At 42.0% G+C, this 144,179-nt stretch overlaps 3 protein-coding genes across 5 annotated transcripts; 1 reads left to right on the top strand and 2 right to left on the bottom strand.

The window, feature by feature from the left end:
• Positions 1–73,346: 73,346 nt before the first annotated feature.
• tent5aa (terminal nucleotidyltransferase 5Aa) lies at positions 73,347–76,524 on the bottom strand. Its single transcript, XM_010904492.4, has 2 exons — positions 75,361–76,524; positions 73,347–74,209 (listed from the first exon to the last, which is right to left on the bottom strand). Exons 1-2 carry the CDS (start codon positions 75,787–75,789, stop codon positions 73,430–73,432), a joined length of 1,209 nt encoding a protein of 402 aa, XP_010902794.1. The 5' UTR covers positions 75,790–76,524; the 3' UTR covers positions 73,347–73,429.
• Positions 76,525–97,197: 20,673 nt separating this feature from the next.
• Positions 97,198–126,151, bottom strand: ibtk (inhibitor of Bruton agammaglobulinemia tyrosine kinase). Of its 3 annotated transcripts, XM_020041272.3 has the most exons (27): positions 125,816–126,151; positions 124,982–125,058; positions 122,680–123,631; positions 122,170–122,266; positions 118,938–119,062; positions 115,430–115,540; positions 114,537–114,707; positions 114,102–114,219; positions 113,746–113,926; positions 113,443–113,566; positions 111,710–111,887; positions 111,027–111,180; positions 110,208–110,846; positions 109,530–109,616; positions 109,104–109,186; positions 108,511–108,548; positions 108,244–108,340; positions 108,024–108,125; positions 107,800–107,917; positions 107,481–107,541; positions 106,987–107,114; positions 106,441–106,562; positions 105,916–106,189; positions 105,551–105,811; positions 105,141–105,335; positions 99,118–99,250; positions 97,198–98,417 (listed from the first exon to the last, which is right to left on the bottom strand). In XM_020041272.3, exons 3-27 carry the CDS (start codon positions 123,007–123,009, stop codon positions 98,292–98,294), a joined length of 4,053 nt encoding a protein of 1,350 aa, XP_019896831.2. In that variant the 5' UTR covers positions 123,010–123,631; positions 124,982–125,058; positions 125,816–126,151; the 3' UTR covers positions 97,198–98,291. The 3 variants fall into 3 exon arrangements, with proteins under 3 accessions (XP_019896831.2, XP_019896830.2, XP_010902790.2); XM_020041271.3 differs by lacking the exon at positions 124,982–125,058; XM_010904488.5 differs by lacking the exon at positions 124,982–125,058 and having other exon boundaries at positions 106,450–106,562; positions 125,816–126,150.
• Positions 126,152–128,391: 2,240 nt separating this feature from the next.
• Positions 128,392–131,124, top strand: tpbgb (trophoblast glycoprotein b). The gene has a single exon (XM_010904487.3). The coding sequence runs from the start codon at positions 128,961–128,963 to the stop codon at positions 130,092–130,094; it is 1,134 nt and encodes a 377-aa protein (XP_010902789.2). The 5' UTR covers positions 128,392–128,960; the 3' UTR covers positions 130,095–131,124.
• Positions 131,125–144,179: the final 13,055 nt, after the last annotated feature.

The following is a 144,179-nucleotide window of genomic DNA, read 5'->3' as shown; positions in this document are numbered from 1 at the left end:
GCACCTTGTTGAATCAATGCCACGTAGAATTAAGGCAGTTCTGAAGGCGAAAGGGGGTCAAACACAGTATTAGTATGGTATTCCTAATAATCCTTTAGGTGAGTGTACATACACACTGATTGATTTGACTATGAAAGTGATTTTACTATGAAATTCGTTTTTCCCCTAACCTTAAACTCAATCTAACTTTAACCTCCATAACTTAACCTTAATGCCTAAACGTAACCCTAATGCTGAATCTAATGTCAACTCTTATCCCAAACTTAACCCCAAATCAAACCGAAATGCTAAAGAAATGCTAAACGGCACATAATATTACTAAAAGATTCAGAGAAGAGGCAGCCCGTACCTCCTACCTGCCAGAAGCGGCAGCCCGTACCTCCTACCTGCCAGAAGCGGCAGCCCGTACCTCCTACCTGCCAGAAGCGGCAGCCCGTGCCTCCTACCTGCCAGAAGCGGCAGCCCGTGCCTACCGAGTCTGAGGAGGAGTGGCCTCAGCCGCCTGAGCCCGAAGAGGAGCTGCTCTCCCAGCTACCGACCCTCCATCGGCTCTCCCGGCTACCGACCCTCCGTCGGCTCTCCCGGCTCCTGACCCTCCGATGGCTACTGACGCTCCGTCGGCTCTCCCGGCTCCTGACCCTCCGATGGCTACTGACGCTCCGTCGGCTCTCCCGGCTACCGACCCTCCATAGGCTCTCCCCCCTCCCTTGGGCCTGGGTTCGTGTTGGCCCGTCCGGTGGCCGGGCCTTTGTGGGGGGGGTACTGTCAAGGTAAGGTGAGCAGCAGCCCCACCGTTCCGTGCACCTTCGTGTCACATGTCTTCAATCATCGTTCACACCAGGTCCCTGTTTGCTCATCAGTATGTGTTTAAATGTTTCCCCTCTGCTCCCCACAGTGTGGATCATTGTCGTCGTCGAAGATATAAAACGAAGGTATAAAACAACCATAGCAAATGAGTTGTGGAATTACTGGTTATTTCTTCACTAGATTGATCCAAGTATTTTAGCACATCTGGTTAGTTAATAAATTGGATTTAAGAGCCTCTAATGCTTCCAGTGTCCACACATTTCCTTTTGGCAGAAGTGCATTACATGGATTCTATAAAACATGATAGTAAGTTTCTTTTAAGAAAACATGTTGATGTTCTTTCCACTAATGACACAGAGCAATGCCAAATGATCCCTCCCTGATGCTAGAAACTCTGTAACAGTTTATTACATAACTGTTCAAGAATACATAGGCTGCCAACACTGACATGTGTACTGCTTCATAAATCAATAGTCCATGGCTCTCTCTTTTTACTTTATCTTTTTCTCCCTGCCACACACATACATGTCAGCACGGCCTCACACAGACCCATATACAATGGAAAGAACGTGTGTGAAGTTCCTGTCATTAGTTATCCCTCTAGCTCCTAGACTTGGATGCCTTTGCCTCTTCACACAGTGACAATAACATACAAAATCTTGCCACTAATAATGGTATATGGCTCATTATGTGCAATCGTGTCTTTACGACATCATCACAGGGCAATGGATGTTGTGGCTAGGGAAAATGGTACCAATTTGGAGTAAACCAATTTTCGGTTTTAATTCATTCATTTGGACAAAGCTAATAATGTTAACTCCAGGCTGGGAGAGAAGTAAATAATGTCTTATCGTGAAATATGATACATTTTAATGAGAGAATCGAAAAGTAGTTTCCAGTCTTGTTTACCCTGCTTGATAACTTGTGATCTCTGTACTGATGCCTGTTAGCTTTTGAAAGCTAGATAAAATTGAGACAAAGTTAACACAAAGTTGGTTTGTGTTAATGTTATGACAAAACATTTGCATTGATAGCTGAAACATTCCTGTACAGGGTTGGATTTATAAGTTATTGCTTAATAGTGAGGTATGCTCACTGTAGTAATAATATTACTGTTTCTGACAGCCTTATTAGATGCTGTTAACTAGCAACACAAAATCTACATTACATTATCTGATTATATCATGCATTATGGCTGGCTTAATGTTGCTAGCTCAACAATCCATTTGCATTGTCATACTTCATGGTTTGGGATGAATTGATGGTTTATTGTATAACTAGCTAGGTAATGTTGCATACCTGAACTTAATTACAGCAACAACCTGGGAGTGATATAACTGTCAAGGTTAACAGTCTTGTTCAGCACCAGAATTAGAGATTTTTTATCTTGCCAGTTTGGTCTAGCAATCTTTCGGTAAGAGGTTTTAACTAAGCTGCCTGCCGCCCCACATTGGAAGCAGGTCCTGATCTATGTATTGACAGACTAAGAGAGATGTTTATCTAATGTTCTGTAACTCTTAGATGTAACTACCCCATATATGGAGTAGTTACATCCAAGGAACTTTAGAACGGTTCCACATATCTTTTATTGCATGGTAGTTTCTGAAAGCTGCAAATCTCCCCTTTCCGGCAGAGTACAACATCTCTGGTCTAGGTCTTACAACCTTATATAGGCATGTAGAGCTTTCCGATGAACAGAATCAAAAGTTTGATTCACAAGGAAGCCAGAAACTCCACCAATTATAAGGACATATATTTTGGCTGCTTGGGGCTTACTTTATCGATCCAGATATCCGAGAGGCGACATCCTTATTAGAAAATCAGTTTTCGTCAAACACCTTTCCTCTTATGAGGTAAGCTCTGGTTTTGTCTGTGTTTGAGATAAAGCTTCAGTACCACATTAATTGTTAGGTTCTTAGAACCTTAACCAGCCTATTGGCAATGTTATCCATCATGTATGACTGATAAAACATGTTGATTGTCCAGAGAGTATGTGCGTATTTGCGCAATATATATATATTTTTTTCTGCATTGTAAACTGTGTTGAATTGTTCGAAGTGGGTTGGATTGACAAGTCTAGTAGCCAAATAGATTCACCTTTCAATGGTATGCAGATTTCCTGGGCAGGGGAAAGCCTTTATATGGAACCTCATTGCGCAATACTAACCAAGGTCCCATGTATAGTCAATGTGATCAGAATATTTGTGTTTTTATTGTAGAAATTTGTTTTCTATAATAAACAAATAGCATTAAAAACATTATAGATGTACATCAAACAGTGGAATACATAAGGTTGAGGGACAACAGCATGTTTGGGAAACCATGTGTTTATAGTCGAAAATATAAATATTTGAGTTTCAGCCTGTCCATGGTGTGTGTTTCAGCTTGTGCATAAAGAACCTTTTTCTTCCAATCTATATTCTGATTAATTCCTCAATCTCCCAGGTATATTTTACACAGAATACTTTCACTGTGCATGTCCTGTAAACATGAGTGCACATAAATTGGGAGAATGGCAGTACAGGCGAAAATCTCAATTTCTTCATTTACAATGAAGAGGTTAAAATAGTTTTTAGGTGCATTATCCTTTTTACATTATGGAGCCAGGTCCCATGTACTTTGTAACTCCTCACAGGTGTGGCTTATTCAGTGTCTGCTATAAAGGAATACGAGATCTTGATTGATGAAGTAATGTCATCCAACAAAAGCAGCATCAGTTATCTACTACTTGGATCATTTGTTCGCCAACTACGAAAATGCTAATTCATTATTTAAAAATCATACAATGTGATTTTCTGGATATTTTTTTTAGATTCCGACTCACACAGTTGAAGTGTACCTATGATAAAAATACAGACCTCTACATGCTTTGTAAGTAGGAAAACCTGCAAAACCGGCAGTGTATCAAATACTTGTTCTCCCCACTGTATGAACCTGAACTGTGAAGTAGCTAAAACTAAAATAAGTTTCGGCTGTGGTATTGTGCCTGGTGAAATATGCACAAACTACACAACATCCAGAACTTCCCATCTTGATCCCAGGCCAAAGTTGTCTTGACTGCTTTTCGGCCATATCAAGAAGCGCTTTAAAGTTGCCATGATGTTTCAACAAATGCGCAATGCTGCTGTGCATGGGTAAATCACAAGAGTAATCAAATATATTAGTGGGATAAGTTAGTCAAAACCGAGGTTACCATACCATTAAAATGTTTACACATTCAACACAGCAACTATTCTAATAGTCTAATACAGTGACAACAATTAAAAGATAGCTACCAAAATATTATTTGGTCCAGTTCACATATCGCTATAAGATAAATTATGAAATAGGTTGATTGGAGTCCTGTTGATAGATTATCACACTTGCAATTCCAGTATCTATGCACTCAATAGTGTTAAACATTGAAAATGTATATCACAGGTATAATTAAAGTGTACTTTTGTAATTGCACTTGTAACAGGCTTATAATAGCAATAATACACTTGGTGGTTTGTTGTATATGGTCAATAACAGGCACCTTGCTTTTACTGATTTTTGCATGTCTGTGTGTGGGTTTATGCCATAAAACCATGAAAAACCTACTAGTGGAATGCTAATACCATCCTCCTCTTGTTGCCAACTTGATAAATCTGTCTGCCTCTGAAATACAACATAGTGTACACATTTTTGTTGTCCAAGATGAGGCTAATATTACCTGACTAACCAACTGACCAACTTATTATCATGCCAGTGATGAGTCAGCTAGTTAACAATGCACAAAGTAAATAGTAATGCTAATCAATCAAATGGTAACAGAGACAACTTGTGAGGAACAGAAGCGTTCAATTTGCAGTGGTCTTTTAATTTGAACCCTTCTGTTCCTCACTCAAAACCTTCCTATTCGACTTTTTTGGAAAAGAAGGGAAAAGGTGCAGAGCTGTATAATACAAGTCACTGTGAGCACCACCTGGGTTCTAAAGAAGTTTGTGACAAAAAGGTTATGGAAGAGGCAGGACCAACACAGTCTCACTGAAAATAGATTCCCTTGTTTGTCAGTGGTTTATATTTCCCAGGCTATCAATGGGGGTTTATTCCCATTAATCTGGACTATCTGCACATTCAAATGAATTCTCTGCTTACATTTCAGAGTCACATAACCTCTCTGCTAGCAATCAAGCTCAGACAGTTTACCCTTGATAACATAAAACCAACTAATCTATCACTGCAATTAATTTTGATATTGTTTTGTTCTTGTGTATGTTATTATGCTCTATCTCCAATGGCACTTTTCTACTTTATTCTTCAATTTTTTTCAAAATTGATACTTATTTAACTATATCTATTTTTTATATAATGTTTACCAGACACAATGTTATGAACATTATAACTTGCACCAGGTTCTGATTTGGATAATGGCTGATTTTTACTTGTGTTTTTATTCATTTTAGACTACCATTCCTACTCTGACCATCTTATTCTGTCAAACACAAGGCCTTACTAGGAAATCCTTAAAGAGATGAGTCGGACTAAGGCTTAATATGGTGTGAACTATGCTGAATGGGTGTAAACAAAGAGTTACCTAGGAAAACTGAACAAAAATGTTCAAGCTCTCTTGCAACTTTCAAAGCTACTCTACTTCCCAGATGTTCCTCCAGTTACAATATGACATGTATTTTGAAGCTCTGAATCTGTACCTTTGTGTGACCATTTCCATTTTTAGAAGTTGTCTGAAAAGAGGTTGCTGGTCACATCATGTATTGTAATGACAATGGTCAGCACTATAACATAGTCAGTAGGTTTGTGACTAGCTAATGTACAGTGGATGGGGCTTGTGGATGGGCACTTAAACATGACACTATCTGAAACCTTAACCCATAGATGTTTATTCTCCTTAAAAAGGGTAATATTCTAAAGTGAGTTGACACTGTCTGGTACTTATTTCTCCATATTCCAATTTTTTTGTCACTTTCTATACTTTAGTACATAGGAATTGAGGGTTCCTGGGAAACTTACTTCCAGTGGACTGGCTTACTGCCTGGGTACCTGGGGGAGTCCTTGTTTCCATAGTGACGTAACTCTGTATTACATCCCTCCAGGGGAAGAGAGAGAGTACTAAGTGGAACTCTAATGCTGGATCCATTGAGGGCAGACATGAACTGACCTGCTAATGGGCCTCTTCCTTAGACGGTCATAAGTGTCTATTCCCCAATGTGGCTTTGATGTGTCAAAGAGCATAGAAGCACCTCTTCACTATTTAGAGATGCAGCTGAAGGATCTCAGAGAAATACGTTTTCCACCGTATAGCTCTTTTACATAAAAGACTGTATGAATGGAAATTATATGACAAATAGACCAAGTATCTGGTATCAAATAATTTCTCAGTTTCATTATTCTCAGTATTGAAAATTCTCATCTAGGTCTACATTCTGCTCACTGCTGCTTGCCAAAGTTGTATTTTTACAGTATTAGCCCACTACCATGGAATTACACACACGCTTTTAAGCTCAGCTGCTCTTACTCCTTGGAAAAGGGTATATAACGTTTCTTTTTATATGTATTTTATAGATGATTTTTGGTCTTGGTATTTTACTATCTCACTATGTAAACAGTAAGACATTAATGTATTTTCAGTTGACTAAAACTAATAATTTCGCACAATATTCACTACTTTGGCTGTCTGCTCTGGCTCAGTAATGTTTCTGTTGGAAATGAAAATTGCAGCTTAAAACTCTAAGATTACCACAGTGAAAAAGCTTATACATTTACTACTATCATTAATATGCTTGACCTGACCTAATATTTAGCCTTACATTAGAGTTTTACCATTTCCTTTTCAGTATATGCAAGGCTGTTAACACTTGTCCATAACACTTTCTTCCAATCTTCTTCTATCCAGTGCGTTTTTTGAGCCTGTAATCGAACACACAATTGCTAAAGCTTCAGATACTCAACTAGTCTAAAGAAGGTCTGTTTTATTGCTTCTTTAATCTGCACATACATTTTCAGCTGCGCTATCATAGAGTTTTCTAATGATCAATTTGCCTTTTATAATGATAAACTTGGATTAGCAAACACAACGTGCAATTGGAATACAGGACTGATGGTTGCTCATAATGGGCCTCTGTACACCCATTATGTAGATATTCTATAAAAATCAGCTGTTTCCAGCTATAATAGTCGTTTACAACATTAACAATGTCTATACTGTATTTCTGATCAATTTGATGTTACTTAAATGGACAAAAGATTTGCTTTTCTTTCAAAAACAAGGACATTTATATGTGACCCCAAACCATTGCACGGTAGTGTATATATTTGAGATTACGATTACATTAAATCTGGAATGTGTTAGGACACAGCAGTGATGTCCTCCACCTTTCAACTTTTAAAAAGAGGGAGAACGAAAAAGACCGGAAAAAGTGAGAGAGGAAGTGAAGAGCAACAACAATGGCAAAGAGAGAGAGAGAGAGAAGTGAGTGAGTCGGAGGTGGAGCGAATGAACACTGTAAAAATCCCATCCAACAGGCTACGTTCATCATGCCAAGAGCTAAACAGCCGTTTTATCTGCTTCTGGGGCTCAGATTTTCTCTGGCGCTTTGACTTTCAGGCTCATAAATATGGGGTGTGTTAGCCAGGAAGGCCGAAAGGCAGGACAGGACAGCAGACCTAGGGCTCATCCATATCTCACACTAGGCTTCTGGTAAACACTCACCGCAATTCTGGCTGTACTGTTGCCAAAAGATAACCACCCTGGTGTGAGAACAGGCGTCAGCAGGATGACTCTCAGCACTTTGATAACAGCCTGAGTCTTCAGAAACAACCAGCTAAACGCAAGAGTTGCAACTATTTTGGAACAGCTATCTGCAAGTGTACAGACAGCTCTGGCCCCTTTTACAACGTGTTGTCTATAATTGTCCACACTTAGCTCGGCCACAGGCTTTGTTCACAGTTCTCTGGCAGTGGAGCGTCCTCAGCTGAAACAATATGGAAATCAAAACCGTGCATTCCCTCCATGCCGCACAGCGCCAATATTTGGTTCCAGAATGGGTTGCGACCCCCCCGTCCCTTTATTGCTTGTCCCATGTGTTTGGGTGCGAGACAAGTAAGGAAATCAATTCTGTTTCATATTAGACATGGCCGATTTGACCCAGGCAATGCTATGCACTATCTCGTCTAAGCCGTTTGGCCATCTACCAACTAGAATAAACCTGTCACTCACAATTAGCCAATCAAAACAGAATCTTGGGTCCCTATCAAGTATCGTACTGTGTTCAAAAAAACATGACTGTTGAGCATGTGGGTGTCTTAAAGTGTTTGTCTGCCAGTAACTCAAAACATGGACATGTTTTTAATGCTGTCTATAATGGAGTGTGCGGTTTTACAGAATTATCAATAGTTTCTCTCTCATCCGAACAATGGTGGGTAATACTGACCAACAATTGTTCTGGCAATAACATAAAAGTTCTCTCCATTTCTTCAATTTCTCTCTTTCACTTTTAATCGCCTTCTCGCTTTGTATTTCTTTCTCTCCATTTCACCAACAGAGATGATGGTTTAATTTATATCCATAGTGACCAAAGTGGCATTGACTGCAGATTTGTCCTTTCAGCAGTGAGTGGAAATTACCCTTTTTATTACAAAACCACCTTGGAAATACTAACCAAACTACAGTGGCAAATTGGTGCCCTGAAAATATTGTTAGCAGAGAATAAATTAGAAATTCTAAATATTTACAGAATAATTTTGACCAGACTGCTTTTTACTTACAACCATAACCAACTTAAGGTCAAATCTGCACAGTTTCTTACAAGAGAAAGAGGCAGCACTGCCTTAACTTGGACAAGTTCTATTCACAAAATGGATTGGCACGTTGCTGACTCAGCATGGGAGAGCTTGTTCACCAGTGACTCAAACCCGGCTAATGGGCTAGCTTATGTCCCAGTGCCAACAGGATCTCCTCATGTCTGGTCAGAGTCCATATGAGGAGGACAGTATCTCCTTCTGGAATGGTGGTGTACCTCTGGCTTCATGGACAAAAAATATGACTTTGTCTTCTTCTGTTTTGACAAAGAAATTGTCTACCCATCAGTAAAATTTACAGATTATGATATAGTAAATTATTTCAGTATTTACCAAAGAGGGGACTAATCTGATACTCCATATCATTTTCAAATATTGTGAAAGGAATAGTAGATATGGAATGTTACAGCCTAATAGGTTGAAAAGTAAATCACAAATTATATAAAGAAAGTTTAGTTGCACTGTTCATACATAGCATTCAGACCCTTTGTTATGACACTCAAAATTTAGCTCATGTGCATCCTATGGTAAATTCAATTGATTGGACATCATTGAGAAAGACACATATCTGTCTCTATAGTGTCCCACAGTTGACAATGCATGTCAGTGTAAAAGAAGCCATAAGGTCGAAGGATTGTGTCGAGGCACAGATCTAATGAAGTGTACTAATACACTATATAAATTAGGTCTGTCAAAATTCCTCGTTCGAATATTCCCTCTAAAAAAACACATAATATTCGAACTATTCGAACATCTGGTTGCGCATGCGCATTTTGTCAATGACGCGCATTACGTCAATAACAGGACAAATTAATACAAAGAGACATAAATAGACTACCTATACAAGTAGTAAAGTTTAAACATATTTGACAACGTATTACCTACACAAAAACAAGTACATCAAATGATGACCAAGACCGCAGACCTCACGCTCGCTCGCTCGCTCAAGCACTTTCTCTCTCTCGCCCTCACGCTCTCTGCGCAATAACGGTTTAAAATGAACAACAATAAACACATTTTGAATGCTGATCAAGAGTTTTGTGCAAGCAATATAAGGTCGCGACTATTGTCCCAAATATAGCAGGCTTCATTCAGTGATTGAAACAAATATTAACATTAATTGAAGTTTCACAGTTGTAGAATATCCAGTAGAAGTAGACGAATATCTTTCAAACTAACCTTTGTTGTGCTGAAATTAAGACAGATTCAGCAACTGCATGGCCTATTTCTCGCTTAAAATGTTTTCAGAAACACGTTTCAGTTAACTATTTTTGTAAAATACGAGATCGTATTCTCAACGAGCCGCCATGACACTGTTGAAATTCTCGAGTAGCCAGACCCACATCACGCGTTCATCCAATCAGCTGCTGGTCAGGGGCGTGGAGCATCAACCATGGCTGTATGACGTCGCGACACCACGCTTCAGTTGTGTCGGACATATGGATCTGTACCGTCAGGCGTGCTAGCGCGCCCACTCGCAAAGCAGACAGCCAGACAACCTCTGCTACCGCAAATGTTTTTTTCAAATAAAAAATAAATTGAATATTAATATTCACCTTCGAAATTCGTTTTTTAAAAAGGATTCGAATATATATTCGAATTTAGAATATTCGTTGACAGCCCTAATATAAATGGCACATAAAAGCCCACTTTTGCCAGTAGGCAACTAAAGAACTTTCAGACCATAAGAAACAAGATTGTCTAGTCAGATGAAACCAAGTTTTAACTCTTTGAGTTCATGAAAACAAAAATAGCAACCCAGCAGTTCTTATGGAGTCAGTGGCTAAAAACTATAATGTAATAAATGTGGTTAAAGTTGACAGGAAAGGGGGTGGAGGAGCTGCCTAATTTAGTGACATGTTTTAATGCAAATAGATTTTTCATCTTTTTAATAGCTATCAGCTGATTGGCATTCACTTCTCCTGTTCTGTTATAAACTATTTACAGGACCCAAAACACTTTGCAAATTTAATTGATGAATATAAATACTTTCCATTATTTGCACTGTCTAATTATAACCTGGTGATTTCAATATTCATGTGGATAACTTCAACAGCATCAGAGCTAAAGAACTCTGTACCATTTTAGACACTTTTGAACTGTCTCAGCATGTGAAAGGGCCGTTGTATAATCGAGGACAAACCTCGGATCTAGTTATTACTAAAGGTCTTAACATCTCAAATGTTGCTGTGATTTATCTTGCCTTATCTGACCATTTGTGTGTTCTCTTTGAACTGTCTATTTCTGACATTCAAATTAGATCAGATACTGTTAAAAAACAGTATATGAATGAGAACACTAAAGCACTGTTTATGAAGGCTATCTCATTGTCACCAAACTCGTGTGAAAACTGCACTTCAACCTCTGTTAATGACATTCTAGACACATTCAGTTCTAAAGTTCTGAATGTTATTGATGCAACTGCACCTGCAAGGTTAAACTATTACTGGCAAGCACCTTACTGGCAAAAAGAACCTTGGAAAACTGTAAAACCTAGAAGACTGCCGAAAAAATTAGCACAAATGGTGAAAAACAAAACATCATTAACAAAAACATTAACAATTCACATACTTCCTTTTTCAAGGCTAAAATTCATGTCATTAGACAAGTGATCAAAAACTCCATAACAATAAAATTTGTGCCACCGCTATATTTACATAAAAGGGATTTGGTAAGCATGACACAGTTTAATGCAACTGACATTACTATACTTATGGAAACTGCGTAACATCTCTGTCCAGATGCTCTGCCTGCAAACCTTTTTAAAGATGTTTTCATCTGCTTGGTGATAGATCTACTGCAAATAATCAACAGCTCCCTCTTATCTGGCAATTTTCCAAAAGCCCTGAAAATGGCTGTAATTAAACCTCTGTTAAAGCATAGCTTATACCCTTGTGTAGTCAGCAACTACAGACCTACACTCACCTAAAGGATTATTAGGAACACCTGTTCAATTTCTCATGAATGCAATTATCTAATCAACCAATCACATGGCAGTTGCTTCAATGCATTTAGGGGTGTGGTCCTGGTCAAGACAATCTCCTGAACTCCAAACTGAATGTCAGAATGGGAAAGAAAGGTGATTTAAGCAATTTTGAGCATGGCATGGTCCGGTCTGAGTATTTCACAATCTTCTCAGTTACTGGGATTTTCACGCACAACCATTTCTAGGGATTACAAAGAATGGTGTGAAAAGGGAAAAACATCCAGTATGCGGCAGTCCTGTGGGCGAAAATGCCTTGTTGATGCTAGAGGTCAGAGGAGAATGGGCCGACTGATTCAAGCTGATAGAAGAGCAACTTTGACTGAAATAACCACTCGTTACAACCGAGGTATGCAGCAAAGCATTTGTGAAGCCACAACACGCACAACCCTGAGGCAGATGGGCTACAACAGCAGAAGACCCCACCGGGTACCACTCATCTCCACTACAAATAGGAAAAAGAGGCTACAATTTGCAAGAGCTCACCAAAATTGGACAGTTGAAGACTGGAAGAATGTTGCCTGGTCTGATGAGTCTCGATTTCTGTTGAGACAAATAGATGGTAGAGTCAGAATTTGACGTAAACAGAATGAGAACATGGATCCATCATGCTTTATTACCACTGTGCAGGCTGGTGGTGCTGGTGTAATGGTGTGGGGGATGTTTTCTTGCACACTTTAGGCCCCTTAGTGCCAATTGGGCATTGTTTAAATGCCACGGCCTACCTGAGCATTGTTTCTGACCATGTCATCCCTTTATGACCACCATGTACCCATCCTCTGATGGCTACTTCCAGCAGGGATAATGCACAATGTCACAAAGCTCGAATCATTTCAAATTGGTTTCTTGAACATGACAATGAGTTCACTGTACTGAAATGGCCCCCACAGTCACCAGATCTCAACCCAATAGAGCATCTTTGGGATGTGGTGGAATGGGAGCTTCGTGCCCTGGATGTGCATCCCACAAATCTCCATCAACTGCAAGATGCTATCCTATCAATTTGGGCCAACATTTCTAAAGAATGCTTTGAGCACCTTGTTGAATCAATGCCACGTAGAATTAAGGCAGTTCTGAAGGCGAAAGGGGGTCAAACACAGTATTAGTATGGTGTTCCTATTAATCCTTTAGGTGAGTGTATATCAAATCTAGCCTTTATAGGTATAATCATGGGGATATCTTTTAAGCAATTTCATCTCATCTTTATCCGCTTATCCGGTCGCGGGGACAGCAGCTCCAGCAGGGGACCCCAAACTTCCCTTTCCCAAGCCACATTTGCCAGCTCTGACTGGGGGATCCCGAGGCGTTCCCAGGCCAGTGTCGAAATATAATCTCTCCACCTGTTCCTGGGCCTACCCCGAGGTCTCCTCCCAGCTGGACGTGCCTGGAACACCTCCCTAGGGAGACGTCCTGGAGGCATCCTTACCAGATGCCCGAACCACATCAAATGGCTCCTTTCAATGCAAAGGAGCAGCGACTCTACTCCAAGTTCCTCAGGGATGGCAGAGCTTCTCACCCTATCCCTAATGGAGAAGCCAGCCACCCTTCTGAGAAAACCCATTTCAGCCGCTTGTACTCGCGATCTATTTCTTTCGGTCATGACCCAGCATTCATGACCATAGGTGAGGGTAGGAACGAAAATTGACCGGTATATCGAGAGCTTTGCCTTTCAGCTCAGCTCTCTTTTCCTCACAACGATGCAGTTAAGCGAATGCAATACCGCCCCCGCTGCTCCGATTCTCCGGCCAATCTCCCGCTCCATTGTCCCCTCACTCGCGAACAAGACACAGAGATACTTGAACTCCTTTACTTGGGGTAACACCTCATTCCCTACCCGGAGGAGGCACTCCATTGGTTTCCTGCTGAGAACTATGGCCTCCGATTTAGAGGTGCTAATCCTAATCCCAACCGCTTCGCACTCGGCTGCGAACTTGTCCAGTGAGTGCTGAAGGTCACAGACCGATGATGCCATCAGGACCACATCATCCGCGAAAAGCAATTTCTTAAATTCAAATGGTTACTTTGACACTTACCAATCAGGATTTCTGCCCTTATAAGTTTTCATTTACATTTGTCTAAAATATGATTCTGATAAAATATCAATCCTAGTGTTTTTAGACCTTAGTGCGGTGTTCGACACATTTGACCGCACAATACAGACTGGAAAACTGGCTTGGTCTTGGTGACACAGTCCTACAATGGTCTAATTTACAAGACAGGGAATACTTTATCTCTATAGGCAACTCTGTTTTAGAGAGAACACACATGACATGTGGAGTCCCGCAAAGCTCTTTCCTGGGGCCTTTTTTATTCAACATTTATATGCTTCCGTATAGCACAAGTCATGCAAAGCAACCACAATGCTTATCATAATTATGCAGATGCCACTGAAATGTTGGGATAATAGGGGAGCCTATTATCACCTTGAAAACATAGCTCGAATTAGAGGATTCATGGACAGACAAGATCTAGAAAAACGTATCCACACTTTTAATGGCCTGTTGTTAGGTCTCTCCAAAAAAGCCCTCAGAAAATTGCTGCTCATTCACAATGCTGCTGCTCGAACTCTAACAAAATCTAAGAAAGCTGAGCATATTACACCAATTTGTTGGTCTCTGCTACTTGTCAATAAATCACTTTTAAATCCCTGAAGGTTCTGAGTGTAAGGACAAAGGCTAGTGAGGCAGCATTTGCAGTGGAGAGAACAAGTATTTGATACACTGCCGATTTTGCAGGTTTTCCTACTTACAAAGCATGTAGAGGTCTGTATCATAGGTACTCTTCAACTGTGAGAGTTGAAACAAAAATCCAGAAAATCACATTGTATGATTTTTAAATAATTAATTAGCATTTTATTGCATGACATAAGTATTTGATCACCTACCAACCAGTATGAATTCCGGCTATCACAGACCTGTTAGTTTTTCTTTAAGAAGCCCTCCTGTTCTCCTCTCATTACCTGTATTAACTGCACCTGTTTGAACTCGTTACCTGTATAAAAGACACCTATCCACACACTCAATCAAACAGACTCCAACCTCTCCACAATGGCCAAGACCAGAGAGCTGTGTGAGGACATCAGGGATAAAATTGTAGACCTGCACACGGCTGGGATGGGCTACAGGACAATAGGCAAGCAGCTTGGTGAGAAGGCAACAACTGTTGGCACAATTATTAGAAAATGGAAGAAGTTCAAGATGACAGTCAATCTCCCTCGGTCTGGGGCTCCATGCAAGATCTCACCTCGTGGGGCATCATTGAACATGAGGAAGGTGAGGGATCAGCCCAGAACTACACTGCAGGACCTGGTCAGAGCTGGGACCACAGTCTCAAAGAAATCCATTAGTAAAACACTACGCCGTCATGGATTAAAATCCTGCAGCGCACGCAAGGTCCCCCTGCTCAAGACAGCACATGTCCAGGCCCGTCTGCAGTTTGCGAGTGACCACATGGATGATCCAGAGGAGGAATGGGAGAAGGTCTGATGAGACACAAATAGAGCTTTTTGGTCTAAATTCCACTCGCCGTGTTTGGAGGAAGAAGAAGGATGAGTACAACCCCAAGAACACCATCCCAACCGTGAAGCATGGTGGTGGAAACATCATTCTTTGGGGATGCTTTTCTGCAAAGGGGACAGGACGACTGCACCGTATTGAGGGGAGGATGGATGGGGACATGTATCGTGAGATCTTGGCCAACAACTTCCTTCCCTCAGTAAGAGCATTGAAGATGGGTCGTGGCTGGGTCTTCCAGCATGACAATGACCCGAAACACATAGCCAGGGCAACTAAGGGGTGGCTCCATAAGAAGCATCTCAAGGTCCTGGAGTGGCCTAGCCAGTTTCCAGACCTGAACCCAATAGAAAATCTTTGGAGGGAGCTGAAAGTCCGTATTGCGCAGCGACAGTACCGAAACCTGAAGGATCTGGAGAAGGTCTGTATGGAAGAGTGGGCCAAAATCCCTGCTGCAGTGTGTGCAAACCTGGTCAAGAACTACAGGAAATGTACTCTGTAATTGCAAACAAAGTTTCTGAACCAAATATTAAGTTCTGCTTTTCTGACGTATCAAATACTTATGTCATGCAATAAAATGCTAATTAGTTACTTAAAAATTTGATTTTCTGGATATTTTTGTTTATTCCGTCACTCACCGTTGAAGAGTACCAATTACAGACTTCTACATGCTTTGTAAGTGGGAAAACCTGCAAAATCGGGAGTGTATCAAATACTTGTTCTCCCCACTGTATGTGAAACACAGAACAAAATGCTGAACCAAATGTGTAAATGTAAGCGTTCATTTTGACCTTACCTGATTGGTGCTAACCATTTGATGAGACAAATGTTTTAAAAATGTATACAGAATAAAAAAATTATATATTAATTTAGCACATTAAAACAGCACATATTTCAAAGCTTTTAATTATAATTGTAAACATGTCAAAATGCTGAACATATGTCATATTTTAATTAAGGGTAAAACTACATTCATTTTTTTCACATTATTTGGCATTATACAATTGCCACATTTATTTAGCAAATACCTAAAAGGTTTTGCAAAACCCACGTACACATAGCATAGAGCATCTTTTAAACACACAATACTCACCATACAAGCCATTCAAAGACAACAACCACTAATCTCTACACTACATGGCCTTTCACATGTAGTGAATATATGAGTCTGTAAGCTTGCATGGACCTGCTCTGCAACTCTCCAGAAGTGCTCATGTGTCAAGGTAATTCCATACCACGTTAGAGCTATAGGTTGAGCTGTGCTGAAAGAAATACAGGGATAGTGGTGTCAATTGGTTATAGACGGGTGCAGTTAGGGGTTAAAAGGACCATACTTGAACTTTCTAGCAACAAACCCTGAGGTGATGAAGCCCAGCTGCCTCTTTGTTTAAAGGAGATTGGAGAGAGAGACTGAGAGAGAGGGAAAACTTTTTTCCACAAAATAAATGAAGCCAGCTATGTGGCATGTAGAGACATGGACGGCAGTGAAGCCGCATCAAACAACATTTCTATGAATCAAACAGTAAGATTTATAATGCAGACAAGGATGTTGAATTATTTCCAGAAAAAATGTCTCTTTCACTCAAATTCATAGTACACAATATGGGATTAGAAAGTCACCACCCCCGTTCACCTTCTGTTGCCTTATGGCCTGTAATGAAAACACATAAAATCTTAATTATATCGGCTTTATTGAAAATGAATAACCAACAATATCCAAGTGTGAAATTTAATTTTTTTAAGTAAAATACTCTATTTGGATAAATTAACTTACCCCAAATTGAAAATATTGTGAGGTATTTGGTAAGCAATCAAATTCCAGATCACAAATCAAGTTAGTTGGCTTCCATCTGTGATCAACTGCAGTGACTTTGATTGGTTCAGAATAAAAGCAGTTGGTCATAGAGCAGCTGTAGTCCTCAAGACTGGTCTCGAGACCATGAATGTCTCGGTCTTACATTTGTAGTCGGTCTTGACTCGGTCTCGGACAGTGAGGACCTTTACCGAGACCAGTCTAGTAATAATCAGCCCGTTATAATCCAAATAATGTTAACAAAACTATTTCAGTTTGACATGGTAACAGGCGTGTCAAAAAATTTCTTCCAAAACCACCCTACAGCCACGTTTTGCTAGGTTTTGCCTGCTCTGGCTCCTACTTTTGAAGAAAAAACACTCTCATCATAGCTAGTGCGTGCACCCGCCTAACATACTTCATTCTTCCATGTTCACTCTGGGTCATGTCTGCTAAATCTGCCATCATCTGTTTTGCATATGACAAGCACAAAGATTTTCTATGTCAGAAAACACACACAAAAAAGCACACTGCTGTGTGTAAATAATGCAACACGTCAATAACTGAGACAGCTGGGACAACTGTAAACCTTTCTTGTCACGTGGAGAAAAAACACAAAGATAGGTAAGTTCAGAAGCTAGCTTGCCTATAGAATAGCCTAAACCATCAGAACGATGCTTTGCTGGTTTGTGGTAACTTAAACGAACATGTAACGTGGCTAGTAATATGATGGATTCTGCAATAGACAGTGTAAAATACACATGCCAAAGAAGTGCTAGATGCCTTATTAGATTTAAACATCAACATGTGGTAATAAAACAAGCGGTCTGTCACAGCCAATGTAGCAAGCTGATCGATTGGCTTTTGCCTTCAGGCATACAATTAACATTGGTCAAATGAAGATACCTTTTTTACAAAGCCAGGAATTATTTGGAAATAACATATAAGTGTTTCTTATTATGAAAAATAGTAGCTTTTAGGTGTACTGTACTTTTTTAAGAAGCTTCGCACAGTTCACCATCGGGTGCATATAAGTGCAACGACTAGTAGTCTGCCAGCAGCACTATTGATGATGTCATAATCTTATTGTAATGAGGAAACCTTCAGAATAAAACAAATGTCAATATATTGCATAATATATAATTTGTTTTTTAAGATGGTAACATGTAAAGTAATAGTAGAACAGAATAATTATATAGGTTTAAAATACAATTATTTAAACAACAATATTAAAGCATAAAATGTGCAAGACACCCTAAAAATGGTCTTTGCAAATTACATAATTAAAACAAACTAGACGTTGTATGGTAGAACATGGCATTCGAGAGTTACTCATTAGGGTATAAAGAATCCATATATAGTGTCAATTCATGGGGGAAAATAGAGGGTATATCCAGCAGCACTTTTTAAGCCACACACTCCACTGGCTCCAGTGCAAGACTCTATACCTCAATATTAAAAGATGAGAGAATTGTGGAAACCCATCCTCTTTTACTGCACAAGGGGTTGTGATCTACTTTATATTGCCCCAAAAAGCATGCAGGTGTGTGTACTTCAAAAATCCACCAGAAATAGTCGGAATATAACTGTTCAGGCCTACTATGACATAGCTTCTGAATGTTGTGGCCAGCTAAGTTTTTGTCTTTCCTGAACAAATTCTAATGCATAATTTGCTTTGACTGCGGCGAGGCTTGAAGACCGGTCCCTGGCATGGGAGTCCACGTCTCTAAACACTAGGCAACTTAACAAAGGATAGTCACTCACTCACTCACTCAGTTTGAGACAATCGCTCTTCTTGGCCTGCTCTACTTACGGGGTCTGGAATAATCTGAGTTAGTGCTGCCAGCTAGTATGCTGCTTCTAGCATAATGCTAGTAGAGCAACGCACTGCACCAGATATCAATTCATTCAGAGTTTCTAACTAGTACTGAGTAAGGTCTTCAGAGAAAACACCTACGGTAAAAAGCTTGAACTGTGAACTGTCATATCAGCAGACCAGCTAGCAGTCAGTTTTCTGTATGAATAGTTAGCTTTCTAGCAGCTAGCTAGCAGTATTATCTAGCAAATTATTGAGCAAAACAACACTTTTTTCCACTAGTCTAGCTCAATCACTGATCTGGTTAATATCTTTCAACCGTGTTATTTTGTAAGGTATTCTTACTCATACAGACGTAAAATAAATTGAAAACGTGATAATAAGAACATTTGTGTATTTTAAGTCTGAATGTTCTAGCTAACTAGACACTAACCAAAAGCTAAGGAGATGTTAACTGCTAGCTAAAATGCTTTCAACATAGCTAGACAGCTAATTGGTAAGTTAACAACACCTACACAGCTTTATGTATGTAGTTCTTCATCATTTTTTTGCGGAATAACTACTGATGCAGATCTAGGCTTCCCGCCTCTGTGCAATAGATGGCTAGAATAGTTTGTGGAGGTACTTCGCCTATCCACAGGAGGTACCTTAGAAGGCGTATGATACCATAGACTTTGAGGTAAAATGCATATGAGAAGGTACTTAAGGGGTATTCCAAGAAGAACAAAAGTCTGTTGGTGGTATATGGAGGTACATTTGTGTCTTTTTGTGAAGAGTAAACGTTTTTTATTTTCAATCAAAAATTATTGTTCTGAAAGGAAAAATATTTGAGAACAGAACATGTAATTGAAGTTTAATGTTTTTCTGACTCCTTGCTTGCTGAGGTTGAGACCATGGTGGATGCAGAGATGTTATATAATTTGTTCGCAGGAACAGATTAATCCCAGCATTCTCTCCAAATGTCCTCAGCTCCTTTCTCATTATCAACCCCACCGAAACCAGTGCCACTCAGCCTGTGATGCAAGTATCTCAAGTCAGAAACGCAAATACTTTGATGTCATTCAGGATTCTGATATAGAATCTACGCTAAACTTCTGGGCTAAAAACAAAGACCGATTTCCATAGCAACACACCTTGGCAACTAAGGTTTTGTCAATCCCTGCCTCCTCCGCATCAGTAGAGAGGGTTTTTAGTAGAGGGGGGCTCATCTTGAGACCCAACCGTGCTTCTTTAGGTCATAAAATGGTCACTGTACTTATTTTTCAGAAATGCAACCATAGCCCTTTGTAGTTGATCTCTCGAAACTACCCAACGTTCACTTTACTCAGCCTATGGGCATTATAATTAAAATATAAGAATGACAAGATACACTCACCTAAAGGATTATTAGGAACACCTGTTCAATTTCTCATGAATGCAATTATCTAATCAACCAATCACATGGCAGTTGCTTCAATTCATTTAGGGGTGTGGTCCTGGTCAAGACAATCTCCTGAACTCCAAACTGAATGTCAGAATGGGAAAGAAAGTTGATTTAATCAATTTTGAGCGTGGCATGGTTGTTGGTGCCAGACGGGCCGGTCTGAGTATTTCACAATCTTCTCAGTTACTGGGATTTTCACGCACAACCATTTCTAGGGTTTACAAAGAATGGTGTGAAAAGGGAAAAACATCCAGTATGCGGCAGTCCTGTGGGCGAAAATGCCTTGTTGATGCTAGAGGTCAGAGGAGAATGGGCCGACTGATTCAAGCTGATAGAAGAGCAACTTTGACTGAAATAACCACTCGTTACAACCGAGGTATGCAGCAAAGCATTTGTGAAGCCACAACACGCACAACCTACAAATAGGAAAAGAGGCTATAATTTGCACGAGCTCACCAAAATTGGACAGTTGAAGACTGGAAGAATGTTGCCTGGTCTGATGAGTCTCGATTTCTGTTGAGACAAAAAGATGGTAGAGTCAGAATTTGGCGTAAACAGAATGAGAACATGGATCCATCATGCCTTGTCACCACTGTGCAGGCTGGTGGTGGTGGTGCAATGGTGTGGGGGATGTTTTCTTGGCACACTTTAGGCCCCTTAGTGCCAATTGGGCATTGTTTAAATGCCACGGCCTACCTGAGCATTGTTTCTGACCATGTCCATCCCTTTATGACCACCATGTACCCATCCTCTGATGGCTACTTCCAGCAGGGATAATGTACCATGTCACAAAGCTCGAATCATTTCAAATTGGTTTCTTGAATGAGTTCACTGTACTGAAATGGCCCCCACAGTCACCAGATCTCAACCCAATAGAGCATCTTTGGGATGTGGTGGAACGGGAGCTTCGTGCCCTGGATGTGCATCCCACAAATCTCCATCAACTGCAAGATGCTATCCTATCAATATGGGCCAACATTTCTAAAGAATGCTTTGAGCACCTTGTTGAATCAATGCCACGTAGAATTAAGGCAGTTCTGAAGGCGAAAGGGGGTCAAACACAGTATTAGTATGGTGTTCCTAATAATCCTTTAGGTCAGGTCAATTTAGTATTTTTATTGTGTTTGAAATTACTTGATGTAATATTTTCCCAAGTGTTTAATTGATCATTAATAACATGAAATTACTGTTCCTTATCCCTTTGCTGCCTTGAAATCAGTACTGTTAGCAGTTTTGACAATTCAAATAAATTATTGTTTTGGAAATTATCCCTTTAAACTTTCAAATAGTGATTTCTATACCACATGAAGGGCTTTTGTTTTACGTATCTTATTTACCAATTAACACTCTGGGAGCCATTATGGCTTTCCTATAGGAAATGTCTGTAAATGTAGTGGGTATTTATTAAAAAAAAAAAATTACCCTAGAGAGAAATATATATTGGGTCAAGGGTCAACTCACATTGGTAATTTGACCAAAAACATCTAATATTATTTAATGCTGATACTGTCAGTTTCTGTTCTGTTTGGTTTATCTTTTGGTTTTTGAATGCAGCCTGTCCTTGTCCTTACTGTTTACATCTGTGTCTTGTTTGCCCCTCGTTATGTCCCTATATAAGTTCCTCCTGCCCCAGTGTTTCTTGTTAGTCATTGTTTGCTGTTAGTGTTGCCTGTTCCTGCTGTTTGTGACTTATTAAATTACGTTCGCCATTGACAACATCTGCCTTTGTGTCCTGCCTCCATGCAAAACCATGACAGATATGACTGGTCAAAAGACCAATAAAAAAAATACTGAATGGGTTTGTCTATTAGATGTCAGGCTCAATAAGTATTTTCCCCAATTTAAACTTCCCTTTTGCTAATTGTTTTCATGGGATATGTTCTATTCAAAATATTAATACAAAAATGTATGTACAATTTGAGGTCATATTATGGTGTTGATCTGATATCTGAAATCACAGTCTCGAATTGGACTCAATTTGCTTCAGTCTTGGTTTCGCCCCTCATTCAGTTTGGTCTTGACTTGGTCTCGCTTTAGGTGGACTTGAACGCAGCACCGTCATAGAGAACTCCATCTACTATGGGTGGAAAGGTATTTTCGAAAGATCTACAAGAAAGTTTAGGAAAGGCACCAGTCAAGGGAATGGATTTAAAAATGTCCATCCTTTGGAGCACAGTTAAGATCATTATTAAGAAGAGGAAGGCGTGTATGGCACCACCCAGACCTTGCATAGATCAGGCCGTCCCTCCAAACTGGATGATCAAGCAAGGAGGAGACAGATCAGAAAAGCTACCAAGAAGCCAATTGCAACATTAAAGGAGCTTCAGATCTTAATGGCAAAGACTGGTCAATGTGTGCATTTGTCCACAATATCACAAGCCCTCCACAAATTTGCCCACTATGGGAGGTTGGCAAGAAAAAAAAACTTAGCGAAAAAGGGAAGATCAAGTCTAGTTTGAGCTTTGCCGAAAAGCATTTTGTAGATACCAAGGCCAAATGTCAAAAGGTGCTGTTGTCAGATGATACCAAAATTTTACTTTTTGGCCTGAACGCAATATGATATGTCTGGCAAAAACCCAGTACATCTTTCTAACCACAGAACAACATGCCTAAAGTAGAAAAAGATGGTGGCCAGCATCCTATTGTGGGGGTGTTTCTCTTCAGCAGTGAGCCCTTGTCAGGATAGAAGGGAAAGGGACAGTGCAAACTACCGACAGAATCTTCAGGAGAACCAGCACCCCTCTGCCAGGAAGTTTAAAATGGGAAGATGGTTCACATTTCAACATGATAATGACCAAAGCACACTTCCAAAGCAACCGTACAGTGGCTGAGGGACAAGAAGGTGAATGTCCTTGAGTGACCTAGTCAGAGCCCTGACATAAATCCCATAGAGAATCTGTGGAATGACTTGAAAGTGCATTATATAAGTGGTCACCATGCAGTTTGACTGAGCTTAAACAGTTCTGTAACAAAGAATGGGCAAATATTTCACAGTATAGATGTGCAAATTTAGAAGAGGCTTCAAGTAGGACTGATTCAACTAATTCTGCATCAACCACTGTATGTATATATTTTATTTGCCTTAAGTAGCAAAATTCCCCAAACAACAGGTTAGCCTTTTTCATAGCTAATCTTGCCCCAAATGCAGATACTGTATATTGTTGAATAGACAACTAGGCAATGCTAATGTAAATACACTGCTCAAGAAAATTAAGGGAACAATTAAATCACACATCGGGTCTTGATAAAAAAAATACATTAAAGATCAAAATAATTTCTGTTCATAGTGTAATTTGTTAAGGACAAAGAATGGGCAAGTATTTCACAGTGCAAAGTTAGAAGACACTTCAAATAGGCTCATGGCTGTAATTCAGGAAAACAGTGTGGCAAAAAAGCATTTAGTCAGCCACCAATTGTGCAAGTTCTCCCACTTAAAAAGTTGAGGAGTGGCCTGTAATTTTCATCATAGGTACACTTCAACTATGAGAGACAAAATGAGGAAATAAAATCCAGAAAATCACTTTGTTTGATTTTTAATGAATTTATTGGTAAATTCCTTTGTAAAATAATTATTTGGTCACCTACAAACAAGCAAGATTTCTGGCTCTCACAGACCTGTAACTTCTTCTTTAAGAGGCTCCTCTGTCCTCCACTCGTTACCTGCATTAATGGCACCTGTTTGAACTTGTTATCAGTACAAAAAACACCTGTCCACAACCTCAAACAGTCACACGCCAAACTCCATTATGGCCAAGACCAAAGAGCTGTCAAAGGACACCAGAAACAAAATTGTAGACCTGCACCAGGCTGGGAAGACTGAATCTGCAATAGGTACGCAGCTTGGTGTGAAGAAATCATCTGTGGGAGCAATTATAAGAAAATGGAAGACGAGACCACTGATAATCTCCCTCGATCCGGGGCTCCACGCAAGATCTCACCCCGTAGGGTCAAAATGATCACAAGAACGGTGAGCAAAAATCCCAGAACCACACCTAGTGAATGACCTGCAGAGAGCTGGGACCAAAGTAACAAAGGCTACTATCAGTAACACACTACGCCGCCAGGGACTCAGATCCTGCAGTGTTAGATGTGTCCCCCTGCTTAAGCCAGTACATGTCCAGGCCCGTCTGAGGTTTTCTAGAGAGCATTTGGATGGTCCAGAAGAGGACTGGGAGAATGTCATATGGTCAGATGACACCAAAATAGAACTTTTTGCTAAAAACTAAACGCGTCGTGTTTGGAGGAGAAAGAATGCTGAGTTGCATCCAAAGAACACCACACCTACTGTGAAACATCATGCTTTGGGGCTGTTTTTCTGCAAAGGGACCAGGACGACTGATCCGTATAAAGGAAAGAATGAATGGGGCCATGTATCGTGAGATTTTGAGTGAAAACCTCCTTCCATCAGCAAGGGCATTGAAAATGAATCGTGGCTGGGTCTTTCAGCATGATAATGATCCCAAACACACCGCCCGGGCAATGAAGGAGTGGCTTCGTAAGAAGCATTTCAAGGTCCTAGATTGGCCTAGCCAGTCACCAGATCTCAACCCCATAGAAAATCTTTGGAGGGAGTTGAAAGTCCGTGCTTTCGACAGCCCCAAAACATCACTGCTCTAGAGGAGATCTGCATGGAGGAATGGGCCAAAAAACCAGCAACAGTGTGTGAAAACCTTGTGAAGACTTACAGAAAACGTTTGACCTCTGTCATTGCCAACAAAGGGTATATAACAAAGTATTGAGATGAACTTTTGTTATTGACCAAATACTTATTTTCCACCATAATTTACCAATAAATTCATAAAAAATCCTACAGTGTGATTTTCTGGATTTTTTGTTTTCTCATTATGTCTCTCATAGTTGAAGTGTACCTATCAAGCGTGCCGCACAAGCCCTGAAAAGTGAAGCCAAAACGTCTCGATCGCCCCCTGGTGAGTGGTCCCAGTATAGGTCATAAACCCCGCCCTCCCCATGTTATTCAATGGGACGCGAGACCAACTAAACAATTAAATTACCCTTCAAATATATTTTTTCCGAAGCTGGTTTCTGTCATTTACTGTAGTTTGTATCACGCTAATGTAAATTCAAGAGTTTGTTTTTAAAATAAGTTTGTTTTTAGTTAGTTATTTAATGCTCTAAAAACGGTGGTGTGACGTCGTGATTCACAGCTGTGATTGACAGCTATCTGAGCCGAAGAGCCACTGAATCTTCGGAGGACTGAGGAGATTGGAACTTTACATTTAATCTCTAAATTTCTATAATTGATATAATTTCACACGGACATAATGGGTTGTTCTGCAGTACATTGTGCTAACCGATCTGGCATTTCCAATCGATCTTTGAATTTTTTTCGGTAAGTAAAATTTATAAGCTATTTAATTAGTAAATAAATGTAATGGGCTAGCTAACGTTAGCTAAAAGACAACAAGCCTCGTTAATAGCCATGTTAATAGCTAGCAGGTGATCGTTAGCTAGAAGTTACCAATTATTTTTGTATTAGGCCTATTCTAAATTAAGGTTAAACATGATGTAAGTTAGGCTATAACATATCGTCTAGGTTTAACAAGCAAAGGTTGTACTGTACTTGGACTTGCGATTGATTACGGTATGCGCATTCTGCGAGGGAGAGTGAGGGCGGGGCACAGGGGTGGTGCCGTTGATTTCGCGGCTTTACGGCTTTACTTCCTTCTCGCTACTGCGCATAACTACTGCGCAGAACTGGTCCCAAGATCGCTATCTGCGCAGACGCAAGTCCAAGATGTCAGCGCCGTATCAGGACACTGGTGGCTTCATTTTTCACCAATGGAAAAGAGCGAAAGGGCGTCGTCCATTATTTATACAGTCTATGGTACCTATGATGAAAATTACAGGCCTCTCTCATCTTTTTAAGTTGGAGAACTTGCACAATTGGTGGCTGACTAAATACTTTTTTACCCCACTGTATTAACTCACGGGGGTGTTCACATATCTAAATAGTGTATACAGTAATAATAATTACTGTTTTATTTTTATCTAATTTCAGTCTTTAGAGTGTTCTTTACACTCAGATATTCTGGGTTAATTTGCGTAAATGAAGCTAAAGAATAGTTAATTGGAAATGGAGATAAAATTGCAGACCTGCACAAGGCTGGGATGGGCTACCGGAAAATAGGTAAGCAGCTTGGTGAGAAGGCAACAACTGTTGGCGCAATTATTAGAAAATGGAAAAAGTTCAAGATGACGGTCAATCTCCCTCAGTCTGGGGCTCCATGCAAGATCTCACCTCGTGGGGCATCAATGATCATGAGGAAGGTGAGCGAACAGCCCAGAACTACACGGCAGGACCTGGTCAATGACCTGAAGAGAGCTGGGACCACAGTCTCAAAGAAAACCATTAGTAATACACTACGCCGTCATGGATAAAAATCCTGCAGCGCACACAAGGTCCCCCTGCTCAAGCCAGGACCAGGACCGTCTGAAGTTTGCCAGTGACCACCTGGATGATCCAGACGAGGAATGGGAGAAGGTCATGTGGTGTGATGAGACAAAAATAGAGCTTTTTGGTCTAAACTCCACTTGCCGTGTTTGGAGGAAGAAGAAGGATGAGTACAACCCCAAGAACACCATCCCAACCTTGAAGCATGGAGGTGGAAACATCATTTATGGGGATGTTTTTCTGCAAAGGGGACAGGACGACTGCACCGTATTGAGGGGAGGATAGATGGGGCTATGTATCGCGAGATCTTGGTCAACAACCTCCTTCCCTCAGTAAGAGCATTGAAGATGGGTCGTGGGCTGGGTCTTCCAGCATGACAACGACCCGAAACACACAGCCAGGGCAACTAAGGAGTGGCCCTGTAAGAATCATCTCAAGGTCTTGGAGTGGCCTAGCCAGTCTCCAGACCTGAACCCAATAGAAAATCTTTGGAGGAAGCTGAAAGTCCGTATTGCCCAGCGACAGCCCTGAAACCTGAAGGGTCTGGAGAAGGTCTGTATGGAGGAGTGGGCCACAATCCCTGCTGCAGTGTGTGCAAACCTGGTCAAGAACTACAGGAAACGTATGCTCTGTAATTGCAAACAAAGGTTTCTGTACCAAATATTAAGTTCTGCTTTTCTGATGTATCAAATACTTATGTAATGCATATGTCATCCATATTCTCAGGTTCCTAATTGTACTGTTTGTCAACTTACCCTAAATGAAAGGTGCACCATGCACAAAATAGCTGGTATTCATTGCTAAGTTCTTTCACTTTCTTGTTAGAATGAGGGCCATTGGGAAGGGCAGTGGAAGAAACGGGGGCATGACAACACTATACAGTCCTGCTCAGCTGGTAATTGGTCAACTGAGGACAATATTTCTAAAGTCTGTAACAGTGAACAAGCCTTCTGCAATGTATCGCTATTAAAATGTACAGTCTCCACACGTATGTCTGAACTAGCATAGCCCAGAGATGAAAGGTTCAAAAGTTGTAACATTTTTATATGTGCACATTATTTTTACTCCTCAGGCATTCTTCTTATCATCATTATTACCACTCTCGCAGATATAACTTTTGTTACAAAAAAATTATCACACCAAACCACTTCCTGGATGCATATATTATTCAAGGCTGCATTTCTAGTTTCAGCAAAGAAAGTACAGTTTTTATATATAATAAATTATTTCAAAGTAAGTTGAATGTAATTGTCCATTTAATATTTATATATTAAAGCATGATGCTAATACAACATTGCATTTCATCTGTAGAAGAGGGTTTATTTGCATTATATTTCCCAACAGCCTCTAGGGCAGAGGTCTCAAACCGGTTCCACAGAGGGCCATGTGTCTGCAGGTTTTTGGGTTTTCCTTTAAATTGGTTCCCAGTTCAGACCTAAACAACCAGGTGGGGGTAGAACCGAACCAACTAGTGACCTAATTAGTCAGTTAAGTACAAGGTGAGAGAGAGAACCTGCAGACACTCTGCCCTCTGTGGAACCGGTTTGAGACCTCTGGCCTAGACTATAAGTGCATCTAAAGAACAGCCAGTTATAACCAACTATTGCTCAACAACCCTGCGGATGAAGGTGCTCAGATTCTACATCTTCCCTGATGACTATCAGTGGGAGAGATACAGGTTCAGTAGGCCCAGCAAAGTTTACCTATGCAGTCTGCTGAAACCACACATAAGGAAGCACACTCACCGTAGCCAAGCGCTGTTCAGTCTGTCTGTATAGCTCTGCGTTTCTTTGCATGTGGGACATTCTTATGCAGTGTTGGTGATGCAGAGGGTCTTGCGAAGGCAACTGCATGCCTGGAAATAAGGCTCTAAAGCAGTACCTGAATATTTTCATCAGTTTCCCTGTTCATCTTGAAACACAAAGAATCAAGGAGGCATTTTATTGCAGGTATGTGACAATTAAAATAAATGCAAAATAATCTGCAGGTTGATAAGCCTCTGTATTAATGAATCCTCTTTTTCAGGCTTAACCAATATTATAGGTGCAATAGACTGTACCCATGTGCATGCCAGTCCCCATCTGTACCTGTGGAGGCAGACAATGTCAATGGGAAATCTTTCCATAGCCTAAACATACAGGTATGTACTGGGAACATCTATCCATACACTTTCAGGCAGAATACTAATAATTGGATTTGGATGAAATGTGCACATCAGTGAAAAACACTTCAATGTGTTGTCAATTTCAATGTCAGCCTTACACAAAGAACCTGTACTGTACAGAGATAATGTTTCACTTTACCTTATCAGCACAGACCAATGATAAAAAATACATATAAAAAATCTGGTATTTCTTTTCCTAACCACATATGTCAAAGCACTAATATGTAGCTGCAGAAGGCCTATGCAAAACCAGATTTGAAACCTCACACAATGTCAGACCCAAAGTTAACAGTAATATTCTTAAATGTGAGCAGTGTTGAGATAATTCAGAACTAGAATTTACATTTTGAAAGACACTACTGCATTAACTCTTCTTAGTCATGCGAAACAATTTTAAATGAATGCTCTGCCAAGCAAAGTGTGCCATATCATTGGTCACCCACTATGCTATTAGATGATCTGCGATGGAAGTTGGCTAAATTCTAATATTGAAGCTGTTGCCACTTTCCTTTTTGGCTATTCCGTTGGCACAGGGACTTTGCTAGACATATTTTAGGGCGGCTTTAGCCCTGAAGAGAGCTCTCATCTGAAGCGAGCTCTCTTCTGTAAATAGCTAACGTCTCCCTACTATTGGCCACCCCTATTATCGGACGTTTCTAGTGGTTGGAGAAGTGAAACCTCTCAAGTTCAAATTGTAAATGCACTGGAAAGCAACGTTACATTTTGCTTATCAATATATTGTTTCAGCTAGCACACCACCATTTTTGATAGAAATGTATGGAAGTAAAAAAAAATATCTGATCCCTTAAAAATGTAATGTATGAAAATTGTTTAGACAAGTAGCAATTTTGTGAAATTCTTGCACGACAGACCAGACATCATAATTTGAAAGTGATCAGTCTTTTTTTTCTTTAACAGAAGGCAAGAAAACTGTCTACAACTTTCTAGTTGACACTTCAGAGAAGACTAAGATCTGTAAAAGCAATTATGATGTAATTCAACATAATAGTAAGGTTGCCAATAATTTAGGATGGGGTAAGGGGTCATATTTTTTATCTACTTCACTAACCAACTACAGAAAATATGAATTTCCCATACTAGCTAACATTTGTACAGTATGTCACTAATAATCATCATAAACATTGATGACTTGATCAAATGATTACTTGGTACAAGAAGATGTTTTTAAAACTAGTTGTTGGGTATGCCGATAATAAGGGGTTAGAGATTAGTTATGTTAAATTCTTCGGTTCAACGGAAAAGAGCTGTAAAACTGAGTGTTTCACGGATTCATGTTTGTTTGGCCTTGACGTTAACGTATTGTAATGTATTCTGTTCAGAGGAAGGGAGATCCGGTTATTAAATGTTTCTTTTTTTAATTATGATTGATTTTTAATGACTTCCAAGATTCATGTAAATTAATCTAAAATCTAATTTGGAAACAAAATATGAACAACATGTTTCAATAAATAATATGTACTGTATGTAGATGTCAATTTACTATGAACTATAGTTGACTAAAGTATTTTGGCTACATAGTAAAGCAGTTTTTGTGCCTTTTGTTGGTGTTGGATGGATGAGGACAGAGTGGACTCCTTTGTCCTTTTCTTAATTTGGATAGAATTAAAGTCATCATCATCATCATCATCTTCTTCCGCTTCATCCGGGGCCGGGTCGCGGGGGCAGCAGTCTAAGCAGGGATGCCCAGACTTCCCTCTCCCCAGACACTTCCTGCAGCTCTTCCGGGGGGACACCGAGGCGTTCCCAGGCCAGCCGGGAGACATAGTCCCTCCAGCGTGTCCTAGGTCTTCCCCGGGGTCTCCTCCCGGTGGGACGGGACCGGAACACCTTTCCTGGAAGGCGTTCCGGAGGCATCCGAAACAGATGCCCAAGCCACCTCAGCTGACCCCTCTCGATGTGGAGGAGCAGCGGCTCTACTCCGAGCTCCTCCCGGGTGACCGAGCTTCTCACCCTATCTCTAAGGGAACGCCCAGCCACCCTGCGGAGAAAGCTCATTTCGGCCGCCTGTATCCGGGATCTTGTCCTTTCGGTCATGACCCAAAGCTCATGACCATAGGTGAGTGTAGGAACGTAGATTGACCGGTAAATCGAGAGCTTCGCCTTGCGGCTCAGCTCTTTCTTCACCACGACAGACCGATACATCGACCGCATTACTGCAGAAGCTGCACCGATCCGTCTGTCAATCTCCCGTTCCATCCTTCCCTCACTCGTGAACAAGACCCCTAGATACTTAAACTCCTCCACTTGAGGCAGGCACTCTCCACCAACCTGAAGTGGGCAAGCCACCCTTTTCCGACTGAGGACCATGGCCTCAGATTTGGAGGTACTGATTCTCATCCCCACCGCTTCACACTCGGCTGCAAACCGTCCCAGCGCATGCTGAAGGTCCTGGTTTGAAGAGGCCAACACGACAACATCATCCGCAAAGAGCAGAGACGAAATCGTGTGGTCCCCAAACCTGACACCCTCCGGCCCCTGGCTGCGCCTAGAAATTCTGTCCATAAAAATTATGAACAGGACCGGTGACAAAGGGCAGCCCTGCCGGAGTCCAACATGCACTGGGAACAAGTCTGACTTACTGCCGGCAATGCGGACCAAGCTCCTGCTTCGGTCGTACAGGGACCTGACAGCCCTTAGCAAAGGACCCAGGACCCCATATTCCCGAAGCACTCTCCACAGGATGCTGCGAGGGACACAGTCGAATGCCTTCTCCAAATCCACAAAACACATGTGGATTGGTTGGGCAAACTCCCATGAACCCTCCAACACCCCGTAGAGGGTATAGAGCTGGTCCAGTGTTCCACGGCCCGGACGAAAACCAGACTGTTCCTCCTGAATCCGAGGTTCTACTATCGGCCGTATTCTCCTCTCCAGAACCCTGGCATAGACTTTCCCGGGGAGGCTGAGAAGTGTGATCCCCCTGTAGTTGGAACACACCCTCCGGTCCCCCTTCTTAAAAAGAGGGACCACCACCCCGGTCTGCCATCCCAAAGGCACTGTCCCCGACCGCCACGCGATGTTGCACAGGCGTGTCAACCAAGACAGCCCCACAACATCCAGAGACTTGAGGTACTCAGGGCGGATCTCATCCACCCCCGGTGCCTTGCCACCGAGGAGTTTCTTGACCACCTCAGTGACTTCAGCCCGGGTGATGGACGAGTCCACCTCTGAGCCCTCATCCTCTGCTTCCTCAATGGAAGATGTGACGGCGGGATTGAGGAGATCCTCGAAGTACTCCTTCCACCGCCCGACGACATCCCCAGTTGAGGTCAACAGCTGGCCACCTCTACTGTAAACAGCGTTGGTAGGGCACTGTTTCCCTCTCCTGAGGCGCCGGACGGTTTGCCAGAATCTCTTCGAGGCCAGCCGATAGTCCTTCTCCATGGCCTCACCGAACTCCTCCCAGGCCCGAGTTTTTGCCTCCACAACCACCCGGGCTGCAGTCCGCTTGGCCTGTCGGTACCCGTCAGCTGCCTCAGGAGTCCCACAAGCCAACCAGGCCTGATAGGACTCCTTCTTCAGCTTGACGGCATCCCTTACTTCCGGTGTCCACCACCGGGTTCGGGGATTGCCGCCTCGACAGGCACCGGAGACCTTACGTCCACAGCTCCGAACGGCCGCTTCGACAATGGCGGTGGAGAACATGGTCCACTCGGACTCAATATCTCCAGCCTCCCTCGGGATCCAGTCGAAGCTCTGTCGGAGGTGGGAGTTAAAGATCTCTCTGACAGGAGACTCGGCCAGACGTTCCCAGCAGACCCTTACAGTACGCTTGGGCCTGCCGAGTCTGTCCAGCTTCCTCCCCCGCCATCGGATCCAGCTCACCACCAGGTGGTGATCAGTTGACAGCTCCGCCCCTCTCTTCACCCGAGTGTCCAAGACATACGGCCGCAGGTCAGATGAAACGACAACAAAGTCGATCATCGACCTGCGGCCTAGGGTGTCCTGGTGCCATGTGCACTGATGGACACCCTTATGCTTGAACATGGTGTTCGTTATGGACAAACTGTGACTAGCACAGAAGTCCAATAACTGAACACCACTCGGGTTCAGATCAGGGGGGCCGTTCCTCCCAATCACACCCCTCCAGGTGTCACTGTCGTTGCCCACGTGGGCGTTGAAGTCCCCCAGTAGAACGATAGAGTCCCCAGTTGGAGCACTTTCCAGCACCCCTCCCAGAGACTCCAAGAAGGTCGGGTACTCTGCACTGCCGTTCGGCCCATAGGCACAAACAACAGTGAGAAACCTATCCCCGACCCGAAGGCGCAGGGAAACGACCCTCTCGTCTCCCCAGCTCTGCCGCCATGTGTTGGTGTTGAATTAAAGTCATATCAGTGTCTAACACAAATTATGAGACAGGTATACTTTTAGCCAACCTTGACCAAAAATAACCTTATTTGGATAGATTTTACACCCACAATAAAAGTTAATGGAGAGGCAAACTGCAAATTGAGGCACTACACAACTGGCATAAACAATGATCCACAAACTAAATTACTGAAAGGCCTACTTAAATAGGGTCCCAAATAAGAGGCAACTCAAGGCAGCAGTCACTAATTGGGGACAATCAAAAAAGGCTGCGCAAAGATGCAGTCAGGCCCTGACTGTGTTCCCAGCCAGGACCTGACATGAGGTATCTCAATAACCAATATGGGATCTCATGAGAACCCTTTAGAAATGTTTCTGTTAGGAACCAGTTTTAGATCTAACATGAAGCATTAAAATTAAAGTCTACCTGGAACCATTATAGGATCTAATGAGAACACTTTATGAAAGGTTCTGATAGGAATAAATGTTGAACCTCGCTAGAGCTATTTAAATTACGGTGAGCGTTGAGTCAGAATGAGATTTTACTAGAACCACTTTATGTTGATTGTTTTAAGAGCAAATCAGGATATGTAAAGAACCCTTCTTGCCGGACCGCATAAACAGAGCTGGCCAAGGAGAGTGAATGTCTCTGACCGACCGACCGACGGACCTTTGTTAAATAGCGTGGTGCTAAGAGACGTGGAACTCCAACCAATAGGTCCCACATTCGAATCTCATCACAGTCAAAGCAAATTATGCATTAGGCTTTGTTACACAAAAACTTTGCTGGCCACAACCTTCAGTAGCTACATTATAGTAAGCCTAAAATAAAACTGTTCACAGTTATATTGCGACTATTTCTTGTGGATTTTTGAAGTACGCATCTGTGCGAAAAATTAAGTTATCATCACCTATATTGATAGTTAATGTATCAATGTCATTCAGAAATGAAAGAAAAACAAAAAATTTTGCGCCATGAAATAGCTTTGGCTGTGTATTTTGTTGTTATTTTACTTATTTGAAGAATGAAAACAATGAATCTTTTTTGGTTATTTTGACCAGTTGTTTTCTACAAATAAATACTGTAAATGACAATATTTTTATTTGGAATTTGGGAGTAATGTTGTCAGTAGTTAATAGAATAAAACAAAAATTTAAATTTTACTCAAATACATACCTACAAATAGTAAAACCAGAGAAACTTGTAATTTTAATCTTAATTTCTTTCCAGAGCTGTATATGTTTGATGGACAGCCATGAAGAACTATAAACAGTTCTTTGCACTCATTTTGTGTTGGTTCCACACTCTAAAACACCTTGGCTTAAAAGTTTATTATAGATCCCCTCCAAACAATAGGATCTAGGAAAGATCCAAAATCAGATCCACTACGGCATCGCTCTGAAGGACTGGAATTTGTTCCAACTTGCACTGATTTTTAAAGAGTATAATCTAAAAAGGCTCTAATTATTTACCTAACAGTTCAGAAAGCCATTTGTGTCAAAGAAAGCATCTGTAAACGGCAGTCTCACCTACAAATCAGTCCTCAGGTGTGTGTAATCGGGGGCCTGTGCTTTGGGGTTTCCGCCTATCCAGGTCCAGGTATGATGATGAAAATGTGATAATAACTGTCATCAGTCCAGGTAAGTATAGCCGTAGTCCTACATTTCTGGATCTGTGGCTTGGCCTCCACCAGGTAGACTATGACACTTCTGGATCTGTGGCTTGGCTTCCACCAAGTAGAAACTGACATGGTTCTGGATATGTGGTTTGGCTTCCACCAGGTAAACACTGAAACGGTAGCTATAATGAATGTGAGAGTCTTGCTTTTATCTTAAACTCTGATGGGGTTTTATAAGCCTTTAACTGGTATAATTTTAACTTTAATTGGAACTAGAGGAGAAAGGTATGTTCAAAATTGCTGTCTGTGCCAATAAAACCTTATGAAACATAGCTCCTGTCAAACTAAAATCTTTGAACGCTTTTTTGCTTTGCCTTTTTACTGTACATTTTTACATCTAATTTCTTCTCCCAACACGTTGACAATATACGCTATTGTTGCTGACAGGCTAGAGAAACCATACTTTTATACTGTATTTACACACACAAACAAGGACATACAGCTCCAGGAAAAATTGAGACCACTGCACCTTTTTCTTTCCTTTTCAAAAATGTTGAAAAGGAAAGTTTTGAGTGAGTAACAGAAGCATTCAATATGCAGTGGTCTCTTAATTTTAACCCTTCTATTAAACGGGGAGTGTGAACGGCTAGTAAAGCCACACAAAAACATTTGTGTTGCCATTCATTCACCTGATATGAAATAGTGGCTGTGTTTTTGCAGTTTTTCAAAACTGGACCTTATTAGTTAATTTATATATTATTTTATTCATATCCAGGTTGATGAAAGGTCCATTCCAGTTTCAGTGGAAGTGAGCATTGATGTTGATTACAGGCCCAGTTTAAGTGGAAGACAGCATCTTTTGGGTTGATGACAAGCCCAGTCAAGTTTCAGTGGAAGAGAGTCAGAGAAGGCCAGGATGTGTTGTGGAAATTTGCCAGACCAATTTGTTATTATTTCAAGAGACCCAATTCAGAAGACCTTAAAACATTATTTTGTTTCCAACCTATGCAGGAATCCAAAAACTCTGTGGTACAGAGGGTTTTTCTGTTTTAAAGATGGCACCAGTTGGAAATGGCTGTTATATAATGAAGAAATCTATGCGTTATACTGTTCAATTTGTATGGCATTTGCGAAGTCCTCCTGGTAGTGTTGCAGATCAAGACGTTCCCCGACGATTTCAGCTGCCCCGTGTTGTCCCTGTCCTTGTCCATCTGGTCATGCTTCCGACGTAGACTTTAAATAGACTCTGGACTCAGCACACATGCATTAATTAATTATTACAATTTGTACTCTGAGTCTGAATATGTTCACCCGGCACAGCCAGAAGAGGACTGGTCACCCCTCTGAGCCTGGTTCCTCTCTAGGTTTCTTCCTAAATTTTGGCCTTCTTAGGGAGTTTTTCCTTGCCACTGAAATTCAACACTACTGTTGTTTGCTCCTTGGGGTTTAAGGCCAGGTGTTTTGTAAAAGCACTTTGTGACAACTGCTGATGTAAAAAGGGCTTTATAAATAAATTTGATTGATTGATTGGTGAATTGGTAATATATGTAAAAATGTGCCTTGTGCTTAGGGTCATTGTTGTGCCGGAAAGTCTAAGAGCGTACCATGTGCAGCTTTTGTGCAGAAGAATGCAAATAGTTTACCAGTATTTTCTTATAACATGCTGCATTCATCTTGCCATACATTTTCACAAGAAGCCCTGTGCCTTTAGAGCTCACACACCCCCCAAAACATTGGTGAGCCACCACCATGCTTCGCAGTGGGGATTGTATTATTTTCACTATAAACCTTGTTGACCCCTCTCCAAACAGAGCGCTTATGGTTGTGATCATAAAGATTTATTTTGTTCTCATCACTCCAAATTACAGTGTGCCAGAAGCTGTGAGGCATGTCAAGGTGTTGTCAGGCATATTGTAATCAGTTTTTTTTGTGGCATTGGCGCAGTAAAGGCTTAATTCTGGCAACTCGACCATGCAGTTCAATTTTGTGTATTGTCGTATTGTGCTCCTTGAATTGTCTTTTTCCAGCGCAGCCTGTGGTTACCTGTGGGTTTTTCTTTGTATCCCGAACAATTCTTCTGGCAGTTTTGGCTGAAATCTGACTTGTTCTACCTGACCTTGGCTTTGTATCAAGAGATCCCTGAATTTTCCACTTAAGTGATTGAACAGTACTGACTGGCATTTGCAAGGCTCTGGATATCTTTTTATATCCTTTTCCATTTTTATAAAGATCCATTACCTTGTTACACAAATCTTTTGACTGTTCTTTTCTGCTCCCTCAGTATCTAGCCTGCTCAGTGCATCCACATCAGAGCTAACAAAGTCATTGACTATTCATACACAGACACTAATTGCAATTTAAAAAGCCACAGGTGTGGGAAATTCACCTTTAATTCCCATTTTTACCTGTGTGTCACTTTCTGTGTCTGTAACAAGGCCAAACATTCAAGCGTATGTAAACTTGATCAGGGCCATTTGGGGATATATGTTCTCATTATGATTTAAAAGGAGCCAAACAACTACAGTATGTGATAATAAATGGCTTCATATGATCACTATTCTTAATTAAAAGTTTTTTTGCATGATCAATCATCTTTTTCAATTTTCACAATTTCTGCCAGGGTATGCAAACGTATGAACACAACCGTATTACAGTTTTTTACAATCGCTATGACAGTTTTTTCAATACATTTAACAAGTTTCCTAAACTCTTAACGCACCAACACACCTAAAACACACAATTGGCAAAACAGTTAATTTCATGCTCAAAATCACACATTGTAAACTAAACTCCAAAACTAATTTACAAAATACAATAATACACTAACACAATACACTATGTCTAACAAAACACTGCAAACATGTTTCAAAATCAAATAATTATTCAAAACACTAACACATGTTCTCTTCCAACAGGAACATTTAGTCAATCATAACACAATGACATAAAAAACACTGTCATCAGCTGAAATTACAGAAACTGCATTATTTTATGTATCAGGTCTTCCCTTATACAATATAAAGTATATTGTATTGATCATAGATTGTGTTTTGCACTGCAGTTTCTTTTGATGCCTCTCTACATTTTTGTTTTGTTGGGTTTCGTAAATGCATGCAATTTGTTTCTTTTGCTGCAGAAATTCAATACAAAAAATGAATGACCATCTTAGAGTAGCTTTATAGAATGTACAGTTTATGAAAAAAAAGACAGAGACAGAATTGCTGCAGTAAAGACTTTATTTGTAAAAGGACATTGCTGCAAGATATACAAACAGAAAAAGGTCTTCTGCATTTGGCCACATGTTCTCATCCTCTACCTTGCCCCACTCCTCTCCCTTGTCCTTGCCCCACTCCTCTCCCTTGTCCTTGTCCTTGTCCCACTCCTCTCCCTTGTCCTTGTCCTTGCCCCACTCCTCTCCCTTGTCCTTGTCCTTGCCCCACTCCTCTCCCTTGTCCTTGTCCTTGTCCCACTCCTCTCCCTTGTCCTTGTCCTTGTCCCACTCCTCTCCCTTGTCCTTGTTCTTGTCCCACTCCTCTCCCTTGTCCTTGTCCTTGTCCCACTCCTCTCCCTTGTCCTGGTACTCGTCTTCCTCTCCGTCGTGCAGGCATTTTTTTCTTTCTTTCTTTCTTTCTTTGTGTTGCTCCATATTGTTCCTTTTCCACACAATATCAGCCCAAAGAGTACTATTTTAGAACATATGATCATGCGATTGAAGGTACCTCAACACCTGAGTGTGCTTCCTAGATGGGAATCAGCTGTGATTTATATATTTGCATAACTTCAATAAGCTGTTTCTCATTAGCAATGGAATAAGATACAGGGAATATATTTGTGTTTCAATTCACAATATACACAGCTGTTTACCTTGACTTTAGCCTGTAAGGTTAGGTTTAGAACATGGTGTTATCTGTTCTGACATACAGTGTGAAAGCATTTGTAAATTTGACTGTAAAATTACATTGTTTTGGTCTTGGTTGAGCTTGTGTGTAAAAGAAGTTCAAGCATTTAAAATTTGTGTTAACTGTATGCATTTTGTGTCAAAGCAACAAGAAATGTGTTAAATGTATAGCCTACAAAGATGGATGTTGTGCTAGCCGTGTTAAGAGTTTAGGAAACTTGTTAAATGTATTGAAAAAACTGTCATAGCGATTGTTAAAAACTGTAATCAATTAACAAAATGCAAAGTGAGAAACAGAAGAAAAATCTAAATCAATATTTAGTGTAACCGCAGATTGCCTTCTGAACAGCATCAATTCTTCTAGGTACACTTGCACACTGTTTTTGATGGAACTTGGTAGGTAAGTTGTCCTAAACATCTTTAACCATAGTTCTTCTGTGGACTTAGGCAGCCTCGTTTGCTTTTCTCTCCATGTAATCCCAAACAGACTCAATGATGTTGAGATCAGGGTTCTTTGGGGGCCATACCTTCATTTCCAGAACAATTATTTATGCTGAAGATACTTCTTAATGATTTTCGCTGTATGATTGGGGTCGCTGTCATGCTGAAGAATACATTTGGTGCCAATCAGATTCCTCCGTGATGGTGTTGCATGATGGATAAGTATCCGCCTGTACTTCACAGCATTGAGGAAACCATTAATCCCCAATGCCATTTGCAGAAATGCAGCCCCAAACTTGCAAGGAACCTCCACCATGCCTCACTGTTCCCTGCTGTCAGTCATTCGTATAAGTCTCTCCAGCCCTTCGGTGAACAAACAGCTTCTGGTACACCCAATAATCTACCATTTTGACTCATCAGTCCAGAGCACCTGCTGCAATTTTCCTTGACTTTATTTCCACGTCGAATGTATGGCTTTTTGGCTGCAAGTCTTCCAAGAAGGCCACTTCTGACCATACTTTTCCAGACAATAGAGGGGTGTACCAGGGTCCCATTGTTTCCCACCAATTCTGAGCTGAGGGCACTGCTGGACATCTTCCAATTAAAGAGGAGTAATCATGATGTGTCTTTCATCTGCTGCAGTAAGTTTTATTGGCTGAATAATACATCTATGATCCTCAACGTTCCCCGTTTCTTTGTGTTTATTCAAAAGAGATCAGACAGCACATCTGGAATCCCCTGTCTGCCTTGAAATGTCAACCTACATACTGAATCGATAATCATTAGCACCTGTTTGGTATAATTGTTTAATCATATCCCAGACTATATACCTACAAAATCCCTGAGTTTTTGCAAGTGGACCTAGAAGAATTGGTGCTGTTTTGAAGACAAAGTGTGGTCAAGGCAAGTATTGATTTGATTTAAAATTTTCATTTGTTCACTCACTTTGCATTTTGTTAATTGATAAATATATTCTACTAACATGTCTATTTTTGAAAGCATTTTTATTTTACACCACTTTTTCACACCTGCCAAAAACATTTGCTTGGTACTTTAAAGCATATGACAATATGAATAAGAGATGAACATGACGCAAGGGTAAGGACTGTCACCTGTTATTTATGTTTCAAGACATACAGCTCCTGAAAGAATGACCACTGCACCTTTTTATTTCCTTTCCAAAAAAGTTTAAAAGGAAAGTTTTGAGTGAGGAACAGAAGTGTTCAAATTGAAGTGGTCTCTTAATTTTAACCCTTCTGTTCATCACTCAAAACTTTCCTTTTCAACTTTTTTGGAAAGGAAGGAAAAAGGTGCAGTTGTCTCATAATGTTTTTCGGAGCCGTATATATGTTTTATTAACTAAGAATAACAGCACTTCAGGTTAGCATAAGTATAGAGACAATTCAAATTGAGCCTAATGTAAAAATAAAAGCTAGTATTTAGTCAAAAATCCCTTGCAAACAATAACAACAGCAGTGAGTATGCGACCCATTAACATCGCCAAAAATATGGGTTTGTCCCTCCTTAAACCACTGTCGGTAGGTACTTACCACCACACAAGCCTGGCTGTTTCAGAAATGCTGCGACCCACATGACTGGCCATAACAATTTAACCCTTGTCCAAGTCGCTCATGTCTTTACTCCTGCCCATTTCTCCTGCATCCAACACGTTGACTGCAAAAAATGATTGTTCACTTCAAACAGACCTACACCTTGACATGTGTTGGAGATGATCAATGTTATTCGCTTCACCTGTGAGAGATAATAATGTTTTGGCTCATCAGTGTATATTCAACAAATTAATACAGTACATGTAATTACTAAAAAATAAATTTGATTCAAATCCTTTTTAGCTACATCACAGAAGTGTAGTTGAAACAACAGGAAATGTCATTGAAGTCTGCAGTTGTAATTATTTTTCTAAAAGCTAAAGCCATCTGTGGACGATCACCCTCCTGACCTTTTTGGCCCCAATGATGACATCACAAGTGGGAGCCCCAATAAACATCCTATTGGCAAGCAACCAGCGTAAATGCTCCCTGTCCGAACCTCCAAACCCCAATAGTCCATTTAGAACGATCAGCCTGGACGGGGAAATGTGGGGGGGTAGGTCATCCTGTCAGGAAATTGAAAGGAAAACAGTTGTAAAATGGACAATGCACATAATTATCAAGAGACCTAGCTGGCGCACGGAGCAATTATCACATCCTTGACAATAACGCGTATTACTTGGAGAGTGTGCGGAAAACAGTGTACAGGGTGTGAGCGTGTTTGTTTCCATCACATCTATGTCTTCCCATGTCCATGTGTCTGCCTCAGTATACTACAGTGCGTTATGCACACAGCGTACACAAACAAAACTCATAATGCGCTGTAACTAAAGATGAGTTTACACCTAATATGCGCTGTGTGCTTGTATGCAGGATGTGGGCACTGGAGTTGTCCTACCAGTATGTTTTTTTTAATTTTTATTTATTTATTTTTCGTTGTGAAACTTTCCAGCTGGCGTTGTGTGTTGAATTACAACCCAGGAGGCCAGGAGAAAAGAAAACAGCTGTCTGACAATGAATTACTGTCCTGCAACCAGACAAGTGATTCTTTGAGGATGCTCAGATGCACTGTGTGGACAAGGAAGCTCAGAATTGTAGAGGAGCATACAAAACTATGACTCTCATTGACACTCATGTTGTACTCAAAACATTAGGCACACATGCATGCACAGACAGACAGACAGAGACAGAGATGGTGTAATTTAAACTTAAAATATATATTTTTTAATTTTGGTTTTCACATCTGTTGTTCATTATGCTGTGCTTGTTTTTCACTAGCTCTGGCAACGTAAACATATGTTGCTATGAAAATAAATCTTCTCAATTGAATTGAATGAAATGATTAGACTGAAATAGAGAGAGACAGAGATTGATAATGAGAAATATATTCAGAGAGACCAAGAAATTGAGAGACAGAGAAATAGAGACAGATAAAGCAGGAGACAGATAAAGACCGAATCAGGCTTCTACTACTAACAGAATTCTCTCTGGGGAAATCTCAGGCTCTCTTCTCCAAACCACTTTTTTTTCTTTCCTTCTAAATGCAGTGCTACGTGATCTCAGAGTCTCAGCAAGGCAGCCATGTGGCTTTGCAGAGCAAACAGAGCACATCCGCAGGCTGACCCCTGCAAACCTGCTGCACACTATGGCCCCTGTCAAAGTGTGAACTGCATCAGACCCTTTCAATGCTACGTTGCTGTTACCAGCAGCCGTCTGCGGCTTCACTCCTCGCAGGCCAGAACAGTCTCTGAGCTAGAGTAATATCAAAAAGACAGTCAAGTTCAAACAGTTTGTTCATAGGGTCTATTGTATACATATTGATTCACATATGTACAGGTGTGTACCCTGTGTGAGTGTGTGGTGTGACTTAGAGCTGGTTAAGTGTCTTGGTCAAGGGCAGTTCAAATTATTTTTCCCCTACCTTGTTAGCACAGATTGAAACTAGAAATATATGAACTAGAGTACCTGCCATTGTGTGTGTGTGTGTGTGTGTGCGCGCGTGTGTGCATGCCTGTCTGTCCTTATTTCAAATTCAGCTGTTGGCAATAACAGTTATCAAATCCATTCTCAACCGGTATATTGTGGTTTTATATGGAAAACCAATCTCTGCTGGTGGGGACTCCAGTCTTCTCTCATGTGGTTTGACTCTAGCTGCCCATCACATTTAATTCCACTGTAATCAAATTCCATTTTAAGGAAATTATAGAGTTTGCTTGAGGATTCTCCTCCAGAGAGGAAGATAGGATACCTTTTCTCCATTTGTTTTATGAGTGGGTCGGCTGAGTCTGTTTGGCTGGTCCTGATGAAAAGGGTAGCCTCTGTTACTTTTTTCATTGGCCCAGTCTCATCTTAAATTACCTGCCCTTTATATCAGCAGTGCCATCTGCGTCCCATTACCTAGGCCATCCACAGCTGATGAGCAAGCTCAAAATGTTTTCATTCATCTGAGAAAAAAGGGGATTGAGGTTTATGCATTTAGGTTAAATGGTCCAGGATAAAAAATCACTTCCAGTTGTTTGAATGAGATTCTAGTCCTGGCAAATTGTTTATATGCCATCAAAATATAGCTATTTTGAGACCAGCTAATAAGAGTGTTGATAATGATCTTGGTCACAGACAGCTTGAAATGTCAGACAGTATTATTAAGATAAGAAACAGACCCATGTTATTGCAGGACAAGTCAATTCAACTATGATTAGTCTGAGGCAATTATTATGTATTTTTTACTTCAACAGCAGCATTTTAAATAATCATCTTAAGCAATAATTCGCAACAGGTTGTGGGATATGGCCTTTAAAGACTGGTCTTATGCAAGGCACAATGCTGACAATAGACCACAAACCCCTGAGGAACCTTACTGCCATGATAAACCAGTTACCAACTCTCAACCAAACCTGAACTGCTTTCAGCCAATCAGCATACAAGATTCAGGCCACCTGGTTTGAAATGTTATACCATAATGAAGAATTTAACATTACAAAATCAGAATTGGAGGAGAAGAATAAGAAGTAAAAACAACAACAAAATGGTTTAATATGTTTGAAGGGATCTATACAACATGTACTCTGTGTGTGGTGCTGGTCTTACAAGAATGAGATCTTGTTAGAGACATCACTACCTACGTAGAACAGATTCCATCTACCTAAACAAGGTTATTTGGCTATTCTGTAAATTAAAAACTATTCAATCCAAGAAACATAGTCATATTTATCACAACATGGAAACTTATTATTTCTTTCTGTTTCTAATGTAAATATTTTCTAGGCTATTTCTCTGATAATATGAACTTCTTATCTTGCCCAAACGGTCTTGTAAGATAGCTGGAAATCAGTGGAAGACCCAGAAATCGTGTCCATATCTGATGAGCAGTAAATAAAGGCATCTTCCTTAAAGGGACAGAAGGAAATCCAGCTGTTAATGGCAAATTATTTACAAACAATTTACACAGATGAGCCAAAATATTATGTCCACCTGCCTAATATGCTGTTTGGTCCTCCGTGTGCCGCCAAAACAGCACCGACCCGCCAAGGCATGGACTCTACAAGACATCTGAAGGTGTCCTGTGGTATCTGGCACCAAGACATCAGCAGTAGATCCTTCATGTCCTGTAAGTTGCGCAGTGGAGCTTGTTGGTCCAGCACATCCCACAGATGCACAATCGGATTGAGATCTGGGGAATTTTGAGGCCAGGGCAACACCTTGAACTCTTTATCATGTTCCTCAAATCATTCCTGAACAATGTGTGCAGTGTGGCAGGACGCATTATCCTGCTGAAAGAGGCCCCTGCCATCAGGGAATACCATTGCCATGAAAGGGTGTACCTGGTCTGCAACAACATTTGGGTAGTTGGTCCCCAGATGGTGCGCATTTACATGGGTCATCATGGGCACTCTGATCAGTCTGTGGCTACGCAGCCCCATATGCAGCAGGGTGTGATGCACTGTGTGTTGTGACCCAGACAATATAAGTTGTCTGGAATACAAAAAAAACTAATAATCAGATTTGTGAATCTGTGAATTGTGTCCTTTTTAACATGCATTTCAACAGAACATGGATGGACAAAATACAATAGCAAATGCAATAATGCAATAGCTCTAAAAGTAAACAAAAGGCACAAGTCAATCTAGCTAATACATATATTTTTAAAACACTTCCTCTGTTATCCACTAGTCCCTGCTGGTTTAGATGTTTTCCAGTTTGTCTTCAGGATACTGAAGAATGTCTCCAACACAACTCAATCCATGTTAGCATTGAAATTTGGATAATATAACACATGAATTCTTCACAGATTTTTCTGTTGGAAATAGTTGACATCCAAAAATATCTCTGTCCCGCTATTTACAACATTTTGATGCCGTATTTTTTAATAGCTGAATTCTAGGCCATACATACAGTTCATAATTGGTATTACCATTTAGTAACAGTTGACGGAAGTTGTAATCGTTCAACTCTTCAGGGCGGTCATCGTTGCAGCCACTGCAGCAAAAGGTCTATAATTTACTTTTTTTTTTTAAATAGTAAGAACTCCCACCTTGTCAAAGCCACCCTGTTTGGGGATGGGACAAACTGAGATCAGCAAGTCATTCTCACTCTTCCCTAAAGCGCATTGCAGTTTTCCAAAACATGTGCTTACCCTCAAAAACATCACTGAGCGTAAAATCTGGAAATTTGACATACCTAGCTTTTGAACAACAGCACACACTGTTTTATAGCCCTACATATTGGAAACATAATCTGCACATTGATTCTGAGGTGTTTTGGGGCCTGGAGTGATCCTTTATAAGAAGAGTCATGGCAAATCCTTCAAGATGTTTGGAAAAATAAACCAGAAGAGTATTTGAAAGAATTATACAATAAATTGGAGAAATATTGTTTATGTTCATTTTCAGTGTATTAATATTTCTTTGTTTACTTTTACATCAATGTTCTGATAAATACTGTAGCTTTACTTCAACTGCTCACATAAATGGCTTTATATTATTGTCAGTTTAAATTATCGTCAGACTTTTGCATAGTATTGAACGTCCTAATGCTATTAAATGCATGACCGAATGCCTAAGCATTACTTTTTTAACATGTGTGATTAATTTGGGTTGAGATGGAAAGTGAAGGAATGCAGGCCACTTGTGGCTGATAATCCATGAAAGAAAACCAGTTGAGAACCGGTACAATGCAGGTAACTTTGGTAAACTATTTACAGATTATAAATATAAATAAATCTCGCAAGTCGAAGCAGATCAAATATAGCTGACAACATATTCAGGCATAATTTCTATTTTTTGTCTATAGTTCCAGCACAGTTTTTTGTTTTTTATTACTGTGTTGTGAAACCACATTTTCTGACTTTTGTTTTTAACAACAACAAATTAGTATCTCCAATATTTAAACATTTTTAGCAGACAATCGTATCCAAGCACCTTACAGTATTGAATGCATACATTTATTATTTATTAATACAATTATACTGGTTTACCATGAGAACTGAACCCAGAACCCTGGAGTTCTTTGGCATTTTAGGTTTTCTCTCCTCCTACCTAAATTAAGTCAACTAGGTTAATACAAGTATTGGAAATCGGAGAAACATTTGTCAGTTCAAAGTGTCTGTTGCAACTGTCAAATTGATTATTAAGTCAAGACATAAAAAACAATGTTGCAACTGGAGGCGGGACTGTGCTGGGAGAACAGAAGGATGTTGAAAAAAAAAAAGGCAGAAACGAAACTGAAACGAACACACGAAAACAGAAAAACGCCACGTTGTTGTGGAAACCAAATAAAGACAGACAGGACACAATAGAAAAAGAGGAACTTAAATAGGTACAGGGATCAGGAACACGGGGGGCAATAATTACAAACAGATGTCCATGCTCCAAATGAGGGAGAGAGAACATAGGATCTCACAGGATGTGACACCTTTATGGTCGTTAAGGCTAAAGCAAACAGCGATGATGAGGAACAGGTGCACTAAACGAGACACAGGTGAAATGTATGATGAGACGGTGGTGTCAGAAGGCCGGTGACGTCGACCGCTGGGGCCCGCCCACTGCAGGGGGAGGTGAACCAGCAGAGGTCGCAGTTGTCACAGTACCCCCCCCCTGACGCGCGGCCCCAGCCGCGCGACGACGCCGGCCTCGGGGCCGACCCGGGGGGCGCGGAGCAGGGCGGTCCGGCCGACGCTGATGGAAGTCGCGGACAAGGACGGGAGCCAGGACGTCCTTCACCGGAACCCAGCTCCGCTCCTCCGGGCCGTACCCCTCCCACTCCACGAGGTACTGGAGGCCCCCCGCCCGGCGCCTCGAGTCGACGATGGAGCGGACAGAGTACGCCGGGGCCCCCTCGATGTCCAGAGGGGGAGGGGGCACCTCCCGCACCTCACACCCCTGGAGGGGACCATCCACCACCGGCCTGAGGAGAGACACATGAAACGAGGGGTTAATACGGTAGTCGGGGGGAAGGCGTAACCGATATGTTACCTCGTTGACTCTCCTCAGGACTTTAAAAGGCCCCACAAACCGCGGGGCCAGCTTCCGGCAGGGCAGGCGGAGGGGCCCTGGACGAGAGCCAGACCCGGTCGCCCGGCCGATACACCGGGGCCTCCCCGCGGTGGCGGTCTGCGGAGGTCTTTTGACGGCGGACAGCGAGCCGGAGGCGGGATTGCACTGCCTCCCATGTGCCCGCTGCCCGCCGGAACCAGTCGTCCACCGCAGGGGTACCGGTCTGGCTCGGCGTCCACGGCGCCAGGACCGGCTGGTAGCCCAGGACGCACTGGAAAGGCGTCACTCCCGTGGAGGAGTGGTGCAGAGAATTCAGTGCGTATTCCGCCCACGGCAGAAACTCTGCCCACTCCCCCGGCCGGTCCTGGCAGTAGGACCGGAGGAACCTACCCACTTCTTGATTGACCCGTTCCACCTGCCCGTTGGACTGGGGATGGTAGCCCGAGGTCAGGCTGACCGAGATCCCCAGGTGCTGCATAAATGCCTTCCACACCCTAGACGTGAATTGGGGACCCCGGTCAGACACGATGTCCTCGGGCACCCCATAGTGCCGGAAGACGTGTGTAAACAGGGCCTCCGCGGTCTGTAGGGCAGTAGGAAGGCCGGGCAGGGGCAAGAGGCGGCAGGACTTCGAGAACCGATCCACAACGACCAGGATGGTGGTATGGCCCTGGGAAGGGGGGAGATCAGTCAAAAAATCAACAGAAAGGTGGGACCATGGTCGTTGTGGAATGGGCAAGGGGTGCAACTTGCCCACCGGTAGGTGCCGGGGTGCCTTACTCTGGGCGCACACCGAGCAGGAAGAGACGTATACCCTCGCGTCCTTGGCTAAAGTGGGCCACCAGTACTTACCGGCCAGGGCGCGCACTGTTGGCCCGATGCCAGGATGACCGGAGGAGGGAGATGTATGCGCCCAGTAGATGAGGCGGTCGCGGACAGACGCCGGCACATATGTACGGCCCTCAGGGCATGTGGGCGGAGAGGGCTCGTCGCGCTGCGCTCGGGCGATGTCCGCGTCCAGTTCCCATACCACCGGTGCCACGATGCATGACTCCGGGAGCACGGGAGCATCATCCACAGGCCTCTCCTCCGTGTCATGCTGGCGGGACAGCGCGTCAGCCCCGACGTTCTTACTCCCCGGCCTGTAAGTGAGAGTAAACACAAACCGGGTGAAGAACATAGCCCACCTTGCCTGGCGAGGGGTCAGCCTCCTCGCTGCCCGCATGTACTCCAGGTTCCGGTGGTCAGTCCAGACGAGGAAAGGGTGTTTAGCCCCCTTTGAGTGAGTAACAGAAGTGTTCATTTTGCAGTGGTTTCTTAATTTGAACCCTTCTGTTCCTCACTCAAAACCTTTTCGACTTTTTTGGAAAGGAAAGAAAAAGGTGCATCATCATCATCATCATCTTCCGCTTCATCCGGGGCCGGGTCGCGGGGGCAGCAGTCTAAGCAGGGATGCCCAGACTTCCCTCTCCCCAGACACTTCCTCTAGCTCTTCCGGGGGGACACAGAAGCGTTCCCAGGCCAGCCGGGAGACATAGTCCCGCCAGCGTGTCCTAGGTCTCAGCGTGTCGCACGGTGTTTCAGTTCCACAAACGCCCGCTCCGCGTCCACGGTCCACCTCAACCGGGTCGCCCCCCCCTTCAGAAGGGAGGTGATCGGAGCCGCGACCTGGCTAAAGCCCCGGATAAACCTCCTGTAGTAATTAGAGAAGCCTAAGAAACGTTGCACGTCCTTGACCGTGGTTGGGGTCGGCCAATTACGCACGGCGTCAATGTGAGGCTCCTCCATAGCCACACCTGTGCTGGAAAAGCGATATCCCAGGAAGGACACAGACGACTGGAAAAACAGACACTTCTCGGCTTTCACGTACAGGTCATGCTCCAGCAGTCGAGCCAGCACTCTGCGCACTAACGAGACATGTTTGGCGCGGGTAGCAGTGAATATCAAGATGTCATCAATATACACTACCACTCCTTCGCACAACAAGTCCCGGAATACGTCGTTGACGAAGGACTGGAAGACTGAAGGAGCATTCATCAACCCGTACGGCATCACTAAATACTCGTAATGGCCAGATGTGGTACTAAAAGCGGTTTTCCACTCGTCTCCTTCCCGGATACGCACCAGGTTATAGGCACTCCTGAGGTCTAATTTAGTGAAAAAGCGGGCCCCGTGCATCCTCTCCACCTCCGCAGAGATCAAAGGGAGAGGGTAGCGGAACGGAATGGTGATCTTGTTCAGCGCCCGGTAATCGATGCACGGGCGCAAACCACCGTCCTTCTTTTTCACAAAAAAGAAACTCGAGGAGACCTGTGACTTGGAGGGCCTAATGTATCCCTGTTCCAACGCTTCCGTAACGTAGGCGTTCATAGTCTCCGTTTCGGTGCGGGACAGTGGATACACGTGACCCTTCGGGAGTGCGGCTCCGTCAACGAGGTCTATCGCACAATCCCCCAGCCGGTGTGGTGGCAACACAGCAGCCTTGGCTTTGGAGAAAACCGTAGCCAAGTCCCTGTATTCGGGGGGAATGGGCACGGCGGGCGCACTGTCTGGACTCTCCACCGAGGTCGAGCCAACGGAAACACCCAAACACCTACCCTGGCACTTCCGCGACCACCCCGACAGACGTCGACTAGACCAGGAGATGACGGGGTCGTGTAGGGATAACCAGGGGAAACCTAAAACTATTGGGAAAGTGGGTGAGTCGATTATGTGAAAGGATATGGTTTCACTGTGTCGGTTGTCGGTAACCAGGAGGAGGGGAACAGTGCAACTCGTGACCAGACCTGACCCTAGTGGCCGGCTGTCTAGAGCTCTCACGGGCAGGGGGGTGTCGAGGGCCTGGAGGGGTATGCGTGACCGCAGGGCAAAAGACTTATCCATGAAATTTCCGGCTGCGCCTGAGTCTACCAGCGCCTTACACCGGGAGAGCCGCGGAAAGCCGGGGAACCTAACAGGGACAGTGCACATAGAGAGGGAAGAGGTTAGTGGTGAATGTGCATGTGCTACCTGGGGTGATGCGGAAGTGCCCTGCCTGTCACCTCTTGACTCGGGGAGGGAGGTGCGGTGCGGCGTGGTTGTACGGCCTTGTTTCCTCTTGGAGGCACTCCGCACCTCTCCTCCCCTACACCTGCCCGACAGCGCAGCCGTCCCCAGGTCCATGGGGACGGCGGCGTCTGGTTGGCAGGGTGGAACGGGCGGGCCTCTTCCGGGACGTCCTCGGGCAGCTAGCAGGTTGTCGAGACGGATGGACATGTCCGCCAGTTGGTCAAAGGAGAGGGACACGTCTCGACAAGCCAGCTCCCTCCGGACGTCCTCGCGAAGGCTACACCGGTAGTGGTCGATCTGAGCCCGCTCGTTCCACCCCGATCCCGCTGCCAGGGTCCGGAACTCCAGAGCGAACTCCTGCGCCGATCTCGTCTCCTGCCGTAAGTGGAACAGTCGTTCACCCGCCTCTCTCCCTTCGTGAGGATGGTCAAACACGACTCGGAAGCGGCGGGTGAACTCGGCGTAGCTGCCCTGGGTGGGCTGCTCGATGTTCCAAACGGCGGTGGCCCACTCCAGGGCTTTCCCAGACAGGCAGGAGACGAGTGAAGAGATCTTCTGGGCTTCGGTCGGCGCAGGATGCATCGCCTGGAGCGCGATGTCCAGTTGTAGCAGGAAACCCTGGCAGCGGTCCGCCGCCCCGTCGTAGGCCCTGGGCAGCGGAATGGGCATCGCTCCCATGCTGGGCGATGCGGCTTGGGGAGGTGGAGAGACGGCCGGTGCTGCAGGGTTCCACTGGCTCAGCTCTAGGCGCTGCACCGCTTTCAACACAGTGTCCATCGCGGCGCCTAGGCTGGCCAGCAAGGTTGAATGTACTTTTACCACCTCCGCAACACCGGCCTCGCCTGTGGCTCCTTGTTGCTCCATATCCTTGTTTGTTGTCTGGGTGTGTGATTCTGTCACGGCTTCGGGGTTTGGACAAGGAGGAGCAGGAGAAGGCGTGGTGGAAGGATCTTTTTAATGGTATCCTCACGAACCAATGCAAAATAAGTATATACAGGTGACGAAGCGTCGTACAGCTCTTAGTAGGTAGAGACAATCACACACAAAGACAGGGGGAGCAGAGGGAACATATATACCGGGGGAAACAGCGATGATGAGGAACAGGTGCACTAAACGAGACACAGGTGAAATGTATGATGAGACGGTGGTGTCAGAAGGCCGGTGACGTCGACCGCTGGGGCCCGCCCACTGCAGGGGGAGGTGAACCAGCAGAGGTCGCAGTTGTCACAATCATATGTCAATTGCTGTGGAATAATTTTAATAAACTTTATATTTATATATAATAGTAAATGTTGCAAATATTTATATATAATAGAAAATGTTGCAAATATGGTTGGCCACAATGCTCTGACATTTAAGGCAAGCTGGACTGAGAAAATGAGCACCTGTGCAATTTGACATGAATGTTTAACACCTTATGCTGCTAACTTTATTATTAGCTTGGTGACCAGCTAATCTGATCATCATTCAAGTTTTGCATTGCGACTAGTAACACTAATATTTTTTCATGTTATTGTTATTCTAAAATTGATTAAATACATTTTATTTTTCTCACAATAACCCATAAATTAAAGAAACATACTTTTTAAATTAATATTCAGACCGCTTCACTCAGTACCTTGTTTAAGCACCTTCTGCAGCAATGACAGCCTTGAGTCTTTGGTATGACACAACAAGCTTGGCACACAGCCTTGATTCTTTTAGGGCTAGACCCTAGTATTAAGTTTTCTCAGATGTATAGCAAGTCTTGTTTACTGTGTATAACAAATATATTATATCTTTTAGCCAATCCTTGTCAGAATGACAATTTTGTTACTGTTCAGTATCCTCCATTTGTCGTTTATCCTCTTGTTCTTTCATTCAAAATATTATCACAAATCTAACCTAATTAAAGTGAAACAATTGAAAAAATTTATGAAATCTCAAATACAGTATACAGCTCTGGAAAAAATTAAGAAACCACTGCACCTTTCAATCTACGTTCCTACTCTCACCTATGGTCATGAGCTTTGGGTCATGACCGAAAGGACAAGATCCCGGATACAGGCGGCCGAAATGAGCTTTCTCCGCAGGGTGGCCGGGCGATCCCTTAGAGATAGGGTGAGAAGCTCGGTCACCCGGGAGGAGCTCAGAGTAGAGCCGCTGCTCCTCCACATCGAGAGGGGTCAGCTGAGGTGGCTTGGGCATCTGCTCCGGATGCCTCCTGGACGCCTTCCCGGGAAGGTGTTCCGGTCCCGTCCCACCGGGAGGAGACCCCGGGGAAGACCTAGGACACGCTGGCGGGACTATGTCTCCCGGCTGGCCTGGGAACGCTTCTGTGTCCCCCCGGAAGAGCTAGAGGAAGTGTCTGGGGAGAGGGAAGTCTGGGCATCCCTGCTTAGACTGCTGCCCCCGCGACCCGGCCCCGGATGAAGCGGAAGATGATGATGATGATGATGCACCTTTTTCTTTCCTTTCCAAAAAAGTCGAAAAGGTTTTGAGTGAGGAACAGAAGGGTTCAAATTAAGAAACCACTGCAAAATGAACACTTCTGTTACTCACTCAAAACTTTCCTTTTCAACTTATTTGGAAATAGCTGTATGTGTGGCACAATTATTGACACCCATTCATTAAATACTTTGTGCAACCTCCCTTTGCCAAGATAAGAGCTCTGAGTTTTCTCCTATAATGCGTAATGAGGTTGGAGAACACATGGCAAGGGGTCAGAGACCAATCCTCCAAACAGAATCTCTTTCGATTCCGAGGTAGTTGGTCCACACTTGTGGACTCTCCTATTCAGCCCATCTTGAAAGTTGTCTATGGTTTAGGTCAGGGGACTGGGATGGCCATGGTATAACCTTGATTCTGTGGTCAGTGAAACATTTTTGAGATGATTTTGAGGTGTGCTTCGGATTATTGTCCTGCTGGAAAATCCAATCACACCCAGTTTAAGTTTCCTGGCAGAGGTAGCCAGGTTTTGATTGAATATCTGCTAATACTTGATGGAGCCCATGATACCATGTATCCTAACAAGTTGTCCAGGGCCTTTGGAAGATAAACAGTCCCACAACATCAATGATCCATCACCATACTTCACAGTGGGGATGAGGTACTTTTCTGCATGGCTTTCATTCTGTCTACACTAAACCCACCTCCAGTGTTTGTTTCCAAAATGCTCCATTTTGGTCTCATCTGACTATAGAACCTGGTCGCACTGAAAGTTCTAGAAACGTTTGGCAATCTGTAGGCACTTGAATTTGTTGTTTGATGGCAGCAAAGGCTTTTTGTATTTCAACCCTTCCAAACAACATATGATTTTGCAGGTGGTGTCTGATCATAGTTATACTTTCTGACCCCAAGACCCAGCTAACATCTGCAATTCCACAGCTGTGATCCTTGGAGATTCTTTGGCCACTCGAACATGGTCAATTTAGACACACAACCTCTGTCAGACTAGTTGTTAACATCATTTTGAATTAAAGACCAAGACGATAAACAGCAAAGAATTGTTTCAGAGCTTGTTTTGCTCATACCAAGGGTGCCAATATTAGTGGAGAGCTCTTTACAATCCTCAATTTTACAATGTGATCTTGTCTAATCTGAAATTTAAATTCAAGTTTTCTGATGTTTAAAAGAATGAAAGAATATTTAACTATATGTAATTTATAATTTTTTCTAAATCCATCTCCACCCCTTCTCTTAAAAGGATAATTTTACTATTATAGACAACTGTAAAATCTTGATCCAATATGATCCAATCTTAAATGCTTTAGATAGTTGAGGAATCAGACCCACAGCCTTCAGTATATTCAATCATAATGATAAATTATAATTTGCTTACATTTAACCAGAGCCGGCCTGTCCATTAGGCAATATAGGCGGTCGCCTAGGGCCCCCCAATCTTATGACGTTCTTACTAAAACATGATACAGTTCACAAAGACGGTAGCTACAAAAATACCCAGACCCACTACATACATTAAAAGGATAGCTCTGTAGGCTATAGTTCATAAATGACAAATTTAATAAAAAGATGATAAATACATAAGAATAGAATGAATAAAATACGAAAACATAAGAAATATACACAGTAGCGCGTCACACACTACTTTGCATAATGCCGCCCGTGATATAGTGGAAGACCTTGAGTACCGTAATTATCACAGTATTCACACACATGGACTCCACCACACTTCTCTCCAAAATGCTCACTTTTTAGAAACAAGAGACAATTTTCTTTTATTTGTGGCGCTCTAAACTTTAGTAATGCTTAGTTGCTTAGGCCTATATATTAGGCATTTTGCATGACAAAAATGTGCTGTCAAAAATAAAATACCAAATATTATAATCTCTATGGTAAAATCGACTTCAAATATTTGGATTGCCTCTTGTCTGTCACAACGTCACGAAGTCTCATCAGAGACTTCGAAAATTCATCCGAGGAATGAATTACATTTTAAAATATATTAAAATAGAAAAGTCATTTTAAATTATCATAATATGTCACAATATTACAGGGTTTTTTTAGTTTTTTTTTTAAATGCAGCCTTGGTGAGCAGAAAATAGTTATTTTAGCTCCCCAGCTCTGCCGCCATGTGTTGGAGTTTACCCCGGTGAACGAGAGGGTCTTTTCCCTGCGCCTACGGGTCGGGGATAGGACTCTCACTGTTGTTTGTGCCTACGGGCCGAACGGCAGTGCAGAGTACCCAACCTTCTTGGAGTCTCTGGGAGGGGTGCTGGAAAGTGCTCCGACTGGGGACTCTATTGTTCTACTGGGGGACTTCAACGCCCACGTGGGCAACGACAGTGACACCTGGAGGGGCGTGATTGGGAGGAACGGCCCCCCTGATCTGAACCCGAGTGGTGTTCAGTTATTGGACTTCTGTGCTAGTCACAGTTTGTCCATCACCATGTTCAAGCATAAGGGTGTCCATCAGTGCACGTGGCACCAGGACACCCTAGGCCGCAGGTCGATGATCGACTTTGTTGTCGTCTCATCTGACCCGCGGCCGTATGTCTTGGACACTCGGGTGAAGAGAGGGGCGGAGCTGTCAACTGATCACCACCTGGTGGTGAGTTGGATCCGATGGCAGGGGAGGAAGCTGGACAGACTCGGCAGGCCCAAGCGTACTGTAAGGGTCTGCTGGGAACGTCTGGCCGAGTCTCCTGTCAGAGAGATCTTTAACTCCCACCTCCGGCAGAGCTTCGACTGGATCCCGAGGGAGGCTGGAGATATTGAGTCCGTGTGGACCATGTTCTCCACCGCCATTGTCGAAGCGGCCGCTCTGAGCTGTGGCCGTAAGGTCTCCAGTGCCTGTCGAGGCGGCAATCCCCGAACCCGGTGGTGGACACCGGAAGTAAGGGATGCCGTCAAGCTGAAGAAGGAGTCCTATCAGGCCTGGTTGGCTTGTGGGACTCCTGAGGCAGCTGACGGGTACCGACAGGCCAAGCGGGCTGCAGCCCGGGTGGTTGTGGAGGCAAAAACTCGGGCCTGGGAGGAGTTCGGTGAGGCCATGGAGAAGGACTATCGGCTGGCCTAGAAGAGATTCTGGTAAACCATCCGGCTCCTCAGGAGAGGGAAACAGTGCCCTACCAACGCTGTTTACAGTAGAGGTGGGCGGCTGTTGACCTCAACTGAGGATGTCGTCGGGCGGTGGAAGGAGTACTTCGAGGATCTCCTCAATCCTGCTGACACGTCTTCTATTTAGGAAGCAGAGGATGAAGGCTCAGAGGTGGACTCGTCCATCACCCGGGCTGATGTCACAGAGGTGGTCAAGAAACTCCTCGGTGGCAAGGCACCGGGGGTGGATGAGATCCGCCCTGAGTACCTCAAGTCTCTGGATGTTGTGGGGCTGTCTTGGTTGACACGCCTGTGCAACATCGCGTGGCGGTCGGGGACAGTGCCTCTGGGATGGCAGACCGGGGTGGTGGTCCCTCTTTTTAAGAAGGGGGACCGGAGGGTGTGTTCCAACTATAGGGGGATCACACTTCTCAGCCTCCCCGGGAAAGTCTATGCCAGGGTTCTGGAGAGGAGAATACGGCCGATAGTAGAACCTCGGATTCAGGAGGAACAGTGTGGTTTTCGTCCGGGCCGTGGAACACTGGACCAGCTCTATACCCTCTACGGGGTGTTGGAGGGTTCATGGGAGTTTGCCCAACCAATCCACATGTGTTTTGTGGATTTGGAGAAGGCATTCGACTGTGTCCCTCGCGGCATCTTGTGGAGGGTGCTTGGGGAATATGGGGTCCTGGGTCCTTTGCTAAGGGCTGTCAGGTCCCTGTACAACCGAAGCAGGAGCTTGGTCCGCATTGCCGGCAGTAAGTCAGACTTGTTTCCAGTGCATGTTGGACTCCGGCAGGGCTGCCCTTTGTCACCGGTTCTGTTCGTAATTTTTATGGACAGAATTTCTAGGCGCAGCCAGGGGCCGGAGGGTGTCAGGTTTGGGGACCACACGATTTCGTCTCTGCTCTTTGCAGATGATGTTGTCGTGTTGGCCCCTTCTAACCAGGACCTTCAGCATGCACTGGGACGGTTTGCAGCCGAGTGTGAAGTGGTGGGGATGAAAATCAGTACCTCCAAATCCGAGGCCATGGTCCTCAGTCGGAAAAGGGTGGCTTGCCCACTTCAGGTTGGTGGAGAGTGCCTGCCTCAAGTGGAGGAGTTTAAGTATCTAGGGGTCTTGTTCACGAGTGAGGGAAGGATGGAACGGGAGATTGACAGACGGATCGGTGCAGCTTCTGCAGTAATGCAGTCGATGTATCGGTCTGTCATGGTGAAGAAAGAGCTGAGCCGCAAGGCGAAGCTCTCGATTTACCGGTCAATCTACGTTCCTACACTCACCTATGGTCATGAGCTTTGGGTCATGACCGAAAGGACAAGATCCCGGATACAGGCGGCCGAAATGAGCTTTCTCCGCAGGGTGGCTGGGCGATCCCTTAAAGATAGGGTGAGAAGCTTGGTCACCCGGGAGGAGCTCAGAGTAGAGCCGCTGCTCCTCCACATCGAGAGGGGTCAGCTGAGGTGGCTTGGGCATCTGTTTCGGATGCCTCCGGAACGCCTTCCTGGGAAGGTGTTCCGGTCCCGTCCCACCGGGAGGAGACCCCAGGGAAGACCTAGGACACGCTGGAGGGACTATGTCTCCCGGCTGGCCTGGGAACGCCTCGGTGTCCCCCCGGAAGAGCTAGAGGAAGTGTCTGGGGAGAGGGAAGTCTGGGCATCCCTGCTTAGACTGCTGCCCCGCGACCCGGCCCCGGATAAGCGGAAGAAGATGGATGGATAATATGTCACAATATTGTTTTTTTTTTAAATGCAGCCTTGGTGAGCAGAAAATAGTTCTTTTAAAAACATTAAAAATCCTAACCATTCTAAAACTATTGAACAGTGGTGTATATAATTTATATTATTTTTTTTATGTACAATTCATAGATTTTATTTTATTTATTTGAGTTCCATGTAAATATTTTTTCATATGTAGGCTATTATGTACAATTCATAAATTTTATTTTATTTATTTGAGTTTCATCGTGTAAATATCTTTTCATATGTAGGCTGTTGCTACCCTTAATACACATTTATAAACTTAAATATTGAAATTGTCGTCTCATGTGCTTTCTCTTCCTTCATAAAATTGTAATGACGTGTTTTTACTCGAGTGGGGCCAATTTTCATGATCTTGCCTAGGGCCCCACAACCCCACGGGCCGGCACTGCATTTAACCATGTTTTATGTGTAAATAAAGGATATAACCTTTTCATTATTTTAACTGCCACCACCCAATATTTTCTTAATCAAAGTTATCCATTAACGTTCATAATCTTTTTGTCTTTTTTTCTTAAATTCTGTGAAAAAAAAGTCTCAACATTTGCCTTGAATCTCTCAAGTGTTGACAGTTTTAGTCTCACTTCATTATCCCATGAATCCATTATAACCTCAAAAGAACATAACATTGCTTTATCTCTTTGCATACTGAATTACAATCTGTACCAAGAACAAAACAGGACAAAGCATATAAAAAAAAAAACATAAGAGAATCCTTATTCTGTTTCTTTTGGCTAAATCACTAACAACATCCATATAAAATCCATATGCCATTGACTTTTCATGGGCTAAAATCTACAACAAAAATAATTTATCATGACATCTAGCAAAAGCAACAACTATTTCACAACATAAATCTTCAGTTTCTTTTGGCAAAAACCTTAACAAACTCATCAATATCAAGGCCATTGGGAATAGAGCCCTCATGGGCCAAACCCAGCAAAAAAGTTTTTCTATAATGTAGGATAGTGCGATGGGAAGAGGTAAGGACCTGTGACAGAGATAATTAACTCTTGAAGATAACCCAGTAACTAAAGCAGATAGAAAGTGTCTGCAGCTCAAGAATGTCTCTCATACCCCTTTAAATGTTTACATACTGTTGAAAGCAATTACTGGATAATGTTTTAAGCAGCCTGGGTTTTGCAACTTGAATTGCATTTGTCATACTCACTTTTTTCAATGCCTGCCGACCTAAAAAAGTCTAAAAAAGAACTAGATTGAGGAAAAAGATAATTTACTGCCTTCAGCAGATCAAGATTTGTCCCTGAAAATCTGGACATCCCATGTTTAATGTACAACAGAATAGCCTACTGCGAACAAATTAAGATTTTCTTATATTCAAAGTTTTGCCTTTGATTTGCCAGGAATAAAATCATAACCCCAGTGAAGGTGCAGACAAGTTACCAGCTGCCGAATGCAACATGTTGGGACAAGGAGCGGGAGACACGCATACCCCGAAACGCTCAGGTGAAATAGCAACAGAGGTGCTACGCCATGTTTGGGACCAAGTATTAGTGTGTCTTTCTCATGAAATGTCTGTGTTAGGTAGCGAGATTATTTGTCAACAACAACAACCATGTTAGGTAGTGTAACGTTTTGCGGCCAGTGTCTCAAACCCTCGACCTTCGGCTCCCTAGCCTGGCGCACTACCCACTGCTCCAAATAGGGATATCCCGTAGTTTCAAGGTCACTACACTAGCTATACACACAAGCCCTTGACATCCAACCACCAACTGCCTTAAAACAAATAGTGCCCCCAAAACACCACAAATAATTATCTAACATTACCAAAGAAATGCCTTTCATAATGCAAACTGATCAAACTGACAGAGGTCTGTCGCTGCCTCAGACTTGACAGAACCAACCAATCAGAATCTAGGAGGAGTTAGGCTAAGGTAAATGTGAGGAAAAACAAAGAGGTAGATTAATCATAATACTGTAGCTGTTTTAAAGATGCAACTGTAAAGATGAATGTAAATAGCAATGTGAAACAAAGAATGCAAATAGTTTACAGTGTAAACATTGTCAAAATATGTATTTCAAATACAAAATAGGATTTGTATTTCATAGGGTTGATGAAAATACTTGTTGTACGTGTTTTGTATTTAAGAAATACTGTAAAACACTTTGTGAGACGTGTATATTATGACATCCTAAAAATGCTCCCTCTGACTGGTGCCTACTCAATAATTTGCCCAGACTTGTTGAGATCAGAACAGAAAATGTATTCTTACCCGAAGGTCAAGGTAAGAAACATGTAGGTTGCCAGCTTTCCATCGATGTTTAGCATTATTTGCTAAAATATTTTACGTTAAGTTTTGGTGTTCATTTGAGCAGCCTAGGCTAAATTGTTATACTTATGGTGTTTGATTCTCATTGATGAAGGGCTTTTTTCTAGCTTTGCACAACTTCAGCCCTGCCACAAGGAGCCTGTTTCGAACCGTCCTCGCCGTGCACATTACTCCAGCTGCTGTTTGCCATTCTTTTTGTAGGTCACTTGATGTCATCCTGAGGTTGTTGGGTGGCATTTGAATGAGTTGACGGTCATCTTGGTCAGTGGACAGTCGTTTTCACCCTCTGCAAGTCGGTAGATTTGTTGTCCCCAATGTCTGTTGTTTTACCTTGTTCTTATGAACCGCCATCTTTGAAAGTTTCAGGATGGAAGCAACCTGACGCTCACTGTATCCCTCTGCCAGCAAAGGCAGAATTGAACCCTTTTCCTCACTCAAGGCTTTTCTTTTCAACTATCATGCTGAATAGTAACTTTTTTATTCAAATTACCTTTGAGGTACTACTTGAACTGTTTTTGCCATCCAGCTGGTCCTATTGCAAGAGGACAGTGATGACCACAGCAGTGGTTTTTATAATTTTCCTTGTTAAATTCGATTTGGTTCAGGTGATCACCTAATCAGTACCTCATCAAGTAAAATGAGGTGTGCCTGTGTAGGAATTTAACAGACACTGGAACGGCTGTCATACATGTAGAGATTCTGGTTTAAGAAATTGTATATACAGAGGGGAGAACACGTATTTGATACACTGCCGATTTTGCAGGTTTTCCTACTTACAAAGCACGTAGAGGTCTGTAATTTGTATCATAGGTACACTTCAACTGTGAGAGATGGAATCTAAAACAAAAATCCAGAAAATCACATTGTATGATTTTTAAATAATTAATTTGCTTTTTATTGCATGACATAAGTATTTGGTCACCTACCAACCAGTAAGATCACAGACCTGTTAGTTTTTCTTTAAGAAGCCCTACTTTTCTCCACTTATTACCTGTATTAACTGCACATGTTTGAACTTGTTACCTGTATAAAAGACACCGGTCCACACACTCAATCAAATAGACTCCAACCTCTCCACAATGACAAAGACCAGAGAGCTGTGTAAGGACATCAGGGAAAACATTTTAGACTTGCACAAGGCTGGGATGGGCTACAGGACAATAGGCAAGCAGCGTGGTGAGAAGGCAACAACTGTTGGTGCAAATATTAGAAAATGGTAGAAGTTCAAGATGACTGTCAATCTCCCTCGGTCTGGGGCTCCATGCAAGATCTCACCTCGTGGGGCATCAATGATCATGAGGAAGGTGAAGGATCAGCCCAGAACTGCATGGCAGGACCTGGTCAATGACCCGAAGAGAGCTGGGACCACAGTCTCAAAGAAAACCATTAGTAACACACTACACAGTCATGGATTAAAATCCTGCAGCGCACGCAAGGTCCCCCTGCTCAAGCCAACGCATGTCTGAAGTTTGCCAATGACCATCTGGATGATCCAGAGGAGGAATGGGAGAAGGTCATGTGGACTGATGAGACAAAAATAGAGCTTTTTGGTCTAAACTCCACTCACCGTGTTTGGAGGAAGAAGAAGGATGAGTACAACCCCAAGAACACCATCCCAACCATGAAGCATGGAGGTGGAAACATCATTCTTTGGGGATGCTTTTTTGCAAAGGGGACAGGACGACTGCACCGTATTGAGGGGTGGATGGATGGGGACATGTATCGCCAGATCTTGGCCAACAACCTCCTTCTCTCAGTAAGAGCATTGAAGATGGGTCGTGGCTGGGTCTTCCAGCATGACAACGACCCGAAAAACACAGCCAGGGCAACTAAGGAGTGGCTCCGTAAGAAGCATCTCAAGGTCCTGGAGTGGCCTAGCCAGTCTCCAGACCTGAACCCAATAGAAAATATTTGGAGGGAGCTGAAAGCCAGTATTGCCCAGTGATAGCCCCGAAACCTGAAGGATCTGGAGAAGGTCTTGTGCAACAGAAATTAATGGTGTTTCAAATGAAAACGTTTTGAAAATGTCATCAGGATTCAATCTGGTGTGGTGTTGCTTAGAAGGATTGTTAAGCATGTTTGTACTTCAATTGCTAAATGAGTTTTCTAGCATGGACATGTCCACTTACAAATTTAAAAACTGTGGAAATCTGCATTTTGCAATTAGAACTTTAAAACAAGTTAAAACTAACTTAATCCTGTTTCCAGAAACTTCCACCCAAATTCACAGAGGGTCTGGTGGAGCTAGGTTTCAAACTTGGTCTGTCAGAATTCCAGTCAAAATAAGCAGAGCGATAACCACTGGCTCAATCGGCAAAATTGAACAACCAATCAACCACTACACCGTGCCTTGTATATCCGCAGGTGTTCTGTGTCCCCATATGCTGTGGTATTTAGCTATCTTGATACTTTTCCCAAACATGAACATTTCAAAAGAAGTATTTGATGCAACTTTGCTACATGTGTGTGAACTGCATTGCATTAACAGCATTATAGGACATTTTGGAATGGCCCAGCCAGAGCCCAGACCTAATCTGTGGAGTGATCTGAAGAGCAGGTGCACAGGAGATGTCCTCGCAATCTGACAGATTTGCAGGGCTTTTGCAAAGAAGAGTGGGCAAATATTGCCATGATGTGCCATGCTAATAGACTCCTACCCAAAAAGAGTGAGTGCTGTAATAAAATCAAAAGGTGCTTCAACAAAGTATGAGTTTTAAGGTATCCAAACTTGTGCAACCAGGTTCTTGTGAGTTTTTTTTTTTTCAGTTAAATTTTATTTTTTTTCAGTTTATCCATCCATCCATCTTCTTCCGCTTATCCGGGGCCGGGTCACGGGGGCAGCAGTCTAAGCAGGGATGCCCAGACTTCCCTCTCCCCAGACACTTCCTCTAGCTCTTCCGGGGGGACACAGAGGCGTTACCAGGCCAGCCGGGAGACATAGTCCCTCCAGCGTGTCCTAGGTCTTCCCCGGGGTCTCCTCCCGGTGGGACGGGACCAGAACACCTTCCCAGAAGGCGTTCCGGAGGCATCCGAAACAGATGCCCAAGCCACCTCAGCTGACCCCTCTCGATGTGGAGGAGCAGTGGCTCTACTCTGAGCTCCTCCCGGGTGACCGAGCCTCTCACCCTATCTCTAAGGGATCGCCCGGCCACCCTGCGGAGAAAGCTCATTTCGGCCGCCTGTATCCGGGATCTTGTCCTTTCAGTCATGACCCAAAGCTCATGACCATAGGTGAGAGTAGGAACGTAGATTGACTGGTAAATCGAGAGCTTCGCCTTACGGCTCAGCTCTTTCTTCACCACGACAGACCGATACATCGACTGCATTACTGCAGAAGCTGCACCGATCCATCTGTCAATCTCCCGTTCCATCCTTCCCTCACTCGTGAACAAGACCCCTAGATACTTAAACTCCTCCACTTGAGGCAGGCACTCTCCACCAACCTGAAGTGGGCAAGCCACCCTTTTCCGACTGAGGACCATGGCCTCGGATTTGGAGGTACTGATTTTCATCCCCACCGCTTCACACTCGGCTGCAAACCGTCCCAGTGCATGCTGAAGGTCCCCAAAGATGACGAAATTGTGTGGTCCCCAAACCTGACACCCTCCGGCCCCTGGCTGCGCTTAGAAATTCTGTCCATAAAAATTATGAACAGATCCGGTGACAAAGGGCAGCCCTGCCGGAGTCCAACATGCACTGGGAACAAGTCTGACTTACTGCCGGCAATGTGGACCAAGCTCCTGCTTCGGTTGTACAGGGACCTGACAGCCCTTAGCAAAGGACCCAGGACCCCATATTCCCCAAGCACCCTCCACAAGATGCCGCGAGGGACACAGTCGAATGCCTTCTCCAAATCCACAAAACACATGTGGATTGGTTGGGCAAACTCCCATGAACCCTCCAACACCCCGTAGAGGGTATAGAGCTGGTCCAGTGTTCCACGGCCCGGACGAAAACCACATTGTTCCTCCTGAATCAGAGGTTCTACTATCGGCCGTATTCTCCTCTCCAGAACCCTGGCATAGACTTTCCCGGGGAGGCTGAGAAGTGTGATCCCCCTATAGTTGGAACACACCCTCCGGTCCCCTTTCTTAAAAAGAGGGACCACCACCCCGGTCTGCCATCCCAAAGGCACTGTCCCCGACCGCCACGCGATGTTGCACAGGCGTGTCAACCAAGACAGCCCCACAACATCCAGAGACTTGAGGTACTCAGGGCGGATCTCATCCACCCCCGGTGCCTTGCCACCGAGGAGTTTCTTGACCACCTCTGTGACATCAGCCCGGGTGATGGACGAGTCCACCTCTGAGCCCTCATCCTCTGCTTCCTCAATGGAAGACGTGTCAGCGGGATTGAGGAGATCCTCGAAGTACTCCTTCCACCGCCCGACGACATCCTCAGTTGAGGTCAACAGCTGCCCACCTCTACTGTAAACAGCGTTGGTAGGGCACTGTTTCCCTCTCCTGAGGCGCCGGATGGTTTGCCAGAATCTCTTCGAGGCCAGCCGATAGTCCTTCTCCATGGCCTCACCGAACTCCTCCCAGGCCCGAGTTTTTGCCTCCACAACCACCCGGGCTGCAGCCCGCTTGGCCTGTCAGTACCCGTCAGCCACCTCAGGAGTCCCACAAGCCAACCAGGCTGGATAGGACTCCTTCTTCAGCTTGACGGCATTCCTTACTTCCGGTGTCCACCACCGGGTTCGGGGATTGCCGTTTTTTTCAGTTTAAGGATTTCAGTTTGTTTTTCAATTTAATTGTTAACGTTATATGTCACATTAAAGGTGGAAAAAGTTCTGACATGATTTATCTTTGTGTCATTTATTTGCATCACAAGAACCTGGCATTTTAACAGGGGTGTGTAGACTTTGTATATCCACTTTACACAAATGGCCCCAGGCCTTTTTGTGTTGCAAAGCTTACCAGTGCGTTCTTTCTTTCTCAAAATGAACCAAATCCTTGATTTGGCCACTTCTAATGTTCCTGCTATATCTCTGATGGATTTCATTTTTTTTGCAGCCTAAGGAAGGCCTGTTTCACTTGCATTGAGAGCTCCCTTGACCGTATGTTGTGGGTTCACAGCAACAGCTTCCAAATGCTAATGCCACACCTGGAATCAACTCCAGACCTTTACCTGCTTAATTGCTAAATAAATAACAAAGGAATAGTCCACACCATCAAACAGCTTTTGTGTCAATTTATTACTTTTGGTCCCTTGAAAAAGAGGGGGCTACATATGATACAGCTGTAATTCCTAAACCCTACCTCCAATTTAGATGTGAATACCCTCAAATTAAAACTGAGAGACTGCACTTTAAGCCCATATTAATTATTTAACTGTAACTTGAATACATTTTGGTAAACAGCCAGAATAACAAAACTTGTGTCAGTGTCCAATTATTTCCGGACCTAACTTTATATAGCCAATATACTGCACCACAGCTAAAAGCTGTTATTATGCTGGGCGCATCGGCGAGTACCTTGACACAATACTCAGCAAAGGAATATTGTTAATATGTCACAGCATGCCTTATTGCTTAAAATACTATCTAAATTATTTAAAAAATTCAAGACATTTAATGAATTTGACAATTCTATTTGTAATTTATTAAAATATAAGTATATTAAATAGATATTAAATTATCTTAATTGAGACACAGTACACTTTGGGAGTCAACGAGTGTCTTTAGACTGTGAACCTTCATTCCTTTAACCCAGCTGAAAGGTTTCACACCCAGCTGTCAGGTGAATTGTTTCAGTATGTTGACGTTTGTTTGTCTTGGCTTGAGAAACAGTAGCAGGGAGAATTGTATCTCATTGAATGATAAATAGGTTATTTAGTTGACAAGTAATGATGTCTCTCCCTGTGTCACACCTACAGCAAACAGTTTGACACTAGAACTAACAAATCATGACATGTGTGTCATGACAATGTGTTGCATGTGCCTGGATGTGTTTCCTTCATCACTGTCTGACATTGCATTGCATCTTTCTCCTGTTAGGCATTGCTGTTCTTCCTTTTCAGACCTCTTGTGTAGTCTGTCTCTGACCCAGGCACTGAGTTGAGCAATATGATTATCTGTGCTAAACTGTCTGACTAAAGACAGACCTGCTAACCTTAATGAGTCTAATACCTTAGACATGGATCTGCCTTCCCTCTCTCCCTTTTTCTCTTTCATAGTCTCTCCGTCTCTGCGCCTTCTCAAACTTGCCCTTCCCTTTCCCTTGCTCTCCCTATCCTTATCTTTCCATTTGGTTACGCCCTCTCCCCACAAAGTAACTCTGACCCCCCCTTCTCATTATCTTCACCCCCCTTCTCTCTATATTTCTCTCATATCTCTTCCATCTCTATTCCATTGACCTGTCTCTCTTTGTCTGATTCTCTCTGGTTTCTATTATCTATAATAACAAACACTCAGTATGGACTCAATGCACTACACTTGAGAATGGCATGGAATCAGCAGAGTTAGGAGGTTGGTCCAGCGATCAAATGTACTACTGTAGAGTGGTTATCAATCTGGCCCACTGGTCTCTGAGCAAAAAACCACCACTTCCCTGTCAAATAAAGCATTAAAATGTCTCAAAAAATATATAAACCATGACACATTTAAGACTGTGCGCACCTCCTGTTACTTTTCGTCATTAATCGTAAACACACCTACCTCCACTAAGGCACTGGGGACTTGCTTGTCTCATTTGCTTTTCCTCATATCTCGTAGCTGGAACGATTCATGCTAGTATTGTGTTTACCTGAGCTCCCCTTGTCAGTCAGACTGCATTTTCATGGTCTGTTCTCTTCAGTGAGATGATGATGATATGGCTTTTTTCAATGATGGGCACTGTTGTTTAGGAGCTTTATAAGGATTTAACCACCTTATAGCTTTCTTCAGGATGTGTATAGCCACATGAGACCCATGGGAAGTTTGGTTTTATCCAAAAAGGTTTATAGAAATTATGAAGAATGTACAAGAATATTCAGAGTGTAGATGCAAAATAAATTGTCACAATCCAATTTTTCATGTTACCATATGACCTCTGCTATTAAATATTTCAGGGATATTACTACAAACAATATCGAACTGAAAATGTAAAGGTCATAGCTCAACACGTTCCTCTCAAAGGAACAACAGGACTTTCCCCAGTGCCATGTGTGGTTTCAGACATATGGACCATATATGGACCAAAAATAGACATCCACTAGAGAAAATAAAAAAACAATTGCTGGAGGATAGTGGCATAGCTGCTGCTGACATAATCATGTTAAATGCCTAAACCACCAGATTCAACTATAGAAGGCCAATCAGAAAACAGAAAAAACATTGCATCAATGATAACATTATAACCTGAAGGGGTGACTTGTGTAAGTCAGTTGCAAATATGAATATGTTGCTGAATGAGTTTGTGTCCCACATTTTTTGTCCCACATAAAATGTATCACCATTGACTCTACAAACAATGGTAGAACAGGAGTGGTGTTTTTGGATGAGTACGAATCTTGATCTTTTCTTCTAGAACGTGATCTGTCTGTGACCTACGGATGACTCAGACCTCTCAGTTCCTCTCTACACGACTACTGGTGAACGCTTGCTAATTGTTTGTACAACTCACCCCTCTGGAATTTGTTAACAAGCCCCTCTCAATGTGAGGAATCGTGATAGGATCCAGCATGCTCTGTTTAGTGTTGTTCCACACGTTTCCAAATGAGAAAAAAAGCTGCCTTATTGAAATGAGAGTGTGCTTTTATAAACAAGGCCACATAGTAAATCACAACGGTGGCCCCCGGAGCCTTTCATAGTAGGTCGGTTTGGCGCAAAGCACCACAGCTCTGCGATCACAAACTACATGGACAACGAGCCCAAACCGGCCGCCACGCACGCATCACGCTCCAACAGTTCTCGGTTTATTCCATAAAATCCTTGATCTGGAAAAAATTATTCACGGAAACCGAAAGGGATGGGGATCTCATGAAGTAGCCAGCCCCTCTCCACTCCTCGGGTGGAAAAGCTATTAGCAAATTCAGAGGAGATCCAAATCGGAGAAGTGAAAACTGTTCAGGGACTTTGAGTATAGAAGATAAACCAGGATTTCAACCCACCAGCAACCATCCCCATTCCCTACCACAACGTTCAATCAACATCAATCTGATCAATGACATCAGCCTTTTTACTGTTTGCCAATGTGTTTTCACTACTGCTTTTTTGAAAAGACACTGGAGGGCCTGGGATCTACCCCTAGCAAACAGTCTGCTGTACATATATCATATTCTGTCTCTAGTCTACTATCATCTGAGGAATCAAGCAAATATAGACCAATATCGTTTTTTTTAAGCTGACTGCATTGGGGAGATATTGGAGATAATTTTAAAGCTTAAGGATCAGATTGTCAAAAATTTTAACTTATGAAGAACACAGGTTGTGTTTGTAGCGATATGTTTAACTGACAGATGCATCTTCTTGGTTTGAATGTATTTAGGTTGGTTCATGAGCCATTTGTGTAAATAAATATCTTGTATCAGTGTTTCATGTGAACCCCGCCTGGATGAGTATTGGATGCACATTGTAACAACTAATGGGGAACCAAATCAGATAATAATAAAATGCCGAAGTTCAGAAGAATGATGAGCATTTTTGTCTACTTGTCTGTGTCTGCAAGCATAGACTAGAGCTCCTAGTAACCCATTTCAAGGCTCAGGTTAATCAGCTCTAAATACGCATTTAAAGGGATAATATCCTTCTCATGTGTCCTATGTATAGCCTGCTCTCTTACACTCTAATTACTTACTCATCTTACGCTCTATGTCGTGTGACCCACATAAACCAAACTTGGAGCTACAGTATGTTGTTGTGAAGCTCCATTTCAGTTCATGGAACTGACCCAGTCACTGCAACCCCTGCCCTGATCAGTCAAAGTTTACAGTTGTGTGGATATGAGGCGTGGGGGTTGCATGGAAAAAGAATTTGATGAGCAGGCAAAGACATTCGCAACACAAAAGCGTTAAAGTCTCTTTTTGGGTGGATGCAAATCCCTCACATTCACCAACAGCTATTTCTGGCAGCAGTGTGAGCGGTTCTCTTGGGCTAAGGCATGTTGGGTCTGGTCTGTTAGGCCGTGGCCAGGATTGTCATCTGTTAGCGGGGAACCCGGCTGTCTAAAAGCTGCTGAATGGTTAACTTCAATCAAAAGAGATGCCCTCTCATGAAAAAGAAGCCCGAGGTCAGTAGCCTTGATTGGCAGACCCCTGAGACCAAGCCTGAACATTGAGCAAAGGGTATAGGGAAATTGCTGAGCCTGAACGCTAGACAGGAACAATCCAAATCTAGATGGGGCAGACAGTTGAGTGTAACCATCATTAGAAACAAGAGACTGACAGGAAAATGTGTTTTGCATTTTTTTAATGATGAAAACATTCTTTATCTTTGACCCATTAGACACATTTACCAGATCTGCAAAAAAAAAGCCAATAATATTATCTTTTGCAACCTGATCAAAGATTTCAAAGCGCTGCAACACGGCACTGTCTGATACATTTATAAAAATAACAATCATAAAAAATACATGAGGCTGGCTCTTTTTCTTTTTTTTTTTGTTTGATTGGAAAAGACTGCATGAATAGAAGGTGAACAGTTGACAACAACCCATACACGACAAGAAGCCTGTTGCATAGCAGAATGGATCTGGTGAAGCCAACTTCACAGAGTAATGAGGAGACGAGAACACACAACGCCTGAGAAATCCACAGGATATCATCAAAATGTACTGCACCCAGTCAAAGCAGACCAGAACGTGCAAAATGAAAAGGAAAAGAGTATACCAGATGTGTTAAACATATCAGACGTTTCTCTCCATCCTTGACACCCAGGTTAAACAGTAGTCATCCAAGCTGAATCAAACCCTGCGTCCCATTCTTTATGCACACTAGATTCCCATTAGATGTCCATACACTCACTTGCTACAGGGGCTACATTACAGTTAGGACAACAGAAATTAGAGGACAAAGGACACAGATGTTATCAGTGATAAGGACAGTTGTCATGGCAAGATGTCCTAAACTGTTGTTACATATACCTTTGTACAAAAGTAGGAAAGCCACAATTCCCACCCAGTATTTAAAGGAACACACATCGGGTTTGTGCAGTTTTTAACACTAGCACAAGTGAGTAATTTTGACTCAAACATAATTTAAAATGTAAATAGCCCTGTCAATTTTAAAGTCATGCCCCACCTACCTCCTTGTCTATCCTAAATAAGTCTATTCAAAATGTGTCACTGATTTTTATATTACAAGTAATTATTTTGTTATAAGCAATTTGAAGAGGACATCATTTCCTGTGGCACAAAAAAATTGTCATATGCAGATAATTGGTGTAGACGGATACTGGGGTTTCTAAAACAAAATACCAAAAGCTTTAAATTATTATTAAAATATCACTTTTTCCCAAGAAAAATCCATGTTTCACACCAGCATGCAGTGACAAAAATCCCAGTCACATAAAATCATGGAAATTATATTCTGATATTATCCATAATAATAATTTTGCTTTATTCTAATGATAACCAATACCTTCATAAACAAAACCATTTTGCAATGGCATATTAGAAAAAGGTTTATTAGGCTATTAGAATGTTTGCAACAAAATGATTCCTACAGGCAGGAAAAGAGGTCCAAAAAAAAGTCTGAACTTGCTATTGTTACTGACAACAAACCATTGCAGATTTTCCACAAACATGTTTAACCAGTTCAGGAATATTTTGCCAATTTAACGTTGAGAAGAGAGAAAAGAGAATCTGAATTAACATGAGGCAGTAAGCATTTCTCCATGAGCATAAACCTTTAAGCATAGCAGTTAGATCATGTAACCACTGCCTAACCTTGTCTCAATCAACAGGTCATTTACAGTAATACCAAAATGGTAACTCAGGAAATTCTATCAGAGCTCACAAGGGAAAAGTGTATCTGTCGAGTCCCCTAGAGAAGAGGACCTGACATGCAGAGCTAATGATAATAAATAGTACTAGACTACCTCGCTAAAGTGGTGTTGTGTTTATCAGGACCCCTTTCTATACTCACTCTCCTGCTCTTTCTCCAGCAAGGTCATACAAAGGTGGGAGAGTGAGGTATCAACCCAGCTTGTGGAGAAAGTCAAGCAAACCCGATCACCAGCTGCACCCGTTACACCAGCTCCCTGCCACGCAAGTCTCTGCCCCTTGTCCCTCACTTGGCCTCAATATCTGTCCTTGAGTATATAATAACAACACATCCAGACACAAACTCTCTCGCTGTCAAAACAACTAACTTTTGAACACTCAAGACTGGGCAAATGGGCAGATTCATATTTGGCACAACCTTTGCTCAAGTTGAAGCCAACCTATTGTGAGCGCATACATCCAATAGAGGAATGAATTTAAATACACTTTGGATGCAGTTTAGGATACCTGTGAAATATATATGCCAAATAATGTATTTTTTAGGCATTTATTTTAATGTGACATACATTTGCAAATGTATTAGAAACACATACATCTGGAATTATTATTTGGATTTTTTTTTATATTTCCCATGTATTGTTGATATTATAATTTTTTTTATTGTATTGGACTGAGGACACAGCCCAGCTAAGTTCAGCCTCTTCGGTAGCAGCTGCGGAATTCCCTGCCAGGGTGTTACAGCAAATAATGTCCCATCATTTGAGGTGTCTCTGCAAATATCGCCCAAAGAGGCAGCACAGGAACACATACCATCTCTCTGTCTGCCTTTCCATCTGTCCTGACTTTTCTTTTTGCCATATATTTATCTCCAAATTCCCTCATCATGCTGTGAACTTTCTGCAAAATTTGAGTTAAAAGAGAAAGCACCACTATACAAAATACAGTAACATTTAAACCATGTGAAACTGAATATAGGGTAAACCATACGAACCTGAATATTGTCACAGTCTAATTAAAACCTTTTATCCCCGAAACTGACACTTTTCAGGAATTTCGAAAAGGTTGCTATATTTCCCCATCAATTAAAATATTTATGAAAATTCTGAAACTATTATGAATATTTTTTTCTTAGTCCATAAGTAATAAAAATCTGAAAACATTGAGAAGTGTCTGAAAAACAAATACCAATTGTCTAAAATGGAGTTGCAAGGAATTAACCAGACACTGACAATATACTGTGAACCATATGAAACTAAATATACAGTAAACCACAATAAACTGAATATACAGTAAACCGTATGAAACTGAATATAAAGTAAACCATGCAAAACTGCATATACAGTAAACCATGTAAAAGTGAAACTCAAGGATTTGATGTCGTGGTATATTTTTGATATGAAAAATGCTTACCAAATCTGTTGTCAACATGAACAACAACAAAACAATATTAAACCATCTCTGCACATGCAACACAGCACAAACTAATATTTCTGTGGAGTTTGTTTGTCTGAAAAGGGCTATGGGAGAGCAATGGCAAACAAAGATTAAGCCTCTGTAGCGTTGACACCTGTGAGGAGGAAATGTTGTTATAATGTGGAGCTGGAATGTTTCAAATGTCAGCAAATGCTTTACGCAAGGTCTTGTATAAACCTGTCAAACCACTTTGTACAAAGTACAGCAAAACCCCACCGACAAAAAACTATGACTGCAAGGGGATACATTGTTTTCTTCAAAAACAATGTGACATCAACACTGACTGTACAAATCAGGATTTCACGGTTACATTCATAAGCCTCTGGGGGGGTGATTTTGTTTTGTGTCCCTGACATAGATCAGACAGGGTCTATTCACAAAATGATATGGCCTTCTGCTCATTTCTCTTCTGCCTATACAACTAATAGGCTTTAGGCACTTAAGATGTGTTCACATATACAAATATAGATAGGATGATACAGTTGTATTCTTCCCCACCAACCTTGGGTATTAAAAACTAAATCTTAAATCTTTGGTTTGTAAACGCATCCTCATGTTAATAACAACCATTAAGATGTAGTTCTTGTCTTTTAAAGCTGGTGATGACATTCCATTGTCACCTCAACTCACCAGAGAGAACGTGTTGGGGTTTTCATGATGCTCTTTAGTAACCCCTTTGTTTTTCTGGATGCCCAGTGCACGTCAGGGTTCGAGGCGCTTGCCCCTTAGAGAGCAAAGGGTTCTGCAATCCTCCTCATATACAAGGAGGCAGCCGGAAACCGCGAGACATTGACATATGCCACACATATTATGTTCTGTCTGCCATTCAGTTCGACTGCATTTCTTGTTAGTGAGCGACAGAGACAGTCAATCCAGGTCATTGTTGACGAGAGTCCTGCTGCTGATTGAATTCTTTGCTTTCGTATTGGACCGAAGCCAAACCCAGGACTCCTTAAACTTGGTTTAGGCTTCACGTAGGATGTCATTACACTCCCGGGCAGAACACTGGCAAGCTCTTCACAGTAAAGTGTCCTGCCATAGTTCAGGGCCAACGTGACTGGAGACCCAACTGTTTCCTCTACCCCTCTACCCCTATCCCCCTTCCCTCCCCCCTCCCCCGCCGCCTCGCTCTAACAGAGCGTGACAAAAACATTGGGGCTTTAATTCTATACAGTGATGGTGGGTCGTGGGGATTCCGCTTATTTTATTTTTATTTGTTCATTCATCTGAAAAACACTTGACGGGGAGTCAGGCCAGTGACTAAGTCCCTGTATGAATGAATCTGACTCTTCTTTCTTCCTTCTTTCTTTCTTTCTTTCTTTCTTTCCTTCTCTCTCTCTCTCTCTCTCTCTCTCTCTCACGCCTTCCTTTCTCTGTGCAGTCTCAGTTGCAGGGTAGCCAGGTGGAGTAGGCGTGCTGCTGGCAATGAAACATGGGCTGCACCTGGGCAATGTAGTAGTTACTGAAGTTACCATCTGTTACGTAGGGGGCTGGCTGGTAATAACAGGTGACATTAGCAACGTTGGGGATGACATTCTGCTCAGCCAGCACCCGCACAGCCAGCATGGCGATCAGCCCTAGTGTCTGCCGCCTCTCGTGACCCATTAGGCACACCGTACTCTCATTTACCACCCCATGCAGGGTCATCAGGTAGTCGTACTTGCGGTCCTCCAGGCCCACAAAGTGGTTCTGCAGGTAGGACTCCAGCTTGCGCTGCTGCTCGCTGATATCCGAGAAGTCGATGAAAAAGCGCGAGCACATGTACCGCTGCAGGGACTTCATCTCCGTCTCGGAGTCGGCGTGGAAGCCCCTCACCAGCAGGTGACAGTACTTGAGCAGGCCGCCGCCCCGGATCTCTTCCGGGTTGCGCGTGCAGATCACCTTGTGTCGTAGGTGGTCGAGGGCAGCACCGAAGTCCCCGAACACGCTCTCACCTACAATGGTGGGGTGAAATGTCTCGGCCATGGGGTTTTCTGAGCATTCATAGAAGAGCAGCAGTGAGTCCAGCTTGATCTGGAAGGAGTCCACGCTGAACTCAAACTGCCGCCTCAGGGAATCCACGAATTTCAGCTCCACATTCTTGCCTCGGTTGTTGGAGAGGGAGATGAGGCTCCAGCGGTCTGAATCATTGCACACCTTCACCATCTTCTGCACATAGGCCTCCTGTCAGGCAGATACACAAGGGGGAGGGATATACTGTTAGCTCAAGTTGTCAATGGATGAAGACAATACTGTCTACGTACTGCATGAGGCTTGTAGTCTATTATGAGCTTAAAGGAATGACTGTAATAGCTATACATACTGCAGCATACTCCTAATCTAAATCAAATTAAAGCGATAGACGTACTAAATCAGGAAACAGTAATCTCCATAGCTTGCAAAGCTCTACTAAGTATAATAAAATGCATACATTTTCTCTTTCAGTACAACAGGGGGCATACTCTGACATCGGTCTGCTGTGTAAGGCTGGTTGCCTTACAATTACACACTGAAACAACCAATTTTAGCCTAAACTTTTTGAGTATTACAAATGTAGGTTTGCTCAAAACCATGCCAACCATTATATTTCCTAGCATGCTTTTTTTATTTTCAAAATTATATATTTTTCATGAACAACAACTGTTTGATTGGTTGTATGCTAATGTTATCTGTTAGTGTTTTGACTTTTTTCACCTGTTTTCTGAGATGGCTGCACAAGTGATTTAGTTAGGCTCACTAATATCAACAAAGACACTGACCTACCCAGACTCTAAATTCAGTTCTGGGGTAATTAAACCCTAGGGAATTACACCTCACTTGCAAACTGAACTAATGTGACTTGCAGGTGGGATGTGGCCTTTAAACCAGGACTTTCAGAGCACTGAGTGTATCAAGGCCCACGAAGAAGCCATTTTATGACACAGTCGGTAATGTACTCATGAATAATTACGTAAATTGGTAACTATGCAAATAAGGTAAAGGAAATTCTGTGTTCACTTAAAACTAAACTTTAAAGTTGAGTGAACAAACAATAAAAGAATATAGACTTTGTTGATTGAGCAATGTGCCCAACTGTTGAGAAAGCATGAAATCCTTTTGCAGCTGGAAGCCTTAAATCAACGTTTTTTCTCTACACTGTAGCTGAAGATCCGCTTTAAATTGGTTTACTGCAATCCTGTTAACTACATAAAATAAACATGCTACAATCCGTAAACGTGTCCAATTTGGTTTTGGAAATCTCAGGCTCTTGGCAAATGTTGGGCAAAAGTAAAATTAAATATTATTAGACCATGAAATGTAATTTCAATAACTGTCACATGGAAAATGTAGTCTACCTTTAATGTCAACGGTGATATTTTTTGCTTATTTACTCCGTCAGGTAGGAAATCCAGGAGACAGTCCAAAACGATATCCTTCACAATCTGAAAATCGCTTTCCCCTTTCATATCCGCGCAAAAGATTAGGTCAAGGTCCTTGTACCCCAATCCGCTATCCTCATGAAGAACGTGGCTTGCGGCAGACCCGTTTAACCGCACGTCCCGGACGTGGATGTTCCTTTCCTCCATGCGACTACGCACCACTTTCACTATTTGTCGTGGTTTCATCTCCAAAGTAGGGAAATTTCCCCTGCCGTGAATGGGGATGGTCTCCGTCAGGATTGCATCAAGGCGCTGCACTTGTTCCCAGCCGAGAACGCTGATATTGCTGCTTTCAATCTCTGTAACAGGACTAGCACCAGTGCAACTATTATCTTCTTCAGACATTGTGATACGGAAACTAAACGGCTTGATTATGTAAAGTTTCTTAAGAGACAGGTCCGAAACTAAACACGGATTTTACGCACGGTGACCGAAGACTTATAAAGGGGAAATGTCCACTTCATCCATGCACATCTGTATGTTCAGTAAGTGTGACGTATCTCCTCAATTAAACTGTAACATAAATACAATTAATAGGCTACTCTGCGCGCAGTAAGGAAATGAAGGCTGCTAACTCGGGATGACGGTCCTTTATTGGGAGATGAGATGAGTAGCTTCTTGCAAAGATAGTCGTCACTTCTGCCTTCCTTTTTTCTCTCCTTGCTTTAAAGAGCGTGATACATTTCCTTCTCTGTTGTCCCTTGAGTGCGTCCGAGCTGTGCGCATTACCGTCTTTGGAGCTCGTTGGTATACCAGGGGGTTCTGAGTTCCGGCTGTGACTCCATCGCTTAAAGGCACGCCTATGATTTTATGAATTTGCATGAATCCTCGATTTGCACTTGGCTCGTTCTCCAGTGATCAGCCGTCTGTGGAATCCCGTGGACTTTAACGCGCAATTGCTAAATATTTGGTTCACTCGTTCAACAAATTTATAAAGCCTTCTATGTAACTTGGAAGTTGTTCAATTACCTTTTTTAACTTAAGTTTAAGTTTTGCTATGAGTATTAAAACTTAACCGATACTTATCAATTGCGTTTGGCGTGTGGGGCTTCTCGTTGAAGGGCAGGTCCAGTGCTGTAACATCTGTACCACACCCCTTTTTATCCTTTTAATGACGGTAAGAGCGACGTCTCTGCTCACCAATAGCGAGCCTGACTTGTTATTACTGCTGTGCAGTATTGATGATAATGATGATAATTGCCCAAGGCTATGTATTACGCTAGTTTCATATTATTCAGGATAACCACGATTTTAAACGGGCAGTTCATTATTTTAAGAATATTTTTTTACTTACACAACGTCATTTCCGTAGAAGGCTTATTATTTTAACTTAATTAAAAAAAAAAGATAACAGTAATGTTTCACACATTTGTATTTGTCTTATTAATTGACTTCATTGATTTCATACACCCACAATATAATTTGAGAGCAAGAAGCCGGAGTTGACGTTGCCATATCGCCCTCTATGGGAAAGAGGAAGTAACTAGGCTACAGATACTAACACAATCTACGCATGAGTCATTTGAACAATATCCAACAAACAACAGTGAGTCATAACGTTGGATATGACACTTCCTACAGTTTGTCTATTTTTATTGTGCTCCCCTTTCACTATACTAACATTTGTTTGCAGTCCGAGAAAATGTACAGTGTATACATGTTATCCATATGATTGCAGTACAGTGAGTGCATACATTTTAGTGGTTACTGCATAAATTGACCACACAAGCTTGGCTATCTTAGAACCATTCAGGACCAACACATACCTAACTATAGTTTCCCTTGTAATTTCCCTGAACCATATCCCTGAAACCTTCACCTCACTACTACTGATATTTGCCATAACCTATTAATCTGGCCATAGGTTGTAACATGATAGAGCCTTGTAAAGCAGTCTCATATTGCATGGGTCTATCTTCCTAATACCTAAGGCCTGGAAGTTCAAACAATTTGAAAGTATTAAACATCTATCTAGTATTAAACCAATATTACTGATCAATATAGCCCTCTGACTCGGTCTTGTGTTGTGAACAATAACGGTTTTGGTTGAATCCCTTCTTTCCCAATCATGATATCCCCCTGGGCTCAACGTGCTCTGCTGAGTGTGAGTGAAACAGCTAACACAACAGCAACGTGTCAGTCAGACTCTAATTTCAGTGTCAAATGGAGATTCTGAGGCACAGCACAGCAAGACATCAAGAATAAGGGCAAGAAAGGCCACACGTCCATTCATTCTCATCTCAAGCCAACGTTCAAGAAATATGTCAACCTGCACGCGAGTGTTATGTCAACCATTTTGCATTTGGCCTAAGATAAGGGGCACTGAAAATAACATTTGATAGCGGAAGACTATTTGCCAGGTACACTTCAACTGGGATGTTTCTGCAAAACCAAACCATTTCAGGCTGTGGTGTGGTAAGCGCAGGTAAAACTGGAGAAGAGAAAGGGTCTGGTCTGAGTGGAGGCGCCTGTCAACGGGAATCTATCAGGCATCGCAAAGCCCTGCGTCACCACACCCAACCAGCCCTGTAAACCCAGATTATCCCATTAACTCTGTGACACAGTTTTAGCCCACAGCAGAAGAGTGTCTATCGCCTACCTGGGAATGTCCTAGCAACCGGATCAAAATGATGACATTCACATAGAGCACTGATCATTTGCAGACATATACACTACTGTTCAAAAGTTTGGGGTCACTGAAAAAAATTTAAAATCCATTCAAATAACTTAACATTTTTGAGAAATACAGTGTAGACAATGTTTATGTTGTAAATTAATATTGTAGCAGGAAACGGCAGATTTTAATGGTATATCTACATAGGTGTACAGAGGCCCATTATCAGCAACCATCAGTCCTGTGTTCCAATGGCACATTATAATTGCTGATCCAAGTTAATCCTTTTAAAAGGCAAATTGATCATAAGAAAACCCTTTTGCAATTAGCAGTTAGCACAGCTGAAAACGTTTGTGCTGATTAAAGAAGCAATAAAACTGGCCTTCTTTAGACTAGTTGAGTATCTGGAGCATCAGCAATTGTGGGTTTGATAACTGGCACAAAAAGTCCAGAAACAAAGAACTTTCTTCTAAAACCTGACAATCTATTCTTGTTCTAAGAATTGAAGACTATTCCATGTGAGAAATTGCTAAGAAACTGAAGATCTCATACAACTCTGAGTACTACTCCCTTCACAGAACAAACAGACTGTCTCTTACCAGAATAGAAAGAAGACTGGGAGGCCTCATGCATAACTGAGCAAGAGGACAAATACATTAGTGTCCAGTTTGAGAAACAGACGGCTCACCGGTCCTCAAATGACAGATTCAATAATACCTGTAAAAAACCAGTCTGAACGTCAGCAGTGAAGAGGTGACTCTGGAATGCTTGTCTTCTAGGCAGAGTTGCAAAGAAAAAGTCATATCTCAGACTGGCAAATTAAAATAAAAGATTAATATTATTATGGACAGACAAATCTAAGATTGAGGTGAACAAAGAACATTCGTAAGATGCTGAAGGTGTGCTTGATGCCATCTGTTAATCATGGTGGAGAATATGTGATGGTCTGGGGTGCTTTGGTGGTGTTAAAAAGTGGGGGATTTGTGCAAGATAAATGGGATCTTGAAGTTCAAAGGGTATCACTCCATTTTGCAATGCCATGCTCTACCCTTTGGAAAGTTTTTAATTGGAGCATATTTTCTCCTACAACAGGACAATGACCTGACACAGGTCCAAACTATTTAGGGTGGCCACCACAGTCAAAGGATCTCAACCCTATTAAGTTGTTGTGGGAGCAGCTTGACCGTATGGTACATAAGAAGTGCCCATCAAGCCAATGCAACCTGTGGGAGGTGCTTTGGGAAGCATGTGGTGAAATCTCTTCAGATTTCCTCAACTAACTGACAACTAGAAGGTCAAAGGTCTGCAAGGCTGTAATTGCTGCAAATGAAGAATAATTTGACTTTGATGAAAGCAAAGCTTGAAGGACGCAATTATTATTTCAATTGAAAATCATAATTTCAATCCATGTCAGTGGCTATATTTCTTATTCATGTTTCCTATTCAAACTCATTTCATGCATGTTTTCATGGGAAAAAATGACATTTTTAAGTGACCCCAAACTTTTGAATGCTAGTGTACATTATAGCCTAGCATTGGATATGGTAGATAAGATACATTCAGAGCCAGACAAATTGAGCCATTTCTCCAGTATTTGAACAATCCATCTAATTCTAGGTATTGGCTTATATTTGGCATTTTATTGTTTTTCATTGTGAGACAGCAAGTCTCAAACAGTAACTCACATCTGAGAGGGGAGGGAGGGACAATATTTGTGTTTTTGTGGGTTTTTTGAGCATGCACCTCATATCTGTACAATTCCCTGTGTGTCTCCTTTATGTGTGTTTAATGAAAATATTTGAAACAAGAAACTTACATCTGGAAATGTATGTGGAACTATTAGTTTGTCTAAATGGACCAAGAACATTTGAAGAATCAATGTCTTTTCCAGGTAGGTTGGCTTTGGTTCTGTGCACCAGCCTTCTTCTCTCAAAGCCAAATTGGAGTAGTTGTCATGGAGACAGCAGGTGTGTATTCCTCTACAACAGTTTTGTCAACTTATGGCTCTACATTTTCTGTGATAAAAAGTGTAAATATTAAAATAATAATCCCCTCCAAGAACTGCCACCTTAACGTGGTGGAGGGGTTTGAGTACCCGAGTGACCCTAGGAGCTATGTTGTCTGGGGCTATATGCCCCTGGTAGGGTCTCCCAAGGCAAACAGGTCTTAGGCGACGGGTCAGACTAAGAGCGGTTCAAAACCCCTTAATGAAGAATACAATTTTGAGTACCGTGACGTCGCCCGGTATGGCGCAGCCGGGGCCCCACCCCGGAGCCAGGCCCGGGGTTGGGGCTCGAATGCGAGCGCCTGGTGGCCGGGCCTTCCCCCATGGGGCCCGGCCGGGCTCAGCCCGAACGGGTGACGTGGGGCCGCCCTCCCGTGGGCTCACCACCCACAGGAGGGACCATAAGGGGCAGGTGCAAAGAGGATCGGGCGGCAGTCGAAGGCAGGGGCCTAGACAACCCGATCTCTGGACACGGAAACTGGCTCTAGGGACGTGGAATGTCACCTCGCTGGCGGGGAAGGAGCCTGAGTTAGTGCGTGAGGTTGAGAGATTCCGATTAGAGGTAGTCGGGATCACCTCTATGCACGGCTTGGGCTCTGGAACCACACTCCTTGAGAGAAGATGGACTCTTCACCACTCTGGAGTTGCCCATGGTGAGAGGCGGCGGGCTGGTGTGGGTTTGCTCATAGCTCCCCAGCTCTGCCGCCATGTGTTGGAGTTTACCCCGGTGAACGAGAGGGTCGTTTCCCTGCGCCTACGGGTCGGGGATAGGTCTCTCACTGTTGTTTGTGCCTACGGGCCGAACCGCAGTGCAGAGTACCCGACCTTCTTGGAGTCTCTGGGAGGGGTGCTGGAAAGTGCTCCGACTGGGGACTCTATTGTTCTACTGGGGGACTTCAACGCCCACGTGGGCAACGACAGTGACACCTGGAGGGGCGTGATTGGGAGGAACGGCCCCCCTGATCTGAACCCGAGTGGTGTTCAGTTATTGGACTTCTGTGCTAGTCACAGTTTGTCCATTACGAACACCATGTTCAAGCATAAGGGTGTCCATCAGTGCACGTGGCACCAGGACACCCTAGGCCGCAGGTCGATGATCGACTTTGTTGTCGTCTCATCTGACCTGCGGCCGTATGTCTTGGACACTCGGGTGAAGAGAGGGGCGGAGCTGTCAACTGATCACCACCTGGTGGTGAGTTGGATCCGATGGCGGGGGAGGAAGCTGGACAGACTCGGCAGGCCCAAGCGTACTGTAAGGGTCTGCTGGGAACGTCTGGCCGAGTCTCCTGTCAGAGAGATCTTTAACTCCCACCTCCGGCAGAGCTTCGACTGGATCCCGAGGGAGGTTGGAGATATTGAGTCCGAGTGGACCATGTTCTCCACCGCCATTGTCGAAGCGGCCGCTCGGAGCTGTGGCCGTAAGGTCTCCGGTGCCTGTCGAGGCGGCAATCCCCGAACCCGGTGGTGGACACCGGAAGTAAGGGATGCCGTCAAGCTGAAGGAGTCCTATCAGGCCTGGTTGGCTTGTGGGACTCCTGAGGCAGCTGACGGGTACCGACAGGCCAAGCGGGCTGCAGCCCGGGTGGTTGTGGAGGCAAAAACTCGGGCCTGGGAGGAGTTCGGTGAGGCCATGGAGAAGGACTATCGGCTGGCCTCGAAGAGATTCTGGCAAACCATCCGGCGCCTCAGGAGAGGGAAACAGTGCCCTACCAACGCTGTTTACAGTAGAGGTGGGCAGCTGTTGACCTCAACTGAGGATGTCGTCGGGCGGTGGAAGGAGTACTTCGAGGATCTCCTCAATCCCGCTGACATGTCTTCCATTGAGGAAGCAGAGGATGAGGGCTCAGTGGTGGACTCGTCCATCACCCGGGCTGAAGTCACAGAGGTGGTCAAGAAACTCCTCGGTGGCAAGGCACCGGGGGTGGATGAGATCCGCCCTGAGTACCTCAAGTCTCTGGATGTTGTGGGGCTGTCTTGGTTGACACGCCTGTGCAACATCGCGTGGCGGTCGGGGACAGTGCCTCTGGGATGGCAGACCGGGGTGGTGGTCCCTCTTTTTAAGAAGGGGGACCGGAGGGTGTGTTCCAACTATAGGGGGATCACACTTCTCAGCCTCCCCGGGAAAGTCTATGCCAGGGTTCTGGAGAGGAGAATATGGCCGATAGTAGAACCTCGGATTCAGGAGGAACAGTGTGGTTTTCGTCCGGGCCGTGGAACACTGGACCAGCTCTATACCCTCTACGGGGTGTTGGAGGGTTCATGGGAGTTTGCCAAACCAATCCACATGTGTTTTGTGGATTTGGAGAAGGCATTCGACTGTGTCCCTCGCGGCATCTTGTGGAGGGTGCTTGGGGAATATGGGGTCCTGGGTCCTTTGCTAAGGGCTGTCAGGTCCCTATACAACCGAAGCAGGAGCTTGGTCCGCATTGCCGGCAGTAAGTCAGACTTGTTCCCAGTGCATGTTGGACTCCGGCAGGGCTGCCCTTTGTCACCGGTTCTGTTTGTAATTTTTATGGACAGAATTTCTAGGCGCAGCCAGGGGCCGGAGGGTGTCAGGTTTGGGGACCACACGATTTCGTCTCTGCTCTTTGCAGATGATGTTGTCGTGTTGGCCCCTTCTAACCAGGACCTTCAGCATGCACTGGGACGGTTTGCAGCCGAGTGTGAAGCGGTGGGGATGAAAATCAGTACCTCCAAATCCGAGGCCATGGTCCTCAGTCGGAAAAGGGTGGCTTGCCCACTTCAGGTTGGTGGAGAGTGCCTGCCTCAAGTGGAGGAGTTTAAGTATCTAGGGGTCTTGTTCACGAGTGAGGGAAGGATGGAACGGGAGATTGACAGACGGATCGGTGCAGCTTCTGCAGTAATGCAGTCGATGTATCGGTCTGTCGTGGTGAAGAAAGAGCTGAGCCGCAAGGCGAAGCTCTCGATTTACCAGTCAATCTACGTTCCTACTCTCACCTATGGTCATGAGCTTTGGGTCATGACCGAAAGGACAAGATCCCGGATACAGGCAGCCGAAATGAGTTTTCTCCGCAGGGTGGCTGGGCGATCCCTTAGAGATAGGGTGAGAAGCTCGGTCACCCAGGAGGAGCTCAGAGTAGAGCCGCTGCTCCTCCACATCGAGAGGGGTCAGCTGAGGTGGCTTGGGCATCTTTTTCGGATGCCTCCGGAACGCCTTCCTGGGAAGGTGTTCCGGTCCCGTCCCACCGGGAGGAGACCCCGGGGAAGACCTAGGACACGCTGGAGGGACTATGTCTCCCGGCTGGCCTGGGAACGCCTCGGTGTCCCCCCGGAAGAGCTAGAGGAAATGTCTGGGGAGAGGGAAGTCTGGGCATCCCTGCTTAGACTGCTGCCCCCGCGACCCGGCCCCGGATAAGCGGAAGAAGATGGATGGATGGATATTAAAATAATTATACATACAGGGCCTTCAGAGTATCCAGATCTTTTCACTTTCTCTACATTATGTTGTGTTTAAAACTTAATTGATTGTTGATTAAATAAATAAAAATTTGCCTTCAATATGCACTGATTGATTAATCTTCACCCCAGTTGGAGGTCCTGTGCACTCTAGAACACATTTTCTCTCAGGACCTTTCTGTACTTGGGTCTGTTCAGCCTACCCTCAATCCTGACCTGTCTCCTTGTCCCTGCCACGAGTCTCCAAAGTTCTTCCCTTTCAAAATAAGGGAGTCCACATAGAAAAAAGTTTGGAGAAGGCTTGGAATGGCTCATGATCCAAAACATTACAAACAACAGTAACTGTAATCTATTACATTACCAACAAAAAGATTGTAATCAGATTACAGATACTTTTGGATTACTTCAATTGAAAAATAATAGGTGCTTGAAATAATTATGACACATTGTAAGTTTGAGTTTATTATTTAATGTTATAAAAATATCGTCATTTGAACCAAAATATGAAAGGTGGACGCACATAACCAGTTTAGTGATGGAGGAAGTGCTAGTTTAAATGTCTCCGGTTTTGGTTGGTTGGATGGCTGGTAAAAACAGAGTATATCATTGATAATTTTAGCCGAGTCATATGAAATGTTATTTAGTTATCTACTCGATGCATCATTCTCAGAAAAATTATAAGCAATAGGCCTACCTGGTGTTATATCTTTTTCAGGTTTCAAGTTTTGAATTGTTTAATAGGTTAGGCAAGTATTTGTTAGATAGCTGTAACATGGCGCTGCCTTCAAGATCAAACATTATATGGAATTTACCACTACATTTGAGGAGAAAAGGTGTTTTGGGAAGCACTCTGCCAAAGGTTGATTATTTGCATTTGACACGGCCACATCAACACCGTCCATACAGGTAGATCATGTGATTCTGCTTGCTTTGTATCTCTGAAAATTGTGTTCATTGGTTATCATTGGCTGCTGGTGTCATTTACTTTAAGCTAGGAGTGCAGGTTTATAATCACAGTTTATTTCTTTCATTTGTGTTTTTAAAATCCATCACTGGTGGACATAATAATTGCAGGTTACGTTAGCATGGGTAAATCTTATTTCTAAGATTATTTCACGATTGCAAACGTGCATTCGCGTGCCGGGGGTTTCTGCAACATTTTGACAATGTTGGTTGTGGAGCAAGTCATCAGACTACTGCAGATTTAGTTTATGCGTGAAAAGCTACAGATATATTTTATACACAACAATGTCAATACCCTTTTTGAGTAATTGCCATTTATTTTTCAACAATGTTTTGAAGCAATTAAAAACATGAATAAAACACAAATAACAGAACAGGCTTTTTTTAAGTAATTAATTTGCATTTTATTGCATGACATAAGTATTTGATACATCAGAAAAGCAGAACTTAATATTAGGTAAAGAAACCTTTGTTTGCAATTACAGAGATCATATGTTTCCTGTAGTTCTTGATCAGGTTTGCACACACTGCAGCAGGGATTTTGGCCCACTCCTCCATACAGACCTTCTCCAGATGCTTCAGGTTTCAGGGCTGTCGCTGGGCAATACAGACTTTCAGCTCCCTCCAAAGATTTTCTATTGGGTTCAGGTCCGGAGACTGGCTAGGCCACTCCAGGACCTTGAGATGCTTCTTACGGAGCCACTCCTTAGTTGACCTGGCTGTGTGTTTCGGGTCGTTGTCATGCTGGAAGACCCAGCCACGACCCATCTTAAATGCTCTTATTGATGGAAGAAGGTTGTTGGCCAAGATCTCGCGATAACTGGCCCCATCCATCCTCCCCTAAATACGGTGCAGTCGTCCTGTCCCCTTTGCAGAAAAGCATCCACCTCCATGTTTCACGGGTGGGATGGTGTTCTTGGGGTCTTCTTACTGGTTGGTAGGTGATGCTATTTAATTATTTAAAAATCATACAATGTGATTTTCTGGATTTTTGTTTTAGATTCTGTCTCTCACAGTTGAAGTGTACATATCATAAAAATTACAGACCTCTACATGCTTTTTAAGTAGGAAAATCTGCAAAATCGGCAGTGTATAAAATACTGGTTCTCCCCACTGTACATTCAGATAAAAAGTCAGATTCTGGAAGATCGAGGTTTATTGGATTAATTGGAATGACTGAATATCTGACAGACATTTAGCGTGTAATGTAGAGATGTAGCCCATTCATATTGAAGTAAAAAGCAATTGTTTAGAAACCCATTTCCAAAGTCATTGTAGCCTACACAGCCCATAAGGTAAAATGCGAATTCCGTTTTTGGGTAATCAGAGTAATCAGATTAAGTTACTGAGTTTGAGTAATCAAAAAGCTATGTTACTGATAACAAATATGGACAGGTAACTTGTAACTGTAATGGATTACATTTAAAAAGTAACCTACCACACCCTGACAATGACCCAAAACATACAGCGAAAGCAACCCAAGAATTTTTTAAGGGAAAGAAGAGGAATATTTTGCAGTGGCCGAGTCAATCACCTGATCTCAACCCAATCGAGCATGTATTTCACTTGCAGAAGGCAAAACTTCAGCAAGTGAAGAAGAACACACAACTGAAGACAGCTGTAGTAAAGCAGTCAAGCAGTCATTGCCTACAAAGGATTCTTGACAAAAGTATTACAAATTAATATTTTATTTATTGTGTTAATTTGTCCAATTACATTTGAGGCCCTGAAATAAGGGGACTATGTATGAAAATGGTTGCACTTCCTAAACATTTCATACAATCTTTTTGTTCAACCCCTTGAATTAAAACTGAAAGTCTGCAATTCAATTGTATCTTGGATGTTTCATTTCAAATCCAGGGCCAAAATTATGAAAATTGTGTCAGTGTCCAAATATTTCTGGACCTAACTGTGTGCCTTGACACAATATCTTGTAGGTCTACAGAGAGTTCCTTGGACTATGCAGCCTTTTTACATGCGCTGTGAAGTGTGGGACCTCATATATTCAGGTGTGTGCCTTCTTAAATCCTGTCCAATCATTTTATTTTTCCACAGGTGGACTCCAATAAAATTCTACAAACATCTCAAGGATGATCAAAGGACACGGGAGCTCAATTTGGAGTGTCTTGGCAAATTAACTGAATAATTAGTCATGTGAACAGTATGTGCACAGTATGTTTCATGTCTTATTTGGATGAATAGATACAGCTCCTTTCCAAAAACATGAAAAATAAAGGTAAAGAGGAACACTCTTAATTTTTTCCGGAGCTGTATTTCAGATAAATTCCAACCATATTCATCAGGGAAACCCACTTTAACAAATCATAAAAATAGTGTTTACTTTGAAACCATCTATGCAATTAAAATAAACAGAAATTCCCTTTTTTTATGCGGAAAAAGGTAGGAAACCTACCTGTCAAATAAAATGTCTAAAAATAGAATCAGGTGCCCCAAAACAGGTACAAATTATTAAGTACACAATTTTCAGGGACCAGTTTTGGCAGAACATCCCAGAAAGTATTTTTAATATAAATGTTGATTCAAATAATGTATTCCCTATCGAGTGCTGGAGCAGCCCTTTCCAATGCCTCTGGCCCTCTCCCTCTTTGACAGTCACAGAAGTGTTGCTTCTAGGCTCCATAAAGAATCATCAGGACAGTTCAGCACATTAAGAGGCTTCACTGAGGTTTTCACTGAGGTTTTCATTCTGCCAATCAGCTGACAGGAGCCATTGGAATAATGCACCATGAAAAGCTGCCTCCCTTAGGACCGCCACATCATCTTTTCTTGAGCTTGAAAATGTAAACGTCCACCGCCCTCCATTGATTTTTAGATTTCAGTGGCATAAATTTGTGATGGCTCTTTAAAGAAATACAGCTAAATGCATTACAGTTTCTCTTGACAGATGGACACTAATTTCAGGTTGAGAAACCATTTAACATCAAGTAGAAAAAAGTTAAATTATCTTTATATTTGCTTGAATCGATAAGGAGAGCTGGCTAGCTAATTCCTCTCATTTGATGGACAGGAACAAGGCATTACAACATTATGCACACTGGCTAATGAGTTGGATAGGTAACAGGGCTCTCAAATCCATTTTGGTGACACGGTTCCAGGAAGAGATCAGTAGCATGTTTCAAATTAGACTTATATTAATGTCCTTGATGATATGCAAGGGTTGTATTGTCGGTGTGTAGATTTCCCCAGAGGGCCATGGAGGTCCAGGGTCCTGTAGTGGCATGATGAGAATGTATAAGAGGGATTCAGCTGGTCTGACCTCTCTTTCCTGACTTGACTTCAACAAGACAGAATGAGGCATCAGGTTATTATGCGCTAACACGAGCAAATGAGCACGGAAACCACTGATGAGCTGCGAGTGAGGACTTAGTGAAAACACAAAAACACCTGTTCATACACATACGTTGCCACAACCTCGCTGAAACGTTCTACAGATGCCAAGAGTTTTGGAATAGATTGTAAAGATGGAAACATTTTTCCCCCGTAGGATTTTTGCAGATGATCTGAATGCTTTCTCAATCCATCTTCATATTGTCTTTTTTTCTATATATTTTTTAAACCTTTTCCCTTTTCCTTCACTTTGTGGTATTAACCACCATTCCATCATTCTTTTTAGTAATTTTAACAGAAGCTTTTACCCAAAGCAACTTTCAGCAGCCTGTATTTCATTTGTTTTTAGCCAACCAACAAGCTCTGACAATTAACTGAAAATTACTTATCGGTTAGATTATCGGTTTCCTCACAGCAGCCGAATCTTGAGAACTGAATAATATATACATCTTTGGATTACATATCATTGTGTAGATCTGTCGTGGTGAGAGCAGGTCCGGAACCCCTGCAAGTTATCTTCAAATGTCAGGGATGATTATGCAAGATGCATTTCGTAAAAAATTTTGAACTTTATCATCCAATATCATCCAAAAAAGTTTGGCCTCTGTGACATGCTAAAAGTTTTACTTATTGTCATGTTCAAATCACTTATGCAACTTGAATCCGGTGTGCTTAACATCTCTCATTTAAAATTAATTTTTAAGGCCTGATTTAGATAAGTTGCATTAAAGATATTCTCTGAATTAGAGCCATAATCAATACAAAATAATACAATGTATAGTCCTTTTAATGACATAATAAAGACATGTGGTGTCATTATTGTCCACAATAGCATTATTGTCCTCCCCTCTCATTTCTCTCAAATTCTGCTGAAATCCTGAAAACTCTTTGGTCTACTTTTTCACCCTCTGTTTCTATCTTCCTTCCCCATGGATAATTTAACTGGATTTCCAGGCGGGCCACATTAGTCTGTCCTGCCGGAGCGATATCGTATGTGCTGACGGCACAGTTAGTTTTGGGTGTGGATCAGAAGCTCCCAGGCAGAATGGAATTTCCAGTTCTCCTCAGTCAATTCACTTTGACCCCTAGTGACAAAAGGACTGGAGAATCGCTCTTGCTGTTGTAGAGGAAATGTAAATTTGGGTTGGATGATGTTGTTTCAATAAATATATAAACAGTAGCTGTAGTTTAATATGGCTTTTTCATACTTCCTCTCTGGTGTGCATCTATGAGTAGGTGCAGGTATGTGTGCACTCACAAATGTGTCTGGGTGTGTGGTTCCTTCGGCAGGCCTATATTGAGAGGGACTGTTTCAGAGGGACGTGGAGAGGCCTGTCTCATCAGCCTGATGATGGGCTGTTTGGGATCTATCTGACAGCTAGAGGGTCCAGAGACAACAGATGGAAGCTCACCGCAAGCTGCTAAAGCGTTTTAGGGCGTGATGGGCGTAGCAGACATCTCTGACCTGACCTGACCTGTGCTCTCATGGCTTGGCCAGTTAACATACTCTGGTCTTGCGCCATCATTTATCACTAAATTCTTATGTGTTGCAGTCCCACTCCTTTATATTGTATTTTGATATGTTTTTATTAGGTAGGACAGGGAGGAAAAGTAGGAGAGGGAATGTGCTAGAATAGGAGTGGGCCAAATTCTAACCTGCGCTTGCACTCGTACATGTGTCCCGGTGGCATCGGCTTTGACACTCGAAACCAAACCAAGCCACACCAACTGCCATTGTGAATCACTAGTCCTCTACCGTAAAAGCTGGGTCTAATATTTCTTAAATCATCTACAAGATACTTTGACTATCGGATATGATTACATGCATAATACATAGTTTTCCTACTTACAAAGCATGTAGAGATCTGTCATTTTTATCATAGGTACACTTCAACTGTGAGAGACGGAATCAAAAAATCCAGAAAATCACATTGTATGATTTTTAAATAATTCATTTGCATTTTATTGCATGACATAAGTATTTGATCACCTACAATCAGTAAGAATTCCGGCTCTCACAGAACTGTCATTACCTGTATTAAGTGCACCTGTTTGAACTAGTTACCTGTATAAAAGACACCTGTCCACACACTCAATCAAACAGACTCCAACCTCTCCACAATGGCCAAGATCAGAGAGCTGTGTAAGGACATCAGGGATACAATTGTAGACCTGCACAAGGCTGGGATGGACTACAGGACAATAGGCAAGCAGCTTGGTGAGAAGGCAACAACTGTTGGAGCAATTATTAGAAAATGGAAGAAGTTCAAGATGACGGTCAATCTCCCTTGGTCTGGGGCTCCATGCAAGATCTCACCTCGTGGGGCATCAATGATCATGAGGAAGGTGAGGGATCAGCCCAGAACTACACAGCAGGACCTGCTCAATGACCTGAAGAGAGCTGGGACCACAGTCTCAAAGAAAACCATTAGTAACACACTACACCGTCATGGATTAAAATCCTGCAGCGCACGCAAGGTCCCCCTGCTCAAGCCAACGCATGTCTGAAGTTTGCCAATGACCATCTGGATGATCCAGAGGAGGAATGGGAGAAGGTAATGTGGTTTCATGAGACAAAAATAGAGCTTTTTGGTCTAAACTCCACTCGTCGTGTTTGGAGGAAGAAGAAGGATGAGTACAACCCCAAGAACACCATCCCAACCGTGAAGCATGGAGGTGGAAACATCCTTCTTTGGGGATGCTTTTCTGTAAAGGGGACAGGACGACTGCACCGTATTGAGGGGAGGATGGATGGGGTCATGTATCGCGAGATCTTGGCCAACAACCTCCTTCCCTCACTAAGAGCATTGAAGATGGGTCGTGGCTGGGTCTTCCAGCATGACAACGACCAGAAACATACAGCCAGGTCAACTAAGGAGTGGCTCTGTAAGAAGTATCTCAAAGTCCTGGGGTGGCCTAGCCAGTCTCCAAACCTGAACCCAATAGAAAATCTTTGGAGGGAGCTGAAAGTTCGTATTGCCCAGCGACAGCCCCGAAACCTGAAGGATCTGGAGAATGTCTGTATGGAGGAGTGGGCCAAAATCCCTGCTGCAGTGTGTGCAAACCTGGTCAAGAACTACAGGAAATGTATGATGTCTGTAATTGCAAACAAAGGTTTCTGTACCCAATATTAAGTTCTGCTAATGTATCAAATACTTATGTCATGCAATAAAATGCAAATTAATTATTTAAAAATCATACAATGTGATCTTCTGGATTTTTGTTTTAGATTCCGTCACTCACAGTTGAAGAGTACCTATGATATAAATTACAGACTTCTACATGCTTTGTAAGTGGGAAAACCTGAAAACTCTGTAATCCTATTTCATAGGTGAATTTCAGATTGATAACTTTCCTGCTGGAACTCGAGCCAGCTAGACCAATATAGCAAAGGCTTCTAGCTTTGGACACGTAAAACACCTAGTCCAGTACATTTAACGAGTTCTCTAATCACATTAAAGCTACTTCTGGCTGGTGCGCATCCTGATCCTTGAGCCTGTTGCTACGATGAGATACAATCCTAATTACAATTGTTTATTCCACTTTGGCAGTTTTTTTAAGCTCAGTCAGGGTTGCCTCGTTCAGCTTAAACTTCCAGAACACTGACCACTCAAAATAGGCTCCAGAACATTCCGTAGTGAAAGGATTTGACACATAAGACGTCACTGGTCGACTTGTTGACGTGCTGGCCATTGTTGTTGTGACGTGCACACGTGCTGGCCATTGTTGTTGTGACGTGCACACGTGCTGGCCACTGAGCTATAAATGAATGGCGCAGGAACTCACTCTCCCTCGTCTGGCCTGCCATGCCTGCACTGCTGCCTTAGCCTGCGGCACTCAATGAACACAGACACACACACACACACTTCTCTGGCCCTTACCCTCCCTCAGTACAACTCGGGTACTGCCTGAAAGTCAGCAGCAGACAGATTTTCTGCGTAAAAAGCAATTCCAAGTTGGCGATGGTGCAATTTAGAGCAAACGGGACCAAAATGGAAGACCATTTTCAAAGAAGCCCAATTTGTCAGAAAAATAGCAGACATGGCAACATTGAGCAGGACACTTCATCCAGCAGAAACAAGAGGTTCCAAAGCTTACATAGTAAGATTCTGTATTGTCCTCTAAGTTTAGGAGATGGAAATGGATCATATCAACAAATGTAATTTTGCTCTACAGTTTTGACAACCAATCTTCTTCTGCATTAGCTCCTAGTGGCACGGCAAGCTGCTCAATGCAAACATCAAAGTATTTTCTTTCTTAAAACATGATTACAACATTGTGTGTCAAGATAGGGAGTCCAAAGAAATGAAAGGAGTTCACTCTATCCTTTTTATCCTTATAAAAGATAGAACATTAAGTTGAGTTTATTCTTTAAACTAATTTTAACCACATGCATTCATTTTAATTCATTAAGTATTTTGGTATTTTGTTTTTTTACGTCAATTTCCATTCAACCCAAAACAACGGTTTACAGTATAGATGCAAGAGAACTTTTCCAAAGGAAATTCCAATAAAATTGACCATCTTACTGCCCCATAAGTCTGGGTTCAATTCCCACATCTGCCTGTCCCACTTTCACTCTGAATCCTCCTGTTATTAATTTTTCAAAATAAATATGTTCAAGTAATTAAACCTATTTAATTAAATAAGGGACATTATTTGACAGTGCTAGCAACACCAGGGTTTATGCATACAATGGTTAGAGTCCCACAGGATGTTAGTCCAAAAACACGTGCACTCACTAATATATGGTAACTTGGGGGTTCTGATCTGTCTAAAGATAGTTCTGTTTTTGATGCTACGGACAAGTGAACATGTCGTTGAATGCCCAGATTATTAAACAATGTTTTCTTGCAGTTAAAAGTCTCATAAGTCATATCAGTATGTGTGTGATTGATGAGTTCTCCGGTCATTATAGACCATTACGCTGCTGCAAGGTAACTGAGGGCGTCTGCTATGTACTTTTTGTAAAAAAGTTTTTTTCAAAACACTCAAAAACATGAACAAATATTCATTCTCAAGAGCCACTTTGGGTGTTTGCAGAACCTCATTTTTAAAACACTTTCTGTGTATCATAAACCGTACTTTGGGTATTACATTCAAACACCAGCCCACACACCAGTTCTCAGGTTGACAGCACAACTTTTCATTGTTTTATTACAAAATAATAGTGTTATTACTCTATTTTAACAGTGTATTGGTTTGTACAACACCTAGCAACAGAGCCAAAGGTCTATTCTCTGCAGCCTGGTTGTCCAGCCAAGTGGCTAGTAGGGCGGAACGTTTGACGTTTGGCAGGTAGCCCGTGACTTCAGCCCATCATATCAGCAGCAGCCAAGACGGCAGGATGGCAACTTATCTTGGGAACGGACCTAAATGGTCTAAAGCAGCAATCTGTGCTGACGACCGGGGAGCAGTCAGGTAATCCATAGCCATGACCACTGAGTTGGATTGGAAGGGGCCGTCGGGGATTCAATCACACTGCAAAGCTACGGAGAGAGCCAAAAGCTGTTGGAAGAGGCATTTGCCCATGAGGGCTTCAGGCCTGCAGATTATGAATAAGTCTGACACAAATAATAACGACATGACCGGCCTGTGACGCTCTCAGATTAGTCTCAGTCACTTTAGAAAGTGAAAATGTGATATGTAACAGAGTCAAAGAGGAAGAACCTAGTCTAATTGTATTCTTGTAAGACAGTATTCACAGTGATGTAAAGTTAAAGCCTGTGGATGGCCAACAGAGTCAAGAGGCCATCCTAATTAAGGACAGAGCCAAAAACACAGACCGGTATTCAGGCTTATTAACTCAGTCCAGTCCCACAGCCCTCACTTACTACAGTATTACCACGAATGCATTAAAGGATGTTCCGAGTTGGGTTCTATAACAGATGTTTCAGAGGATCTTAATTTGAACCAGTTTTATACAGCAAGAAACTAAATCCTGCATCAAAAGGACATGGGAATACTGTTTAATTATACTTAACGGAATACGTATAATTATATTTTCTGTAGAATCTAGAAGCCTATTCAAACCTGAAATACCCAATTTTGCATTTCCTGTTATTGTGTATTATTCCAGCAACAACAGCATGATCAAATTAAGATATGGCATCTGTGGAACATCTTCATTATTGACTTCCTGCTTTTGAGTCTGGTGTGGCCAGACATAATTATATTGTTTCATTGCAAACCCAGACGCCTGGCTTTCAGCAGTGCTTTGAAGGTGTGCCCATTTATAAAATATACAACTGTTAACCAATTGTGGCGTTACACTGTAATGTAAGAGATTGTGGTTAAGTGGATCTTCTCATACGGAGAATACGGTGAAGCCAAAGACTCATCATTATCACCAAGTCTCTAAAATGGAGAGACATTGGTTAAGATGACATTAAACTGACATCTCGATCACACCTACAATGCTATTGTAGAGAATTATCTGCCGGCATCATTTGGGTCCGTGAGCAACAAATGTTTGCCATTAACAATTTTATGCCAATGCTGCAAGGAAAACACAGCTTTCAGTTGGAAAGGAATACACTTCTGATGTACCGAAATGCAATGACACTAATAGGTGTGATTGAAGTTGGAGTGACTTGGGCTACTGTGGGGTGTGTGACAATGTCAGCAGGGTTGTACTCATCAGGCACCAAACAACTGAAAACTGAATGAAACAGCTTGGGCACATGCAAAGCTAACTGAGATCATCAGGTGACAGTGCATGTCTCTCAACCGTGGACCAACTATAGTTCATGATAGGACAAGCAGTAAGAAAAAGGCAGAATGTGGAAAGCCTCCCACCTGGGCTAACCCAATCTCCAAATCACCTGAACCCATTGGGAGATGATGCAACAGGAGAGTAGATACAACTGGATATTACTAAATCGGGGATAGTTGTTTTTGTTTGAAAAGCGTTTGCTACTGCAGACAATGATGAATACAACCCAGGCGTAGATTGGGAATGTGGTATGGAAGGTAGTATTCCATGGAGTATACTGCATGTCTTTCTCTCCATAAACACATTATCTTGAGGTATTGCTTCTGTCTGTATCTGGAGGGTGGCCCGAACGGTTCTATGACTTTCCCATCTGTAGAATACAGCCGCAACACTGACAGGAAGCTTCTCTGCCAACCCTGTACTCAGTTTTGTATTAATCTGGACACACTGTAGCAGAAAATTGTGAAACTGAAAACAAAAACAAGAGTTTATTTATGTGAGGGTTAATATATCTCCAAATTAAGTGCTGTGGTTAGTAAATTAGATAGATTGAAATCTTTTGCAAATTGTGAATCTTAGGAAAGACCTAGGGTACGATTTGTGAGCTCAGGAGATCCGGCGGGTTGAGTGTTCTTCCATCGCCGCAACTACATCAACAACTGAACCGCCAAAGACGTGTGTGGAGTTACTCCTGTTTTCACATGAAACCCATCCTGGTTGGCCTCGTGCAATGATGACAAGTCAGTGGTTGAGCGGAGGGAAGCCTGGTGTAATCACTTATATCCAGGTGCTGAACATAGCGACGAGATGGTGATTCAGAGGTAGTGGGAGTTGACCTCTCTCTCCACCTTAAATCCCACACCTCTACTGTGTACAACTGAGTCATTGATATTCTTGGAGCCTATAATTTTTATCCAGGAAATCAAGTGGGGAAAAATTATCCTAGAATACAACGTGAATCTGGTTGTACAAAGTGCTATTCAACTCCATTCTTACCTCCTGGTAATGCCTAGTTCAAAGGCTAAGTGCAACAGAATGTCAGTTCGGCAGAGGGTCACTGGAAACCTGCTGCTTTTGATCGATCAGGGTCCTACACTACTAAGGCAAGCAACCGTGCAGGAAATTTTGCTTCTTTGCATCATCATACCTTCACATCACTCAGCAGCCCTCTTCCAAAAACTCTCCTTAGGAAAGTGGTTCAGATGAATCCTTGTAAAAAAAAAAAAAAAACCTGCCCCATGAACAGAATCTTCCCTAAGTTGTGGCCCTTACTAACCACCACATGGCCCAAGATGGTTTTCTCACTCACCTTTACTCACTCCTACAATTTAAACAGAGCTTTTTGCCCAGCTTTTCATGCTGTCACAAACTTGTGGTTGAAATCCATGGTTCAGTTTAAATTAAACAGCTATTGGTGACAGAATAGAAACTTCAGGTTACTTAAACCACCACATAAATGTAATAATAGAAATAATGGGAGCAAAGTCTTTTTTTAAAGGGCAAATCACCATTAAGTAAAATCAGTTGATTAAAAACAAATTAAAAACCAGCTGGTTTACATTACAAGACAGAGAATAATATTCTAGATAGATGTATCTTAGTCTGCATTTTAATTTCCATAGTGTTTGAATTTACACCAGCATGTTCGGGACATACCACGCATGACTGCAACCGCCAATCGTGCGAAAATCAAAGATATGCATGCCAGAAACGTGATACAGTTCAGACACAATAGTCTTCATACTTGCAAAAAATTCAGAGAGCTCTATCGAAAATGTGGCATACACTACCTCGAAAGGAGCCAGATATCGATATCTGCAAAATATCCCAGCTAAATAATGTAGTGTCTCAAATCTTTTTCGATATGTCTGGGAATGTAAATAAGCCCTAAACCATTACTTGCATAGACATTTAACAGAATCAGTGTTCTACCACAAGCAAATTGAATATATAATATATAAAATGTTTAGCATACTATGGAAACCACAGGAAGAATGGAACAAATCTCACATTTACATTCAGAATCAAGGATAAATATTGGGGATATCCACATTCTCGAAGTGGAATAGGCCTACTCTGATGGTGAGCATCTCTGCAGTACATCACACTAATTTACAGTACTTAAAAGTCCAGTGTTTAAATTACTAATGAGGTAAACATTAACCACACCACTAATGATGTAAACGCCATATTAGGAAGCACGTTGCGTGCCGGTCAATCACCAAGCTGGGTCATTCTGACCCTATATGAAGGAGTCTTTCAGTACCTTCCTCTCTGATGATTCGTCAACATCCTGAGTAATTGAGCTTAATGGAGTAATCACTAGAAACTAAGGCGTTAGCGTCTGACAGACTACCGATGCACTATTATATCCAATTACCCCTAATATGACCACTTAATCATCACACTCTCTTCAAGGCAGGGTCATCCCTGGTAGCCGTGGGTGGTGTGCGCTTAGTGGTCATTTACTTATGCAGAGCAGATACAATGTGTTGGAGTGGGGAATAACTGTCATCTTGTTGTCAAGCTTCCATTTAGATATTCGGTGAGAACCTGATTTGTCACTGTCAGGTGGAATACCTAGATTCTTTGGGCAGCACTACAGCATTACACAGAAACGTGCATGGGCAGCTTAAGACTATGTAACATAACTACAAATCCAGATCTACAATAGTAATAGAACCAGGCAACATCACTGACAGTTCTTTATTGCATGCCATTTTTCATCCTCAGTCTTGAGTTACACCAAGTGAACACGTAGGATCCAGAACACAAAATGAAATCAATGTACTATTAGAATCAGCCAGAAGGTAGAGACATGAATGTTCATAAACACATATATTTTATTTTTAATTTTTTTCAAGGATCTGGTAGTTTGAACCCTGAATGCTGCTTGCTGAAAGCTGTTGTAGGAGACATTATAGGAAAGGTATATCTAAAAGGTACATTACCTATTTTAATTAGCACTGGTAACCAGTTTGTAACAGGCATAAGGCACCTTGGGGGTTTGTGGTATATGGCCAATATACCAGAGCTAAGTGCTGAAAAATAAACAAACATCAACCGCTGCCATCTGCACACGATTGTTTCATAAAGGGAGAAAAACTAACTTTTTAATATTTGGGTCAAAAACCAAAGCATTTTGTGATTATATTACCCTACATAATACAATGCATACATAATTCAATTCACAAATTCACAAGTAAAGCCAAAGAGAACCCAGATCTGGCTAGTCCAGCTTTTTTCGGCATAGTTTTCCCAACATAGAAACTCTTGTGATGCCACTTTCTCTAATTGGCACTAAACTTATGCAGCTCAAATGTTTACACCCCCATTACTCCATATACTCCTTTGGCATCTAATTAACTGCGAACACGTGTCATAACAGCTGAAATTTTAGAACACTATGGACACCGTTGACATGTGAGTCACAGCTCTCTTTTTTCTCCCCTCACAAACTTTCAATTTCTCTAAAAACACATTTAAATGGTTGACAAGAAAGTTTTGGATTGCAACAAAAAATGTGGAAGAACCTAGGTTAAGTATAGAACCAAGCCCATACTGAAAGTGGATGTCAGTTTACATTGTTGTGGGTATGTTGTCTAACAGTGTGGCAATGTGAACTGAATGTTGCCGGCATGTTGACAGATTATGTTGTCTGATAAAGTTGTGGCTATGTCCCCAGAACGCTGCATGTTATCTCACAATGCTGGGCAATTAACTTGTCTCAATGTTTGTTAGTGTCTGGTCTGATAACGTTGTGGGTATGTGATCTGATAGTGGTCTCAGTGTTTGTTCCAAAATGGGGTGGCAATGGGACCCAGGGCAGACCTCTCCACCACGATCAGCTCGTCAGGGTTGCTGCGAGCACCATAGTGAAGCAACAGCTCTTGGATTGCTGCTTCCTCAATCTGCCATGTGAAAACATAGAAACGTGCAATGAGTTGGAGTTCATTTTAATAGGGAAGTGCCCCTGGTTTGACATCTGGTCTTTTCCCCCCACACTCTTTCCATGTTTTGGTTGATACACCAGTAAACCTTTTTCTCAGTTTTTCCAAAAAGAAAATTGATTTAGGATGGATAAAAAATCCCACCCAGGTTGCCACATTTGTGTTTTGGAGCACTGTCAAACATGTTCAAGACAGCTGTTCATAATGTTTTGTGGTAAAAAAATAAAAATAAATTATGTTTTGTAAAATGTTACACATTTTACAAACACAAAACTGCTTGGGGGAGAAACTACCAATTGATAATAAGATAACTTATAAACTGGTGACGCTTCCCTTTAAAGTCACAAAGAAAACTTTGAAAATGCACAGGTGGCGACAACACATTCCTAGCTCTGGTTCATACTACTGACCTTACTTTGAGAGTGGGGGGGGGGGGGGGGGGGGGGTAGAGATCAGTTATCAACAACTGATCTCTACCAAGTCCATTACATTTCCTGAGTACAGACATTTACCAAACTACAGAGTCATTTGGCTAAGCATTAGAGTAAGAGGTGTTCAGAGTGAAAAGGAACATGTCAGTAAATTCATGGTGACTGAACACAACATTTCTAATGGTTCAAGTGAAACACTAAGACCTGCATACCATCTGAAACAGTGTTACCTGAATGAGCGCCAGAGGTTTCTCCCGGCTGCGGATTAGTGCAGCCTCCTGCTGTTTGGCTTCCTCCACAATGGAAGCAAAGGTTACCATGGAGGCCATAGGGGGGCTGCCCACTGCTCCGAGCACCCACGGGCTGATGGGAAAATGTGTGTACATTTTCTGTTTAAACACTGTTTAAAGACTCAATGTACAAACCCGATTCCAAAAAAGTTGGGACACTGTACAATTGTGAATAAAAACAGAATGCAATGATGTGGAAGTTTCAAATTTCAATATTTTATTCAGAATACAACATAGATGACATATCAAATGTTTAAACTGAGGAAATGTATCACTTTAAGGGAAAAATAAGTTGATTTTAAATTTCATGGCATCAACACATCTCAAAAAAGTTGGGACAAGGCCATGTTTACCACTGTGTGGCATCCCCTCTTCTTTTTATAACAGACTGCAAACGTCTGGGGACTGAGGAGACAAGTTTATGAATGTTGTCCTATTCTTGTCCAATACAGGCTTCTAGTTGCTCAACTGACTTAGGTCTTCTTTGTCGCACCTTCCTCTTTATGATGCGCCAAATGTTTTCTATGGGTGAAAGATCTGGACTGCAGGCTGGCCATTTCAGTACCCGGATCCTTCTTCTATGCAGCCATGACATTGTAATTGATGCAGTATGTGGTCTGGCATTGTCATGTTGGAAAATGCAAGGTCTTCCCTGAAAAAGAGATGACTTCTGGTTGGGAGCATATGTTGTTCTAGAACAACCCTATACCATCAGAGATGTATGCTTCTGAACTGAGCACTGATAACAACTTGGGTTGTCCTTGTCCTCTTTAGTCCGGATGACATGGCGTCCCAGTTTTCCAAAATGAACTTCAAATTTTGATTAGTCTGACCACAGAACACTTTTCCACTTTGCCACAGTCCATTTGAAATGATCCTTGGCCCAGAGAAAACGCCTGCGCTTCTGGATCCTGTTTAGATACGGCTTCTTTTTTGACCTATAGAGTTTTAGCCGGCAAAGGCGAATGGCAAGGTGGATTGTGTTCACCGACAATGTTTTCTGGAAATATTCCTGAGCCCATGTTGTGATTTTCATTACAGTATCATTCCTGTATGTGATGCAGTGCCGTCTGAGGGCCCGAAGATCACGGGCATCCAGTATGGTTTTCCGGCCTTGACCCTTACGCACAGAGATTGTTCCAGATTCTCTGAATATTTGGATGATATTATGCACTGTAGATGATGATAACTTCAAACTCCTTTCTGATATTGCTCCACTATTTTTCGCCGCAGCATTGGGGGAATTGGTGATCCTCTGCCCATCTTGACTTCTGAGAGACACTGCCACTCAGAGGCTCTTTTTATACCCAATCATGTTGCCAATTGACATAATAAGTTGCAAATTGGTCCTCCAGCTGTTCCTTATCTGTACATTTAACATTTCCGGCCTCTTATTGCTACCTGTCCCAACATATTTGGAATGTGTAGCTCTCATGAAATCCAAAATGAGCCAATATTTGGCATGACATTACAAAATGTCTCACTATCAACATTCGATATGCTATCTATATTCTATTGTGAATTAAATATAAGTTAGAGATTTGTAAATAATTCCATTCCTTTTTTACTCACAATTTTTACAGTGTCCCAACGCTTTTGTAATCGGGTTTGTATTTCAAATAAAACACTAATACATCATGATTAGGTAAGTATTCACCCCCTTAAGGTAATAGACGTTAGAAACACGTTTTGGTGGTGATTGCATTCTTTGAGTGTTTGGGTACTTACATGGAAGTAATTTAGCAGACATTTTTGTCCAGAGTGACTTACAGTAGTGAGTGCACACTTATGTCTCTAAAACACCTGGATTGTTCACCATTCACCAGTATGTTTAGCTGGTCATTTTCAGGCTCTGTTGATGTGTTGTGACAGCCTTTTTACATTACATTAATCATTCAGCTGACATATTTGAGAGTCTTGGCAGAGACTTACAACCAGCTACACAGCCACTGATGAACATCCACTGTAATCCAGGTATAGACCGCCAATATAGACAAACATACCGTATGGTGTTGCTGATCATTGTCACCATACCGTATGGAGTTGCTGATCATTGTCACCATACCGTATGGAGTTGCTGATTATCAGATTCCTCTCATAAACAAAACTAAAAAGGCTGCTTTATTAAATCGATAATAATAAAAAGGAGCATACATGTCAGTGTCAGAAAGCCAGGTCTCGGTCAAAGCAAAAAGACGGTTGGCGAAATTTGCTCCCAATTTATTGAATATTTAAGTCTCAGTCACAAGAATTCAGACACATTATTCAATACTTTGTAGAAGCACCTCAATTATGGTTAACCAAGCCTGATGAATATTTTTCAGGCATTTCTGCATCCTAGACCATTAGCATACAGTATGGGCGGAATGGTTGGTTAAATGGTTGTGTAACTGATGTGTGAATGACTTCCTGGCTAGCAGCGTTTTGAATTGGGGTGATATCTCTCAGATCATATCGGAGCAAACGTGTGTTGTGTTCATTGTGTGATTCGTTCTGCACGTTCTTTGCATGTGTGGCATATTGTATGGTGTGTTGTGTGTGTGTGAGATCCGATGATGTTGATATGTGTTTTTGCAGAAGCTCTTGACTTGAGCTTACTTCCTCTTCTATCAAGGTCATTCAGGGTCTCCTCAGTTTAGTTTGATACAGTGGGCTTTCCGTTTCTTGTCTGTGAAGTTGTTTCCTGCGATGAACACACTGTAAAGGCCAAATGGCACTGTAGGTTTACACTTGCTCAGAATTGTGTTTGGTGAAATTATGCAGCAAGTGGTAGACAATACATAGAAAGACTGAACAACTTACATACTTGCAGCCTTGGGTTTTTCTATGCTTGGCTATAATCTTGTGTCTGACTTTAGACAATTCTCTAATTTTTCTCCAAGGTCAGTGCGGGTCACAGAGTGACACAAAACAGAAAGAGTCCTTCCTTGTATTCATCAGTAAACAGACTGAGGAAGTGGTTTAAATTTAGAAAATGGATGATAGAATAATATTATCTAAATACTTAAAGCAACACCAGCCCTGTCACTGAAGCTACAGACAAACCTCTCTTTAATATTAAAATACCCCTACTGAACTTTTGTCTTCTGACAGCTTTTCAAATGTCCAACCAGAGTCAGTTTGGGAGTCAGTTGCTGGCGTCTGACTATGAGAACCAATGAAGAGTCAATGCAAGTTGTGCTGGCCATCATGACAGCTCAGAACAAATCATAAATCCTAAACATAATAACTGCCAAAATGAATGTACATTAAGAAGAAATTACTGGTTACCTCAGTAATAGTAAATGACCTAGACCAAATCTCTCTGCAGTGGGTTAACTAAGAATGCTTACCATAATGAAGAAAAACAACAACAAAAAACTGTGTGGAGACAAAAATTTAACTGGCACACCAACTTCTAATTGGAACGACATGAGCAGAGTGTTGTGTTTATAGATGTATGGTCATGCATTCATCCTAAAACTGATTGTAGATATGTTTCTAGCCAACCGGTTTTAATTTTGGCCCCACTGTGCCATCAATCATTGTTTTAATGAAGCTGTTTACAACAACAAAAATATGCAAATCTACCAAATATGGACTGACAGAGAGCAGTATGTAATGAGAGCAAAAATAAGTTTAGTGAAATGAAAATTGAGTGCGAGTGAGAAAAACAAAACGGTTTGAATGGGTATCCACCACGAACTGAGTCAAGAGAATGAAAAAAGGCAACATGAAAAAATGAGGCATTCCACCTTTTAGGCACCATCTTTTAAAGCCCTACCAGTCCATCTTTTAAAGCCCTACCAATCCCTATTTTAAAGCCCTACCAATCCCTATTTTAAAGCCCTACCAATCCCTATTTTAAAGCCCTACCAATCCCTATTTTAAAGCCCTACCAATCCCTATTTTAAAGCCCTACCAATCCCTCTGCTGTCTGACAGATGGTGTAATTGACACGTGACTAAGCGCTGGTCTCGGGGGTCAGTTTCCCATTTTCTCCAATAATATGTATACATTTGGGAAAGTAGATCAAATCCTCCATCTTCTATGGAGAAACTAGACAACACCACTGGAAAAATTTAACTGACGTGGCAGTAATACACCTTCACACGCTCATGCAGACAAACTCTCGCACATGCATACAACCTTTTCTTTAATTTATTGGTGTCTGTAGTTGTTGCTTAGTCATTCTTGTACTATATTTCTAAATTCTGAAGCTCTATTTTACTGTAATGTCTTTTTCTTTATTGGTTGAGGGAGGAATACTAGCCACTACCGTACCATTAGGCAATCAAGACATACAAGGTCTTGTCGAATGGGAGGTGAAAAGTTCAGTGACTGTCAGGCTGGTTGCACCAGAGGCCCAGCTGTGGGTCACTAAAACCCATGACAGGTTCAACCAGCCTCTAACTGGGCTTCCACTTCAGTTAAGCGGACTCCCTGAAACATGTGCAACATGCTGAGGGCAATAAAGTTTGCCATTTTATTTTGGTTGTTTGTGCATCGGAATAGGTCTTAAGAGTGCACCAGCCCCCACCAGCATTCTGATTCCCGTCTAAAAAGATACTCAAACATGAACAAATTTCTGCCATATAAACAATTTCTTTAACCTGTGCTATAACCAAGAAATCGGTCCCACAGAGACTATACACTATGCCGACCACATCAACTCACTTCCAATCTAAGCAAACAGTTGAACACAAAACGGCTACCATCTCTGCATCTAAATTGATGCACATGTTCATTATATGCTCACCATCATCTCCTATACTGACTATCAATTTGTGTCCACTCGGCATAGATGTAGTGTAACCTGTCCTTGGCTGTCTACCACAAGCAGCACAATTAAAACAGTCAGATAGTGACCTCACCAGGGAGTTAGCGATCAGTCTAGTCTTAATTGATCACAGCTGGATTCCCTGATTGCTGTGTCTCCATTCAAGGCTTGGGTGCACCTGTTCCACGCAGCAAGGAACTCTACTTAAAAAAAATAAAAAATGACTGCCATCCTGTCGATTTAACTAACACCTGCTTGTGTGAGAATTTGCATTAGTGTCTTTTTCGTTATATATACCATGGTTCAGGACCTAATAGAATTCCGTCTACCAACTTGTTCTGATTCTAAATAAAATGTTTGAACTTGTGCCATCTTCAGCTAGAATGACAAGAATCAAACACTTTCTATAGTAAACCCAATTGATATGTTGTAGCAGGACCTTAGAAATTTTCAAAACCCACACATCGTTGAGTCAAAAGAATTCTGTATGGAAGACAAAATTCAGAATGAACTGGGCATTTTAGAACGTTGTTCATTGAGTAAACGATATCTGGTAAATGTTTTATATAACTGTATAGAAGTGGGTGGTATGTATGAGCGTAGGACTTTGCAAACTAAATAAAACGTTTATTACACAATAAGGCTAATTAACACTGGACGGGTCTCTAAAATTAATCGACCCACCCATTGTCTGCTTCCCTTTGAAATAACTGAGAATTGATGACCTCTGGATTCTATCATAGTTTATTCAGATTTCTTAATAATAGATTCTGGAAACACACAGGCTCAGTAGAATTCCTTTGTGGTAATCATCGGCAATAATGTTGGCCTACTTCTGGCACAACCCCCATAGACACAAGATTCTTGAGAGAACCGAGCAACACAGACACCAATAGCGCCATTTCTCCTCAGACTCCTCTCTCTGACAGGAATAGGAGAATTTGGGAACATGGAAACACTCTTAAGACCTCTAGTGGGCAACACTGGTACTTAAGTGGAGAGGTGGGTTTCCCCAGTAACTATTTAAAGCTCTTGGAGTACCTCAGCTGGAATATAAATGTATGAATTCAGTCATTGTGTAGTCGGCCTTAAGGGATTTATCCGGTGGCTATACACAAATATACACCTCTAGTGGGTGTTTATATAACGAATGGTAGGTGTGTATTCATATTGAAGAATACAGGATGTGTGAGGGAAAATTTACCCGGCCGATCTCTCTGGCTCACTGGGGGGCTCAGCTGGGCTTTTGAAGGTGACTCTCCTGGCGGCAGACACATTTGGCACCAGGGTTCCTTGTCCTCCTGAAGACCCTGGTCCTCCACTCCTGACCCTGGTCTCCTCCTCCACCAGGAGGTCACGGAAGGACCGAAACGAGAGTGGGGTCTGGACCGGAGTGGCCCTGACAAAGGGGAGGGTGAGAAACCAAGTTCAAGACACTTCATCTGTACACTACCAGGTAAGGCGCAGATTTGGTATGTCGAACGCAACAGGACGTCTTCACTGCTGTTGAAGGATAGGGGCGTATCTACTTGGCTGGGAGTGCTGCCAAGTAGATACGCCCCTAACAGTGCTGGCCAGGATATCCAGAGCGTACCTTACAAACGAGGGGCTTACCATGCTTTTGCGCTCTTTGATGGTGTAATAGATGGGTGTGATTTCAAGCAGGCACCCTCGCCACTGCCCTCCTTACTCGCCATGGCGATCATCTTCCTCTGCTTCTGGGAAAGCTTGGCTGGGAGAGGAGACTGCTTGCCGCCGCTGCCACCCACAGCAACGCCAGGACTTTTGGGAGTGGCGCCAAGACTTTGTGTCTTTGAGCTGGCTTCCATGTCCATGATCGCCCGGAGGTCCATGACAGGAAGTGGCCGAGCAGGACTGAAAAGGGGAGAGAACGTTTAACAAGGTCACGTGCAGTTAAACGTAGGAAAGCAGACCTTTGACCTGGTCATCCAGCAACACTGCGCCCCCTCCTGACTCACCTGGTTGTCGGGGTGGGCTCTGGAGCAGAGCCTTTCAGAGAGACGGCGCAGAGCCCATTCCTCGCAGTGGTGGGTGTGCCGGGGGGTGTCTTGGTCTTGGCACCTCCTCCGGCCCTCTCGTCCTCCGGCCGGTCTGGAAAAATGGGGGAAGGGAGGTCCCGGGGGCTGCCCGCCCCCATGTAGCTACCCTCCGAGTCAGAGGTCAGAAGCTCCTGCAGAGACTCCATGGAGGTACTTTTCCCCCACTTCTCCAGACCGGTGCACAGGACCAAGGCTGGGTACAGGACCGGGGCACAGCACCAATCATAATACAACAGAGTGACAAGTAGACGGTACGATCCGGCCCAATGGGGGTTTTGAGTGAGAAATAATACAAACCTTTGTTTTGGGTGCATAAAAGAACTTCTGACTGGAAACTTACAAAAGTAACTGAAGACATTTTAAATGGGCATATAATAAGGCACACCTGAATTAAAGCAAACAATAGCCTTATGCAGTGAAAGAAAGAATTGTGTCAGTGCATACTCGTTCTACCTGAAGCGGGTGGGCTCTGGATGATATCAGACAGGGTGTAACCGCCAGAGCTGTCAGAGCGTCGTCTGGGCTTCTTCTTGGCTTTCAACTTCGCCTTCTTCAAAAGAGTCTCCCTGATAGGAGACAAGAAGAACATGCAGTTGAGGAAAGAAAGAGGAAGAAAAAAAAAAGTAATGTTCAAAATTAGCATATTCTTTTAGATTAGCACTGCAGACAGATTGGCACTTGCTATGCCAGCAGAGAGGATTTAATTCCCGGGACCATCTGTTTGTAAAGCAGTCACGACTGTCAATCATTTTCTATACAGTTGTGAACTGAAAGACTAATAATTAACCCAAGATATAACACTGTTGTTTCAAAAGGAAGGTTAATGAGAGCTGACAAACTTAAAGGTTGTGGGCTGAGTGAAAGTTTGTGAATTGCGCATAACCAAAAACTTACTCGCCTTTCCCAACACAAAAAGTATTTTAAAAGCAAAAAAATTTAATACATTTAAAAAAACTTAGTCGATATCTCTGCTCATCTCTTGTATGGTACCTGCATGAGGGTTCCAGTTCTGTGTCAACTTTAGAGCTGATGGAAAGGTCCCAGTCCTCATCTTCATATCCGCTGAGGTCCGGTGCGTCTGGGTAAGGCGTGATCAGCCGCCTTTGCATGGCCGGCACCTGAAAGGAGTCCGTAAAAATCACAACCCGCAGCAGAGTTCATTAGGCACGGAATTAAAGTTAACACAAGACAAAGGGAGTGGGATGTTTTCAAACGTTTCTTTGTTGGATACTCAAAAGGGGTTAACCCACACATCACATTTTAGTTAGAGCTATAACTCAAATGCATTGAAGGGAAGGGGGTCTCCATGGATACCTTTCAGAAGTACAGTTTTAATCGACTTGGCCCAGTGATCCACCCTACAGCTGAAACGAGTATATTTATGCCACTAAACAGAAATTACTCAACTTTCATATGGCACTTTTGGAAAAAGGGACTATTTGGCCAGTCGACCCCTGTTGGAAATATTTTATTTGATGACTCACCATCCTCCTGTAAGCTGTAGAGAGCTCCATCAGAACGTCATCCCTCAGGATTTCCAGAGCTCTAAAAAAAGCAGGGTGGGGGATGAGCAGGACAGGGGTGGGGGACGAGCGGGACAGGGGTGGGGGACGAGCGGGACAGGGGTGGGGGACGAGCGGGACAGGGGTGGGGGACGAGCGGGACAGGGGTGGGGACAAAGAGGCAGGAATGAGTTTGACTCCTAGGCAATTTAACAAACAGGCACCTTCCCTAAGCATGTTTATGCAGCAAATTGACCCACATATCCAAACGGAACAGTGCAGGACAAACACAGACACCCACTTGGACTCGAGCAGTGCAGCCATGTTGAGCACGATGAACTGCAAGCAGGACACTTTGAGTTGCTCAGCGTTGTACATGGCAGCAAACTCCAGCAGCTCAGCTGCATTTTTTAGAGTCACTGAATCGATAGAAGAGTAGAAACAAGGCAGGACTGTCACCAGAGGGACTCAAGGGCACAACGAAGCCGCCCTATGCGGTAAAAGAGGGAAAACGACTGAACGTACGGTTCTCAGTGAGGGCCACCTCGCACATCTCCTTGAGTCGGGTGATGAGAAGCTGGTCGGCCACCACCAACACATTGCAGACAAACTCCACGTTTACACACTCTGCCAGAGGATACAGAGACAGAGGTTTAGGCTACCTATATATAGAACGTCACATTTAAAGTCTTCCTACAGTCTCTTGGTGTGTAGGAGAATGTGTGACCTGGCGTGGCCGGTCTACCTTTGACAGTGGGGGACTCGTCTGTGTAGACGTATTCCAGGATGACCTGCAGTATCTCTGAGCTGGTGGGCATCTCCAGTGCACTGCAGGATGTGGCCTGCAGGGAGCGCACACACGCTGCTACATTACCGACCCCCATTACAAGAAGTTAATTCACACATTGCTTTAATTCATTGTCACAGAGAAGCTTGGTACAGAATGAGATCTCCAACTGCTGGCATCTAAAACAGCCATTGACGTTTTTTTACTCAACATGGCATGACGTACCTCAAACCAGGGGTTTCCCAGCATACTATGGAAGTACTCTATGGAAGAAACACGTTTCAAATACATGCTGTAAGGTCAATCGAACACCAACCATGACTCAGCTATGACCTGGATCATCATCATCTGTGAATTCGTAAACCTACATTATGGATTCAACTGGCTTTATGACCAAAACTATTTGATTTACACCCATTAGTCAATGTTGACACTCTTTTTTTATAGGCAGTCTCAAGAAGATAATGCATATTATTCATGTATTTACATGGCTTAATAAGCATCAATGGAGGTTGACATTGATACAAGCCTTATAACGCAGATTTTGATCTAAGCAATATGGTGTGTAACTTTCAATGTAGGCTATATTTAATGTATATTTAATATACGGTGAGGATATTGCATCTACTGCCAGAAAAGCACGGCGTTTCCATGGGATCCACCTACCACCTTGGGAAGCGTGTGTGGTGTCTCCATGTTTTTTTTGCATTGCCATTTTACCAGTTCTACCAGCCTTAATAATAAATGCTTGATAAGAAATCTTAGAAATCTCAGCCCCTCCAAGAAACACGGTCATATGGTGACACGTCGCAGCTCACCGAGTCTGGCACACAGCACACACTTGTGACAGGGGAACTCCTTGCCGTCGTCGGACCGCAGGGTGACATCACATAGGTAGGAGCTGAGGAAAGATCCAGACACACAGACTAGACTGAACAAAACCCCTACCTTCATTTCTCTTTTTTGAAAGTTGTTTTCCATCATTGTAAATGGACGCTAAGGCTGGCCGATCCGAAACGGTGATATTGCACAATGTTTCAGCATGCCGACCTCGACCAGGGCTTGGCAGTGCAGCGAAGCGAGGTGTCAAATGGCCTATTCCTAATCTGGCCTACGTGTTCAACACTTATCTAATTACACAATGCCAGAAAACAATGCCTATCAGAGAGAGGAGAGCAGCGAAACTGGGCTAAATATCCAAAACACCAGCCTGAATAGGAATCTATAGATCAGGGATTACTCACCACTTATTCTGGTTGAATCTCAGCTTGTTCCCGGTCTTCTTATGCACTACATTTATTTTCCCGTTCTCATACTTCACTCCATCCAAGCTGTAATATATTGATATACCGTGGGATACAGCTCGTTGATAACTTGTTACTTCACTCCATCCAATGTGTAATAAACATGTACACTATCGTTCAAAAATGTGGGCTCACTTTGAAATGCCCTGGTTTTCAAAAGAAAAAACATTTTGACCATTAAAATAACTTGATACAGGGTAGACAATGTTGTAAATTAATATGGTAGCTGGAAAGGGATGATTTTCAATGGAATATCTACATTGGCGTACAGAGGCCCATTATCAGTAACCATCAGACCTGTGTTCCAATGGCACGTTGTGTTTGCAAATTCAAGTTTATCATTTTAAAAGGCTAGTTGATCATTTGAAAACCAATTATGTTAGCAAAACTGAAAACTGTCATGCTGATTAAAGAAGCAATAAAACTGGCCTTCTGACTAGCAAAATAATTTTCTAATGATCAGTTAGCCTTTTGAAATTATAAACTTGGATTAGAAAACAGAACATGCTATTGGAACACAAGAGTGACCCCAAACTTTCGAACAGTAGTGTATATACCAAAGGTTATAACGTTTATAATAAGAATTGCAGCATGACAAAAGAAAAACTCAGCCCTCACCGCGCTGACAAACTGCTTATGCCGAGCTTCTTGGCCACACCCTGTAGTGCCTTGACAGGGTCGACTCCGCCTCCACCTTCTCTGGGTCCTGCCTTGCCCACCTTGGCTTTCTTTCCAGACTTGGCGCCTTTGTTCTTCGGTTTTTTCCCGTCCCTTAGAGCCGAGGTAGGCAGGGAGCGGTACACTTCCAGGGCGGAGTGGCCCCTCAGGCCCCCCTCGAGGCCCAGGTCCTGCAGGTTGCTGATAAGCTGCTCCGGGTCCTGCTGGTTCTCTTTCTGGCCGGAGACTCGTGGCCGGTGGCCCTGTATCAGCAGCTCACAGGTGTCAGTGTAAATGAACTTGAGCACGTGCTCCAGCATCTCATAGCTCACTTTCTCCAGCACGAGCAGATCGCAGCCTGACGCGTCCTCGCTCCTCGTCACCTCGCCGTCCCGGACGCCCTGTTCGGCGCCGCCCACCGCCAGCTGTTTCCTGAAGAACTCGGAGCGCATCGAGAGAAGGTACTTGTGGGCCGGGAAGGTGCAGTGCCCGGCCTGCAGCGTCACGTCGTGGATCCCGTCCGTTTCGTCCGCTTCCTCCAGAAGGCTCCGGAAGTGTTGGGAGAAGGAGGAGGAAGAGACGATGGGGATTTCATAGAGGCTGCATTGAAAATGCGGACAGAGGCCAGTATTCACAAATCTGGGTAACATTCAATAGGCAAGAAATTCGCAAAAAACACAACGAAACAGGGTACTAACAGATTTTGTACAAAACTTATCTGTTTCAAAATCTTTTGATATGATGTGCCAGAATGAACATGTGCAGGGAGTGGGACAGTACCCGGTTTTGGGGTCAGACTGCAGCACTCCAAAGTTGCGTCCCTTGGAGTCCATGGTGATACTGACCGCTCTGTGGACGTAGGGAAGCTTCTCCAAGCGGATTCGCTCGTACACTGTACCGGCCTCGGGGTGACCGCACACCTCAGCACTCCCGTCTAAAGCTCACAGGGAGGAAATGTAGCGAACCCTTCAGCACTAGGACCTCCACAGTGTCAGCCTGCATCAGGGACCTCTAACATTGTAGATTGTACGGTTTAGTATAGAAATAATGCCTTGATTGGTCCAATATCTAATCCCTTGCATGATGTGCAGAGCTTCATTTTATAAACAATTCTATAATCACAAAACTGGGAGGAACTGACACATGTCCTTCACCATCGAAATCTAGTTTGGGGAAGGAAACTTAATACTAACTACACAAGCCTGAGTGTTGAGTCATTGCCAGGGGATCAGCAGTTTGTGACATATCATGCAGCATTTACGGCAAAATGACTTGCTCAAGGTCAGAACAGAACTAGCAAACGTTTGGTTCCTGGCACAGAGGGCTAACCTTTGTCTACCTTTATTTGCCAATACTTGAAGAAAGTTAAAGATCCACCACAGGAACAATGAACAGAGAAGGTGTGTGGAGCATGACAGAATTCAGAGTTAAACTCATCTCTGAGAAGAAACATTGTTCCTCACCTTTCTTGTCCATGCTCCTCCTGTACTCCCCATGCCACTGTCCGCTGAAGCCCTCCCCTTCCTGGGTGACAAACATCATGGTGTTCCTGCTCAGGGCGATGTCCGACATGAACACCTGGCGCCCATACGCCCACCTGCACTGTCTCACTGAGCCGCCAACTGATCGCCAGCAGAACACCTGGCAGAGAGAGAAACAGAGAAAGATTGACAATTAAGTATTTTGGGCAGACACTCCTATCCGCAGTTACTTAGAGTGGTTATTAAAGAGGTAGAGAAAAAGTCAATACAAGTTAGTCTATCCCAAGGGACAATTAGAAAGGCTTTGTTGGTGTGTGGCGGCATGAAATACATTCAATAACCATTAAAGATAATGCAAATCAACAAAGCTCATTATCCCCATACAGAATACACAATCAATGGAGGAAAAGTGGGATTCATGAGCGATGACTTGGACACGGCTAGATAAGGGACAAATGGGGAGAGAATTGTTGGCATGTTCAGAATCCACAAACAAAATACTGAAGACAGTCATTACTAGTTACTTTTTGATGAGAGTTCCATAGATTTCCATATCGGAATAACATTCATAAAATATATCATTTTGATATTACTTTCCATATTATTTTCATAAAAGGAGACAATTTGTTTTTGTCATCTTTGTATCTACTAAAAAATACAATAATGGCATACCATGTTTATATGTGTCATTTAACAGGCTCATATCCAGGAGCAATTATGTTTACCTGCCTTACTCAAGGCCAGAACGACCTTTCATTTATTCTTTTAACTTCCATTTACAGCAGCTTTTATCGCTAGGTTTGCCACCATGTAGTTAGCAATTTCTTTGGATCAATGAATCAAATCAAATTCAATAGCACAGTCGATAACATGACCTGTACATTTTAGTATAGGGCGTATATTTATAATACAATGAGTGGAAGCATTTCAGACGATTAGGCACGACAGCTGTATTGTTGAAATGCAATCAGCCCGTGGCATCATTGGTTAAACAAGCCTGGTGTCAGATAAAAAAAAAAAATGGAGTAACATTTTGGAGCAGTTAGTTCCTGTTTCCCTGATTGCTTGATCACACTAGTTGGAGTAGAGTTGGTTGTCCGTGTTAAATAGAGCCATAGTACTTGATACAAAAAATGTTAGAGGCCACATTACAGGACAACCAGGTTAACATTCTCTCTGACTGTGTAAAGACTATAGCCTGACAGGAGCCCTACTTCCCAGTCAAATTGTATTCCCATACTTGATGGTTGGCTTTACAAAATGGGTGCATTTTTTTGTTCTGACAATGGAATAATGTAATATATGCCTATTTAGGAAAAGTCATGGAAGGAGGAGGATGTAGCTTTCAAAATGGCAGTTTTATTTTAATTACAAACTGAAACACCATTTCCCATAGGCATTTAGCATTGGTAACATGTATATTTTTAAATCAACTCACTTATCGATTTATAGAAGTTTTCTAAATGATACTTCAAATGTAAAATGACAGAGTATTGCATTCAAGTGAGAAAAGGTAATTCACCTCCACGATCCTCACCTAAAATCAAAATGCAATGAAAAACCTATGAAATCTGTATGATTAAAAGGCTTTAGACCAACAATTGGAATTTTATTCAATGTCATTCAGTATAACAAACACTTAAGAGACATTTCTGAACAGAAAACAGCAATATAGATTTTTTTATTTAATGTATCTAAGCCCAGGGTGTCCTTACCCTGCCAGCTTCATCCAGGGCCAGTATTGCAACTTTCTCTCCCCCTCCCTCATTCAGAACCTGGGGGTCCACCCTGTGGTCCAGACTGCCTCCACTCACAAGAACCTTTCGGATGTTCAGCTGCCTGAATCAGCACAGGAAAACAAAAAGAGCAGAACGTCACAAACCCCATCCAGTTATGTCTATAACTATTCATGTAATCTTTCTTTGATAAAGAAAATGACATTTCAGAACTGGCATTTTAAATCCAATCCTAGTTGACTATCTGAAGTAAACAGCGTTGACTTCAACTCCCAGAGTCACCTGGATACCAGCTTCTTGCACTGGTAGTCAGCCAGCAGGTAGACATCTCCCTTCTCGGTCACCACCACTGTCGCCCCGTTGCTGGCCGCAACCATGGCAATGGAGATGTCCTTGTGGTGCAGAGCGGACACCTGGCGAGGTGTGGTCACACACTTCTCCCCATTGGGGTCCAGCAGGTAGCCTAGAGGTCAACGAAATGCATGGTCAAGCTATGAGTCACCCCAATCATGTAGGATTTACTTAAACATGACCTTGACTGTAGGGTTGTAGAAAACCAATGGAGAAAAACATACATAAGAAATGTTGTTTAATGTTGCAAAATGTTTTACATTGGTGTGCCAGTCATGATGACTTACCCAGCTGCCCTCCGTTCAGACCCATTGAGTAAACGGCCTCCCTGGTCCACAATACCGTGTGGAACCTCCCAGCTGCAACACCAATCACTGTACGGCCTTTGAGGGTCTTGGAGAATACCTGCATCCCATTAGACAAGGCCAACGTCATTCATTCGTTCAATTTCTCTTATTTATGCATGAACATAAAATATTATTTTATGCAGGAAAAAAACATTATTGGACAGTAAACCAAATAAACGTATGAGGTATATAATGTTAAATTTGTCTGCTATACACATTTGACATAAATTCATTTATTTGACTTGTAACATTGGAAGTGCTGCCATCTGTTAGTTATTTGCTTAGCTCATTCAACTTTGGTTAGATGGACTGGGAAAACTCCATAGCTTCCTAGCTATGAGCTCTCTATGGGCGTCCCATGCAACACTGTCCTACCTGTTTAGGTAGGTGGCTCGAGGCGGGTGGGGGAGCTAGGCCAAGCTGGTGGTAGGTGTTGAGGCCGAAGGTATAGACGTAGCCTTCCTCGGTTAGCACCACAGTGTGGTCTTTGGCTGCAGAAACCTGTGAGCAGTGATGGGACATAAGTCCCTCAACCATCCGAGGTACCTTAAAAAAAAAAATTAAAAAAATTACACACACACACACACACACACACACACACACACACACACACACACACACACACACACACACACACACACACACACACACACACACACACACACACACACACACACACACACACACACACACACACACACACACACACACACACACACACACACACACACACACACACACACACACACACACACACACACACACACACACACACACACACACACACACACACACACACACACACACACACACACACACACACACACACACACACACACACACACACACACACACACACACACACACACACACACAATTACACTGACAAAACAGTAAATAAATGGTCTCATTGACAAACTCCCAAACTATCCTCTTAAAGACTACATTTAGTCTGGACATTTCAGTGATTTAGCGAACACTGTTATCCCGTCCAAATTACAACATTGAGGGCACACACTGTCAAATGTTGTGTTACTTCCATGATTATTCTACTGCACCAACTGTGTCAGCATATTTTAAAATGATTTGAACCTAGGGCACACCTAGAATAACAATGGAGGGAGAATGAAGTAAATAAAAACCCAAGAACCAATCAGTGTGAAGGAGGTTACAGCTAACCGAGCTAGCAGCAGGGGTGAACGCAGGGTTAGAAAGTCTTACAGGCCAAAAGCAGTGAGTGTAGTGCAATACAGCGACAGCCTTCTCACCAGATATGTCTGTTCATCCCCGTGTCCCAGTCGGCCTCCCTGGCCATGTCCACAGGTGTACACCTGCCCCTTCTGGGATAGGAACACGGAGTGGAACTTACACAGCACCACCTGAGAGCATAGGGAATACATTTTCTTGCCATCAATAACAAAGGCCTATTCAGTGCAGTGACTGCTTTGCATTCATTAAAAATGAATCAATAAGATGCTAAAAGAAAAAAAACACATTGAGGATCTAGTTAATGATTAAGCCAATAGGGTAAATGCAGTCAATCCCATGCGTCAGACTATTTGTTTATAGCCAGTGTATTGCATCAGTCGAGCTGGATGTGAGAATGTTAATTGCTACAGATACCAGATAGCCAACGTTTCATCAATATTATCATATGCATGTTGAAATATATATTTAGAGCAAAATGCTGAAAGTTCTTTAGGCTCATTTCAGTAGCTTGATATATTTTAGACAGTGTCAGCTTCATTTAACTATAAGTCAGTTTGCAGTCCCTTTAAAAAAAATATAAAAATAAAATCCTCTGGGACACCAAAAAGTAAACACTCCTCTGCAACCTTTTCAACCATTCTTAGAGAGGAAATGCTGATTAAGTGAGACAGTTTTGTTTCCGTAGTCATATTCACTATACAGGAACTCAAGGTAAAGACATTGGATTGTTGATTATGCCAGGTTTTCCATTTCCCTGGCCAAGGAAACGTCATGGTAGTAATCAATTAGTGATACTACAGGCTGTGGCATAAGTGGAATAGCAAACATAATTACTAATGCATCGCTCACATGCCAGCTCTCAATAGGGTGAAGGATGTTTCCCTGAGTATCACATTGATAACGAAACAGCGCCAAACGCATATATACTGCCATAGCTCATTTAATTAAAGCATGTCATTCTGGGATAAATATTTAACCCCCAGCACCTGTTAGACTCTGGGCAGGTGGCATTCAGTACAAAGACTTTCTGCCTCTGTGTTTTGTATTTTGTGGGGGGGGGAATCATGAAATGGGATCTGCCCCTGACTGAGAAAACAGAGCATAACAGGAATTAATCTGAGGTAAGGTCAATTTGTGTTTATTATGGAAGCCTCCTACTTTTGACAAATTGAAGAATTATGTGCATACAATAGCAAGCTTGTGCATACAATAGAAAACCAAAACATGTTTAGGGTGTTTTTCATACAAATCAATGCTACTTTGAATTATTACGTAATATTTTGAACACAGAGACGGGACTTGAAATAAAATTGCCATTGTAACAACACAAACCGCGGCGTCATCGGTTTTTTTTTTTTGTCGGATGGCCACGTATTACCTACCTGAACCTGTCTGTGAGAGTTGACTACTCCATTGCTGAGAGCATAGCCTTAGAAATACCTATTTCTAAATGTAATACTGTAATTGAATATGGTTTTTATTATGTAAGAAAAACAGTGCAACACCAGTAAATAAATTTGCGAGGCTAATCTAACATTTATTTGCATTCTATTTGCACGACACGTGAGCACAAGTGTTGCCATATATTTCTGTCTCTGTAGGCACAGTTCCCCACTAGCACCAAAACGCACATGTTCTTGTTGTTGGATATCGCTCAATGTCAGTATCTGTCTACAGTTCTGAAATAAGTCTCCAGTGTGAGCGGTTTAATCGATATGCGTTGCTGTTGCTTTGAAAGCATTTATGCAATAAAAATAAACAAAAATTCAGTCTCCTTATGCAGAAAAGGTGAAAACACCCACATTTACCATCACATAAAACAGCTAAAATTACAAGCAGCTGCAAATGATTAGAAAGTTATTAGACTAATTTGGGATGGTCCAGCCTTCCACAAAAATGTTAAACATGATATGATGTTAACAGCCCTGAAGTTATGACTAAGGCTGTCACAATATCAGATTTTCACTACATGATTATCGCGGCCAAAATAATTCACGGTAATGATATTATCACGGTATCTATAGAATGTGAAGAAAATGCTGTCAGTCAAATTCATCTTGGTTTAATATGGGTTTTTTTCCCTCTTTTTTAGCAAATGAATTACACTCAAAATACAAGTGTATGGAGGAGTTGAGCGTCTGTAACCATATCTGTACAAATAATAAAATAAAAGCATACAAAAAAGAACAATTACACTTAATAAATACTGAAAAGGCAACCAGATGAACTGATTAACAAAAGATCCACAAGGCCTAACAAGGAGTTCTTGGAAAAATACAAAACATTTTCACGTAGTGAATAGGCTACGAAAAGGTGTCAATTCAAACTCTAGTATATAGGTCCAGACTCGTAGTTTAAGCAAATGCATTGTTCGTTCATGAATAAGCTATGGAAAAACCGATAGGAGTTTTTTGAAAAATACAACGTCCTTTTAACCTGGTGAATAGGCAAAAACGGCACATCTTTGCGGATCTCCCCCAAGGGTTCTAGTGGGGCTAACAAGTTGATTTCAACGCCAGTGCATAGGTCCAGTCTCTTTGTTTAAACACATGCATTTGTCTGTAGGTGACATGAATAAGGTACTGAAAAACCTAGTGATTTCACCTAGTGATTACGATATTATCATGTGCATTATTAACATGATATCAATTTTCATTTTTTTTATATCACGGTTATCGTCAATACCGGTATATCACGATACCCCTAATTATGACCAAACCAGACCAAGATTAAAACACCTATCCCAGGACCTCAGAAGAAAGACAGATGCCCCTGAGACTGGAAAGGGTAAGAAGCTATTTCCAAGAAATTCAAAGTACATATTTCACTGTCTGACAGATCAACTTGAATGGAGAAAGCCCAATGGCAATCTACATAGGACAGGTCACCCCACCAAATTCAGCCAAAAAACATGGGAAACAGCCAGTAAAAAAACCAAAATACCAATAACATGTCAAACATGTTTCCCCGGGGGCGACATTCACCCTTCCACTAGGTCCAGGGGGAATCATTTCCAGTAGTTTTAAGGTGTTTCTTAAGTAGATAGTTTGTTCTTTCTGCTTTCACAGCACCCCATCGCGTAGGCATGAATCAGAACTTCTGTTTGGCCTGCCAATTCCCATAAACAACCAACCAAAAACAGCAACTGAGACTTTGACAAACAGCCTTGTTTTCCAAGTTTCCACACATGCCCTGGGTTCCTGGGAGAACAGTCTGCTGTGAGGGTAGTATCCCAGGAGGCAGGCTGTTTTGCAGCAAGGGGAGACCCAGATGACGTGGCGGTTATCCAGAAGACCCAGGTGGGACAACCTCAGCATTACATAAGCCGTGCTGTGATGGGTCTCCTCAGTGAGCCGCATATTGACGGCTAAGGCTGTGAAGAGAACGAGCCCCCGGAGACTAATATGTTTAAGGTGGGGAAGCCTCTTTGTGGCTGATGTGGCTAATCTAATGGCTCGTCCAAAAAAAAAAAAAAAAAAGAGGAAGAACATCTGCTCCGATTGAAAGGAACAGTGTATAGCTTACCAAGAATTAAAGGGAAAGTTCACTTTATTTTGGAGTGTTTACCTGTTTGATGTAAACCCCTGTACGGGCGAACACATCCACAATCTCAGGGTGGTGCCTGCTCTCCTGGTTGCCGTGCCCCAGACTGAAATTGGCATTGTTCCCCCAAGTGTAAACCTCAGTAGGGTCTGTGAAATAAAACAATAGAGACAATGCAATTTTCGCTACATTAGCAACAAAATCTGGTTTTACTGCTTTGTCAAGAGTTTTGACATTCTAATAACATGTACAGTATAAATGTGTTATAGCCACAAGCTGGTTGAAGTATTTGTTTGGCATTGATGTGGCAAATCCAAATGTCCCACTTGGTTGTGAAAACACTGCACCATCTCCTGTGAGATGTTCTGACTTTTTCTTTTTGCATTAGGAATAGATTTGATTTTCAATTATACCAGCCACCAGCATGTCATTATATATGAATCAGAAAAATAGCAATGTTCTTTCTCTTGAGAGTAGAAAGTTAATTACATAAAATTTTTAGTCAGGCACTCTTATCCAGGCTGACTCAGTAGCGAGCATATATATTTTCATTCTGGTCTCCTGTGGAAAAAAACAACCCTAGCATTGTGAATGCCATTCTCTTACCAATATAGCTACATGGGACTCACTTCTCCATAGGCAAAGCTGCATTTATAGAGGGAATTCACTAATAACTCGGAAAAATCTACTTCAACAGCCGACTAAGTTTTAATTACACATGGGTAACTCCTATCATCATGGACCATAACAATTTCTCACAGTTAAACATTTATAAATAGCAATTTACTGATCTTAATATAAACACATAAAAGCATGTGACCCCCACTCTCAATTGGTGCGTGGAGATTGGAATTTGTGAAGGAATTTTTTTTTTTGTAAATCTACATGTGTATAACAGATCTTTGATGTGTGAAATAAGACACATGTACCCACCAAATCATTATTACTGAGCCATTAAATGTGAAAGCCTGAAATTAGGATTTTATGACTTGACAACTGGTTATTACCCACCTCCCACTTGGTTAGGATCTACACTTGCCCAGATATGGAACAAAACATGGTGTGCAAACCAATGCAAATCAATGTTTTTGAAACTCCACATTTAATCAGATAATTACCTTAATCCAGGGTTTGAATTTAACATATTTAATGTTGTTCTTTCTATAAGTGGGTTGGATTTTTTACTAATCCAATAGCAAAAAAGTATTATCTGAAACTGAAGTTACAAGATTTTTCATTAAATTGCTGGTCTGCAATAATGAGTATTACATCTCTCCGTCAGTATCAAATCAAACAAAGGAAAAAAATAAAATTGTATTAACTAATTTACATACTATTTCTCCTCATAATCAGGGATGGAATTTTGTTTTTGTTTTTAAGGACAAGGCCAATTGACCTAAAGGGGGTGGTTAATTTGCGTCAGCAGCAAGGCCATCAGCCTTTGCATGTGTATGTATGTAATATAACATGAATAAAATCACCATGGTGCCTGAAACTACCAGCCACTGTGGAAGGAAGCCAGATAAAAATAAACAAGATTAATCATCCAAACTAGGTTTGACAGGTAAGAAAATAACTACAATATGGAGCGGACAGTAATATTTCACAAACAGTAAATGTATTCCTAGTAGTAACGAGGTATACTGCAAAATTTCATCCAAAATTCATATTTTTCCACGATATTCCTGAATACACAGTCATTTTTTCAAACAATCTATTATTCAGCTCTGTCCCAGTCTGTAATGACAGTCATCAGCGTTTCAAGAATAGAAACGGTTCGTACCGCTATCGCAAAGCTGCATTGCAAGCAGAAAACGACTCCAAAACACATCAAGATACATTCAGAAATGTGTCACGGTAGTTTCGATTTGTTAAACTGTGCACTGACAAAACAGCCAGTGAAATTGTCTGAATTCAAACTGGCACTAGCAAACTATTTCCTATAGCCACCATACACAGCTTCTGTTCTTCAGCAGTGATGTCATTGAGGTGAGCATAAAACTTATACCTCAACAAGCCTTGTGAATATAGGTTGCTTCGCCTAGCTGGCCCATTTTCATCAGAGGACATCAGAAAAATATTAGTAATTGTGGAAAATGCTGTGGTCAAAAGAAAACAAAAGGAACATGGGAGAGGAGACTTGATGGTTCACTCTTAGCCACATCTGTAAGGTCTGTTCACAGTTCTCTCTCTCAACCCCATCACTAGGATGACATATAGCCTCCAGATCCCAAAATCCACCAGATCCCAATCACAACAAATACAGCACTCCTCCCAGCTCCCAATCAACAAAATACTAAGCATGTTCAAGAGTTTGTGATTGCTTTCTAATGTTCTTCGATCTTAGCATTTACAATTTAGCTTATCCTAGTCTGAATTATTGCTATATTTTTGCTTTATATATTTATTAATATACGTAGACGTCATCGTGTGCCATGTCCCAACAATTTAATAGTGTAGGATGACACTGTTATTCAGTGCATTTGATTAAAAAAAACTGAACTGGATTGATTTCTGCCAGATCACATCTTGACCATGCTGTTTGCCTACTCCCAAGGGTTTTGGTCTGAAATTAAATTCTACCTGCTCCGCCACTGGGACAATACCTCTGCATCTCCTGAGTCGTATTCTGGGATAATCGATGGAAAATTTTCACAAATGAGACATAAAAAGTCTGCAAGAAACATTTTACAGAGCATCGTGATGCAAGTTCACTTAGAAAAGGACTAAAGGCGAATGCAATTCCAACAAATTCCAACAGCTGATTAAAGTAAAACCCAACTATTAAATAAACAACACTTAAACAATTACTTTGAAAACAACAAGAGCAGATTTTGACTAAATGCATACTTCAGACAGGTTTTTGATGAAGGAATAAGGCTAGCTATCAAAAAACGTACAAATAAATTTAATAATCCTAATTCCCAAGATGAACAGAGTTGACAAACGCATATTCCACTTGCATAATACTCAGATCCAAACTGTTCACTAGTAAACATATATTATAAGAGCTCCTATATTAGCTGCTGAAATTATCAAATAAAAAAAAGGTTAAACTACTGATACTATCACATTTGTATCACCTTCTTTTGAGCAAATTTCCATCTAGGACAGGAATTACATCAAAATAGGTGCACCTCTGGTAGGTGCCTTTTAAGAAATGTCCACTTTTCACCTTAAATGATGAATAGCACAGTTTACATTTGAGACATGGGGGGGGGGGTGGAGAGAACAAATTAGTAAGAACTATCCTCACCGGTCTTTGTAAACACCACGTGTGCTGGTCTGTCCTTCATGGTTAGGTCCAGAACTGAGAGGCCCTCCTTATCCTGGGTGAAGAGATTGCCCCCATGCTGAAACAAAGAAGCATCATTCTAGAATAGAGTCATATTCCCCAAAACCTGCATCAAGCAGTCAGCCAGAGTAGAATAATAAACATTTAAAGTAAATATTGAGTAATTTCCAGCTCAACTAGAAACAAGTCAATATAGTTTGCAGTTGGAAGTCATATATGTCTCCCTCCACATACCAATTATGTAGTTTTTCAACCCTGAAACACCCAGGGGGGCAGGTAACCTACTGCAGAGGTTAGAGCATTGGGTTAGTTCCCAAAAAGTCACTGGTTCAAATTCCAAGCAAACAAACTAAAACACAGCAGTTCTGCCTTTGAGCAAGGTACCTTATCAAAATACCTTCTGAAAGTTGCTGTAGATAAGTGTGCCTGCTAGAAGACCCACAATTTCAGAATATACAGAAGGAGCCCCACCTTGACGAGTGACATGAGACAGTGGATGTGTCCGTAGAAGACACTGCGGTGCAGGGCGGTCCAGCCAGACTCCTTGTCCTTCACCATGAGGTCAGCGCTCTTGCTCTCCAGCAGCCAATCCAGCAGGGCCTTTTTGCCCAGCGAGGCAGCCAGATGCAGGGCTGTGCGGCCAAAGGCATCCCGCAACTTGGCTGCGTTGTGGCAGTGGGCGGTAAGAAAGGCCCGCAGGCACCCCTCGGACCCCCGTGTCAGTGCTGCCACTACCTCATCCGCATGCCGCACTGAGCGGCATTTAGGCGTGCAATCCGGGGTTGCCAACACCACGCTCATCCTGAGTGAACTCTAAATCTTTTAGGTGACCCCACTCTCTAAGGCAGCAATGCTACAGTCACCTCTTCTCTCCTCTGCTAAACCTCACCTCTTCTCACTCCCAACAGGAAACAGCTACCATTCACCAAAATAAAACCTTAGATAACACTTTGAGGCATGCAAGAGCAAAGGAAAATTAATTGGACATTTTTATGTAGTTGCTCTCTAAAAAAAATGAAAATAGTGAGGTATGGGGAGCTAGAATTGTGCTTGTGTTGAGGTTCCACTGCACCCTAGCCACCCCAGGGCCTTGCCTTAGGTCACCTCAGTCCACCATGTTGACCCAAATCCCAACACAACCAAATGAGGTTGACGCATAGATTGGCATCAGGTATTTAATAAATACAATTATATAAATTCTAAATTGTATACTTTTCTTTACAAAAATGTACAAATATAGTCAATATTTTCAAAAATAGTATCTCCTCTTACAACTTTAAATACAATATGCAACAAAAGGCAACAAGTTCCATAAACCTCCATCCAGGTCCCTTCAAAAAGTCCATCAAAAATTAGGGGAAAGGCACCCTTTCCCCCAAAACAGACAAAACCCTTCTTAAAACTCCATAATTGTAACAGTATCCTAGGAAAGAAAAGTGGGACATAGAATTAAATTGACAGAAACTGGAAAAACATGCAAGGGAGATGAAACAACTAGATTCATTCTACACAAACCTTGAGAGTAGGTTATTAAGTTGCTGTCTGCTTCAGTACCAGGGATAAGGAAACTTTCTTTTTGATTAAGGGATTTCATCAGATGCTCAGAAGCCTCCAATTAAAGTTCATGTTAGCCAATGCCACAAATGTTATGTGAAAATACGTTTATTGCTAACCAGAGTATTGAGTTTTTCAGAGCAACTATTGTCATTTTCCTGGCTTTACGGACAGGATGTAGTTAATCTAAATATAGAAGAGATCAGACAGAAAATCCACCTTTGGCACACCTATCAAAAATCAGTAATTACTGCCATGCACAGCTAAACTGATTCAGCCAATGGTCAGTATCTCTGAAGAGTTTTTACAATACCATCCATTCTTAAATACCCTTTATAAAAAGTACCAGTAGTAAGGACAACAGCTGCACAGCAAACAGTATTTTATTACGTAAAAATTTATTTGAGGTGACTAACAGCTGGCGCTGAAAGCTAAGGCACACTTTAATAGCAACAGGTTGAACACCAAGTTCAAGTCTTGACTGTGCAGCTAGCTGACAAATGGCTTGGAAGCCCCATGGGCCACGCAAAATGTCAAGCCTTGCTCAGGAAGGGTAGGCACTGTAAACAGGGATTTTCTGGTTCCAGTGTGCTATAGTGAGGACGTTGGATTAGTGGTCTTGCTTTCAAACGTGTTAATCTACATTCAACTTGCTTAATGGACGAGCAGTGTGAAAAAAGCATAACATCTTTATGATTACGAGGAAAGCCTGCCACTAACCTTAACATCATCCACACTCCAGAGAGGTTACTGGCTACAATCTGCCATCTCTACACGACCTAATCAGACCTCCAGGACACAGTGGAAAGCTTAAATGATTGGGGCTGATCCCTCTCATCCTGGAAATGGACAATTCAGAGCTCTCCCATCTGGCAGAAGGTTTAGGTCTATCAGGACCAAAACCTTTCACCACCAGAACAGTGTATTTTCTATAGCAGTAGGCCTTGTGAACATGCCCCCAGAATCAAAGACTATATCCCATTCCCCACATAGACACACAACCCTGAACTTGACAAATCTAGCACACCTCCCCAAATACACACACAACCCTCAACTGGACAAATCTTGCACCTAACATTATTTGTAATTAATTAATGTTCAGTCTACTGTATTTATGCTCAGTCCACTGTTCTTATTTGTTTTTATTTCCCTTATTCCTTTTATAAAAAACATTGCACCAATGGACCAGAAATAATTCCTTGTGTGTTGTGAAACATACTTGCCAATAAAACTGATTCTTATCCCAACTACGCCAGATCCATTGGGAATTGTTGCAATGAGACATGGCAGAGACAACTGACCAAGACAAAAAGTACACACATACAGTAACTGACATGACATCTAAATAACTGGCTAACTGGATCTTCAGTTAGAGGCTCCTGAGCTGAGGACACACTGTCATTAATCTTCTCTTGCGAGAACACATACTGAAGGCGTTAGTATCCACAACTCCAACAACTTGTCATAACATTAGCAAACTCCGGAAATGCATTAAGTTGAATTTCTAGGCTTTAAACCGTACAATCCACAGGTTTATATCTAGGTTGACAGATCATTACAGAGATGTTGAAGGTCTGAACCCCACTTCCTCAGATAGACAGAAGCAGTCAGCAGGGACCAATTAATTCGCACTAGTCTGTGCTAGATCTAAGACTGCAGCCTACACCGATCAAGGGTATACTATCAAAATATACAACTGTTAGCTAACGTGCACAGTTAGACTGCACCCTTGCCAGCCCTGGTAACGCGTTTATTTATTTCAAAGCATTGCTAGCAGCACAGTTAACAACTAGCTAGCTAGCATTTTGAATAGCACACATTAGTTTGCTAACGCATTGGACAACCTCTAAAATACGTGTATGTATTAATTAGTTAGCTAAATAAATATAGGGCATGGGTGACGCAAATACTAACAAGTTGTTACCCTATGTTTGTGACTAGAAAGGGTCTGAATAATGTGACTGACACATCATCGCTAATTATGCTGTACAACCTAGGCCAACGTTAGCTAGTTAAGTAGTTAACAACGCTAGTTCCAATTTCAAGTTCTTACCTGCCGCTAGATGAAGACGAAAGTGTTCATGAAACGTTTTCCTACTGTAGACATCCACTGTTTCATTGTTTCAAAGATATACATCGTATAAACGTTCTTACTATGCTTGGATAGGTTGGCAGAAAATGCAATTCCGCATTTATGTAGACAGCTAGCTAAGGTAAGGATCCAAAAAAGAAGGCATGCAGGGCAACACGGAGACTTTTGATTGGTTGGGAGATGTTGCAATCCCGTCGTTGATTGGACCGTGTAATACCTTCAAATTACCGTACCAAAGTCTTGTACTCTTGAATTTTGTTTGACTTTGTCAGTGTGAAGTCGATTAAGCTTTAGTAAAATGTGTATGCACACTGAATGACTATACAAATAATTGCATGAAATATATAAACAGCGAAATAAGCAGCAGTCATAGGAGAGATATCTCCTTCAGCCACATAATGTCGGTCCCTGATAGCGCCGCCTGTCACAAGTGATTGGCATTCTGTCAAATGAGTCCTCTCGTTGATTGACGTCATTGCTTGCACATTTTATAAACTATTTTGATACCTAGCCTACTTTTCTAAGTTGTAGGCTGCGGATAAAATACATTAATAAATTGAATTGATCAATACTATATACTGTTATTTTATTAATATTAATGTTATTTTTTACCACTGTTAATGGCATACGTTGGCCTATCCTTCTGCCTCTGTTTACTACAACATTACTTTAATTATTAAATGCCTGAAAGTCCCTGTAAAGGAAAGGTAATGGTCACAAGCCTTCAGTAAAGAAAAGATGTTCAAACATGGAGATTGAATAACATGGTTTTTCAAACCAAAGGCTTGACACAATCACATTATGAAAAGTTTTTCCTTCTCCTTTTTCAATTTTTTACTACAATAGCAGCATTATTTGAAATAATCCTAGAAGAATAATTATTCATCTTAAATCAGGATACCAACCAGTAGAAACTATAATAATGGTTAAAGATAGGAACCAGGAAAGCTTTATTAACAACTACATTTGTGGTTCTTTAATAATCTAGCTATGATTGTGTAGATTTCACAGTATCACAGTTTTTTGTGAATTAGACATGCACACTAAAAAGGCATTTCTATGTACACATTTTCTAGACTCAAGTAAGACATTTGTGTACAGGACTCACATTGTTTTAAATTGAGGATCATATGTAAGATAAGATAAAACTTCATTAATCCCAAAGGGAAATTCAATTGTCACAACAGCACCTATACTCAAGTCAAAGATGAGATGTACAACATACACAGCAACATACACAGCATACACATAAACTAAGAATACAGATCGTGACACAGTTTACCTAAAAACATAAAATAGGCAGAATGTATGCAGAGACTAAGAATGTGAGAAAATAATTTTTTGAAGTATTGCCTGTACTCTTTGTCCTTCTTCCACACTCACTCTCTCTCTCTCTCTCTCTCTCTCTCTCTCTCTCTCTCCCTCTCTCTCTCTCTCTCTCTCTCCCTCTCTCTCTCTCTCTCTCTCTCTCATACACACACACACACACACACACACAGCTTTGTTTACACTAAAATATGTGGTTGGTTAATTTCAACTACAGAGCATTATAAGTGGCATCACTTGGTCTGGATCGTCAATCAATTTGAATTGTATATTGGCTATTAAGTCATCTAAATTAATGAAAACAGTAACCAAAAAATGACTCTTACATGTTTTTGTTGGTTTGTGTTAACAGAGCAGTAGCAGCTGCTATAGTACATCAAACCCCCATATTTTATATCTTTCAATTGGCATACCCCTTTAAAAGTACCTAGTAGAGTGTGGCTTTAAGTGCCTTACACAACCAAATTGATGGATCACTTGAAAATAATCTTCCAATTAAATCATGAAGTCTGAGACTAATGGTCTCTTGGTCCATAGTTCTTGCATTCCATTGGTTCCCCAGCACATTGGCTAAATGACCCTGATAACCGAGTGCAGAAAGCATATCCAAGAAGCCATCAAGCGTCACCTGGGCTGAGTTCCGTTTTTTCTCCTTATGGGACCTTAATAAATGAATGTTATTTAGAAGAAAACATGCTTCTCCAACATGTATATTAACCATTATGCTCTATCAATGGAATTTGTATCTTCAACGCACAGAAAAGTTTAGCAACTGAATGCGGTCATAAAACATAACAGCTAGGTCATATAAATACAATAATCTGAGATGTAGCATATTCTTTTAAATTATACAAATACAAAATATATATAGCTTATTTAAGTTGTGAAATAATGGAGTTTCCACGTTTTAGTTAACGTATTTGATTTTGGTTCCAAACATTTCATAAGAACGGATTAGACCAACTTCAAAGCTGTTTTTTTATTTGGTCTACACCATTGCACAGTGAAATAATTGTGACTGTAAATACTGTTTTTTTCAATTAATCAAACTAAATTATGCAAACAATAAATTTTAGCAATGACATTTCTATACTAAAAACTATGAATTTGTCAAATGCCAACTTTTAACAGTGTAATTGTTCACCCGTTGTAAGGAAAAATGGTATAACCCTTGCAGTGGTTTGCACCGTGGCAGCCTTGGTGGAGTTATTTCCTAGCAAGCACGACTTGGAGGGTAGTCTGTCCTGTTGAATCGATACAAGCTTAGTAGTAGTAGTAGTACATCTTGATGGTAGAACGTTAGATCAGTTTTAGTTATTTTTGAAGGCAGAAGTACATCGTTTTGGTAGAACGTTAGATCAGTTTTACAGTTATTTTTTAAGTCGTCGAAGTCTGATGGCTGCTTTCGCGTTTAACTTCCACGACTGACCCGGGCGAGTGCATTTAAGAGAGAGTTGTGTAATAAAACAAACAGAAATTACAGTTTCAGGCTCTGCTAAAGCAAGGAGGATTTAGCAGTTGATGAAAGACTGCTTGTCAACAAAAAACATTTCGTGGCGTAAATGTACGAGAAGTTGATACTGTGTAAACAATGGATCGTTGCCACCCAGTTTAAGTCGGAGGTGGAGCAATTTTCTTCAGGGATAAGGTTGTAAAGTAGCGTTTTCCACGTGGAGGAATTGGAATTTATACCTGGATAAACTCGGGGAAAATTTTTTTTGCACGTTTTACGCACTTGCTTCCATTCATTATCAGCTTCATAGGTACCACTGGTGAAAAAATGCGTGTTGTGAGCTCATTATGTTTTAAACGTACAGAAACCCGAGACAATACAACTCTGCTTCGTTTGTTGTTTTTCTTTTCGGTCCTTGTTTCATCTTCATCCTGTCCAGACAAATGCGTCTGTTCCACATCAACTGTAAAATGTGTGAACCAGGGCTTATTAGAGGTTCCACAACCATTACCTGCAAACACTAAAACCCTTCATCTTACTGGGAACAACATTTCCCGTCTCACAGATGGGTCTTTCCCCGTCCCTCTTGAGCTTTTAACAGACTTGTATCTCACGGGAAACCAGGTGGAGCTGGTGGACCATAATGTATTCAACAATTTGCCAAGTCTTAGGTTGCTGGATCTGAGTAACAACAGGATTTTGAATTTTAGTGCTCAAGCCTTTCCTGATGACAACAAACTGCTGGACCTTAATCTCAGCAGGGCTTTTTACAACCGTACTTCCATGGATGAGTTCTTCAACATGCTACGGCATGACCGAGCCCTTCATCTCACCCACTTGGACCTGTCTAACAATGCCCTGGTCGTCCTCCCTGAAGGTACGTTCTCCCGCCTATTCAATCTAACCAGCCTCAGCCTACAAAACAACTCCCTGATCTTCATCCGGAATGGGACATTAAGTGTCCCTCCACTCCATGAGCTGGATCTGAGGGACAATGCCCTGAGGGAACTGCCCAATGCTACATTAATGGACTTCAGCCTCAAACCTGGGCTTCGGGTTTACCTGTCAGGCAACCCATGGCTCTGTGACTGCAACATTGAGGATCTTGTGGCATGGCTCAAGCACTCTGAGCAGGTTGCAGATGAGCAAAATGTGACCTGTTCTGACCCTGACGTTATGCTCCGGTTGCCATTGCTGCAGATAGAACATTTGAAGTTGGAGTGTACATTTTCAGGTGACATGAAAGGTGTGCTGGAGACCTCGTATGTATTCCTGGGCATGGTGCTGGCCCTGATCGGAGTGATCTTTCTGCTGGTCCTCTACCTTAACAGGAAGGGGATCAAGCGATGGATGTACAACATTCGGGATGCGTGCCGGGACCACATGGAGGGCTACCACTACAGGTATGAGATAAATTCGGATCCCAGATTGGCCAACCTCAGCCTCAACTCAGACATTTGAGAGGACCACTGTGCAGGCCAGGGATCCGCAGTGAATGAGACATTATGACGTGTGGTCAAGATATGCATGTGAATCTCTTTAGTTCTGCAGGGGGCTTCAGCCTTCCTGCCCCTCTCCTAGCACACCCTAACAATGGCATCTTCCAGACTTCTTCACCAGTCATGACTCTCACTAGCCTGAGTAATAATGAGCCACAATCAGCCACTGCACATTCCTATGGCCCCTGAAATGCGATGTCAGAATAAAAATAAACATATTTTTTACACACATTACAGTGTTGCATGGACTGAAAATCCTGACCTAGAGGGTTTGTTAGGAGGCTAATATTTTTTTCTTTTCTTGAGCAAAAGCATTATGGACCACAGAATTCAAACAAATCAACTTCTTTTGACTGGTAGTAACAAGACAATGTATACACATATCTAACTTGCTGGTTATATTTTACCTAAAAATGTATCTACATTATTGCTATGCTTGTGATTTCATTATACAGATGTTATTAGTAATTGCCCATTTATTTGACTAGTGTTGCAATTGTTAGGTTAACATTAACTACATTTTTAATGATCTTCAGCTGAATAAAATGTCTTGCATTCCTGATTTCTTTTCTCGACTGAGGTCCTTTGAACTCCTGAGTTTGAGGGTTGTGGTGCTATTTGTGTGGCAGAGATTCAGGGTCATGAAATGAAAAAACATGCAGACAGGGGTCACCAAGCCACAGGCAGCACTCACAAGTAAGTCACACAGATTTCACGTTACTTTCACACATTAACAAGTTCTCAGAAACGTAGAAATGTTCTCAGAAATGAAGCCATGATTATTCGAATATGCACAGGGCCATGTACTGGAATAATTGCTTTCGAAACACAGTTTTTGTACACTAACTCAACAGGTTTGAGTTAGGAGTTTATGTTACATTTGTGTTCCTAAAAACGATCAGAAGAATAGACTGCACCCAGATTGAAATAAAAGTACCATCCCAAGACTAGATTGTGAAGAGGACAGCCAAATTGTAGCCATGAAAAACTTCTAAATGTGGTAGCTGGTGGAATGCCTGACTTGTTAATTCTGCAGAATAAGCTTAATCATTTTCAAATGAACTCAACATCTTAGACTGATTTCAATCTCTGAAATATCGTTTTTGATTTTTGGTTTTGGTCGCTGTATTTCAGTTATGGCATTGCATATTTCCTACTGACTTAAAGGGATGCTTTTGCACATATGGGTATGGGGTGTCAAAATGCAAAAAAACATGTTTGTGAGCACTGATAGAACAAGTGGTACTTATTAATGGTGATGTTCTACTGGTGTGCTATAGGATTGGTAAATCAAACTTCTACGCCCATGTCCATTTTAAAATGTATTCATAACTACAAATGTAGGATAGTTTCTGGTTATAATAAATGAGGCCTCTGGGTTGTGTGTTCTGATTCCTATGCAGGGGGCAATGTGAAAATGCATGCACTTGCTACTGCAAGTTGCTCTGGATAAAAATATCTGCTAAATGGCAAATGTATAGGATGGAAAAATGTTGAATGGGATTCAGTTTTGAAGATGCCAGAATAACCTAAAATATAGATTAAATACAAAAATGATCTACCCACTTCTAAAGTCTTCTGCCACTATCTGGGAATCTAAACATGATGGGAATGTACATACCTCATTTAATCCCTGCTAAGATTTGGATATAAATCCTTCACTGGAAAGTCAAATAATGAAATAGCTTTGAACCATCTGAAGGAATCCTTTGTGGTGTTATTAATGGTCAGTGAACAAGCTCTTTGGTTTATCTACTTCACGTCACAGACAATGGTTATTGAAGCAATGCTATGTGAGTGCCAATAGCTGCTAAAGTGAAATAAAAAAGTACTTTTTTTTTGGACAAATACTATGGAAGACACCTAAGTTCTTACCAGGAAGGCACAAGCAGAAACAAAAACAACTTTGGGTCATTCAGTTGGTTTTAGGTCTGTGGCATGAGAAAAGTAGCATATTTATAAGGCATGTTTTCTTTCCCGATAACACGATGTATGTTTTTCTACTTGGGTATAATTACAACCAGGCATAAACATGACATTTAGACCATTGTACAGTTGCTGAATCTGTGAGCAAAGAACTAGGCCATTGTCTCACCATGTTCATAGGAGACCACCTGTGAGGGATTCCAAGCTAACAAGCACAAAAGGAAATGCACTCAGTCTGAGCACAGCAAACTACTGCCTTTGCTTTGCCCCGAGCAACATATCTTTTTACCATGCGATGCCCAGACCGCCCACGTTCAATCAAGTGTGAGGATATAACGTTTATAGGATTTGATTAAAGGAAATTGGCAATGTGTTCAAATGGCAACATGTTCAAATGAAGGCTCTTGGGTAAATTTAAATAATTTCCCCCCAGATTTTGATTACAAATATTTCTTTGTAAATGAATGCAGTTTTGAGTATTGACCATTATTGTTTGTATGGATGTGAGTGTTTGCAGGTTTTACAGAAAGTAATGTACTTAAACATTGCAAACATTACATAGATACATTTTAACCCTGGATTGACTTTGGAAATTAGTTAAATATTTGTAAGTCCATCAAATTGTACAGATTATGTGCCAAGTAGCAACTGGTGAAGACTGGGAGTGCATATTTATGGCCTCAGTCACAATAGCTTGCCAAGAAGGTTCTAGTTTCCTGGCTTTGTAATATTTATAGTACATTACATTTAAATGTGTAACTGGTTTGACATTTATGCTGTGGTTATATGAATACTTCAGATCACAATACTATGAATACTTCAACGCAACTTCATACAGTTGCCTCATGCCATTATGAAATGTCATAATTCTTTGGGAATTTCAGTACATCAGTGTAATGTTTCCTCCAATCTTAGTAGTCAGAAAATCAATTTGGATTTTATTTCATGATTGAGTGGCAGTTATGTAGGTGAAAACAACTTAAAAGTGAGTTCAGAGGAGAATGGACAGACTTGTTCAAGCAGACAGAAAGGCAAAAAAAAATGAAATAAGCACTCTGGATGACTGAAGGTCACCGCCTGGTCTGACAAATCTCGATTTATGCATCTACATGCAGATGATAGTCAGAATTTGGCATAAAATGCATGTATCCATGGATCCATCCTGCATTGTGTCAATGGTGGTTGTAGTGGTGTAATGGTGTGGGGAATATTTTCTTAGTACACGTTATTCCCCTTAATACCAGTTGAGCATCATTCTAATACCACAGCGTAATTAAGCATCATTGCTGACCATTTGCATCCCTTTATGGCCCCAGTCTACCCATTTTCAAATGGATACTTCCAGTAGGAATATGCACCATGTAACAGGGCATGGTTTTAAGCTGCCACCTGTAGAGCCGAAACAATACAAAAGTAAATCAAACTTTAAAATGTGCAAATTGTTCAGGAGTAGCTTAGAGCTGATTAACTATTATATATTTTCTAACCTGTAACCATTAAAAATAAAACAAAAAATACATTAGTACTGACACCATTTCTACCAACAACAATGCCACCTGTACTACTATCATTACTATTGTACCATAAATAATACTTCCAAATATTACCTTACCATCACTATTGCCACCACTAGTTAGTAACTTAGTAACTTATCAATGGTTCCTAAGTGTATTTTATGAAGACCTTTTTACATCAGCAAAAGTAGTTTTACAAACAACCAGCCTGAAAGCCCAAAGAGCACGCGATGACAGGGTTAATGCACAGTAGCTCGGAAAAAACATCCTAATAGAGTCTGAGGGGTGGTCAGTCATCACTACTACTGTTACAACTGTACCATCACTACTACTACCATTACAACTCTACCTTCACTACTACTACCATTACAACTGTACCATCACTACTACTAGTGTTACAACTGTACCATCACTATTATTACTACTATACTACCATTACTGCTTTACCTACACTACTACTACCGTTACAAATGTACCATCACTATTATTACTACTATACTACCATTACCGGGAGGAGACCCCGGGGAAGACCTAGGACACGCTGGAGGGACTATGTCTCCCGGCTGGCCTGGGAACGCCTCGGTGTCCCCCCGGAAGAGCTGGAGAAAGTGTCTGGGGAGAGGGAAGTCTGGGCATCCCTGCTTAGACTGCTGCCCCCGCGACCCGGCCCCGGATAAGCGGAAGAAGATGGTATGGTATGGTATGGTACTACCATTACAACTGTACCACCACTACTACTACCATTACAACTTTACCATCACTATTATTACTACTATACTACCATTACAACTGTACCACCACTACTACTACCATTACAACTGTACCATCACTACTACTACTGTTACAACTGTACCATCACTATTATTACTACTATACTACCATTACTGCTTTACCAACACTACTGCTGCTATTACAACTGTACCATCACTCTTACTACTGTTACAACTGTACCATCACTATTATTACTACTATACTACCATTACTGCTTTACCAACACTACTGCTGCTATTACAACTGTACCATCACTCTTACTACTGTTACAACTGTACCATCACTACTACTACCATCACTTCACAAGCCATTATTCACCTCTGTCCCAGCCTGGAATTAGCATCATTAGCGTTGTCCAAATCCATGAATTGAAACTGTGCGTCCTGAGCCACAAAAGCTGAATTGCAAGTGTGAATCTGCTCCAAAACATACTTAAATCTAAGACCAGTGGTGTTGTTAACATCAAAGAATGTGTCATCGTTATATTCCATGGAATAACGTTTTAATTTTGCTCTGTACATTTCATTTTCAACTAAACTGATACCACATATTACCTGTGTCTTTTTCACAAACCAATGTGAAGCAAAAAACACAAATTTACACAACATTCTAGTAATAAAGTGGTGGAAATAGGAACAATAGGAAGGATAAATAAGCTATATAACAAACAATAACACACAAACAAACAAGGATATATAGTTTAAAGGGTTACATCTAACGTCTGCAATGATTCTACACAAGACAGTGTTCGCTTTTTAAATAAAACAACAAGGTAGCAGGAGTAGATGTTAGGCCACCTATTTCAGAAATGAATTGTCATTATTGATCTTGATTTATGTAAACCCAATCACCATATCTATTCCATGTCCTTGATGGAGATGTAAGGGTTTTCTCTTAGTGCTCATTTGAAATGGAATGGGAAGTGATGTGTAACACCATCTCCCTGCCTGATGCCCTGGTGGTGTTATGGCCTCATACGTCTCCTGCTGCCAGGCTTTGTGGTGTTGAGACCAAAGGCGGCCTGTGTGGAACGAGGATGTGCCGTCACGCCTGCGGTTTCTCAAGTCACATTGCCTGAAGACAACAACTCCCCAAACGTATTGACTGTGAGAAGCTGAACAACACAAACAAATACACGCACACTTACACAAACACACACACATACAGTGGGGAGAACAAGTATTTGATAGCCTGCCAATTTTGCAGGTTTTCCTACTTACCAAGCATGTAGAGGTCTGTAATGTTTATCATAGGTACACTTCAACTGTGAGAGGTGTACCTATGATCCAGAAAGTCACATTGTATGATTTTTAAAGAATTAATTTACATTTTATTGCATGACATAAGTATTTGATCACCTAACAACCAGTAAGAATTCCGGCTCTCACAGACCTGTTAGTTTTTCTTTAAGAAGCCCTCCTGTTTTCCACTCATTACCTGTATTATCTGCACCTGTTTGAACTTGTTACCTGTATAAAAGACACCTGTCAACACACAATCAAACAGACTCCAACCTCTCCACAATGGCCCTGACCAGAGAGCTGTGTAAGGACATCAGGGATAAAACTGTAGACCTGCACAAGGCTGGGATGGGCTACAGGACAATAGGCAAGCTTGGTGAGAAGGCAACTGTTGGCGCAAATATTAGAAAATGGAAGAAGTTCAAGATGATGGTCAATCTCCCTTGGTCTGGGGCTCCATGCAAGATCTCACCTCGTGGGGCATCAATGATCATGAGGAAGGTGAGGGATCAGCCCAGAACTACAGGACCTGGTCAATGACCTGAAGAGAGCTGGGACGACAGTCTCAAAGAAAACCATTAGTAACACACTACGCCGTCATGGATTAAAATCCTGCAGCACACGCAAGGTCCCCCTGCTCAAGCCAGCGCATGTCCAGGCCCGTCTGAAGTTTGCCAATGACCATCTGGATGATCCAGAGGAGGAATGGGAGAAGTTCATGTGGTCTGATGAGACAAAAATAGAGCTTTTTGGTCTAAACTCCACTCGCCGTGTTTGGAGGAAGATGAAGGATGAGTACAACCCCAAGAACACCAGCCCAACCGTGAAGCATGGAGGTGGAAACATTCTTTGGGGATGCTTTTCTGCAAACGGAACAGGACGACTGCACCGTATTGAGGGGAGGATGGGAGGGGCCATGTATCGTGAGATCAACGTCCTGGAGTGGCCTAGCCAGTCTCCAGACCTGAACCCAATAGAAAATCTTGTGTGTGCAAACCTGTTCAAGAACTACAGGAAACGTATGATCTCTGTAATTGCAAACAAAGGTTTCTGTACCAAATATTAAGTTATGCTTTTCTGATGTATCAAATACTTATGTCATGCAATAAAATGCAAATTAATTACTTAAAAATCATACAATGTAATTTTCTGGACTTTAGATTCCATCACTCACAGTTGAAGAGTACCTATGTTATAAATTACAGACTTCTACATGCTTTGTAAGTGGGAAAACCTGCAAAATCGGCAGTATATCAAATACTTGTTCTCCTCACTGTATATTTGTATTAAAGTATACAGCTGGACTACAGTAACAGTAAGGATTTGTGCAATTTTAGGTCAACATATGTGTTATATTCTTTTCCAAATAGTGAACCAATGCTATAAGAACATTTCCAGGCCATGTAATATCCCCTGGAGCACTGTAAAGTCTGTTATTAAGAAATAGAGTGAATATGGCACAACAGAGGATCTGTCTAGAACAGGCCGTCCTCAAAAACTGAGTATCTGTTCAAGTAGAGTACTAGTCAGGGAGGCCTCTCAAAAGGAGTTACAGTCTTCCAATGCTCAGTTGGGAGACAATGTGCATACTACAACAATAGTGTGCTTCAATTAAGTGGCCTTAATGGACAAGTGCCAAAAAGAAAACACCTCCAATCATATCTTGGCTGGAAGGCACGTGGGAGACCCTAAGCTCAAATGGAAGAAGATTCTATGGTCTGATGAGCCTCAGTGACAAGGGTAATGTTTGGCGCAAGCCTAGCACTGCACATGATCCCTACCGTGAAGCATGGTATTGGCATCATGCTATGGGGATGCTTCTCAGCATCAGGGCCTTCTTGTGAAGAAAGAGGTTAAAGTGGATTAAATAAACTACGGAGCAATCCTGGCAGAAATCCTACTGAAGTCAGCAACAGACCTGGGCCCTAATTTATTAATGTTGCGTACTAACAGACATTTTCTTAAACCATGTGTGCGATAATTTAAAAGAATAGTGTGGGATTTATCAATTTGTACTTATACTTGGGAATGTGTGAGAATTTAAGCACACCTCTGACCGTGCATACACATAGCACCTTGTTGTAGAAAAGTCAAACTGCTAATAAAATACCATCCACCAAATGGAGAAAGGTTTGACATACTGGACAAAATCATAGACTATGAAGAAAAATACATAATACAATAATAGTGTATTCATGTATTGTTTTATAAACACTTAAGCTAATAACAGTTTTCTCAGGGTGCTATCGAATTCTTTTTCCAACTCAGTGATTCTGTTTTTTAATTATTAATTTTTATTTTCTGACAAGTTGGTATTATATCATTCACTTGGATGTTATAAGTTGTAAATACAGCTGAATAAAACAAAAATAGTTTTTGTCCGTTTTCATTTCAGGCTAATTCAATAAATAAGTAAATCAGAAAGAGAATGGAATGTAAAGTTGGAGGCAATTTAGTTCAACCAGTTAAATAACATAAAAGGCAACACTAAGGCATTTTGACTTGTCCAAAATGACAAATCTTGCATTGCTGGAGGATCTGGCACAGTTGCATTATGTAGGGACCATGTTTTCAATGAGCGTACAGATTTTGAAAACATCTTATTAACAGCTTATTAGTAGATTTAGTTTTCCATTTATTTGTTTTATTATGTATATTTGTTATATTTATTGTCAAGAAATAATATTTACAGTGGATTTAGAAAAGAAGCACCCCCCTTTAAAATAATAACATTTTGTTGCTTTGCAGCCTGAAATGAAAACGGACAAAAACTATTTTTGTTTTATTCAGCTGTATTTACAACTTATAACATCCAAGTGAATGATATAATACCAACTTGTCAGAAAATAAAAATTACTAATTAAAAAACAGAATCACTGAGTTGGAAAAAGAATCACCCCTCTACTAAAAATGACTTGTAAACCCAACCAGGTGTAGTTAATCACATTCTCAATGGCACACAAAGCCAATTGACTTTCAACTGTGATCAGCTGTGGTCATTTTGATTAGCTCAGCATGAAACAAGCTTTTCCTGAAGCATTTCAGTCCTTGGTAGTGCAACTGAAGAACTCAATCAACTATGGGTGGCAAGGCATTGTCAAAAGATCTCCGGGATAAAGTTGTGGACAGGCAAATCAGGAGATGGATACAAAAAAATGTCAAAGGCTTTATCAGTGCCTAGAAGCACAGTGAAGTCTATTATTAAGATGTGGAAGGTATTTGGTACAACTGGATGAAAGAGCCAGGAGGAAACTGGTCAGAGAGGCTACCAAGAGGCCTACAGCAACTCTGAAGCAGTTGCAGGAATTCATGACAAAGAGTGGTCATTGTGTGCATGTGACAACAATATCACAAATTCTCCACAAATGTGGCTTGTATGGGAGGGTTGCAAGAATAAAGCCACTCCTCAAAAAAGGCCACATGCAGTCACAACTGAGCTTTGCCAAAATGCACCTTGAAGATTCTAAGGCCATGTGGAAAAAATATATTACGGTCAGATGAGACTAAAATTGAAATATTTGGCCTCAACGCCAAACGATATGTCTGGTGAAAATACAATACAGCTCATTTTACAGAAAATCCAATACAGCTTTTTTTTTTGGAGAAACGTCCTCTGGTTTGATGTAACAAAAATGTAACTGTTTGGCTATAATGACCATCGTTATGTTTGGAGGAAAAAGGGGGGGGGGGTTGCAAGCCTAAGACCACCATCCCAACTGTGAAGCAAGACACGCAGGAGGGAATGGTGCACTTAACAAAATAGATGGTATAATTAGTAAGGAAAATAATATGGATATTTTGAAGCAACATTTCAAGACATCAGTCAGGAAGTTAAACCTTTGTCACAAATGGGTCTTCCAAATGGATAATGATCCCAAGCAAACTTCCAAAGTTGTGGCAAAATGGCTTAAGGACAACAAAGTCAAGGTATCGGAGTGGCCATCACAAAGCTCTGACCTCAATCTTATAGAAATTTTTTGGGCAGAACTGAAGATGCAAGGATGTCTAAAAACCTGACTTGGTTACACCAGTTCTGTCAGGAGGAAAAGCCCAAAAATCATCCAACGTATTGTGGGAAGCTTCTAGAAGGCTACCCGAAACTTTTTACACAGGTTAAACAATTTAAAGGCAAAGCTACCAAATACTTATTGAGTGTATGTAGACTTCTGTCCCACTGAGAATGGGATGAAATAAAATATAAGCTGAAATAAAACATTCTCTCGACTGTTATTCTGTCATTTCACATTCTTAGAATAAAATGACAATCCTAACTACACCTAAGACAGGGAATTGTACTAGGATTAAATGTCAGGAATTGTAAACAACGAGGAGCATACTCCATGAACTTTAACACCACGGTATCTCAATCTTCGCATTCCAGTGCTAGGATGAACCCGTCAGTGCCTTTGCAATCTTTGCCTCATTGTCTTATTTGTCTCTCTACAATGCAGTACATACATTTTATATTCAATGAATTACAGTTACCATAACTGTTTACTGTACCACCCGGGTATCTCAATCCTTATGCTCCAGCACTTGGATAAACTTGTCAATCCTTTTGTGAGAAAATAACCTAAATCGATGTCTAAACAGCAGCACAAGAACTTGGATTATCTGTCATCCGCAGATTGTTACATTTACACCGAGGTTATTCCTCTGATAGGACCAGAACTTGCATTACGATTGGTAAAAGATAGCAAAATAGAAATTTAATGACAAAATAAATCAAAAAGAGAAATATAAAATACTTCATAAAATAAGAGCATAATAAGAAAACATAAGAAAATAGAAATATAATAAAAATGTGATAAAAACATAGGAAGCTATAAAAGCTGTAAGGCTAAACAGAGCGGTTAAGTTTAAGCGCTCAGTCATAGGCACGTGAAAAGAGAAGTGTTTTTAACCTGGATAAAAAACGGATAGGTTTGGGGCACGTCTAAGATCTTCTGGTAGTTTATTCCAGTTGTGTTCAGCATAACTGCTAAACCCCGCTTGACCATGTTTAGTTTGGACTATGGGCTCTACTAGCTGACCTGAGTTCATGGATCTAAGAGCCCTGCTCGGTCTATATTCTTCAAACTTATTGTAAATGTGTTCAGGGCCTAAACCATACAGTGATTTATACAATAAATGCACCACTTTAAAATCTATTCTGTAACTGACTGGAAGCCAGTGCAAAGATTTAAGAAATGGAGTGATGTGCTCCGTTCTCTTGGTTCTGGTTAAAATTCCAGATATGAGGCCATTACAGTAGTCAACCCTACTAGAGATAAAAGCCTGGATGAGCTTCTCAGGGTAGGGAGATAATCAGGGTGGTGGAATCAGAATAGATACAAGTTAAGATATTACTACACTTTCTGTTTGATTTGAATTGGATCAAGTCCACCAGTTAGCATCAAAATGGCTAAGTAAGCTACCTGGCAAAGCATCCTCTAGCATCTTGTATAACATGGTACACAGCTTAAAAACAAAAACTATTCTAAATTGCCTTCAACCTTAAATTCCATTCTCTTTCTAATTTACTTAATTATTCAATTAGCCTTAAATGGTTTCATGTTTATGAATTAAATGGCCCCCTAGAAAACTATTATCAGCTATAAATGAATAAATTCATGTATTATCTTTTTTCTTTATAGTTTATGATTTGGTCTAAAATGTCAATAGTTTCTCCATTAGGTTGATGGTATTTCTTTAGCAGTTTGAATTTCCTAACAAAAGGTACTATGCGTACACATGGTCAGAGGTGTGCTTAAATGTACACATTGATAACATGCATGGTTTATGAGCATTTCTGTTCATATGGAACATTGATAAATGAGGGCTCAGGGACTTGGGAGAACATTCATCTTACAGCAGCACAATGACCCTAAACATACTGCCAAAGTCACACTAGGGTTAAAAGCAAAAAGGTCAATGTACTGGAGTGGCTCTGTCAAATCCTGGACCCCAATCCAATTGAATGTATAATACTGTGCAAAATTCTTAGGCACCTGAAAGTCAAACTAAACTAATTCATTTGGATAGCAATTGTTTAATTGTTTTATATATATAGGGTTTAGGTCTGGAGACATGCTTGGCCGGTCTATCACCTTTTCCCTCACCTTCTTTAGCAAGGCAGTGGTCGTCTTGGAGGTGTGTTTTGTAGCGTTATCATGTTGGAATACTGCCCAGTGCAGCCCAGTCTCCGAAGGAAGGGGATCATGCTCTGATTCAGTAGGTCACAATACATGTTGACATTCATGGTTCCCTCAATGAACTGTAGCTCCCCAGTGCCGGCAGCACTCACGTTGCCCCAGACCATGACACTCCCACCACTATGCTTGACTGTAGGCAAGACACACTTGTCTTTGTACTCCTCACCTGGTTGCTGCCACACACGCTTGACACCATCTGAACCAAATAAGTTTATCTAGGTCTCATCAGACCACAGGACATGGTTCCAGTAATCCATGTCCTTAGTCTGCTTGTCTTCAGCAAACTGTTTGCTGCCTTTCTTGTGCATCATCTTTAGAAGAGGCTTCCTTCTGGGATGACAGCCATGCAGACCAATTTTATGCAGTGTGCAGCATATGGTCTGAGCACTGACAGGCTGAGCCCCCACATCTTCAACCTCTGCAGCAATGCTGGCAGCACTCATAAGTCTATTTACCAAAGAAAACCGTTGGATATGTGAACAATTAAATTGAAAAACAAACTGAAATCTTTGAGGAAAAAAAAACCCTCACAATAACCTGGTAGCATAAGTTTGCACACCCTTAAACTTTGTTGAAGCACCTTTTGATTTTATTACAGCACTCAGTCTTTTTGGGTAGGAGACTAATAGCATAGCACATCTTGACGTGGCAATATTTGCCCACTCTTCTTTCCAAAATCGCTCCAAATCTGTCAGATTGCGAGGACATCTCACACAGCCCTCTTCAGATCACCCCACAGATTAGGTCTGGGCTCTGGCTGGGCCATTCCAAAATGTTTATCTTCTACTGGTGAAGCCATGCTTTTGTGGATTTGGATGTGTGCTTTGGGTCGTTGTTGTGCTGAAAGGTGAACTTCATCTTCAGCTTTCTAACAGACACCTGAAGGTTTTGTGCAAAAACTTGCCTGGTATTTGGAACTGTTCATAATTCCCTCCACCCTGACTAAGGCCCCGGTTCCAGCTGAAGAAAAACAGCCCCAAAGCATGATGCTGCCACCACAATGCTTCAATGTGGGTATGGAGTTCTTTGGGTGATTGTGCAGTGTTGTTTTTGCGCCAAACATATCTTTTGGAATTATGGGCAAAAATTTCAACGTTGGTTTCATCAGACCATAACACATTTTAAGAAAACGTCCTACTAAAACAGCTGAGTCCCTTTAAATGATGGCAGGTGTGTAATGACTTCTATTTAACATGAGTTTGAATGTGATTGGTTAATTCTGAACATAGCCACATCCCCAGTTATAAAAGGATGTGTGCACACTTATGCAACCAGGTTATTGTAAGGTTTATATTTTTCATTTTTCCCCCTTGAAGATTTCAGTATGTTTTTCAATGTAATTGTTCACATTATCAGTCACATTAAAAGTGGAAAAAAGTTCTGACATGATTTATCTTTGTCTCATTCTTTTACATCACATTTTAACAGGGGTGTGTAGACCTTTTATATCCACTGTATATATATATACATATATATATATATATATATATATATATATATATATATATATATATATATATATATATATATATATATACACAGGTGCTGGTCATAACATTTGAATATCATCAAAAAGTTGATTTATTTCAGTAATTCCATTCAAAAAGTGAAACTTGTATATTATATTCAGTCATTACACACAGACTGATATATTTCAAATGTTTATTTCTTTTAATTGTGATGATTATAATTGACAGCTAATGAAAATCCCAAATTCAGTCTCTCTGAAAAGTAGAATTTTACTTAAGACCAATACAAAAAATGATTTTTTGAAATGTTGGCCAACTGAAAAGTATGAACATGAAAAGTATGAGCATGTACAGCACTCAATACTTAGTTGGGGCTCCTTTTGCCTGAATTACTGCAGCAATGCGGCGTGGCATGGAGTCAATCAGTCTGTGGCACTGCTCAGGTGTTATGAGAGCCCAGGTTGCTCTGATAGTGGCCTTTAGCTCTTCTGCATTGTTGGGTCTGGCGTATCGCATCTTCCTCTTCACAATACCTCATAGATTTTCTATAAGTCAGGCGAGTTTGCTGGCCAATTAAGAACAGGGATACCATGGTCCTTAAACCAGGTACTGGTAGCTTTGGCACTGTGTGCAGGTGCCAAGTCCTGTTGGAAAATGAAATCTGCATCTCCATAAAGTTGTTCAGCAGCAGGAAGCATGACGTGCTCTAAAACTTCCTGGTAGACGGCTGCGTTGACCTTGGACCTCAGAAAACACAGTGGACCAACACCAGCAGATGACATGGCACCCCAAACCGTCACTGACTGTGGAAACTTTACACTGGGCTTCAAGCAATGTGGATTCTGTGCCTCTCCTCTCTTCCTCCAGACTCTGGGACCTTGATTTCCAAAGGAAATGCAACATTTACTTTCATCAGAGAACATAACTCAGCA

This window comes from Esox lucius, chromosome 20 (assembly GCF_011004845.1).
Source record: "Esox lucius isolate fEsoLuc1 chromosome 20, fEsoLuc1.pri, whole genome shotgun sequence".
Taxonomy (NCBI): Eukaryota; Metazoa; Chordata; class Actinopteri; order Esociformes; family Esocidae; genus Esox; species Esox lucius.
This window is presented reverse-complemented; position numbering and strand designations above follow the sequence as displayed.

What these genes read in the sequence shown, in the direction of transcription:
- tent5aa (XM_010904492.4), bottom strand. Translation starts at nt 75,789, where the DNA reads ATGTCTGAAGAAGATAATAGTTGCACTGGTGCTAGTCCTGTTACAGAG. An exon ending in TATCACCGTTGACATTAAAG is followed by an intron (nt 74,210 to 75,360) that starts GTAGACTACATT and finishes TCTGCCTGACAG; the next exon opens with GAGGCCTATGTGCAGAAGAT.
- ibtk (XM_020041272.3), bottom strand. Translation starts at nt 123,009, where the DNA reads ATGAGCGTGGTGTTGGCAACCCCGGATTGCACGCCTAAATGCCGCTCA. An exon ending in CGAGCCACCTACCTAAACAG is followed by an intron (nt 114,220 to 114,536) that starts GTAGGACAGTGT and finishes AATGGGATGCAG; the next exon opens with GTATTCTCCAAGACCCTCAA. An exon ending in CAGTCTGACCCCAAAACCGG is followed by an intron (nt 110,847 to 111,026) that starts GTACTGTCCCAC and finishes TTTTCAATGCAG; the next exon opens with CCTCTATGAAATCCCCATCG.
- tpbgb (XM_010904487.3), top strand. Translation starts at nt 128,961, where the DNA reads ATGCGTGTTGTGAGCTCATTATGTTTTAAACGTACAGAAACCCGAGAC.